Source organism: Thermobia domestica, chromosome 17 (genome assembly GCF_964235325.1).
Source record: "Thermobia domestica chromosome 17, izTheDome1.hap1.1, whole genome shotgun sequence".
NCBI classification, from domain to species: domain Eukaryota; kingdom Metazoa; phylum Arthropoda; class Insecta; order Zygentoma; family Lepismatidae; genus Thermobia; species Thermobia domestica.
The window spans coordinates 172,380,939-172,525,117 of NC_137470.1; the positions used below are offsets into that span (position 1 = coordinate 172,380,939).

At 34.8% G+C, this 144,179-nt stretch overlaps 1 protein-coding gene across 1 annotated transcript; it reads left to right on the forward strand.

The window, feature by feature from the left end:
- The first annotated feature begins 14,093 nt into the window (after nucleotides 1–14,093).
- On the forward strand, nucleotides 14,094–78,090 carry LOC145674236 (uncharacterized). Its single transcript, XM_081744074.1, has 18 exons — nucleotides 14,094–14,097; nucleotides 16,997–17,091; nucleotides 18,394–18,694; nucleotides 25,800–25,891; nucleotides 29,907–30,228; nucleotides 34,448–34,740; nucleotides 43,802–44,090; nucleotides 47,819–47,913; nucleotides 49,511–49,817; nucleotides 51,206–51,300; nucleotides 52,902–53,208; nucleotides 54,598–54,692; nucleotides 56,295–56,601; nucleotides 60,492–60,586; nucleotides 62,512–62,818; nucleotides 71,741–71,832; nucleotides 73,843–74,126; nucleotides 77,509–78,090. The coding sequence occupies exons 1-17, from the start codon at nucleotides 14,094–14,096 to the stop codon at nucleotides 74,086–74,088; spliced, it is 3,342 nt and encodes a 1,113-aa protein (XP_081600200.1). The 3' UTR covers nucleotides 74,089–74,126; nucleotides 77,509–78,090.
- The last annotated feature ends 66,089 nt before the right edge of the window (nucleotides 78,091–144,179 follow it).

The following is a 144,179-nucleotide window of genomic DNA, read 5'->3' on the forward strand; positions in this document are numbered from 1 at the left end:
GTGTGTGTGTGTGTGATACTTCGTTTCTCACTAATCTAATGGCCGAATCTGAACAAAATTTCGTGGGAAAATAGCCCATTTATAAGGAAAAAATGCTATATTTGCTGGCCGACCTCGGCCAGAGACAGTCTCCGCTTGGGAACAGATGAAGAGTTCGGAAATATTGGAAACCAAGAGCTTTCAGCCACTTTCATCGACTGTCTTTCGCTGGTTGTATATACTTTCCTGAAGCTGTATAAAGCTTACTTCCCTCAGCTTGTAGCGATAAAATTCCAATTTTTTAGCTGATGTGAGTCCTATCAAGAGCTACCATTGTTAACATGTTGCACCTACAAATGATTTGCGAGTCATCAAACTTGGCAGCACATAAACAAATATTTCTTTAACAATGAAATGAAATGTTTCAATTTAACGTCCCATTATTATGTTCTTAAGGCTAAGGAAGACGATAATTGAAGCAAGTGAATGATAATGGAATAATTGGTGGAATGAGAATATGGGAGACAATGGGAAATACTCCGAGAAAACCCACAGACCTGATGTTGTCTACCACAAACTTAGTTGGCCGGGGATCCAATCAGGAGCCTTATGCACTCGATGTAAGCTATCTACCACTGAGCCACCGTTCGCGGCGCAAACATTTCTTTAATTTGAAGTAGGATAAATGTTCATATATGGTTAGAAAACTGTTTCTAAATATCAACTCAAAGTATATTTCAATTTCATATTTGAGTATGCATTTCTGAATAGGGACGAAAAAAGGTCGCAAACAACAGAGGATTTTTTTTTGTTTTTCATCAACGCTTCTTGGTTTCGTTGACGCCATGTGACGTCATCATTGCTGTGGAAGAAGGAAAAGAGAGTCGTGTCAGCCATTTTGGTCAGAAGCCTTCTTCGTTGATGACAACAACACATAGCAACTAGTTGCACACAACATCCGGTATTTTTTTTTCTGATTCGAATTATTTTTACGTAATGCTGCTTCTTACAAGGAACCATTCCGTTTTGATGAATTGAATTGCTGAAAATGATTGGATTCAGCACTGGATTCAGCACCAAAAGAAACAGAGAAAAAGAGGGTGCTTATTTCCAGACCGTATACAGGGTGGGAGATAAATAAGGGTAAAGTGCGAAGATAGAAAATATCTAGAAGTGCCATGTTAATTTTGAGACGAGTAGACGTATTGAGGTCGGTTAGCCCCAATATGCTACAATCATGTCAAATTTAATCATTGTAACCCTATAGGAAGCGCTCAATAATTTTGGGGTGTAAAAGGTGTCCCATATAAATAAAACAGGAAAGATTTTTCAGATCCTTATTTGGAAATTTGGAAATTTTTATTTTTACTGATTTACTTATCTAATGCTAGCGAAAACGTTCAAGCATACCGAAAGTGAAGTTTTTATTCTATTTCGAAGTACCTAAAACATGAGATAATAAACCCAAGAAGAGGCCCATTTAAATAACTGGAGAAATTCTTCATCCCCCTTTTAAACCACATAAAAATTAAAAATATCCACTTTCGGCAATTTTCCAATCGGTTAGTCCCGGAAAGCTATAATCATGCCAATTTTGAACTTTCCATGTCAATCGGAAGTACTCCTTTAATTTATGTCAGTTCATGTAGTTTTAGTTATAGTTAAGATTAAGATAGTGTGGTCATGTCGAAATGCTGTGATTTTGCTGACTTACGGGGTTTTCTTTGATATTATAAACACTTCATTTGAATGTAAGTGCTCCTTCTCAGAAATGATTAGGAACTTTTCAGGCACCTTATGTATAAAATAGTAGAAGTGAATTAGTATTGGGATTTAGATTTCTGGGCTTTCTGCATTTAAGACCATTTAGCCCGTCACCTTTTTAAGGGATTACATTCCTTGGCGATCGCACTATCCGCGGAAAGGGAAGGAAGGAAGTGGCCTGGAATTTATAAGTTAGGTACCAAATTTCACATAAGTAAATCCCCACGCTAAGCGGGTTTGCATATCCAGGCTCCTAACTATGAAAATATTTACGATCACTCTAACCCCAATCATTTCACAGATTCAACCTGTTGTATATAAGTTATTAGGACGTACAATTGAATGTAATTTATACGAAAAACCCTTTTATGCATTGCAAGACCTGTAACGTCCAAATATTCACCACAAACTTATAGTTGTATCGACATAAACAAACAAACAAACAAAAAAAAAGTGTGGAGCAGGAAACCACTTTACACAAAAGTCAAAAGAGGTCATTGAAGACATACGAACTGGTCGAGCGGTTTGTGTCACTAGTCTATCAATCAGAAGTTTCTGTGTTCAAACCCTGTAGAAAATATTCGTTTTTTTTTCTGAAACGTGTGTTCCTATTTTCATCAGAGGACTGAGAACATTTCTTTGAATAAATCTTTGGAAACTACTTTTCTCTCAAATTCGATTAGAAGCGAACATTATATGAATTGCTAATCTAAAATCCACAGCTGAGAACAAAATATTAAGTATGCTCAATATGTCATTATTATCATTTGATTTGTAATTAAAAACTAATTATAAGCATTGACGATTTCAGAAGATTCTCCCCGGTAATGGTCAAGATATGAATGAGAAAAAACTGATAAAACATTATTAGTCTACTTTGAGTATGATCGAAAATAACTTATGGCCACGAAGGGGAAATTTATGTCGACAGGGTCTCAAATTCTCCGACGGGTCATGACCTGAAATTATCATTGTTTGAAAGGTTTCCTTAACAAATAGGATATTATATTTATTTCTCGTTCTACGTTTTGAAATGGAAAAATCATAATTTTAAATAGAATTATAATACGATAAGCATAAAGATTTATACAACTAATGAAGTAAATATTCTTGTGTAAGCTATCGATTTCTATTCAGATTAAAACTCGAATACTCGTTTGCATCACACTTTAAAGTAATTCCTCTCTATATATATATTTCCTACTGGAAAGCATGTTTAACTCCAATTACTTAATCAATATTTTTAATAATATATTTTTATTGTAATACTCTTACTATTCAATGTTGTATGCACTTAATTTCTCAAAGCAAAACCTCACAAATGTATAATTGACTAGTAAATATTATCAAATAAATTATCATTTAGTTTACGTAAACATTGCATCGCCTGATTTGAAACTTCGTATTTTAAATAATAATAATAATAATAATAATAATAATAATAATAATAATAATAATAATAATAATAATAATAATAATAATAATAATAGTAGTAGTAGTAGTAGTAGTAGTAATAAAATCATAGCCATATCTTTATCAGAATTTCAGGCTTAGTCAATAAATGAATTCAACATAGTCTCTATTCCAAGCTCTATTTAATCGAATCAGATAGAAATACGAAGAGGAACTTCGAGAACAGGCAAAAGAAAAATGTTACTTTGGTGGGTTTGGAAGTAACTTTTAAGAGTTTTTTTTTTACAAATTACAGACAAATGCCTTGGACACTTTTTTCTTTTCTTTAAGTTAACTGATTCACCGAACGTATCTGACATATGAGTAACTTGTCTCTATTTTCTACTCGGTTATACACGTTTTACACTCTTTTCCATTAACCTTGAACGACAAGAACACGAACACAAAAACATCCACATAGGTATGACAGTTAAAATTCCTAACTTCCCCCACGGGGAATCGAACCCGGGACCACATACACCTGAGGCGCACGTGCTAGCCACTAGACCAGCGGGAAGAGCAAATGAAATGTATTTTGTAGTGTCTGAAGTTTATAGCTATTTCACCCTGTTGTAGTATGTCTATTGATTTTTTAATGTTTACCGTATTCGTTACTTTGAGGAATGATATATATTATTGATATAGGCTTTATTACATATTCGGCCATAAATATTATATAAATTATCAGAATTATTCATGATCTTCCATGGAAATTCACTGGTGCATGCACAGTAGACAGACAGTGTAATTGGAAGATGAGTTCAACAGAGGTTATATATTCCGCCGATTATATTTTATTTAATAACTATTTAGAAGAGATAACGAAAACGAGTCTACATAATGAAGATGGAATTTCCGTGGAAGATAGAATGGTGAGGTGTATACGGTTTCTGGTTGATATGGTTGTTGTTGCAGAATCTAAAAAGAAAATTAATAAGGTGTAGAAAACTTGAGAAAGGCTTGTGAAGAATATGGGCTGAAAATAAATGTTAGAAAGACAAAATCCATGGTGATTGAAACGAAGCGATCGGTGTGAAATATAGAAGTAGGAGCGGGAAAAAACAACAAGTGATTAGTTTTCGATATCTGAGTACTATTACTAGTGATGATATGACATGCGAACGTGAAATAAAAGCAAGGATAGAAATGGCGAAAAGAGCCTTTAGGATGGAGGAAATAGTATTTTGAGGGGACCACGAATAGAGTTGTAAAGAAAAAGACTCATAAAATGCTTCGTTTACTGTATTTTACTGTATTTATAGGACATAAACATGGACGAAACTGTAGAAACTGTTAAGAAGGAACTGTATCATGACGGATGTGCTAGAGGATATGGTGGCAGGGAAGAGAGGGAGAGGACGAATTAGACTATATAAAAACAGAATTAGGCTATTGACGATATCAAAACAGAAAAATCGTATGTGAAGATGGAGAGGTTAACTGAAGATCGTGGAGCATGGCAGCTTCTCAGCTGCGGTAAGTGACCCGCTGGTAATGGCGGAATACTTCTGATATAATGATACTGATTATGCACAGTAGGAACAGAAATATCCACTTTACTGTCATTGCTAATACGAATCACAATGCAAATTTCTACAGGTTGTCAAAATACCTCGCTCTAAAAGCTGTAGAAAACTATCTGTTACTATGCGAGGGAAAATCATAGGTCGAGCAACAATTAGACAAATTGCCATTCAGATAGCTAGGGGTATGAGCTGTGACGAGAAAACAGTGAAGAAATTGATTTAGCGGTATGAAGAAGGTAGTGAATATTTCACATCTTGGCCAAGAAGTAGGAGACCAATAATAATAATAATAATAATAATAATAATAATAATAATAATAATAATAATAATAATAATAATAATAATAATAATAATAATAATAATAATAATCCCAGGAATTTATATTTATTTCCAGCAAGACTTTTGCATACCCTCCTAGCGCAATATGATGTTTTTGTAAAACGGCAATTATAAAATTGTCAAGCTGAATTTGAAAGTCATAATAAGTAGTGCTTTATTTATTTATTGCACAATTCTTTTATGCCAGTAGCTTTCGCCACCTTACTCGCTCTTCATGCTTACTCAGGAGGAAGCTGCGGGTCCCTAGGTTGGGAACTACTGCTTTCCACCAAGGAATTCAGACATCTTGTTAGAAATTTGTGTTCTGACCAACATCAGAAAGTTGTGTTCTTCTGTTTCTACTGCGCATGCACCAGTGAATTTCCATGGAAGATCATGAATAATTCTGATAATTTATATAATATTTATGGCCGAATATGTAATAAAACCTATATCAATAATATATATCATTCCTCAAAGTAACGAATACGGTAAACATTAAAAAATCAATAGACATACTACAACAGGGTGAAATAGCTATAAACTTCAGACACTACAAAATATATTTCATTTGCTCTTCCCGCTGGTCTAGTGGCTAGCACGTGCGCCTCAGGTGTATGTGGTCCCGGGTTCGATTCCCCGTGGGGGAAGTTAGGAATTTTAACTGTCATACCTATGTGGATGTTTTTGTGTTCGTGTTCTTGTCGTTCAAGGTTAATGGAAAAGAGTGTAAAACGTGTATAACCGAGTAGAAAATAGAGACAAGTTACTCATATGTCAGATACGTTCGGTGAATCAGTTAACTTAAAGAAAAGAAAAAAGTGTCCAAGGCATTTGTCTGTAATTTGTAAAAAAAAAACTCTTAAAAGTTACTTCCAAACCCACCAAAGTAACATTTTTCTTTTGCCTGTTCTCGAAGTTCCTCTTCGTATTTCTATCTGATTCGATTAAATAGAGCTTGGAATAGAGACTATGTTGAATTCATTTATTGACTAAGCCTGAAATTCTGATAAAGATATGGCTATGATTTTATTACTACTACTACTACTACTACTACTACTATTATTATTATTATTATTATTATTATTATTATTATTATTATTATTATTATTATTATTATTTAAAATACGAAGTTTCAAATCAGGCGATGCAATGTTTACGTAAACTAAATGATAATTTATTTGATAATATTTACTAGTCAATTATACATTTGTGAGGTTTTGCTTTGAGAAATTAAGTGCATACAACATTGAATAGTAAGAGTATTACAATAAAAATATATTATTAAAAATATTGATTAAGTAATTGGAGTTAAACATGCTTTCCAGTAGGAAATATATATAGAGAGAGGAATTACTTTAAAGTGTGATGCAAACGAGTATTCGAGTTTTAATCCGAATAGAAATCGATAGCTTACACAAGAATATTTACTTCATTAGTTGTATAAATCTTTATGCTTATCGTATTATAATTCTATTTAAAATTATGATTTTTCCATTTCAAAACGTAGAAGGAGAAATAAATGTAATATCCTATTTGTTAAGGATACCTTTCAAACAGTTAAGATTTTAGGGCATGACCTGTCGGAGAATTTGAGACCCTGTCGACATAAATTTCCCCTTCGTGGCCATAAGTTATCTTCGATCATGCTCAAATGGACTAATAACGTTTTATCAGTTTTTTCTCATTCATATATTGACCATTACCGGGGGAGAATCTTCTGAAATTGTCAATGCTTATAATTAGTTTTTCACTACAAATCAAAGGATAATAATGACATATTGAACATACTTAATATTTTGTTCTCAGCTGTGGATTTTAGATTTTCAATTCATATAATGTTCGCTTCTAATCGAATTTGAGAGAAAAGTAGTTTCCAAAGATTTATTCAAAGAAATGTTCTCAGTCCTCTGATGGAAATAGGAACACACGTTTCAGAAAAAAAAACGAATATTTTCTACAGGGTTTGAACACAGAAACTTCTGATTGATAGACTAGTGACACAAACCGCTCGACCAGTTCGTATGTCTTCAATGACCTCTTTTGACTTTTGTGTAAAGTGGTTTCCTGCTCCACACTTTTTTGTTTGTTTGTTTGTTTATGTCGATACAACTATAAGTTTGTGGTGAATATTTGGACGTTACAGGTCTTGCAATGCATAAAAGGGTTTTTCGTATAAATTACATTCAATTGTACGTCCTAATAACTTATATACAACAGGTTGAATCTGTGAAATGATTGGGGTTGGAGTGATCGTAAATATTTTCATAGTTAGGAGCCTGGATATGCAAACCCGCTTAGCGTGGGGATTTACTTATGTGAAATTTGGTACCATCCAGGCATTTGGCTGGTGTGGGTATGGGAAACCCATGAAAATACACACTCAGGATGAAAAAGCTGTTACACTTTTCCGACCGAGTGCCCCACTGGGAAACGAAAGCAGGACCGCTCGCACCAAAGACGATAGCCTAGGAACTACGTGAATTATTATTATTATCTAAATCATGCTACTATGGGTAGAAACGTGAAATTCGGACTGAATGTTCTATTTTGTTCCAAAAGCAACTGATAAGAAACAAATTTTGAAAATACATATCCAACTGGAGTTCAAATTTGTGTTTCACCATCACGGAAAGGCGGCTGAAAATTTCGAAATGAATTTTTGAAGATTGCTAGCACTGACTTAGAGCCAGTTTTTTGTTATGTTACCCTCAATAAATGCATATCGTTAGGGGAAACGGTTTAAAATGTATGCAAAAATTTTCAGGAGACGGTGCTGATGAGAAATGAATGAAATAGTGGAATGAAGAAAGTGGGAGGAAACGGGAGATCCCCGAGAAAATCCACGAGTATGGTGTTTGTCCACCACAAAGTCCACACGGCGAGAGCTATGATCGAACCAGGGACACCAAGCACCGGATGTGAACGCTCTATCACTGAGCCACTGCACCCCCTCTACAGGGAAATGAAGAAACGGCCATGTTATTTAAATGGACGCTTAATTAAGATACAAAATCTTATCTTTGAGGTGGTTGAAATAGAAAAAAATTGAAATTCGGTAGAATTGTGAGTTTAAGTAAAAGGCTGTAAGCTGAACAAACGTGGGGGTTTGGGGACAAAGCCTCCAGCTGGCCAAATTTAGGAAATATTAACAGCAAATAGATAAAATTCATTCTTGATGCAAAAGGCAGGGGTCTCGGGGTTTGACAGAGCCCCACCTAGCCAAAAACTACTTATTTATATAAAATTGATGTTGACGTTGTCTCATAATGACTACATAGCTTGACTTCGGTTCACGTGATCCCGGGTGAACCATGGGGTTTAAACTAAATCAAACGGAAAAAGATAATAACTACTGCAAAGGGATTGAGCTGTTTGAAATGATAGTTGTCACTCGCCTTGAGCTGTGATGTCCCTTCCATTAAAAATGCCTATCCTAAGGAGGGAGGGTTAAAAAATGTAAGCCAAAAATAAAGTATCTCACATTACTTCCAAGTTAAGCAAACGATATTCGGTACGTAAAATAGGTAGTCGAGAATTTCATTTCTAAAGGGCAGGGGGCAATTTCTATAGTCCCGTATTCAACACGTATTTTAATTTCCCACTTTATATGGTATTCATAAAATAAAGGAGATGATGAAACAATTGAACTATTTAAATTTAATTTTTAAAGGTAGCACTTGGATCAATCTGACAGTTTGTTATTACCCTGTTATTGAAATACGGGGCAGGGTGCCTCAGTGGTACAGTGCTTACCTCTGGTTCGTAGAGTCCCTGGTTTAATCCCTGCCTAAGTAAGTTAGTGAAGGACAACATTGTGTCCGTGGGTTTTCTCCTGGTACTCCTTTTCTTTCCACATTACCATCCCACCAATTCTTCCATAATCACTCGTCGCCCTTAGCCTAAAGGGCGTAAACGTGCGACGTTAAACTGAATTATTTAATTATATTTTCATTTTCATGATTGAAATAAGTGTTTTAAAATAAAAATGAAATGAAATCTCTGAGTTTTACGTCCCACGCTTATGCCGGCTAGGCTAAAGGACACAGTAGTGATGAGAAATGAATGAAATGGTGGAATGAAGAAAGTAGGAGGAAACGGAAGAACCCCGAGAAAACCCACGTACACTATATTTCTCGGTCACTAGGTTCACTTGGCGCAAGCTGGAATCGAACCAGGGATCCCATGCACCAGAGTGTAACGCTCTACCACTGAGCCACCGCAGCCCCCGAAAGAAAATCATTTAAGAGCGAGGATGGCTTATAATTTTCGCAAAGAATAACGGTTGAACCGTTTGAAATGAATTTTCCAATAGAGTTAGTAGTTGGGTCGAGCTGGGTTTTATAGTTTCATTTCGATTTAAATGCACATCCTAAGAAAGGAGAGGATCTAATACCTTTTAAACATTTTCCATGTATCTCCTTTCCATGCGAATAACGGTCATTTCAACTAGAGATAAATAAAGCCCGCCAAAATTTCCCGCCTACGGATACACGTTTTACCAGGCTTTAGAACATGCTTCAAACCGTGACATCTATGACATCTAACGACATCTATGATGTTTGCAACTCCGCCATAAAATTACTCATCGTTGGACTCTGACCTCCTGGGTGCGGCAGCACTGTGTCTCAACTCGAAAAGTGGACATTTTTCCTCCTCAGCGCCTCTACTGGTGACTCGACAACATCGCAATCCAAGCTAAGAAGCAGGATCACTTCACCAGCGTTGCCAGCAGTAGGAACATATTCCCAAACTCAGAAACATTGAGACGTTTGCTAAACATAGAGACAGATTGCGTAAAATGATAAGAAACGTAGGATTTTTTAAAAAGAAAAACTTAATACATAATCTTTATTTTAGTAAACGAAAATAAAGCGCGATTAAGCGTCATATTGTTAATTAATTTGTCAATAACACCATGCTTCTCACCATCCGGACAATTTGAGTACAGCAAAATATAAAATAAAAATATGTGTGTTTAAAAAGTACACGTAAAGAAATTCCATAATAAATTTTATTTCGTATGGTCCTACGGACAATATAACGATTAATTCTTATCTTGAGCACGATTTTTGTGTTTTGTTATCCTGGCAACGCTGATCAAGAGTGAAAACGGCCAATTCTGAGCGCGGGAACACAAGGTGGAGTGCTCGTCGCTACGTAGTGTCAGTTACGAAGTAGGTGCGTGAAGAAGAAGGTGTTGGAGCTAGTAATTGGTAAAGTGAGAGGTAATATTTCGTGAAATTATTTTAGTATTTGCTTAATATTGCATGTTGTTTTAGAACGTAACGTAAGTAGCATGACCTGGAAGATAGAAATGTACAAAACTGTGTCTTTTAACGTAGGGCTATTATTTCAGAGCATTTCGGGAGCAGCCATTATAAGAACAAAACAGAATCGGATATGTGCGAAGTGCATTCGTTTCCCTGCTTATTAAATATATTTTTCGAGTAGTTATTATTATGTATACGTTGCCATTCCAAGTTAAAGGTTGATATGAAATTTCGAGTCATCTTGTTATGAAGTTATTTAGTCCGGAGCTGTCAGTTGTTAATATCAGGAAGTGTCTCTCCTCTCTGGTACAGTAAGTAGCGCGCGCGTCTTTAATGCAGGATATGTTACGTTTCATATTTCTTCTATGCTAAAAATTGACGCTAAAGTTCAATAAGCAACAATAATAATATCAGTGGATACTGTTTTTTAACCGAATTTAAAAAAAACTGGAGAGCGCTCTCAATTTAACGCGTTTATGCATACGATATAGGCATGGTCGCGCGTAACGTTGGCAAAAGTGCACCAATTTTTATAATCCTTTTTATTTGTTTGTTTGTTTGTTTAAAAGGGTAGTAATATCTTCAGAAATCTACTTTTATTATTATTTTTATTATTTTTCTGTTGGTTTGGTTTATTAGTTATCTCATTCGTATACCTAAAGGTTACGAATGTCAATTATCGCTTGTTATCAATTGAGGCATGATGGGAAATTGGTGGTCCGCCATGCTATTTTCTAGAATGCTTCACTTGATCCTAGCGCCTGGTAAGTTGTAGTTCCACTTTCTTTCTATAGCCAAAGAATATTACTTTTCTGTCGTTAGTAGTTGTGTATGAATAATTATAATTATTAAACATATTGTTAAAGTTAAGGAGATTTTATTAGAACATTTAGCTTAGCATTAGTTACTCATATATGCATATATTTCCCACTTTAATTGTTTTTGCGCATTGGCATTTGGTTTTGGTTCATGCAGCCATTTTAGTTTATTCACAACTACTAAAATATGGGTTCAATTTGATGTCACCTATTGCCTAAGCGTTCATGTGCCATATTAATACTCACAACGAAAGAACTTCTGAAATACTCTAATATATATTTGACTAAAAGGAAAACAGATAAATTTCGTTACTGTAACTAATTACTATCCACCAATCTAAGTATGAGTTTGTTCTTTTAAAAAATGCCTTGTTAATCAAATTTTAAATCTGGCATCTTTAGACTTCCGCATTTTGAAAACTAGCTTCCCCTGTGCAAAAGGGATAAAAATAATATATTTCTTTCAATTAAAAGTTAATGACTAACACCATATTTATTTCACTACTTTGGATACCTCGTGGGTCTATGGAAGCGTTTAATTCATTCAAGTGTGTGACCCTTTATTTTTACGAGTATTTAAGTCATATATAAGTTAGTTAAGTTTAATCCATTATGCTTGTGGTAGGTTATGAGGCTGGTGAGAATAACGTGGTTATAGAGTATACTTTTCCGATAGCACCGTTTTCATTTTTTTTTATCAACGTGAAAAACATTTTGGAATCTGTGTCAAGCCAAGCAAATTAATAGCTGATATTGTCATTAATTTCTTTGCCTTGAAACAAATTCAAAAATATTTTACACCCTGGTGCGTTTACTTGATTATAGTAATAGAATATGTTCTTTCAAGCGATTTTATTATTGTTTGATGTTTGTCGGTTAATATAACTTTTTCGTATAATGTATCTAGTGAGTGAGAACTACCTTCACGCTACAAATTATAAAATATGTTATAATTTAAAACAGGCATGTGCAAATAGCTGTCTCAGGACCACATGCAGCCCTTGAGTTATTTTCTCTGCGGCCCTCGCTTCACTCTGAGAAAATTACACATAATTTATTATACTTATTTACAAAATTATAAAGATCTCTTTTGTGCTCAGCTACATTCGTGAGAGCCTGACAAGTAAACCTTACGTTTGGGTGAATCGAGTTGCTGGCTGAGACACATATAAGAAAGTAGTACTAAATGTGGTCAGTATTTCAGTGAAGTTGTAGGTGCGAAGCTCCAGGGGTTTAGGAGATACAGCTACCAGAACATCACATGGAAGTACAGAATAGTCTTCATACAGTTGGAGGTAAAAGCTCTGTAAGACCTCTTGTAACGACAAAAGGTGAATAACAAATATATGGGTACATATTAGGACTAAGGGGAAGTCATATAGTAACGGTATACCTGACAGCGGCCATCTTGAAATCCGCCATTTTGAATTAAGGTTAAGTTTTTTAAAATAGGAATAGGGTCATGTGATACATGATTTAGGGCGCAAATTTAATCAGAAGAACAATGATGACGTTGATTTTGATTTACGCGCAATTGGTAAAATGTTACAGGGAAATTAAATATTGTTGCAGCATATGTATTAGTCCTTTATCCCACTTTGTGAATTTTGTGTTAATGATAATAATTAAATAAAAAGCAGGTGGATAAATATTAGGTCTATGGTAAGAGTTGCCTTAATGGCGGCCATGTTCAAATCCACCATTTTGAATCAGACAAAAATTTTAAACAAAACGCATAACAGTGACACCTTATTAATAGCAAATTTTACCATAAATCCAACGGTATAACCATTTTTGCTTTATCATTAACCAGCACAAAATTAAATGGGAATAGAGTAAGGCAATAGATGACTTCGGGCTAGAAGTTAATCAGAAATACAATGGTGGCGTTACAATGTTAGTTGTTTGATGCTGTACTTGCACGCCATTTCGTTGCTTTTCTTGTATCCTGTTAAAGGACTAATACATATGCTGCAACAATATTTAATTTCCCTGTAACATTTTACCAATTGCGCGTAAATCAAAATTAACGTCATCATTGTTCTTCTGATTATTAAATATATCTATAATCTCATATTAAATATATCTATAATATATCTATAATCTCATATTTTAAATACTTAGAATAGGAATACAAACTTGAAATTCGGTATGCTTGTACGTTTTTGTGAGTGTTACTTAAGGAAGTTATCAAAAATAGAAATTTCCAACTTTACAGTGGTTTCATAGGAAACTGAAAAATCTTGCCCTGTTATTTAAATGGGACATCTTCTACACCCCAAAATGTTTAGGCGCTTAAAGCAGAAACAGAAGTATGAAATTTGACATGACTGTAGCGTTTCAGTACTAAGAAACAGGACAATTGCCAAAAGTGAATATTTTTGGTTTTTAAGGGGTCTAAAGGGGGGGTGAAGAAATTCTTATGCTATTTAAATGAGCATTTTTCTTCGGATACAAAATCCTTAGATAGTTGAAATAGGAAAATAAACTTGAAATTCTACAGAATTGTAGGTTTAAGAGGTACGAGACTGTAGGCCGAGCAAATGCGGGGTCTGGGGGGCGGAGCACCAAGCTAGCCAAAGACTAGTTTATTTATAAATTTATAACAATAAGAAAATAGAAATTCATATAAAATGAAGACGTATTTATTTGATCAAATAGAATGCGTGTTGAAGCCTTTTTTTATTTTTTAGGACGTCTGGTTTCACTGTACTATCTGTCAAAGAGCTTTTCGTTTTCCGGCGTCAGAAGATCAACAAGGTAGCACTACTGCCCTTGTAACAGAGAGATCCTCCAGACGCAGTGACTTAGAAGACGAAACGTTTGTCCTTGAACTACATTTTGCGGAAATTGATGGTGGTATTCAGTGGGTAGCAGGAGCCATTGACGTTCAGATTAACTCCCAAAGAGACGCTGAGGTCCGAGTAGAAGTTAGAGGCAACGAGTCCACGGTAAACTTAACTATGGGTAAGTTATCCATTTAAAGAGAACCAATGACACTTCCGTTTAGCTTGAATGCCATAGGTTTGACTTACGTCATTAATTTTCATCTAACCACGAATTTAAGTTGTACACGCAAATATTAGAGAATTCATGATAATATTTATTTATTAGCATTCAATATATTACTAAATTATTCTAGTGTACTTTCATTTAATGGTTAATTGCAACATAATATCCTTCCTTAAATATAAGAAGTAGAGTATTTGGGTTTGAACGGGTGATTACCTACAAAAAGGAAAGCGTGTGTAATGTTAGCACCCCGGAAGCAAACAGTGGTGTCCATTTTTCTGCAAGTTCTTTTAAACGTCGGCAAAAGCACCTGCTATACGGACAGGGCGTCTGTATATTCCGGGCCATTTTTGTGAAAACGGTTGGCTGGATGGAAACATCGATGCACACGTATCTCATTATTTTTCGGGGCACACACGTTGAATGAAAACGTATTGCCCCAGGGTTCCCAAGAGGGTCCCAGACAGGGTCCACCTCACAATTTTTCAATGGTAAAGGGGGTTCAACTAGTATATCGTTTGAAATTTATTGTGAAAAGAAACAATCTGCAACAAGTCCTTAGTCTGTATGTGCAACATAAGGTCTGACTCTTTCATGACAACTGTGTTGTCATATGGACTGTTACCATTTTGTACAAGGTAAGTGTAAAGACTCGAGACTTGCTTCATCTTGTTTCTTTTCGCAATACCTTTCCAACGATATAGTACCTGAACCCCTTAAAATTTGACGATTTTATTTGGACAATGTCTGGGACCCTTCGGGGAACCCTGGGACACAACCTTTACATTCAAAATGTGATCTCCTAAAAATAATGAATGGGCTATATGTTCGCCGATGTTTCCATTCACATAACGTTTCTCTCTCAAAATTGGTCCGGATTCAAACTTTATAGACTCCCTGTAGTTACGGCATGTGCTTTACTTTGCCCTACTCTTGCGAACCTTTGCATCATCTTGTATTAAAACAGGCATCGCTGTTTCCTTCCGTGTGCAAACATTACACATGCTTTCCTTTTAGTGCATATTCGCCCGTTCGAGCCCAAGTACCTTCTTTGTAAGTAATATTAGAGATTAAGAACCGCTCTTTAAAGTTAGGGCCTTACTTCTACTCGAATGCTAAAGAAACAAATCAGGACTTATCTAAGATAAGCCACGCTCGCGGATCACCTAGGCATGAAGGAGTCACCTAATGCACATGTGTTTTATAACACATACATTGTAACTGATAACAAGTAATATTTGTAGTCAGGAAAGTGAAAATAATTACATAAAATTATACAATATGATGAGTAAACCATACAAAGTTCTAACACATTCTACTATGTGTGTAAAATATATCTTTGTGCATACAATTATATGACTTAGGGTCTGTCAGAAGTTCGAATAAAATTGTATAATAATTCTGATTTCTCTCATGTATTATAAACAATAAAAATGTTTACGGACGCAATAGTTCTAAATGTCCTGTCATATTTTTTCAGGATAGGCAATAATAGATTATAACATTGTTACCGAGGGTATGAATGCGGTATAGTAATTCTTGATATATTATAGTTTTAAAAAATCCTGTCAGAATTTTACCAGAACAAGAACATGTTGTATTATTTTTACTATGATATAGTAATAAACGTACCGATAGGCAAAAGTATATTACATACACAAGAACAAGAATGTACTATGCAACCAGCAAATCTCAACCTTCATTTGGGTTGCATACCTCCGACTTTATGCTGTAGTAATTCTTAACAGATTGAAAAGTTTACCAGCACAGGAACATGTTACAGTATAAATGTACCGATAGGCAAACTTATGTACAGATACATAGACAAGTATGTAATATGCAACCCGCATATCTCAACTTTGATTTGGGTTGCATACCTATTAATTTTAGGTATTTTGATAAGATCATCAGAAGTGAGTATTGGGTTGTTCAGGGCACAAGAGGAGCAAGTTCATTGTTTGTAATTTTTGACATATTTCGTATCTAAGGTCTGTACAGTAAGCTTGTTTCAGTTCTTTAAACATTCTTGCCCAGATATTGTAAATAGCTCTTATTACATAAGAAACAATGTTCACTTTTCGAAATATTTAAAACAGAACATGTAAATTTTACTCTCTTTATTTATTTATTTATTTATTTATTTATTTATTTATCAACACAACAGGTAGATACCCAATTAGAATGAATAATAGTACAATATATTATTACAACAGTTTACAGGACATCGTGCATATGTCAATTTTATCGTGTTTGTAACATAATTTGTTGCAGACAGAACATATTCTTCGGATTGGTGACTTCAGCATTATGTTGGTCCTTGACTTTTTGCAATAGAAGAGACCTGTATTATTAGTTCTACTTTTAACGGAAGAATCATGGAGGCATAATATTGATATAAAGTTTGAGCAATTTGAGCAATTCATTTTGAACTTTTTTTTTTTTTTTTGAGAAATACCAGTTCGGCAATATTTCGCCTTTGTTCTAATGAGTAAATATTAAAATTGTCTATCAGTGTACTATGACTTTCAAGTGAGGGATAAATTCCAGTTACTTTGTATATCGAATATCTAAGAAATTTTGCTTGAACTCTTTCAATTTGTTGGCGATAATTTTATTGCGAGAGGTTCCAAATCACAACAGCATATTCCAACTTGGAGCGTATATATGAATAATATATTTTCAAGAGTGTTGTGATATTAATGAAGTTCTTACCACTTCTGATTATGAATTCTAATAATTTAAAAGTATAACGAGTACTATTTTTGATCTATATCAACCAAATGTTGATCATTCATTGTCTTGAATGGAGTTGAGTTGATTTCAATGTCCACGTTAAATACGTTTCTTTTCGTAGAAGGAAGTGACAAAGGAGATATACCGAAAAAAGAAGAAGAGAAAAAGTCACCTGAACAGGACAAGAATGAAGCTGGTTTATCCCGTGAAGTAAACGTAAGTTTTACGTATATACTTGTGTAGATTTAAATGATTTTTCTGGTCTTGTTGAAAAGAAGTACAGGGCTAGCATAAATGATTCATTCATTTTGAAAGGCTATATTTTCGAAATTATGACATGTACACATCTGAAAGATATATAAAAAGAATCACAAACTCACCAAGTTTGTACACACTCTATAAATGTTCAATATGAGCCCTCTTTGGTGACACGACACATGTTCAGACGATACTCGAGCTCATTCCATACATTTTTTAGCATAGTCCTGTCAATTGTCTGCACTGCAGTACTGATGCGTTCTTTGAGTTCGACCACGGATTGCGGTAGTGGGGGTACGCAAACGAGGTCCTTAACATACTCCACGGAAAGAAGTCTCAGGGCTTTAAATCAGGAGATCTGGGAGGCCAGGTGCTTTTCCCTTTACACACGCAACCAGTGTCCTTGAATTGCCGATACCACTGAAATGCTTTGCTTACATGGCGGTTCTTTTCCATATTCTCTTCTGAAAGTGCGTTGCACTGCTATAACAGACGAACATTTGGTATATTCAAGCACACAAAAACTTTTTTCTTGCTTTACCTCAGGTTTTGATAAGTACTAACCTCGTACTGTCACACTTCCACACTGAATCGGAGAGATAATGAACTCGTGCTGCCACGCAGTACAAACTTGGTGGATTTTATGGTTCTTTTCACATAACTTACATGTGTGTACATGTAATACTTTTGAAAATATAGTCTTTTCAAAACGAATGAATTATTTATGCTAACTGGTGATTCCAATTTTCTTTTTGTGAGTATGGAATTCCTTATTACGCTTCATGATTACTTCATTTCTATCAAAGAGATTCGGTAATGGGAAATATTGCACTGAATTCTAATTTCCATTTATATACATTGTGACATTATTGAAAAAACGTGTTCACTAGCTTTTGTGAGATTTTCTCGTTTCTCTTCAGTTACGATTTCATTAATGATTTAATAATATTTTCTTGCATTTGGCATAACATTTAGCCTAGAAAAGGCAAACGTACAATGGTAAAGATTTCATATGCATGAATATAAGATATATTTTTGTGTGTGTTGAAGTTCGATGTAGAAAATTATATCTTTAATCTATTTCTACTAGATACACTGATCGGAAAGGGAAAAAAAGGAAAAAATAATGTATTGGAAATTCCTAATTGCTAATATTCTTGTAGTGTTTTAATTGTTATTCTAACGTGTATAACATTGTTTTTTTAAGCAGATGTAAAAAAAAAAAAACATGTGTGTTGCAGTCAAAGTTTAATTTTTCAGCGTCCTGGTGGACTGAACACTCGTCGGAGGAGAGTTCGTTTGCAGTCAGTTTCCAGAGGAAGGCAAAGGAGCACTTCAGGCATTCCAGAAAAGAAATCCTCCGCAAGAGGTAACCTGAAGAAGGACGAATCGAAACCTCAACAACGCTACAGCAACAATGAAGATAACAATGAAGGCGTCCCAGGACCCTCTGGTAATCGTGGTGCTTTCCAAGGGAACGGTAATGTCCGGGAGAACCTCGGAAGGGATACAAGCGCTTCTAGAGTAAACAATCAGGGATTACAAACCAACGAAGCTTCCGGTAAGTTATACAAATATGCTGAAAATAAAATACAGTTTGTTATTATTTGGTAAATGACGTAGGTCTAGCATATTCCGTTCGTTTCTGCTGTCGAAGGTCATCTAAATGGGGATGGTCATCTAATGCAAAATGTTTGGAACTAAAGTAAGTCAGAATTGATATTAACAAGCTTCGAAGAAGTACGTAAATGAAAATAATACGGATTATGAAAAGAATCGAACCTGCGCTCTCTACATAGCGAAAAATTTACATATAAGCATGAATCTTTTTGTTATTCCTTACAACACCTGTACATGTCTCTGTACAGACATAAGTAAAGGACGTATTGATAACAATCGGCAAGGCGTATCATAAAGGGGAGATTTTTTCCATTGTTTTTTCACTGTCTCGCACCGTTTGCAAGATTTGAGCCTACTTCCGGTTGGAGGTCCTAATTCATGTATGATCAGTATTTCTTTCTTCTTGCATGCAGTATGTAATAAGCAAATACAGTACATTGCCTACACAATTAATTATATTGTCACTGATATATGGTGTTCCTTGGGCAAACCACTACAGACAATAAAGATTCATTTTAGGATGGAGAAATGGTTATCTTTCGTTTTTCATTACAATTTTGGATGAAACAAACGCCCGAGAGATATACAACCCCAGCATACAACTATGATGTGTTGGAATGTATAACTAATAGCATGCAATGTTTGTTTTTTTAATCAACATTTCAGTGTACCCCTAAAAAATGTAATAAAGTAATAACTGCTACGTTTTTTTTTAATTATACAATTAGAACTGGACAATGTACACAAAATTTGGAATCGACCAGTGAAAACGACATGTTTCTAGCACCTGTGGTTTTCGAGATCTTATTGTCGAAACTGTTGGAGACAAACATAAATCTAGCAATTTAATATATAGGTCGTAGAACATCATTATATTTTGTTTTATGTATTAAGTAAATGAATGCAGCAATATTTACTCTCGATCTCGAGCAGCGAAAGGAGACAAATCTGATCTTGCAAAAAAAAAAAAAAAAAAAAATAGGATTCAAGATTTCAACGGATGTAGATATTCATGGCTCATAGATGACTAAAAACTGATTTTTTCGTCCGTTTTTCTTGATATAGACTCACTAGAGGCCATATAGGTCAACGTGTCGATACCAAATTTTAAACTTAAAGATTTTGTGTGAATCCTTCAGTTCGTTTTATTCTTCCTACATCTAAAATGAGGGTAGTTTACTGAAAAGCGAAAATCAAAAAAACATTTCGATTTTGTCAAAATCGGCTCTAACGATTTTGTTTATATTTCATTCCGGTAAATCAATATTTTATTCACAATCCCACATAGTGGTATGAGCCACTTATCTGGGAAAAGTCGAAAAGTGCAAAAATGAAATGAATTCTTTCAGTTTAACGTCCCACGCTTACGCCCTTTAAGCTAAAGAAGACGATGATTAAAGCAAGTGAATGATGATGGAAGAATTGATGGAATCAGAAAGTGGAAGGAAACGGGGGTATTCCGAGAAAATCCACAAACACGATATTATCCACCACAAACTTACTTCGAGGAGGATCAAACCAGGGACCAGACACACCAAAGGTAAGCCTAAGCGCTCTACCACTGAACCACCGTGCCCACTCATAATGTCGAGAAATTGTAGTTTACTCTTGAGGTGAGTTTTTTAAAATACTTTCCGACTATTTTCTCAGAAAGGAGTCAGGTGATTTTGTTGATACTTAACAAATAAATATATCATTTATAACCCGACAGCATGGCAAAACTCATTTGTAGACTGAATATAAAATCCGTGCTAAGTGCCAAAAATGGATAAGTTCGGTTTAATGTAAAAAAGTGGCCTATGAGCCTATCACTGCTTACTGTAAAACAGGCTATCTAGTATTCACTGTCCAAGTAGTTTAAATAATACCCAGAGGAATGCGCGTGGGAATACTATGTTCTATCAGTTGTGAAGTAACATCTCGGCTGTTTACTCAATATTTTCGTTTTGCCACTTAGCACAGATTTTATATTCAGTCTACCTTTTGTCTCAAAAGATTTACATCTACTTTCTTTCTTGAGATTTTTTTGGGATATAGTATACAACAGGTCCTCATCATTTCCCGAGGACTCACGAAGTTCAGTCTTTTACGGATTATTCATTGAGGACCTAGGAACTTGAAAATGGGGTAACAAAGCGACTTTCATTTACTTATCGACTGAAACTTGTACATGACATACCACCATTTCTGTACGTGATGCAAAACTTTGAACTATCCTCGAGTACGGTGCACTTTATGTACGCCTCTGTAGTACCCTTGTACTTTATATTTCACTATGTGTGTGTGGGGGGGGGGGGGGGGACTTGAACGCATATTGCATGTCTTGTGCTCGTGGATAGTTCTTACTATTGCATTACGTACAAACGTGATGGTATTTCATGTAGAAGTTGTAATAGCACACATAAGAAACGCAGATCACGGTGTACTCATACTGCATATTCCAGTGTGAGTACAACATGATCTGGGTTTCTTATGTGTTCTATTACCACTTGTACATGACATACCACCATTTCTGTATGTGGTGCAAGAGTAAGAACTATCCTCGAGTACGGAACACGATGAGGAGCTGTTGTATACTATTACCTTTTTTTGGACTATTTCCTAAGAAAAAAAGATGATTTTATTCGTATTCCAAAAATAAACATTTCATTAATAAATTGGCACTATGAGATAACTTAATTAAGTTGAGAAATCTTTAAGGGCAGTTTATTCATATAGTGATTTTTTCGGATGATTTTCTTCAAAACTACTCAAGCGATTTTGTTCATCGTAAATAAATAGCTTATTAAAACCCTAGCAATATGGTATAACTAATTTGGCTTGAAAAGATCTGCGAGGAGTACTTCTTTCTTGGGGGTAAGTTATTTTGGGACAATTTTCTCAAAAGTGATTAAGGCGATTTTGTTTCTATTTCATAAATAATTTTCCATTTTCTTAGTATGATGTAATTCATTTGGCCTGAAAAGATCTACGGTCAGATTTTTCTGGGAAGGGGATATTTCTGGTTAATATTTCATCGGTAAATATTTTGTTATTATCTCGCAATTGTGTGGTGTTCATGATGCACTTTCATACAACCGTGTTTAACCACGGACTGCCTCTTGACTGTAAGGGTAACCCACTCTGTTTCTAAAAGTGTACTGACTTTTAGAAATTAAACATGTGATGTTAGTTCATCCCATTGTTGTGCTTTTGAGGTGAGTTTCCAAGTAGACGTTAAAACTGACATTTCAACAACATCAACATAATAATTGTACTTTTAATATATTTTAAGAGTATTTTATTTATTTATTTGTGAATATAAATAAATGCCACAACAGACATAGCTCAAATACAGTGTTAGTGTCTTACAAAATAAATTTGCAATAGTTTTCTTAAACATATGGTAGTTCATATTACACATTTTAATTTATTTATGTTAGACACATATTTTGTTACAGGAAGAGCATATTCTCCATATTAATGACCAATAATGCATTGGTCCTTGCTTCTTTACAATAGAACAAGCCATAGTTGTAAACACAAGTTTTAAGTGTCAGGACACGAAAATTTACTATCGATATCAGATCCATACAGTTAAGCTCGTTTTGTATTATTTTATGGAGAAAATCAGGCCTATCATATTTAGTCTTTGTTCAAGTGTGGGGATACAGAATTTTTTCTATTAGTGTAAGATAGTTTCCATGAGATGGTTAGGTTTTAGTTATCTAGTAATGCTAATCTATATATATAAAAGAGAACGTACAAATCCTTTGTTAGCTCATCACGCTAATACGGCTGAACCAATTTCTTTCATTTTTGGGGGGTTATTAAGATTTGGACCCTAGATGGTTTTTATCATATCACTTTAATTTTCAATTACCAGTGTCTTGAGATAATTGACCATTCAAGTGTCCATAACGTAGAAATCCTTTGTTAGCTCATCATAGGTAAATCTAACCGTATTTATATGCAACCCACATGACCGTGTCACTCGGCGGGTTAACATAAATGACAGGCGATATAATGTTAACATTTACTGCAATCTTCTATGGTTTTTATCATATCACTTGAAAGCGAAAAAGTAAAAATTATCTAAGTAACAAAGTTTATTGCGTTCCGGGGTGACCCCAGCGAAGCGGGGTGAACGCTGCTAGTTATTTTATAAATTTAGATTGAGATTTTCCAGTTGGTGTCGATATTGCTGTTGCGATCAGTTCCAGATTACCTCCGCATATTCCAGTTTTGATAGGACATAGGAATAATACATTTTTTGTTAGTGTGGTAATATTGTTAGACCCCTTTCCAGTTCTAATTATGACCCCTAACACCTTTAGAGATTCATTAACTATGTTCACGACATTGTTATTAAATGTCAGTTTCGTATCAAATGTGACTCCAAGATTTTTACTGACTTTTTTCTATTTAATAAAATCGGATTCATTGAATAATTAAACTCTATTGGTTTCTTAGTTTCTAGTAAATTATATAATGTTACATTTATTTATGCTTACTCTAAGTTTACTAAGAGAACAACATTTAGTTTTTAATTTCTATGTCAGATTGTAAATTGAGAGAATCACGGATGGTCTTTATCCTAGCGTATATTTTGAGGTTATCATCATAGAGCAATTTGTCACTTAATGATATATGATCAAGAAGTTCATTAATGAATTAAGGGAGCAATAAGAAGCCTAGGTTGGAACCCTCTAAAATACTACAGTATACAATATATTCAGTTGATTTATACTCTGTGTAGATAACATTTTGTTTACGATTGCTTAAATATGATGAGAAGAACTTAATCAAGGGAGAAGAGAAATTATAGTTACGTGTGTAGTACAAATTTCAGTAATTTAAAATATACATCGATTTCGATCGGAGAACATGTTCGCAATACTTTACAGAATATCTAGAAATAATCAATCATCTAGAATATCTAGAATGAATCAACGAATGTATTTAAATCAGTTACAAAGAAGTATCTATTAGACAGTTGTTTTTAATCAGTGGTTGAATATCTGTCTGCTAAATGCAGCTTGTAGATTGTATAGTGTAATTTTGTCTCACATAGCATGACTCATATTTTGTGTCGTTTTTTTTTTTTTTTTTTTTTTTTTTAGTGTCTATAGTGTCTATGTATGTATGTATTTCTTTGTATCTTACTTACTGACGTGTCCGATTCATACGCTCGTCTTCCTTCGAGCATCATGTTTGATTTATGGATGAAAATGCAATGAAATGAAATCATTGTTTCATATGTATTGTTAAATGAAATGATTGGTATGTTTAGAGGACAGTTGAGGATGGTATTTTCAAAATTAAACATTTCTACAATTTTACAGTACAAGGGATTACGAAGTGTGATCAAAAAATACGGTGACTAATGTTATTGGAAACAAAGTAATGAGCTTACATGGAATTTGATTTAATCTACATCAAAGTACTGTCTTCGGCTTGCAATGCAGTTATCCCAACGTTCTTGGCTTCTTGTGGAAGGGCATCCAGCTACTCTGTCCTTGCCCTCTCAATGTTAGGAATGGGCTCACAACGTTTTCCTTTAAGCACAGTTTTAATTTTTGAGAAGAGCCAGAAGTCGCATGGTGCTATATCTGGAGAGCACATAGAATGTGAACAGACAGGAAAATTCTTTTCGGCCAAAAACTCGTGGATCAAAAGCAAGGTGTGGCACGGCGCATTGTCGTGATGAAAAGGGAAACTACTTGTCCATTTACTCGGCGGTTGAAATTATTTTTACGGACCCCTACAAGATGTGCAGCTCTTTGGAAAGCTCTCAAATAGTCATTCGCCTGTTTGAACAAATCATTTGTGTCACTTTTTTTCACGTTTTTATCTGTTTTTGACGTCGAAGGACGTCTCGATCGTTGCTCGTATTCAACCAACTCCTTGCCACTTTTGAATCGCTCATAACTCTTGTAAACAGTCTTCAATCAGCCCTGGCAGAACACAGTACATCGGAAGGACATAGAATTTTATTTTCAGACACTAACATTATTGTAAAGAGTCCAAACCACTGAGATAGGATAATTAAAGAATCTCTTGCCATACTACAAGAACCCAACAATATCAACAGGGATACAGGATTTCAATTCAGCAAGATATGGACACCAGTCATAAAGAACGCATATATAAATGCGACCAATCAGCGTCAAGCTATAGACCATCCAATCAGAGACACGAATTCTTATCGCCGCCCACTTTCCTCTCCTATATATAGTACACACGAACTGGTCTCAGTATAATCGCGCTGAAGACGAGAACGATGTCAGTTCTTGAAACGTCGAATCTATTGTCGGGTTTCACCTGGCAGATATCTCGAGAACATCTCTATAATTTAAGTACAGTTTTCACTAAATTAAAAGAAATGTAATTATCTGTACGTTTCAGTCATAGCACCATTGTACGTTCCAGCTATACCACCGATATTCCTGAGCTCCTCCGTGGCTAAGCGGTTAGCGTACGCGCCTTTGGCGTGGGAGACCCGGGTTCGATTCCCGGCAGGAGCTCATGTGGTTCGAATTCCACGTTAATCAGTAGGTTCACGTCTCATATAGCCTCGCTGCTGAAAGGGACGCTAAACTAAATATCAACTCAACCACCGATATTCCCAAAATATAATTTAACAAATGGAAAAAAACTTTGTCGTTGACTGTACATATAGAGTAAATTCAGGGACATTTTAGGTGCACGGTTGCTCCGTAATAGAGAGCTTACCTCTGGTCCGCGAGGTCCCTGGTTCGATTCCCGTCTAAGTAAGTTTGTGGTGGACAACATCGTGTCCGTGGGTTTTCTCGGGGTACTCCCGTTTTCTCCTACTTTATCATTTCACCAATTCTTCCATCAACATACACTTCTCTTAATCATGGTTTTCCTTAGCCTTAAGGGCACAATCGTGGGACATTAAACTGAAATAATTCATTTTCTGTTTTTGTGGACACTTAATTTCTAGTTCTAAATGTTGATATAACTGTTTTAGATAATAATGATTTATTCTATTCAACATAAATCAATTTCAATTTTCTTGTTACTTGAATTTACTTCCATAGGTGCTGGCGACAAAGACAATTCAACCGAAGATAGCACGTCATCTAGCGAGGATGATAATGACGTTCTGATTCCAACAGGTTTTATAATAGTCGTAAGTTTTACTTTTATTCCTGTTTTAAAATGCTGCTCTGATACACTAAAAAGAAAAAAAAGCTAATATTAATTATTAATTTTATAACTTGACTAGCAGATGTTCTTCGCATGGGGAGAATACGTTTCATTTTCGACATAAAGGGGTAAATTTGGATTTAAACGGCATCGGAAATGTTACTGTTCATCACAGAGACTCCGAAAACTTTAGAATCGACACTAATATCGGTCATTTTCAGCCATTTTTAAGTATCTCTTCCTCCTCCTCCCTTAAGTTGCACCGTCAAAGTGAAATTATAAAAGCTATTCCAGGGCGGAACCTCATCTATGAGGCAATGGACTTCATACAATCCTTATGGAAATTGGATTTCGGTGGAATTGCTTGAAACCGTGATATGTTGTTGATATTCTGTTCCTGAGTAAAAAGCCTTAATCGGCACAACCACCAATCACCGACCGTTTGATCACTACAGGACCACCCACTTTTGTCCATTAAGACTTTTTCTCAAGATCACAACATCTACTACATATCATGGTTTCAGTCATTTTCTCCGAAATCCAGAATACCATTATCTTCGGATGTGTGTTTTTTTTAAGTGGTCCTGTAGTGCCCAAACGATCAATGATTGCTGGTTGTGCGCATTAAGAATTTTTCTCAGGATCACAAGATCTACGGTTTCTGTCATTTTCACCGAAATCACGAATATCGTCATCTGCGTCTGTTTTCAATTAAGTGGCCAAACAGTCAGTGATTAATGGTTGTGCTCATTGAGACTTTTTCTCAGAATCACAATATATACAACATATCACAGTTTAAAGCAATTCTACGGAAATTCAGTTTCTATAACGATTGTGCAGGGTCCTTTGATCGAGATCGGTCGGCTGGCTCAAGGGGTATGAAGTGACAAACATAATCTCTTTCCTTTTGATGGATATTGATTTATAACTAGAAGTCATGGAAAATCGATGTTAGTGTGTTCACATGTGATGCGTAGAGTTTTAATTTCTACTTTCAGATATTGTGGTTTTGTTGAACTAGAACGTATGTGAGTTTTCTTAAAATATTGATAATTTATTTTACTCATTGTCTCCCTTATATTTGTTCCATATTGATTTTTTCCCTTTCTCATAACCTTTAGTCTTCAAAACACTAAAGTAAGATGTTGAAGATTGCATTTGTTCATAAATAAAACTGCAAGTGAATACCAGAAGGCCAGTTTCGTTTGTTTTGAAGCTCGATGTCGAACATAATATATGGGTAATTCAATATATAAGTTTCCCAATGCTGTAAAATATTTATTTAAAAAAAAAAGATTTGTAAACTATTGTAAACTATTCATTTGTAAACTATACATAGATGTGTAGGTAGGTCCTTCTTCACCTTTCCATATAATCTCCATTGAGATTCAGACATTTGTCTCATCATAGCACCAACGTACCCAAACCCATTGCAAAAAAATCAGATCTCTAGCTATTTAGTGCTCTCCTCACATTTCACTTCACTTCACTTCACTTCACTTCACTTTACTTCACTTCATCTATTTCGAAACGTTCACATTTGATTGCACACTTTAACACCAGAAAAAAGATGGAAGTAATGTGGTGCTAAATTGAGACTATATGGAGAATGTGGCAGCCGTTCTCACCCTAATTCTTCAATTTTGTGTCTTGTTTGCGTTCTGAGTGAGGGTGGGCGTTATCGTGAAGAAGAAGAAGAAGAAGAGAGTAGGTCGCTTATGTCGAATTGCGTTTCCATGAAGAAGAATTCAGGCTCGACATAAGTGACCTGGTTTCCTGTCAACTGGTGATGAAAACGTGAAGCGAAATGGGATGAGAGTGCTAAATAGCCAGAGCCCAGATCTGTTGCAAAGGGTTTGGAGAAGTTGGTGGAACTGTGAGACAAATGCCTGAATTTCAATGGAGATAATGTGGAAATTTTTGGAAGAACCTACCTCCACATACAACACACACATACCTGTATATGTTTATAGTACCTACACACCAACAGTTGTTTGGCTTATTTCCAAATTTCTTGTGCTTGTGAGGACTAAATAGTTTTCAGTCATTTGAAAATAGTTTATTATTTGACCCCACTATGTCGCACATACGCTGCCCTATTGGAGCTAACGTGATATGACTTATTGCCTAAAAATATCTGTTAATTTTAATTTTAATTTTTGTCAAACGAAAACATTCTTCAAGTACATTAGATATCAGTTGATGGTTCACATCGACCTGAATAAAGCAACATATTTGAGGGTAAATTCTCACGTGTGGATTTCAAGAAAATTGAAAGAAACGATTTTTTCTGCCGCAAAAAAAGTACCGACAGAGACCCAGACGTATTTGACATATATCCTCCACGCCATCTGTCATATTCCATATATTCATTATATGCACAGTAATTACCCACTAACATGGGTCTCTTCTGTCTCCATCAGTTCCTAAATAGCCCCAGGAACAGAAAATAACCACATCTGTTCACTAACATAACCTCGTGTTCTGGCGTTCAGTACAATTCATCCTAATTTCATTATCATTTCAAATAATTATTTCCATGAGTTCTATTATTCCTGTTGTTATGCTTTTGCTATGAATTGTTATTCCATTTTAATATTTTTCATATTGGTTGTTATATTCACGCCCTCAGCCTTTATGCACTACAATAATTTTGTTGTTTTCTTGTTTCATATTACTAATCACCTCCATGAACATCTTATTTTTCTGTTGTTATTAATTTGTTATTTATGTATGTCATCAGTTCAAGTCGATTTCTAATGTATACATGTTAATGTCCTTAAAATAATGAATAACGAAATATCCCTTAGACCAACCAAAATTGTTTAAGCCTCCACAATACAGGACGCAACCCTTTAGACGGGTAAGCCGTAGAAAAAGTTAAAAAAATACATAATGGAACAATTCCCATTTTGCTAGCATAAATTTTTACTTGTTTATATACTCTATATATGTAAATATTGTACATTGTTAACTAGCGGACAGAATTAATAGTTATTTATCTCTCCCTAAGAGTAACAAACATACTCTTTACGTACATATTACTTGTAATATTTCCAAGACGCTGTACTTTGTTGTGAGGAGTGAATTACCTATGTGCAGGATGGTGCAAGTCGACTGACACATTTCAAACTTGAATATTTCGCAGGCGTTATAAACTTATATTGGTCGGTGGGGTGAGGACCGAAAGAGGAAAACACAACACTGGAATGAAATGAAATGAAATTTTGAGTTTTACGTCCCACGGTTATGCCGGTTAGGCTAAAGGAGACGGTGATAATGAGTAATGAATGAAATGGTGGAATGAAGAAAGTGGGAGGAAACGGGAGAACCCCGAGAAAACCCACGCACACGGTGTTTGTCCACCACAAAGTTCACTTGGCGGGAGCAGGGTTTGAACCCGAGACCCCTAGCACCAGAGGTGAACGCTCTACCACTGAGCCACCGCGGCCCCCGAAAACACAACACGTTATATGATCAGTTGCAATGGAGCATTGGAGCACAGAACATCATATTACCTCAGTTCGAAATTCGTAGATCGTAGACGAAACTTTAACCTTGGTTTCTTCAAGTTCTCAAAAGTGCGCACTGTTCTTGGAGCTCCATGCTTCATGTCCAACGCACTACCAGCCTCTTCAAATTTCTTCACCCAAGCCAGTACTGTATTCTGAGACGGAACCTTGCAATGTCGACCCACGTTAAAGTTTCGTCTAAAAAAAATAAAAATAAAAAAAGAACTTTGCACTTCTGGCACAAATTTAGTTTCGTAATAGCTCCCACCTAAGTGATGTTCTGTGCTCCAATGTTCCATTACGACTGCTCAAATAACATGGTGTTCTTTCCTCTTTCGGTTCCCACCCCGCCAACCCATGTAAGTTATTACGTTTGCGCAATATTCAAGTTTGAAATGTACCAGTCGTCTCAACACCCCGCTGTATTATTATTTTAAGTGCAGCTTTTTTTTTAAAGGTGATTAATATCAATGTTAAATTTTTTAGGGACGTCCTGTTCCTAACATCGATCAGAGAGAAGGTCACGGGCAGCCAGGTTTCACAGGGAAACCAGAAGGAGAACCTTTAGCAAGCGCTGGCTTGAGGGATGATGGATCTACACCTCAGCCACATAACAACACCAATGAGAATGTCAACAGAAGAGCTGATGTTGTACGCCGTCCCCAAAAGTACTTTCTTTTTCGAGATGACTCTCGACTGGATATTCCACCTGAGCAACGAAGACACTTTATTCTTCTAGAAAACTCTCGAATGGATAGAGACGTCCAGAGAACAAACGATAACGCGTCTACGTCCACCGAAGGTTCCAGTAAGTTACGCATAAATGCTTAAGATTTACAATTTATTATTATTATTATTATTATTGTTATTATTATTATTATTATTATTATTATTATTATTATTATTATTATTATTATTATTATTATTATTATTATTATTATTATTATTATTATTATTATTAAATATCATTGGTTTGCCGTTCAATTTGCCACATTGAACCAAGAATTTATATCGCACACGCTGTTATAAAATATAAAAGGTATCAATAACAATACGATTTATTTATTTTCCATTCAATATATTACAAGATTATTCTTATTTGCTAGTGATTGTTTGGTTACTTGTAGTTTCAGACCTCCTTTCAGTACAGAGTCAGTTTGAGACGTTCCCCTCCTTAAGAGCATGACATACTAAAAGTAATACAAAACTTACCATTTTTCTTTTGCTTGTTTATTCGTAAGTGAAAGAAGATAATGAAATGTAACTCATCACAGACATAAATGTTATTCTGCAACATAAAATATAAACCTGAAGAATTTTCAGTGTTGTCATGCATAGAAATTACAGTGTTGCCAGAATAGTCATTCCACCAAAATCTAAGTTAAGGGACCAACTAGAGGAACGAACTCAACTTCATTTGATTACGTATCATGTTGTTTTGGTATCCTGTGAACTATTTTTTTAAAATAATAGTTGCATTTAGTTTGTAATAAACAAAATATTTTTAACGTACAGTTATTAAAATTAAACCAGTTGAGAATACACCAAGAGTATTGCCAGAACGAACTTAAAAAGAATGGAGAGATGGAGCGGGAAGGATATCTGTGATTATCCCTACATGTAAAAGTAAACATATTTTATCCGCATCTTCTCTTTCTCGCAAAAAATCGCAAAATATCATCTCTCTATGACTTACGGTTCCCGAGATTTGGCTCCTTAAATCTCCCGAAACTTGAACTTTCTTTCAAATATCACGGAAACGGTAAGTCATAGAGAGATTATATTGGTGTTAATCAATACCTCAGAGTAAGGTATACATTTTCGTACCGATATTAATTGGCGGCCACTGGCCAACTGTCCCATTGGCCAAATCAGTGACCAGTTGGACAGTAGCCACCGGTTACTATTTGGTACCAGAATATTTACTATCCTTTTAGATATTAACACAAATATGATCTCTTTATGATTTACGGTTCCCGACATATGGTTCCATAAATCTCTGAAAGTCGGACATTTTCTGGCCATTATCTCGTGAACGGTAAGAGAGACGCGAAAAATTTCATAACTTTCTCTGATAAATTTTGTTGCTCTATCGAATGCAGGGTTCAACATTGAAATAATCGCAAATAGCAGATGGACACACAGACAGACACACAGACATAGAGGGCCATATGCAGATTTCTTTAGAAGTATGATTAGCATCATACTAAATGCATGACTACTGCAGGAAAGATATGTTAATCAAACTCTTTAGTATGGCGCTAATCACGCGTCAGAACGACTCTACATAAGTTCCAGAGAATTAAGTAACGAACTTTTTAAGTTCGTTGAAAACAATGTTATTTAAAAAGGAGTTCACAGGATACCAGAGCAACATTATACGCAACAAAATGCTTTTGAGTTTGTTCTTCTAGTCGCTGCCTTCACTTAGATTTCGGGGGAATTGTTATTCTGGCAACCCTATAATTTCTATGGATGGCAATACTGAAAATTTTTCAGGTTCATATTTTCTGTTGTAGAATAACATTATCTATGATTGTGGTAAGTTGCATTTCATTATCTCCTCTCACTTATGAAAAACACACAAAAGAAAATGGCAAATTTTGTATTATTTTTTAGTATGTCAGGCCTTTAAAGTGACAACAATACAAATACTAGGATTTGTATCTGAGGCAAGCATTGAAATGAACCAGACACCAAGCACACAAAACCATTTGCGTCTCCTACTCAGTCTTCACATTCATACGTTATAACATATAACAATAGGTAACTGTGGATGAGGCACGTTGGCTTAGTGGTAGAGTGATCAAATTTGCTGTTTCTTATCCCTTGGCCAAGTAAGTTTGTGGTGGGCAACTCTGCGACTGTATATATCCTGTTTCCTCTCTGATTTTTTTCCAGAAATTACTAAATGTTCACTTTTCATCAATCAACCATCCTCCTTAATCTAAGGGGTGTAATCGTGGGGCGTTGAGCTAAAAAATTACATTTCCTACTCATTTTTATTGCTTGTGGAGGTGTTGGTAGAACATAGAAAGAGCAAATTACAGTCCAGAATCGTTTTCTCCCACTACCAGATTTTATTGCAAATTCTACTATAATACAAAAGAAACAAATTCTCTAACGTTTAGGTAAAAGTAGGTGTCCCTTCGACCTGACGGTGTCTTGAAGGATTCCTCACTAAACGAGCTACATGAGGAGTGATAGAACACTCAACGATCGATTGCAAATAGAAAGGGATTAGAGTCCGACAAAACTCAACTGCAAGCTAGGCCGGTGTTATGATAAGAAATCTCTCAATGATGCGCTGCAAGCGGAGAGAAAAGTAAGGTTCCCGCAAGGCTCCATTGCAAGCCAGGAGGAAGGACAGTCAAGAGTTCCACTGTAAGCAAGATTTTTTGAGTTTATCCGAGGTACTTCCAAGGCTCCACTGCAAACCAAGGAAGGGGATTGGACCATTCGAAACTGAAGGCTGTTTGAGCTCATTCGTGGCTGAGCGGTTAGCGTACGCGCCTTTGGCGTGGGAGACTCGGATTCGATTCCCGGCGGGAGCTCATGTGGTTCGAAATCCACGTTAATCAGTAGGTCCACGTCTCACATAGCCTCGCTGCTGAACGGGACGTTAAACTCAGAGTCAACTCAACTGATGGCTGTCTCTAAAATCATCTCGGTTATATAGATGCTCAAGGTGAGAGAGTGGCGCTGCTGTTCCTCTATCGTTACATGTCCAGTGGTGCCGCTGCCCTCTCCGTCGCCTGCAGTTGTAGTACTCCGTAGTAAGACACACATAGTTGGTGTTCGTAAATAGAAACACATGTCGGGTTTTTGTAAACACATCCATACGGGATATTACAATGTGTATTATCGCTCTATCAATCTTTATCACTATATGGGCAGAAGAACTGAAATAATTATATAAAATTCCGTAATATATACAATTCAAAATATTAATGGATATAAGTACATGTAAAGTGAATTTGTGAGTATTTACTTCCAGTTCTAAACAATTAATGCAACTATTTTATATAACAATGATTTATTTTATTCAAATAAATTGAATGTACATGGGTCGTTCAATATATAAGTTTCATAAAGCTGTAAAATATTTAATTTTTAAGATACGTTTCCAAACTATGCATACATGTGAAGGTGGGTCATTCCTTACCTCTTCACATAATCCCCGTTGCGATACAGGAATTTGTCTCACCGTTGCACCAATATGTCCAAAACCTTTGCAAAAAATCGGGAGTCTGGCTATTTAGCCCTGTCCTCACATTACGCTTTGATTCTTCGTCTGTTTATAAACGTTCACCTTGCAATGCAGACATTAACACAGGAAAAATGTTGAAGTACCTAGGCGCTAAATTGAGATGTATAATGAGAGGGGCAGCAGTCCTCACCCTCATTCTTCAATTTTGTGTCTTGTTTGCCTTCTGGGTAGGAGTGGGTGTTATCGTCAAAATGAAGAGACCGAGTTGCTTATCTCGGATTGCGTTTCTCTGAAGAAGAGCTCAAGTTCGACATGAGCGACTTAGTCCCTCCTCCTGTCAACTTGTGTTATTCTTCATGGGCATAACGATCGCCCCCACTCAGCACGCAACAAGACAAAAAAATGAAAAAAAGTAGTGTAGGAACTCTCTATGTAGCCTCGATTTAGCGCCGAGTTATTTAAATATTTTTTTTTTCGTGTTAAAGTCTGCATTGTAAGGTGAACGATTCGAAACAGACGAATTAGTGAAACGGAATGTGAGCAAAGTGCTAAATAGCCAGAGGATTTTCTTTCTTTCTTTTTTCTGTTTCTTTCTTTTTTCTTTTTTTCTTTTTTTTTGTAAAAGGTTTTTACAAGTTGGCGCGATGGGTATTCCTCAATCTCAATGGGTATTATGTGGAGAGGTGAGGAAGGAACCAGCTACATATATATGTATAGATTACAATTGTATCTTAAAGTATTTTCTTTTACAGCTTAGGGAAACATATATTGATCGACCCACGTATTTTAATTTTCTTGTCATATTTTTCTTCCCTAGGTAACGACAACAAGGACAATTCAAACGAAAGAAAAGAAGATAACGCGTTACCTAAAGAGTGTGATAATGAGGCTGCTACGTTACCTATGGAGTGTGATAATGAGGCTGCTACGTTACCTATGGAGTCTGATAATGAGGCTGCTACGTTACCTATGGAGTCTGATAATGAAGCCGCTATGTTACCTATAGGGTCTGATAATGAAGATGCTACGTTACCTAAAGAGTCTGGTAATGAAAATGCTACGTTACCTAAAGAGTCTGATAATGAAGATGCTTCATCCCTTGCAGTAAACGTGAGTTTTATTTTTTTTTTTCATAGTTTCAAAGCGCTGTTCTGATGCACTAAAAAGGAATTGGAAATTTTATTGTTAATTTTAGAGCTTGGTGTTAGTTGTCATTTCAGTCCAGAAATAATGCGAAATCGGTGATAGAGTTGGAATTTTCACTTTCGGATACGGTAGTTTGTTGAAGTTTCGTGTCGAGTTTTCTTGATTCATTTTTTGTTCTCTTTACTTATTATTCCATTAACTAGCTGAACCTGCGCTCTCTACCCAGCGCATCATTCTCATATGAGCATGAATCTCGTCATTCCTCACAGCATCTGTACATGTCCCTTTTCAGACACACGTGCAAGAAGTCTTGATAAAATTCGTCAAGGGGTATCATAAATGGGAGATTTTTTGATTATTTTTTCAATATCTCGCACCATTTGCAAGATTTGAGCCTACTTCCCGTTGAAAGTCCTAATTCATGTAAGATCAGTGTTTCCTCTCTTCTTGCATGTAGTATGTAATAAACAAATACATTACACACACAATTAATTATAGTGATATATATAGTGTTCATTGGGCAAAACGTTCCAAACAATAAAGATTCATCTTAGATTTGAGAAATGGTTGTCCTTCGTTTTTTTATTATCATTTGCCCATAAAACAAACTCCGGAGATTTATATATACTAATCCCGTATACTAATATATGATATTCTAACGCAAAATTCGTAGGATTTGATGCTTTACTTTTTCATACATTCTACACTTCCAGTGTACCCCTAAAAGTGACATAAAGAACTAACTACCATGTTTTCTTTGATATTCAATTATAACTGTGCAATCTACACAAAATGTGCAATCGATCAGTGAAAACGGCAAACTTCTAGAGCCTATGGTTCGCTGGAACTCACTGCCGTAAGGATTGGCCACTAGCATATAAACTTTTCTACAGCACAAACATATAAATCTAGCATTTTAATATATGGATTCTTCGGTATTATTTTCCCTCCTTTATCATAACTTCAATCGTCATGATACTAAACGTATCGGGTTAAATACATCATTTGGATAATAAATCCAAACGCAAGTCGATAATACAATAAGAAATTTGTTTGTCTCGAAGCTCTATGTCGAATACAATAACTTTATTATATTAAGTGTTGTTGATCTGAAGAAAGATAAATATAGTTACATATGTTGGTTATGTGTCTCTTTCCGCCTCAGAATTCTATATCCGTTTGTTTATGTTACTTTCTACGCTAAGTATTTCTTTTTTAAAACCCGAGTATTGGCGTATTTCAACAAGGACCCTTATCAAGCTAAGAAAAAAATATTAGATTTGTGGAAAGCAAAATTTGTACAAAGAGAAAAAGACTGTGTAGCGTACGTAAAAACGTAGGCAGCATGTGCATTTCCTGTAGTTTTTGGACTTAAGAGCCTGCCTTACTAAAAATAATACAAAATTTACCATTTTTCTTTTGTTTGTTTATTCATTTGTGAAAAGAGGTAATTAAATGCAACTTACCACAATCATAGAAATGTTATTCTACAACAGAAAATATGAACCTGAAGAATTTTCAGTGTTGCCATCCATAGAAATCGCAGTGTTGCCAAAAAGACAATTCCCCAAAAATCTATGTTAAGGTAGCTACTAGAGGAACGAACTCAACAGCATTTGATGAAGTATCATGTTGTTTTGGCATGCTGTGAACTACTTTTTAAATAACATTATTATTTAATTTTAATAACTGTATGTTAAAAGTATTTTGTTATTACAAACAAAATACAACTATTATTTAAATAGTAGTTCACAGGAAACCAAAGCAACACGATACGTAATCAAATGCAGTTGAGTTCGTTTCTCTAGTCGCTATCTTAACTTAGACTTCAGGGAAATTGTTGTTTTGGCCCCCACCTTCCTAAACTGAGCTTTCAATGCATAATGGTGTATTGGACTTTGCGGTACATACACAGTGGTACATATTGTTCTTATTTTTATGTCATCATCATCATAAACATATGAAAATGAATGCCTACATGCATACAACAGTTTATACACATCGGACGTTACGAGCAAAGGGGATCCGGACTCTACGGTCAATCCCCTCCGTAGCTCACTTTCTTCCATTTCTACTTTATGTTGACTTCTACAGGCTGCTTACAGTTTGTGATTGATTACTTGACCATGTATTATTACTGTACCATTCCCCTAATATCGTGCTTCTTCGTTTTCCTTAATTATATGACAATTTTTACTTGCGCTTATCAGCCCCCTCTTCTGTCGTTATATGCTACGCATCTACCCTCATTTGTCAGAGTATTGTTGAATGTAATGTCACATTGAAGTATATGTATAACTGCGCTTCTATGCATATTTTCATTGAACTCGAGCCATATTTCTTCTCATTATTCTCAACGTGTTTTGTTGGCAGTGCCTCTCCCATTCTAATAAGTACGGAATGGTTGCGTTCGAGGGTTTTTTCCGCCTATGGATTTTCGTGTTCACTAACACAAATCGATTGACCATAGTCTCATTCCACATTTCGTGTGACACCAGAAAAAGTTTCCTCGTCACATATGAGAAAAATGCCTGTTCAAATCAAAATAAGTAATTTTTACTCATATTTGAGACAAAATGTCTAATTATTTTCAAACGTGTTTCCATTTCTGAGCACAAGGCAAATTTTTCAGGTTCCCATTTATGAGATTTTCTCATTTCTTAAAAAGGAGAATGAAATAGTACGTGATTTGTAATATAATAGGTGATTAAAAAGTAACAGTAAAATCTTACCGAAATAATATTGCTGTGTTTTACTAGGGTGTAACATTGTTAGGGCTTAATTACTATTCAGGAAACGAAATAAAGTATTTCAGTTGTAGCAGAGTGCGAATGAGTACGCAGTATGGTGAGGTGGTGAATGAGTAACCATCCATACCATTATGAGATTCGAGGAAGTCAGTGTGTGAAAATAAACATGTAGACTTGATCAGACAAGATTCATGGAAGTTATCAGTATGTTGTATTAAGATTAATATTGTAATGTAAGTTCGTATAGTTTAATGGTGGAACACTATTGTAGTATTTGAACCGAGTTTACAGTAAGGGAACAGGTAAAGAATAGATGGGTCAATTACTGTAAACACCCTTTTTGCTATGTAGCAATAGATAGAATGGGGAGCAATGTTAATGTTTTACAACCTTTCCCATTCGTTATAAGGTAGAAAAACCTTATGTACGGAAACAAAATATGTCATTGGTGTAGTTAGAAATAGCGTTGAAAAAGTGTGATTTATTACTATGGAATTGTAATGCAGAGGTACTTTGTACTGATCACCTAGCATAGATTGGCACCTCCTTTTTTTCCTCACAAGTAATCTTTTTAATGACGTACGTTAGCAGGTTATTTGTGGCATGTAGTCACTGTGCCAATATATTTCCTGCAGATTCATTATACGAATCAATACAGAAATTCATGGCATATATACTTCTTTCTGAATTCACTTTCTGTACCTTCATTAATCATTTTTGTGGCGTGCACTTGCATTCCCAGGAGCAGATTCACTTTAAGAGGTCTTGTTCAAAAACACCAATCAACCTTTGCTAGATAGCCGCTATAAAGCACGAATGCTACCTAACCGAGTCAAAACATGAGTGCAGCAAGAAGGCCTGCGCATGGATACGTCAGTAGGATGCAGGCTTGTTAGCAATGCTGGATATACGCGCAAAGGAGGATTATGGAAAACTACTGTTTTTACGATGCAAAAATATATTTTTGTTAAAGTCATTTGCTTGTTACACTTAGGTGTGCACATACATTCCCCGGGACAGATTCACTTTAAGATATCTTGTGCAAACACAACAACCAACGTGTGCTAGGTGGGCAGCATAAAGCACGAATCCCATCTAACCTAGTCAAGGCATGAGCGCAGAATGGCGCCGCGTGACGGTGCGTCCGTAGGGCAGGTGCGTCAACGATGGTGGGTATACTCGTGAACAATAATTATGGAAAACCACTGCTTTCACGATGCAAAGATATCTTTTCGTTAAAATCATTTGCTCGTTACATTTCGTCGCACGTCATATTGTCCTTTATTAATCTATCACTATCTACCTTATGGGCGAATACGTGCATACCATGTACGACCTTCATTAATATATTTTCACGCAAATACGCATCTCACAGGTAAGAACACACCATATTTTGATTACTTACACACTACTCTATTAAAATATTGTTACAAATTTCTTCTGTAAATTTTACAAGTATGTTTATTCTTATAATCAATCTGCACCGAATATTTTTCGCAGGGGGAGGGAAGACTTTCACCCATATACGCATCCAGTCGTCACACACGTACACTATATATATATAATTTTTAAAGTTATCACTGCCAGGGATGAAAATTTTCTTCTCCATGGGCGAAATTTTTTTTCTTTGGGGTGAAATCCCTGGCATCCTCCGTTAATTCGCACACTGCATATAGTAGGTACTCATTTGTTTTTAATTTAACGTAGGGGCCGCGGTAGCAAGGTGGTAGAGAGTTCACGTCTGGTGCGTGATGCTCTTGGTTCGATCCCAGCTCGCGGCTTTATGGTGGATAATCACAGTGTGTGTGAGTTTTCCCAGGATTCTTCCGTTTCTTTCTACTTTCTTCATTCCACTATCCCAATTACTCTTACCATCATCGTCTCCTTTAGCCTACCCGGCACAACTGTGGGACGTAAAATCCAAAGATTTCATTTTTTTTCTTTAATTTAACGCCCTAAGGTTGTGTTCCAACTCTATGGAAGACAGTGATAGAGATGGATAATAATGGTGTAGTGAAAAAGTGGACGTTCGTTTCTTGGCAGTTTTTACAGCATTCACCTGCTTTTTTGTTGTTGTTGTTGTAAAACAAACGCTTTGCTATTAAGGAACTTAGTTTTCTTAATGAAGGTTCAAATGTGTTATATTTTAAATAATACAACTGTAGATGTTTATTTAATAAAGCATTTGCACCCTCAGAAATGAAACATAATTTCTCGGATTTGAGTCATTATTTTTCAAAAGGATTTGAGAAAGTCGAAATCTCACTTTTAAGAACGTATTGCTCGGTGCAAAGATAAGAAACGGATGCTCTCATATACGAGGATTTTTTTCTCGAATTTAAGAAACAATTTTTAACAGTGTATATCTGAAAACGTATGTTTTATAATACTTTCCGGATAAGTGTTATATCCATGCGCACTTTCGGTATGAAACAAAGAACTCTGTATCGGCGGTAAAGATCTCACAAAGAGATGGATGTATATAACATATAATTAGCTGATACATGCGACACTTCCGTATACGTGTGTAATATACGGAAGACTGTTAGATGTCAGACATTCTGTAACGGCATGGTGTAACACCTAAGCAGAAAAAGTATGTAGATTATGGATAAGTATGATTCGTGCAGATTTAGAGAGTAAACATATGGATTCCGTATATTTGTACAATATACTGCATACCGGATAACGAATTTTTCCCAGTATATAAAAATTCATAATTAGCATATTTGTTTTTGTATTTTTGTTATTTGTCCAGTTTATATCTATTGTGCATACCACAACAATATATTCCTGTACTGCTCCCTTGAAATGTTATTGAGCGCGGAGAAAAACTATAATTAAATAATATTATGTTTGCTTGATTTTCATTTTAAACCTACTCCAGCAAAAGAAGGAGGTTTACAGTTCAATCCGTTTAATTCATATGCTGCAGATATATTCACACATATCATTGACATACTTTCACATATTTTAATGACTTTTTCTATTATGATTTAAACCCAATTTTGATTATTTAAATTTCCAAGAAGATGTTCCAACTTACAGTCTTCTCTGAATATGAACAAAGACTTGTCTGTACACTACTGCTAGTTGCCTTGCGTTGGAGGCATTATTTTGCGGAGTAGAAATACAGTAGAGCGTCGATTATCCGAAGTAATTGGGGGACATGGGTGTTCGGAAAACTGGTTTGTTCGGATAATCGAACTGTACATGTTTATTTGCCAAAAAGAAGTACTGTACAGTAAATTTATTCATATAAAGAAGTGTGCTGATTGTTGAAACACAGCGACTGGCGGCTTGGCCGGTCAGCAGCGCCTTATGAAGGCCCCATTAGAAGCAATGTTCCGCCAGCGGTGGCTCAGTGCGGCGACTACTGTGGGAAACTTGGTTTGGAAGTGAGGGGGATGATGGACGGTAGGGTGGGAGAGTAACAGGTGCGAGCGAGTACACAGTTCGGTTAAGCGGTCGTTCGGTTGACCGACGTTCGGATAATCGACGCCCTACTGTAGTAATAAACCAAATACTTTAATTTAAGAAGAAAGAGAAATTTCAAAGTCCTAGCTTTGTGCAGACAATATGACATTTTCCTTAAATTGAAAAGAAAATAATAAAAGGTATCTTTAAAATATCACCGGATTTGAAGCTACTATAAATCGAATTTATTTATTTATTTTTGAAAGAAAAAAACAAAATCCACCATTCTCTTCAGGAGGTGTTGAAGTTTAACCTGAAATACAATATCGGGCATATTAGCCCCCTACTAGCACTACACTCGATGGTTCAGTCCGTAAAATTAACCATCAACTTCGTCGAGGAAACGTCGAATTTCTCGTTTAATTTCCAACAGATTACAGGGTTTGTTCTGGTAAACTCGTGACTTAGCGTACCTCCATAGGAAGAAGTCAGATCACAAGATCGAGGTGGGTAGGTTTGGTCTCCTCGTAACGAGATTAATCTGTTCGGGAACTGTTCACGCAGCAGAGCGATTCTGCCTCCTGAAGTATGGTAAGTTGCGCCGTCTTGTTGAAACCATAAATTGTCGATGTTCATTTGATCCAAACGGGGCCAGAGGGAAGCAGTGACAATAAGGAACTTCATTCACCGTTACAGCCCCTCCTTGTTCATCTTCAACAAAGAAAGGACCGATTAAGCCCCCGCTCCAAATCATAAACTCGCTGGGGATGCATGTCTTTCATTAATTACTCTTGGGTTCTCTGGTCCCCACATTTGACAATTATGCTTGTTCACAAAGTCGTTTAAATCTGAGTTTCATCTGACAAGGTACATTCGAGAAGTGTCCGTTCGGGATTTGTGTAAAATTGATTTAAATGCAAAGTTGTCCGCGGCCCAATGTGCATTGTCCTAATTTTAGCGACCCATACGGAAAATTTGCATATTTATGGCCTTCATATATCCGGAACTCAATCATACACTACTATAACGCTCGGTCACAAAATTGCTTTTAGTTTCTTTAGATGTAACTAAACATAAGTGTGGGCATATGTAAAACAAATTGGATCAAGTACTACTTCTCTGTGACGTGTTACCCACATTGGCCGCCATCTTACATCCACCATACTGGATTCAACTTTCGGTTTTTCAAATAGAAATAGGTGCAAGTGACACGTCAAATTCATGTACAATTTTCTCGGCAATTCACAGGTGTAGTTAATTTTATCGTAGCTTGTACCGTTTGGAAGGAATTGCATGTTAAATCCCTCCAGGCTCTTCGCGAATAGACATTACAGAGTAATATCAGTTATGCTTACGTTTCTGATGTTGACAACTCAAAACAGTTCCTGACTGCAAAAGTACTGTATGTATAAACAAATTCTTTACAACACTGGTGTCATAATCTTATTACATTTCTGTGAGTGATTGTTATTACTTCCATGTTATACTATAACAAGGAAGTATTGTATAAGGGTCAAAATGCCTCTTATAAATCTAGAAACGACCAAATTTGGGTGAAGACCTACTATTTCTGTATTTGCGTTTGCGTGTCTGTATGTATCTACATTCAGAGAATATTTCGTCAACGATAAATCACGTAAAAGATTACAAATACACACGTGGCCCTGCACAACTTTCTATTTGGTTGAATATTCGCAAAGTGCCTCTCATTTAACATGCAATACCTTGCAAACCGTACGCCAAGATGGCGGTCGGTGTGGGTAACAAGTCTCAGAGAAGCAGTACTTGATCCAATGTGTTTTGTATATACCCACATTTGTGTTCAGATAGTTCTAAAGAAACTAAAAGCAATTTTGTGACCGAGCGTTATAGTAGGTATGATTGAATTCCAGATATATATATGAAAGCCCATAAATATGCAAATTACCCTTATTGTCTGCTAAAATTAGCGCAATACACATTGGCATTTAAATCAATTTTACAGGAATCCCTAGGGTTACACTTCGCGAATGTATCTTGTGAGAAAATGATGCACTTTTTGAAACCATGGCTCTCTCGTTCGTTTTCCAGGATCAATTGCACAAATTGCCGTAGTTTTCCATGATCAGCTGGTTTAAATTCCTGTGTTGGCTGGACTCTGTATGGGTGTAAGTGCAAATCTTTTGTTAAGAATCTGTGCATTGTTGCTGGACACACTTGCATTTGTTGAACACGTCGGCGACATGATTTTCCCGGAATCACAGCAACAGAATCACGCACAACATTTGCTTTACTCCCACTTCCATGGAGTCCAGAACTTTCTATGTCTATTGCTGAACCGGTTTGTTCGTATTTCTTGATCAACCTACTAACAGTGGATCAATTTTGTACATTTTTGTCTCCAAGAATCGTACGGAGTTTCCGCGAAACTTTCACCATTCTTGTAGTGAGTTCTAACAATCAACACTCGGTGTTTTGTACTGTATCGTTCCATGACGATACTCCACAAACTCTGACCTGGAAAACAAAACAAAGTATCAAAACATAACATCGATGATCACTGATAACAATATATGTAAAAATAATGTTGCCAACAAAAATATATAAATATAACGGGCTTTTCAAATCCGGCGTTCTTTTTGAGACACCCTTTATTGTCCATAGAAGATACTTTACTTTTTTTATATATTGATTCTTTTCATAATATTGACCCAATATAGCTAGCTTGCATTACATTGAACAAACCATTTCAAATACTTTTTTGTTTATCAAAAAGTAATATTCCCAGGAGACTGTAATTTGTTTTGAAAAGTGTATGAGTATTATTCTTTGGGATGATTTTGAAATGCATTTATTAAAGTCAAGACCTATTGTTTTAGTATCCTGATCATCCGGGCGCCATTTGGGGAAAAGCCCGTGAACAGTCAACTTCCACAGGGAAACGAAGGAGCATTTTTGGATTTCCAGAAGAGGAACCCCCCGCAAAACGTAACTTCAGTGGTAGTGGACCAATTCAAGTTCCTGAACAAACTTACAGAAACACTGAGAATTGCCGTGAATGGGTTCGAGAATGCCCTAGTTTTCATGGTGGCTTTCCAGGGAATCTTGATGTCCCCATAGCCTTGAGAAGAATCAACAATGACGGATTCAGGGCTAACCAATTTTTCGGTAAGATAAGAATCACAGGTTGTTATTATTTTCGCTAAATACCTTGTGATAGTTATGTCATATTTCATTTCCTCCATTCATCTAACCGTTTAAATCTTATACACAGCCATAAATTAAGATGTTATCAATTAACCTATTATTTATTTACTGTTCGTTTAATGTACACTCATGTCCAAAATTATTGTTGCATGTCTATAAATACGTTGTTGTAGGAATATAATTTGATAACGAATTCGCCCGATATTTCTTATAATGTTAGTATGTGTGTAATCGGCAAAGACATGTTAGTATGTGACAATTTTCATGTCAAAAGAGCAGCAAATAAGAACAATAAAACGAAAAAAAAACTTTCCGGTCCATTTTATTTTACTCATTCTAATTTTCGTATTTATAATTCTTTTCTTATGAAATTTACCAGAAATATACATTTCCCGATTATACACATAGCATCAGTATTAAAAGTACCCTGCAAAATCATTATCAAATTATATTCTTACAAGAAGACAGTTATAGATATGCGACAATCATTTTGAACATGAGTGTACCTAAAAGGTTGTTCTGCTCTAACTTTGGTTATTTACTTGCAGCTTCAATTCCTCTTTTAAGCCAAGAGTCAAGTTGAGGTAAAACTTCTCTTTAAAACACCATCCTACTAATACTAAGATTTGCATTAGAGACTAACATATTCGAAACGAATCCAACTCCACATCAAACACACAAAATCCTTCACTTCATCCACTCGTCCACAAAGTAGAACTCATGTACCATTCGTTATCGCATATATTAGTAGGTAACTGCGTATGAGGCACGGTTGCAAACTGGTAGAGAACTTACATCTGCTAGTTGGAGTCGTTAGCTCGATCCTGTCAAGTAAGTCAGTGTTGGCGAACATTGTGTCTGTGGTTTATGTCTGCGTGTTCCTGTTTCCTCCCGTATTCTCTTTCTAAAACTCCTTCCATCATCAGTAACTTGACTTAATTATCTGTCCTCTTTAGCCTAGGGGACATGATGGTTGGACGTTAAACTTAAAGGGCGGTATTCAGAGAGAATTCGTTAATCGAGCGTTAGTCACAGACTAGTTAGTAGCATACTAAATCTTCACTAAGGAAGGTGCATTTTTTGGTATTCAGAGACTACTTTGAGTACAACTAAAAAGATGATTTGGGTATGGTTAACTTATATATCGCCAATGCATCGGGTGAAAAAAATAAATGTGTACGGAAAAGTAGATCAGCGCATGCGTAGTATGTAAATTGAAGACACATGAAATACGAAATACGAAGTGTTGTGTCGCACGCTAAACCGTGGGTAAAAGATTAGCCTTTGCTCTAGATTAATTAGTCACATGTGATTAACTTCGTCAAATACTACGTCCTAATCAGAGACTCAGAATACCATTTTGATGACCATCCATTAGCCAACCCTGTAATATGGTGTTAATCAGACGTCAAAACGACTCTGCATAAGGCCAAAAGACATTTTTAATTAATTATCTGTCTCCTTTATGTTAGAGATTATCAGTGTGAGACGTAAAACTTGAAAATTCCATTACTCTCTCATGTAACTAAGAGTAGTGTATACATAATATATCTATATTAATTTTTATCTCAATACAAGCAGAAGAACTGAAATAATTATATAAAAATCTGTAATATAAAGTTCAAAATATTATAGAAATTTTAGGTCTGATTGAGCTGGTAGAGGAGGTATAAATTTTGTACCTTCTAGGATTGTATTCAGCAGGCTCAAATATTTCAGAATTATAATAAATGTATACAGTAGGTCAATGGAAATATCAATACACTATGGAAAAAAATAATTAACATATGGTTGATTAGTTGGATTAAAGTTTTTTTTTTCCTTTCAGCAACGAAGGTATATAAGATTTCAATGTACAGTTTTACGTGAAATCCAAACAATATGAGCTCCCTCTGGGAATGGAACTTAGTCCCCTATGCAAAGGGCACTACGCTAACCATATAGCCATGAAGAAACTGTGTCATGTGTGGTTCCTGAAGTTAAACATAGTAAAATTAACGTTATAGAAACGATGCCATACAATATACGGAAATAAAGTTAGAATAAACATTAATTTCTTAAATTCCACTATTTTAATTGCTCTAATATCAATTAGCTGCAGAAAAATTGTTCATAAGCGTAGCTTGTAATAAGAAAACTGTTTGTTGTTGTATTAATATTGAAACTGAAAACATTAATAATTATATTTATAATATAAATTTATGAAGTTTTTATGACCGTAGTTTAAAATATTAGTCTGTTTTTGTCGAAGAATGTGTTTAGAACTCATTTTAGAACATCTACTTATAAGCAATGATTTAAATGTGAGATGTTACATGACATCATAGATTTAAATGTAGAAACTGTTAACTAAAGCAGTTGTTAGCGAATTTTACCATTTGACTCGATCGGCATTTGTTTATCGTTCTGTTTGTCTATCTGTCTCTTCCAAGCGATTTTAATTAAGCTCGTTAAGTAGTGTGTTCCAACCTTTTCACATAACTCTATATTCTTTTTCTTCTTCTTCACCTCAACCATGGGTTGGTGGGCAACACGGAAATTTTGAAACCTCTCTCTCCCTTGGGAGAGCTGTTTTATATTTTGATACGGCCTCTTCTTCGTAACTGCATTTATATAGTCTATCCTTGGTCTTCCTCTTCCAGGTTTTTCTTCTGTCTTTCCTCTATCAGCACGGTGATCTAATTAGAGTGCTGAATAAGATGGCCAACCATAATGTTTCTTCTTTTTCCTATTATTTTCAGGGTCTGTCGTCCTTCGTTAGCTTCCTTTAGTACGTCTTCATTCCTTTCCCTTTCGGTCCGTGATATTCCCAGCATTCTGCACAAACACCACATTTCAAATGCTTCTAGCTCGGATATTTCAGCTTTTCTCAATGTCCACGTCTCTGATCCTTAAAACGCCACGCTAGGTACCAGGGTCTTAATAAATCCAACGTCTTTATGAACGTCCAATAACACATTTCTTGATGTTAGTAGTCTCTCGTTCCTATTGAATGCTTGTTTAGCTTTCGCCATTCTAGAACTTACGTCTTTTTCACTTCTTTCGTCCGAGAAATTGTAATTGAAATAAAAGAACAAGGTGTCAAATGGTGGTAAAACTAAATTTATTTTGGAAGTTTCAACATATACATAGAAAACAATTTTGAAGGATAATCTACGTAAAAAGTATTAGCTTTTGATAAGTTCATTCGATTTCGAGAAAACCACCCTGTACAATTTTTAATGTAATTCAATGATCCCTAAAATTTCAGTTTGAAATCTGACGATTAAGAAAGTGTTAATCTATTTCCTTTCCCAATTTAAGAAAGTGTTCCACCATTTTTTTAAATGTTTGGTTCGATGCAGTGAGCCATTTTTCTTACAGGTTTCCGAATCGCTTTTTCTGAAAAGACCAGAGATCCTTGAACGGCAAAAAATATGTATATACGCTTTCCGCCTTCCACATCTCGATTTTTAATAAAAATGGTCCACTATAAGTTTGTTAAAAATATTCTATTTTGGTAGTAATATAAACATTTTCTTTGATGTTCTCGCAGTCCTTGTTAAAGAGTATAGCTTCATGTAGAGTGAATTTATGGGTAACTACATCTAGTTCTAAAAAAATGCAACTATTTTATAAAACAATGATTTATTGTCTTCAAAGAAATTCAGTCTAGAATTTCAATATTTGTTTCAAATTTGTTTTAGTAGGAGCTGGCAACAGTGGCAATACAAACGAAAGAAAAGAAGATAACGCATTACCTAAAGAGAATAAGAACGAACATGCTCCAGCCCTTGCAGTAAACGTGAGTTTTATTTTTTCTTCTTATACTTTTAAAACGCTGTTCTCGTACACTAAAAAGGAATTGAACACTTTATTATTAACTTTAGAACTTGGTTTTAGATGTTATTTTAGTCCAGAAATAATGTGAAATCGGTGACAGGATAGAGTTGGAATTTTCGCTTTCGGATACGTAGCTTTGTTGAACTAGCTTGTCTATAAATTTTCTGAGTACGTTCTTTGTTTTCTTTATTATTTTTGTATAAGAATTCGTAATTGGTATATTTATTGTCTTTGTGTAACTACTGTGTTATTGTTATTCGTGATACTTTCAAGCATTATGCCTATCACAATAATATATTCATATTGTTGGATATAAAAAAAATACCCTTAAAATACTAGGTAACGGCAGAAAATGCTACTAACGTGATACACTATACAATGAGTGAGGTAATTACAAATGTACTATCGTTTGCTGGGTGTTATGAAATTTTGGCCAATGATTAATGTATTATTCTACTGTAGTTTGACTTTATTATATATTTTGCAAAATGTTTCCCTACAAAGTAATCGAATAATCTATATTAATGTTGTTGTTGTGTGCTATGTATAAGTACTTTCAATAGTGAACGTAATAAAGAAGTACACTCTTGTCCAAAATGATTGTCGCATATCTTATCTGTCTTCTTGTAAGAATATAATTTGATATTGATTCTGCAGGATACTTTTAATACTGATACTATGTGTATAATCGGGAAATGTATATTTGTGGTAAATATGATAGGAAAAAATATAAATACGAAAATTAGAATGAGTAAAATAAAATGTTGCTAAATGGACAAAAAAGGTTTAATTTCGTTTTATAGCTCTTATTTACTGCTCTTTTGACACGAAGTTTGTCGCATACATGTCGTTGCCGATTATACACATACCAACATTATAAGAAATATCGGGCGAATTCGTTATCAAATTATATTCCTAAAAGAACATTTATAGACATGCGACAATAATTTTGGACATAAGTGTACATGTGAAATACATCTTTCTATTTGATGTTTATATTAGCCTAAAATGCAGATGTTGCTGTCTGAATATATGATGTCACGTCATATATACATGACTACATCTGCAATGCTGCCTTTGTGTTCAAACATTTCTTCTACACAGATACACTTACTTTAACAATTCTTTTTTTCTATCATGATTTAAACCCAATTTTGGTTATTTAATTTTAAAAGTAGAATTTCGAACTTACAATCTTTCCTAAATATGAATGGAAAATCATCCACTCATTATTTCTAATTTCTTTGGAATAAATTGCTTATTTTACTGAGTGGAAACAGTAGTGTCATTATAATAATATAGAAAGGAATTGGACATCTACTAGCCTAGTTTTTGTCTAAAAGGTATGTTTTTTTTAATAAAATGAAAACACCTATTTGCTATGAAAGCATCACTTTTAGTCAACAGACCGAGTTTTTGTAATATTGAAAAAAAAACATGTTTGTTTTTCATGAAGTTATATTCTCGAAGGCTGTACTTTGTTGTGAAAAGTGTATTACTATTATCCTTATGGATGCTTTCTGAAATATAATTATTTAAGTCGAGGTTTAATTTTTCAGGATCCTTATAATCCGGGCTACGCTTGGAGAAGAGCCCCTGAACAGCCAATTCCCACAGGTGAACGTAGGAGCATTTTTGGCATTCCAGAAGGGGAAGTCCCTGTGAGGCAAAGATTCATGGGTATTAGACCACCTCAACCACCTCAACAACATTACAGAGGCAATGAGAATTACCATGAATGGGTTCGAAAACGCTCCAATGTTCATGGCGGCTTTCCAGGGGATCTTGATGTCCCCATCAACTTGAGAGAGGATATAAGCATCCGTAGAATCAACAATGACGGATTCATGACCAACCAATATTCCGGTAAGATAAGAATTGCAGGTTGTTATTTTCCGCTAAATGCTTTGTCATAGTTATGCCATGGTCGTTTCTTCCAATCATCTAATCATTTATATCTTATACATAGTCATAAATTAAGAAATTATCAATTAAATTATTATTTATTTCCTGTTCATTTAATATACCTAAAACCTTGTTCTACTGTAATTTTGGTTTGTTACTTACAGTTTCAATTCACCCTTTAGCATCCAGGGAATTTGAGAGAAATCTGATCTTGACAGTACCATCCTTACTAATCCTAAAATTTCCATCTTAGGCAAGCATACACGAGAAGAACCGAACTCCACATCAAATACACAAAATCATTTACATCATCTACTCATCTATAAAATAGCCCTCTTGCGTCAAGCATTTTAGATTATATCACCAAGTACCTGCATATGATGCTCGGTAGCAAAGTGTTAGAGTACTCACGTATATTTTTTGAGACTTTACAATTATCGTGCTACTTTGATTTAAAATCATTTAACAACTGGATAGAGAAATTTTGTTCCTTTCCCCGTGTGAAAGATATGATATTCGATTAGTTACGTAATAATTATTTCACTTTCACAAAATATGGTGTGTATTCTTGTTGAGACTCTCACACAATCCTCTATGCTTGAAGTTGAACTCGGCCTAAATCAACATATCTTTTACCCTTCCTGTAACAAACACACACACACTATGATTTAAAACGGTATGCTGGACAATAGTTTTCATAAAAATAAAAAAGAAACATCTATTTGGGTGAAATGTGGTTATATATTCTTCTAAGAAATCCCTATCGTGTGTATTGATAGAGTTGAAATGATCAAAATGAGGGAGTGCATCTTCCCTTGATTATAAATGAATATTTTCGTCATAATTTAGTAAAGTACTGCTGTGTTTTTCTAACAAATATGTTCTGTTTGAGAAACTCTAATGGATCGGTTTTAAAATTAGCAAGAGGGAACAGGAGGGTTCCTCGCTTCAACAACGCGCAGCACCACTAGTTAATGTCTTCCCTTGTGTTTGAATGAGTTGTACTTTCCCTAGCCTAAATGGTAAGCCAGGCCTAACCTCTAACCTCTCCTTCATTAGTAACTATAAGCATTATTAGGAATGAATGAAACTTATCTAATGTATTGTGTGCTAGATGATTTTAGTTTTTCCATCGTCTATTCAAGAATAATTAATATGTGTAAATATTTATCACGAACTGCGTTTAATTGTTTATTATTAATCCATGTTAATGCATAGAGAGAGTGAACATATGGGCACGTGTATTTAGTTTTAAAAATTAATTCAACTATTTTATATAACAATTATTTATTGTCTTGAAAGAAATTCAGTCTAAAATTTCAATATTTGTGTCACATTTATTTTCGTAGGAGCTGGCAACAGTGGCAATACAAACGAAAGAAAAGAAGATAACGCATTACCTAAAGAGAATAAGAACGAACATGCTCCAGCCCTTGCAGTAAACGTGAGTTTTATTTTTTTTTCTTATACTTTTAAAACGCTGTTCTCGTACACTAAAAAGGAATTGAACACTTTATTATTAACTTTAGAACTTGGTTTTAGATGTTATTTTAGTCCAGAAATAATGTGAAATCGGTGACAGGATAGAGTTGGAATTTTCGCTTTCGGATACGTAGCTTTGTTGAACTAGCTTGTCTATAAATTTTCTGAGTACGTTCTTTGTTTTCTTTATTATTTTTGTATAAGAATTCGTAATTGGTATATTTATTGTCTTTGTGTAACTACTGTGTTATTGTTATTCGTGATACTTTCAAGCATTATGCCTATCACAATAATATATTCATATTGTTGGATATAAAAAAAATACCCTTAAAATACTAGGTAACGGCAGAAAATGCTACTAACGTGATACACTATACAATGAGTGAGGTAATTACAAATGTACTATCGTTTGCTGGGTGTTATGAAATTTTGGCCAATGATTAATGTATTATTCTACTGTAGTTTGACTTTATTATATATTTTGCAAAATGTTTCCCTACAAAGTAATCGAATAATCTATATTAATGTTGTTGTTGTGTGCTATGTATAAGTACTTTTAATAGTGAACGTAATAAAGAAGTACACTCTTGTAAAAATGATTGTCGCATATCTATAACTGTCTTCTTGTAAGAATATAATTTGATATTGATTCTGCAGGATACTTTTAATACTGATACTATGTGTATAATCGAGAAATGTATATTTGTGGTAAATATGATAGGAAAAAAATATAAATACGAAAATTAGAATGAGTAAAATAAAATGTTGCTAAATGGACAAAAAAGGTTTAATTTCGTTTTATAGCTCTTATTTACTGCTCTTTTGACATGAAATTTGTCACATACATGTCGTTGCCGATTGTACACATACCAACATTGTAAGAAATATCGGGCGAATTCGTTATCAAATTATACTCTTACAACAACATATTTATAGATATGCGACAATAATTTTTGGACATGAGTGTACATGTGAAATACATCTTTCTATTTGATGTTTATATTAGCCTAAAATGCAGATGTTGCTGACTGAATATATGATGTCACGTCATATATACATGACTACACCTGCAATGCTGCCTTTGTGTCCAAACATTTCTTCTACGCAGATACACTTATTTTAACAATTCTTTTTTTCTATCATGATTTAAACCCAATTTTGGTTATTTAGTTTTAAAAGTAGAATTTCGAACTTACAATCTTTCCTAAATATGAATGGAAAATCATCCACTCATTATTTCTAATTTCTTTGGAATAAATTGCTTATTTTACTGAGTGGAAACAGTAGTGTCATTATAATAATATAGAAAGGAATTGGACATCTACTAGTCTAGTTTTTGTCTAAAAGGTATGCTTTTTTTAACAAAATGAAAACACCTATTTGCTATGAAACATCACTTTTAGTCAACAGACCAAGTGTTTGTAATATTGAAAAAAAAAACATGTTTGTTTTTCATGAAGTTATATTCTCGAAGGCTGTACTTTGTTGTGAAAAGTGTATTACTATTATCCTTATGGATGCTTTCTGAAATATAATTATTTAAGTCGAGGTTTAATTTTTCAGTATCCTTATAATCCGGGCTACGCTTGGAGAAGAGCCCCTGAACAGCCAATTCCCACAGGTGAACGTAGGAGCATTTTTGGCTTTCCAGAAGGGGAAGTCCCTGTGAGGCAAAGATTCATGGGTGTTATACCTCCTCAACCACCTCAACAACATTACAGAGGCAATGAGAATTACCATGAATGGGTTCGAAAACGCTCCAATGTTCATGGCGGCTTTCCAGGGGATCTTGATGTTCCCATCAACTTGAGAGAGGATATAAGCGTCCGTAGAATCAACAATGACGGATTCATGACCAACCAATATTCCGGTAAGATAAGAATTGCAGGTTGTTATTTTCCGCTAAATGCTTTGTCATAGTTATGCCATGGTCGTTTCTTCCAATCATCTAATCATTTATATCTTATACATAGTCATAAATTAAGATATTATCAATTAAATTATTATTTATTTCCTGTTCATTTAATATACCTAAAACCTTGTTCTACTATAATTTTGGTTTGTTACTTGCAGTTTCAATTCACCCTTTAGCATCCAGGGAATTTGAGAGAAATCTGATCTTGACAGTACCATCCTTACTAATCCTAAAATTTCCATCTTAGGCAAGCATACACGAGAAGAACCGAACTCCACATCAAATACACAAAATCATTTACATCATCTACTCATCTATAAAATAGCCCTCTTGCGTCAAGCATTTTAGATTATATCACCAAGTACCTGCATATGATGCTCGGTAGCAAAGTGTTAGAGTACTCACGTATATTTTTTGAGACTTTACAATTATCGTGCTACTTTGATTTAAAATCATTTAACAACTGGATAGAGAAATTTTGTTCCTTTCCCCGTGTGAAAGATATGATATTCGATTAGTTACGTAATAATTATTTCACTTTCACAAAATATGGTGTGTATTCTTGTTGAGACTCTCACACAATCCTCTATGCTTGAAGTTGAACTCGGTCTAAATCAATATATCTTTTACTCTTCCTGTAACAAACACACACACACTATGATTTAAAACGGTATGCTGCACAATCGTTTTCATAAAAATAAAAAAGAAGCATCTATTTGGGTGAAATATGGTTATATATTCTTCTAAGAAATCCTTATCGTGTGTATTGATAGAGTTGAAATGATCAATAATGAGAGAGTGCATCTTCCCTTGATTATAAATGAATATTTTCGTCATAATTTAGTAAAGTACTGCTGTGTTTTTCTAACAAATATGTTCTGTTTGAGAAACTCTAATGGATCGGTTTTAAAATTAGCAAGAGGGAACAGGAGGTTCCCTCACTTCAACAACGCGCAGCACTAATAGTTAATATGTTGCCTTGTGTTTGAATGAGTTGTACTTTCCCTAGCCTAAGTGGTAAGCCAGGCCTAACCTCTAACCTCTCCTTCATTAGTAACTATAAGCATTATTAGGAATGAATGAAACTTATCTAATGTATTGTGTGCTAGATGATTTTAGTTTTTCCATCGTCTATTCAAGAATAATTAATATGTGTAAATATTTATCACGAACTGCGTTTAATTGTTTATTATTAATCCATGTTAATGCATAAAGAGAGTGAACATAAGGGCACCTGTATTTAGTTTTAAAAATTAATTCACCTATTTTATATAACAATTATTTATTGTCTTGAAAGAAATTCAGTCTAAAATTTCAATATTTGTGTCACATTTATTTTCGTAGGAGCTGGCAACAGTGGCAATACAAACGAAAGAAAAGAAGATAACGCATTACCTAAAGAGAATAAGAACGAACATGCTCCAGCCCTTGCAGTAAACGTGAGTTTTATTTTTTCTTCTTATACTTTTAAAACGCTGTTCTCGTACACTAAAAAGGAATTGAACACTTTATTATTAACTTTAGAACTTGGTTTTAGATGTTATTTTAGTCCAGAAATAATGTGAAATCGGTGACAGGATAGAGTTGGAATTTTCGCTTTCGGATACGTAGCTTTGTTGAACTAGCTTGTCTATAAATTTTCTGAGTACGTTCTTTGTTTTCTTTATTATTTTTGTATAAGAATTCGTAATTGGTATATTTATTGTTTTTGTGTAACTACTGTGTTATTGTTATTCGTGATACTTTCCAGCATTATGCCTATCACAATAATATATTCATATTGTTGGATATAAAAAAAAGTTAACCTTAAAATATTAGGTAATGGCAGAAAATGCTACTAACGTGATACACTATACAATGAGTGAGGTAATTACAAATGTACTATCGTTTGCTGGGTGTTATGAAATTTTGGCCAATGATTAATGTATTATTCTACTGTAGTTTGACTTTATTATATATTTTGCAAAATGTTTCCCTACAAAGTAATCGAATAATCTATATTAATGTTGTTGTTGTGTGCTATGTATAAGTACTTTCAATAGTGAACGTAATAAAGACGTACACTCTTGTCCAAAATGATTGTCGCATATCTTATCTGTCTTCTTGTAAGAATATAATTTGATATTGATTCTGCAGGATACTTTTAATACTGATACTATGTGAATAATCGGGAAATGTATATTTGTGGTAAATATGATAGGAAAAAAATATAAATACGAAAATTAGAATGAGTAAAATAAAATGTTGCTAAATGGACAAAAAAAGGTTTAATTTCGTTTTATAGCTCTTATTTACTGCTCTTTTGACATGAAATTTGTCACATACATGTCGTTGCCGATTGTACACATACCAACATTATAAGAAATATCGGGCGAATTCGTTATCAAATTATATTCTTACAACAACATATTTATAGATGTGCGACAATAATTTTTGGACATGAGTGTACATGTGAAATACATCTTTCTTTTTGATGTTTATATTAGCCTAAAATGCAGATGTTGCTGACTGAATATATGATGTCACGTCATATATACATGACTACACCTGCAATGCTGCCTTTGTGTTCAAACATTTCTTCTACGCAGATACACTTACTTTAACAATTCTTTTTTTCAATCATGATTTAAACCCAATTTTGGTTATTTAATTTTAAAAATAGAATTTCGAACTTACAATCTTTCCTAAATATGAATGGAAAATCATCCACTCACTATTTCTAATTTCTTTGGAATAAATTGCTTATTTTACTGAGTGGAAACAGTAGTGTCATTATAATAATATAGAAAGGAATTGGACATCTACTAGCCTAGATTTTGTCTAAAAGGTATGCTTTTTTTTAATAAAATGAAAACACCTATTTGCTATGAAAGCATCACTTTTAGTCAACAGACCAAGTTTTTGTAATATTGAAAAAAAAAGTTTGTTTTTCATGAAGTTATATTCTCGAAAGCTGTACTTTGTTGTGAAAAGTGTATTACTATTATCCTTATGGATGCTTTCTGAAATATAATTATTTAAGTCGAGGTTTAATTTTTCAGTATCCTTATAATCCGGGCTACGCTTGGAGAAGAGCCCCTGAACAGCCAATTCCCACAAGTGAACGTAGGAGCATTTTTGGCATTCCAGAAGGGGAAGTCCCTGTGAGGCAAAGATTCATGGGTGTTAGACCACCTCAACCACCTCAACAACATTACAGAGGCAATGGGAATTACCATGAATCGGTTCGAGGACGCTCCAATGTTCATGGCGGCTTTCCAGGGGATCTTGATGTCCCCATCAACTTGAGAAAGGATATAAGCATCCGTAGAATCAACAATGACGGATTCATGACCAACCAATATTCCGGTAAGATAAGAATTGCAGGTTGTTATTTTCTACTAAATGCTTTGTCACAGTTATGCTATGGTCGTTTCTTCCAATCATCTAATCATTTATATCTTATGCATAGTCATAAATTAAGAAATTATCAATTAAATTATTATTTATTTCCTGTTCGTTTAATATACTTAAAACGTTGTTTTACTGTAATTTTGGTTAGTTACTTGCAGTTTCAATTCACCAAGGGAATTTGAGATAAACCTTATCTTTACAGTACCATGTATCGTTCCCATCCACCGTCAAAGTCAGGAAAACTGCCAAGTGTCCAACACACATGGATTAGCAAAAGGTCGCAAGATATGTTGATCAATTAGCAACACCCCCAACCAACTACAGAGGGATCTACACAAGCTGATGTCTCTCTTGGTATCCAAAGCAGGAGTAGGCAATAATAGATAATTCAGCATTCAGCAACAAATCAGAATAATACCACAGATATCAATGTAACTTAAATCTATAAATAACAACAGACACAATTCAACTTAACAAATATTTATTAACAATTTATTTACAGGGTGATATCTGATCGTTCAGATATCCAAAAACAACAATAAATTTATCGTCGAAATACTATGTCGTAGATTCTAACTTTCAGCTCCAAATTAATTGCGTTCAATATTAGAGTAAGTCGATAATAAGTCAATTAGTCAATTCTCAAAAGTTATAAATAATATTCAAATCGTAAGGTATTTATTATATTCAATATTCTATTAAGGAGAGAGGTTAAGATTCATAATGCCTCAATATTATCAATATCATGCTATTCATAACGTACCTCGAAATAGTCTAAACTCTGGGGGGAATGAATAAGCAATTTCAATAATTATACTTCTAATATATAATTAAAGTTTCAGCAAGGGTGTCATTAGCAAAAACTCAACGTCGAACATGATAACGTCGTATCTCACCCCGTAATCTTTCCAATTTAACCTCAATCTAATCAATGAATTAATCCAAATCTAATTATACTATAAAAGCAATATTTCAAGAAACGAATTATATTTAATCAATAACAATACTCTCACAAATATGAAAATAATGATATCGGCTCGCAGCCAAAAAATGTTAAATGCTGAATTAACAATATCTTGGTAACTATAAACGTATGGGTGACGAATCGAACTATAACGACCAATAATGGATGCGAATTGACAACCAACCAACATAAAACACACACAACAGACAAGCCAAAGAAATAATAAATAGTTCAACACTCACCTCACACTTCCTTTGGGTTTATAATTACCTCCTTATACATTGGACCTGGGACTGCATGTCGTCTTGCAAGTGTAAGGGAGGAATCGAGAATAATTTGGTCGTTGCTGTATAATCTGGACAGGAAATATTAAGTTTTGACTATCCTTAGTCGATTTGATTGAAAGTACAGCTTTCAGTCAGCTTACAAGTTGCTGCACTTTGCAACACTCCCTTGTAAGAAATTACAATTGAGTGGCAAATGTTTAATATTCTAAAGAATACTTTAATTGGGCCCAATGAGGATATTTCCAATATAAATACTCCTCTTTCTGATCAATTCACTAAGTTTCTGCCTCGAGACTTTCCACATTCGCATTCCACCGTTTGCAAAAACGTCAAATTCATGAAAAAGGTGAAAGTACTTTCTCGAGATGGTGGGAATATACCTTATTAATACAAACTGAAGGTTAAATTGCAATGCGCACTTACGTCTCCCACATCCCCATTTCACCATTCAAAAATGAATCCACTGCATCTCACTGAAAAATAGCATTAAGTGAGCTGCATTCAACAAATAACTCTTCGGAATGCTTAAGCAGACAAAAGTGGTATCTTTCTGCCAATTCATGTGCAAGTTACCCACCTTCTCATTTCACTAAAATTAGAGAACTGAAAAATAACATTCAGCGAGGGATTTCCTCGAACAAGGTAACTCGGCGGTTTGACCAGACTTAGTTAAATATATATATATTTGTATTCGTCCGGAACACGGCAGAAAGGCGAGGAACAAAAAATAATGAAATTAACTGAAAGAGCGGAAAAGAAAGAAACTCCACTCGAATGGAAAACACAATTGGGCACAAGCAGCACTGAAACTAAATTCACAAAGTAACCCTCTTCTTTTACTTCTTTCGCTGCACTTCTTTTTATGAAAATTTCGTAAAACCAAATCACAGCAACAACTCACTATTCTCATTCCTGTTACTTTACACACAACGATGAAATCCAACAAGAACTTTAGTTAGAATCAAATGATGAATCAAGTGTCGTATTAACAGTAGTCCGCTTCTACCATATCGAACGCTAACAGAATAGACGTTCTCCTTCCCTCGATCAATCAAACCCAAGACACCTTCATGCCTCATACACCAAAACCAAGACATGTGCACGTCTCCGACACTACATAGTTAGTTCGTCGTCACTACGGACGGACGAACCCACCATAGTTCCTGGCGCCACAATCGCGTCACGAGATACACACGTAACGACCACGGCCTTGAGGCAGTATGATAAAATACCTCCCCTCTCTCTCCTTAACTACAACTCAAGCTGATAAACAGCTCGCAATTTACAAACTCTTTCATCCTTTCTCCTCTCTTACTTTTTTTTTAAAGAATCAAAACGAAAATATACATAAATTTTTACATTCTCTTTCATGAGGATAGCAAGATTGACATTGACAAGATGTTTTTTAATCCTTTTTCTTCTTATTTTGTCCTCCCTCCATAGCTCATCGTAACGAGATCGTTACAACCATCTCTACTAATTCTAAAATTTCCATCTTAAGCAAGCTTATTCGAAAAGAACCGAACTCCACACCAAATACACAAAATCATTCACCCTATCCACTCATCTACAAAATGGTCACCTTGCGACAAACATTTTAGATCATATCACCAGGTAACTGCATATGAGGCTCGGTGGCGAAAAGTTAGAGTACTCACGTATATTTTTTGAGGCTTTACAATTATCTGTGCTACATTGATTTAAAATCATTTAACAAATGGATAGAGAAATTTTCTTCCTTTCCCCGTGTGAAAGATATGATAGTCGATTACTTACGTAATAATTATTTCACTTTCACAAAATATGATGTGTATTCTTGTTGAGACTCTCACACAATCCTCTATGCTTGAAGTTGAACTCGGCCTAAATCAACACATCTTTTACCCTTCCTGTAACAAACACACACACACTATGATTTAAAACGGTATGCTGCACAATAGTTTTCATAAAAATAAAAAAGAAGCATCTATTTGGGTGAAATATGGTTATATATTCTTCTAAGAAATCCCTATCATGTGTATTGATATAGTTCAAATGATCAATAATGAGGGAGTGAATCTTCCCTTGATTATAAATGAATATTTTCGGCATAATTTAGTAAAGTACTGCTTTGGTTTTCTAACAAATATGTTTTGTTTGAGAAACTCTAATGGATCGGTTTTAAAATTAGCAAGAGGGAACAGGAGGTTCCCTCACTTCAACAACGCGCAGCACTAATAGTTAATATGTTGCCTTGTGTTTGAATGGGTTGTACTTTCCCTAGCCTAAGTGATAAGCCAGGCCTAACCTCTAACCTCTCCTCCATTAGTAACTATAAGCATTATTAGGAATGAATGAAACTTATCTAATGTAATGGGTGCTAGGTGAAATTAGTTTTCCCATCGTCTGTTGAAAAATAATTAATATGTGTAAATATTTAGCACGAACCGCGTTTAATTGTTTATCATTCATCCATGTTAATACATAGAGAGTGTGAACATATGGGCACCTGTATTTAGTTTTAAAACTTAATGCCACTATTTTACATAAAAGTAATTTATTTTCTTCAAACAAATTCAGTCTATTTCAATATTTCTGTCACTTTGTCCTTGTAGGAGCTGGCAACAGTGGTAATTCAAATGAAAGAATGGGAGGTAACACATTACCCAAAGAGTCTGGTAATGAAGCTGCTCCGGGGCTTGCAGTGAACGTGAGTTTTATTTTTTCTCTTATAGTTTCGATACGCTGATCTGATACACTATAAAGACGAATTGGAAATTTTATGATTAAATTTAGAGCTTAGTTTTATTAGTTATTTCATTCTAGACATGATGGAAAATTAATGATAGATAAGATTGGAATTTCCTCTTATGGTTACGTAGCTTTGTTGAACTAGCTTATCTATGAGGCTTCTTGAAACATGCTTTGTTTTCTTTAGTTGTTATTTTGTATAAGAATTCGCAATTAATGTATTTCTTGACTTTATGTAACTATTATGTTGTTATTCCTGAAACTTCCAAGTATTATGCCTATCACAATAATATGTCCCTATTCTTGGATATACAAGACATTATTCTTAAAATATAGTAGGTAATCGAGGAAAATTCTACTAATGTAATACACTAGGAAATGAATCAGGTAATTACAAATGTATTATCGTTTGCTGGATGTTTGAAATGAGGGTCAATGATTGAGGTACTATGATATTGCAGTTTGTCTTTATGATATATGTTGAGGACTGTTTCTGTACAAAAATAATTGATATTGATACTTGTGTGGTGTACTGTGTATAAATACATTTAATGGTGAATATAATAAAGGAATATAAGTGAAATACATGTTTCTATTGGGTGTATATATTATCCTATAAATTTAGATATTGCTGACTGAATATCGGATATCAACTCATATAGAGGGTGTTCATTTATTATGTAGCAAAAATCCACTGGTGAAATCCTCACACTTAAACAATAAAAAAAGCCTATATGAACATAAGGCGAAGAACGCGTTGTTTCAAAGTTACGAGATGCCGAAATCGAGAAAATTGTAACGTTGAGGCTGCCGAGCTCGAAAACTATGGGAGATATCAACAGCGGTTAAAGAAATATTAGAGGAACTAGTGCGCTTTCTATATAAATAACCATGTTTCAGAGTTGGGTTTACCGGCGCATATGATTTTAGAGAGAGGGGATGAAGAGCTGAATCTACACCTCAGCTTCCTCTATAAAATCTGTTGCGCCGATACGTCCTAACTCTGAAACTTGGTTATTTAGATAAACAGCGTACTATTTCCTCTAATATTTCTTTAACCACTGTTGATATCCCTCACAGTTTTCGAGCTCGGCAGCCTCAAAGTTACAATTTTCTCGATTTCGGCATCTCGTAACTTTGAAACAAATCATTTTTCTCCTCATGTTCATATGGATTTTTTTTTATTGTTCAAGTGTGAGGATTTCACCAGTGGATTTTGGCTACATAACAAATGAACACCCTGTATAGGTGACTGTAGGTATGATGCTTCCTTGAAGTGTTATTGAATGCGCAGAAAAATCATAATAAAAATATTTTGTCTGCTTAGTTAAATGTTTAACCGACCTAGGAAAAAGAAGGCGTTTCTCTGTTCAACCCGTTTATCTCGGGGTTGTAGGTATGTTCACACATTTCTTCGACATATATAATACCACCCGTTTCAATTAATCTTTTTTTAAATCATGTTTTAAGCCGAATTTTGATTATTTAAATTTCCAAGTAGAAGTTCTAACCTACAGTCTTTCCTGATAATGATCAGAAAATCATCTACCAAATATTGCTAATTGCTTTGTGTTAAAGGTGTAACTTTATAGATTAGAAATAGAGGTAAGCCATTACATTAACCTACAAAGGAAAGAGGATATCCATTAGCCTAGTTCTTCTTTTAAAATTGAAAACAACTGTTGGCCATGCAAGCTACTTCTCTTTCTACATTGGTTCTATCTGTTACTTTTAGTCAATAGAGAAAGTTAGTGTAATATTGAAAAAAAATCAAATAACTTTTATTTCCTAGCAGGCTGTACTTTGTTGTGAAAAGTGCATTAGTATTATTCTTATGGTTGTTCTCTGAAATATAATTATTTAAATCGAGGCTTAATTTTTCAGGATCCTTATAATCCGGGCTACGCTTGGAAGAGAGCCCCTGAGCTGCCAATTCCAACCGGTGAGCGTAGGAGCATTTTTGGCTTTCCACAAGAGGAAGCCCTTGCAAGACGAATCTTCATGGGTGTTAGACCCGTTCAACCACCTCAACAACATTACAGAGGCAATGAGAATTACCGTGAACGGCTTCGAGGACGCTCTAATGCTCATGGTGGCTATCCAGGAGATCTTGATGTCCCCATAATGTTGAACAGGGAAGTAGGCATCCATAGAATCAACAATAACGAATCCATGGCCAATCAACTGTTGGGTAAGAAAAGAGTTGGTTATTTTTAGTCAAATGCCTTGTCAGGGTTCTGCCGTATATCGCTTTTTCCTATTCATCTAACAATTTACATATTTTATGCGATCATAAGTTAAGAAGTCATCAGTTAAGTTATGATTATTTTTATTGTTCTGTCATTTCATGTCAACTCACCTAGAGCAATCTGCTTAAATGTGTCAGATTCTCTTCAAAATTTTTTCATGCACAAATACCAATAAAATTATGCTAAGTTATTCTTTTTCCGATTTTTTGAATGAGAAATGGGCCGGGTAGAAATTTTTGAAAAATGTTAATTTTCAATTTCAAGTTATTGGGCACATCCAGGTGTCAAATGAAAGCTTTATATTCTCTCTTTCAGTAGATTCTAAGAAACCTTGCAAAAGGTTAGACTGTCAAATATTAATAGTCACACAATGCAAATTTTAGAGTTTTATTACAAATTGTGCAATTGCTCAAAAGTTACAACTATGAAACTTTTGAAACATTTGTTGTGCATTCATCTGAACACGTACATGGTATGGTTAATAAATAAAAAGAGTTTTTTGTATTATTATTATTATTATTATTATTATTATTATTAATAGTAGTATTAGTATTAGTATTTTTTTAATACAGTTTTAGGTTTTGTCACAAATTGTATTATTGCTCAAAAGTTACAACTATGAAACTTTTGAAACTTTTTTTTGTAGAATCGTCTTAGCACATACATGATATGGTAAAAAAATAGTAGGGGTGTTTTTGGTATTTTTGTAATTATTATTTTTGTACGTCAGAGTGAAATTCATGAATCGCTCCTGGTCTTCGATATTCTATTTGCCAGAAAATGAAGTCTTCTGTTGGGAACTTTTTTCAAAATATCATCTGGGAAGGTCCTCTTCCATCTCTTATAAGCCAATCAGCCCGAACTTACGCAATTGAAAGCAACATAACAAATACTTCATATTATCAGTGAAAACAATGAGCTGTGAAATATAGGACACAACATTTTGTTTGTAAATCTGTGTAATTGTGAGAAGTATTGAAGGTATGAATGTTTATTGTTTTTATTTATGTACGTTAGTCTATTATTTCTTATTTTTGTTAATAGATTTTGTAATAACCACTCAACCCCTTACATTGCTAGATTTTCCAAAAAAAAATTACAAAAATACATCCTTTTTTATTATTTAACCATATCGAGTAAAAGCAAACTAATCCTATAAAAAGTTACAAAAGTTTGATCGTTCTAAGCAATGGTACAACAGAGGAAAATGGATGGCATATTTAAAGTGCAAAAAAAAAAATAATAATAATAATATTATGATAATTCCGAAACTACACATTACACCAGTTCTATTTTTAAGCATACTTAATATTTACCAAGATGATTATTTCAAAATTTTTGAAAATGTGACTATTGTCACTTGAGAGTAGGGATAGCAAAAATTATTTGGATTCTGAAAAAATTATTTTCCGGAATCGGAAATTTCACTTTCCGGATTTCGGAAAGAATCCAGAATTCAGAAATATCCAGAATTCAGACAAAATTTCGGATTTTTTCCGACATTGAATTTTTTTTTCGAATTAAGGATTTTGCCAAATTCCGGATTTTTTCTGAAATTTGAATTTTTCCGAATTCCTAAATTTTTCCGATTTTACTTTCCGGAAACCGCAAAGTAAAAATTCTGGAATTGGCCATCCCTACTTCAAAGGAGAGGCATAATCTGTTAACAACCCTAAAATTGTATATTTCTGTGGATTTAAAATACAAATAATAGTAATAATAATAATAGTTATAAAATATCAAAAGTACCGATATTATTTTTTAACCATATCATGTATGTGCTAAAATGATTCTATAAAAAGAAGCTTCAAAAGTTTCATATTTGTAAGTTATGAGCAATAGCCCAATTTGTAACAAAACCTGAAACTGTATATTTCCGTACACGGAAATAATAATAATAATAATAATAATAATAATAATAATAATAATAATAATAATAATAATAATAATAATAATAATAATAATAATAATAATAATAATAATAACAATAATAATAACAAAAATACAAAAAAAAAACTTTTTTAAGCACACCATGTACATGTTAAGATGAATGCACAAAAATGTTTCTTAAGTTTCATAGTTGTAACTCACAAGCAATGGTACCATTTGTAAAAAAAAAAAAAAAAAAAAAAATGCTTTGAATGCCTATTAATGTTTGACAATGTACCCTTTTGCAAGGTTTCTTAGGATCTACTGAAAGAGGAAGAATTAAGCTTTTATTTCACACCTGGATGAGCCCAGTAACTTGAAAAATGTGGAAGTTATGGCAATTTTAGTTTCATGATGCTAAGTGCAGGAAAGTGAAATTGGCGCCAAATTAACATTTTTCAAAATTTACTCGCTGGTTCATTTTTCATCCAAAAAAAAATCGGAAAAAATTAATTTAGCATAATTTCATTCGTATTTATGTATGACAAATATTGAGGAGAATCTGAGACATTGAAGCACGGTCGTTTTAAAATTAAGTGATTTGACATGGAATGAACCTGTTTGTTCAATACACCCAAAAAGGTTGTTGTACTCTAATTTTGGTTAGTTATTTTATGTTTCCATTCCCGTTTTTAGCATCGAAGCAATTTGCGACAAACATCCTCCTTAAAGTTCCATCCCTACAAATTCTACACTCTTAGCAGAGGGGACTTGCAAACCGCTTGCTGTAAGCTTGAGTTGCAAGTCGGCCAAGCTTGTATTCTGCTTGATTGGAAAACGTGCAAGCATACAGCAAGCTGGATTAAAGTAACGAAGTTACATGGAGGCAACGTTGCATTCAGTGTTCCATTAAGCTTGACGTAAGTGTTTTGCAAGTCAAATCAAGTCAATAGCCAATAAATGGCCAGTTATGCTATGACGCAGTGCGAGGGGTCATTCCAACAGGCTTTTAATATCCATTGTCTTTCAATAAACCTCCCTCTCCTTTTACGGGAGAGAGCATCAGTGTGGAATGTTAAACTAAAAGAAATCCATCTCATTCTCATGTAACTAAGGAAATGTATAAATATTATAACTCTACTAATCTTTATTTCTACGAGGGTGGTCTCTAAATTCTTAGACGACAGAGGAGAACCACACGAGATGGCAATCCATCCTTTAGCCAAATCTGTTCACTGGTAATCACACATTCCCACATGAAATAATAGACTCTTGTGCTCCATAATGGTGGAGTTATGAGCGTGTGAAACCGTATGGAGTACAATCGAAGCGCGCGACAAGTGCGAACTTCATGATGTGCATTGCTGGCTCCAATATAGTATTATGGTACGGTCGTACCCCGTGTTGTATCACAGAGGCCGGGGTGACATGAAGGCTGAACATATACGAAAATGTTAACATGTACAGAGATGGTAATATTTCGGATTTTCATTATTAGACTCAAATCTGTTCACTGGAAATCACACAATCTTATATCAAAAGATAAACTCTTGTGCTCAATAATTTTGGAGTTGCGAGCATGAAACCGTATGGAGTACAATCGAAGCGCGCTCCAAGTGTGAACCACATTATGTACACTGACGACTCTAGTGGGGTACCACGATACTGTCGTATCCCCTGTTGTATCACGGACATCGGGGCGTAGTAAAGACTGAACAAGCTAAAATGTCAATGTGTACAGGGTTGGTAATATTTTGCATTGTATTCATAGATTGAAGTAGTACTACAGTCATAAGCCTCCTTTGTAAACTTAACTATTAACTTTTGTATCTTTTAACGTACATAAACATGCCAGTAAGAGTAGAAGAATATTAAATAAACCTTACGACACCAGTCCCTCAAAAGAAAGGTAGATTAGAGTGTAAAATGGATAGCCATATTTTGAAAGTGAAGACATAAATAAATTATTTAGGTGCGATATTTCACCATAAGTTTAACTATCGTCTTTTAGAAGATATATTGAAAAATACTCTGCATTTGATAACTCGTATTCTATACTATGCTATATTATAACAAATTCGAAAGAAGTTTACAATATTGAGACATTTATTTTCGTTAGAGCTGCCTTTCTAGTAGCTCTGTATACACAAACTATAGTTAAAAAAACACTGATATTAATCACATTTTGTACTTGAACTGATAAAAAAAATAATATAAGAACACAAATACTACATCTACACTGATCAACCAAAACATTATGACCATCTACTTCTTTCTAAACAAAGTCGTTGGGCTGACTCAAGGAGAACGGAACACAGCAGAGCCGCTCGCTAGACAATGGCAGGGATATTATTCGACCAGTGTGTGTGATGTTTGTGCGTAGAATGAGGGAGACTGAGGATGTTTCAGAGTTCGATAGGTGCAGATTGTGATGATCAGACAGCTGGGAGTTAGCATCTCGAAAACACGACATGTTGCGTGTTCGCATCCTGCTGTGGTTAATGTCTTCTAAAGGTGGGAAAAGAACTGTGAAATAAGCACCAAACCGCAGGACTTGGGGTGACCACAAGATTTAGGACGTCGTAGAGTGTCCAGGTGGTACAACAGGATAAGGCAGAAACAGTGGCACAATTAACATCCGGACTTTAACACAGATTAACAGTTGACAAGAGTAAGTGTGTCTGAGCACACAGTTCACCGTACACTGCCAGGTATTGACATCCACAGCCGACGTCCCACACGTATACAAATGTTAATCTCACAGCATCATCCGTAACGATTAGAATGAACGTGTACCCGTTGTCCCTTGATCACAGACCAACGACACAACGTTGCATGGTCCGATGAACCACGATACTGCGTTCATTACACCGATGGCCGGATCAGAATAAGCCCCTTTCCAGGGATACAGTTGCTCGAAACATGTACATACGGGAAAGAAAGTATTTGACAGTTGATAAATTTTCTTTTGCCAATAATTTGGGAATAAATTAATTAATTTGGATCTTTTTGTTGCAATCCTTAGAATAGTTATAATTTGATAACTTGCCGAAATCGGTACTCGAATAGGTTAATTTATTGTTGAGTTATTAGGATAAGAAATTGTGTCAACTGAAGAATACCTTCTTTCATGACTCTACATTAGGATGACTATAGGTCGATGATGTCTCATTTGGATAACCTTCATATGGTCATCCATTAACCCTTTTGTGAGTGTGGAGGGCATAATGACGTCTCCTATGTATGGGCAGGTCATTACTGATCCCCTTGACGCATTCATGTCGGCAATATTTGTAAGTAGGAATAGAATCTTTCTGCAGGACAACGCTCTTTGTCACAAGGCCAACATTGTACGGCAGTGGTTTAAGAAGCATAGTGGATAATTTCAAGCACTTCAATGGCTCCAAACTTACACTATCTTAACCCAATTGAATACATTTTGGATGTCGTTGAACGTCAGATTCGATCTCATTGACCTCTCCGTGAAATTTACATGAATTGTGTAATTTGTGTGTGCAGATGTGCAGCGTCATGCCGAATAGCATTGCTGTTATTCTGCGAGCCAAAAGTGGACATATTAGGTAGATTGTCATGATTTTCTGGTTGGTTTGTATAAATTCCTGTAAGAAAGGAGAATAATACAGGGGTGAACCCATGAGGGTTCACGGGATCCAGATCCCTTAAAGCTCCCAAACTCAACATACAATTGTACAATTTTTCCATAAAACTATACTTGTTTAACAGGGAAATGATTGATGTAGCATGAAAAATGTGATCTTAAATTCATCCGTAGTTTTTCTTATAAAAATAACTTAGTTTTACCATCTTTTTTCTGCAAATACTTGTGGAAGTATTGTATAATTACTTATCTTTTTTTCGGGTGCAGAATAATATTGGTTCAATACTACTATACCACCTCCGAAAGCTTGTACGTTCGCCAACAAAAATTTCTGGGTGTGCGCCTGGTATAACACATTATAGATAGGTTTGCCTTTGCACTTGCTTTGCTTTTCCAGTAAACGGTACAGCGTGGAACTGTGTAACTGATTTTCATTCTGTATAAATATAAGAGGTGCTGATTTGCATATCGCACGCCTTGTTCATGGATCCTAAAACCACCGGTGTCGATGTAATTCAATTTCTCCAGATGAAAGGCCATAATATAGCCTCAAGTGATTGTCGAACGTAGGGTTGCCAACTGGCCATTTTTTCACCGACCTGGCCGGAAATATTGTTATTTTGATTAAAGCCAGTGACCGGTACAAACTTCTTACCAGTTCCATTATGAGCGTTATTTTTTTTCAAATTTGTATCTAGTTCAAAACAATTCCATTTATTTCGAAATATAGATTTAAAAAGCAACTTTCATTCTGTAAATCCAAAATTGTCATACTTCATCATCTATCAATGATTAATATATTTTGTTCATCTGTTTATATAATTTTATAGAGATGACAGGGACTGTATCAGGGAAAATTTAAAATTTACTTGTAAGGAATTTAATATATTTATTGAGAGTGAAAAAGGACTTCTTAAAGCAATTCCCTGTAGTTGAAGTATGAGTTTAAAGAATAAATTTCATTTTCCAAATCCATAAGTGTCACGTAAAGATTAATATACTTTTGTTCATCCTGTTTCGATAATTTTAAAAGAAGCGGTAGTTACTGATAAACACAATAAAATGATCAATGCCGATTTCAGTTTTTTAATTTATAGCATAATATATCTATTAAGCTTATCAGTGAATGTACAAAGGATATGCAGAATACAGACGGTAATGCACTTTTGTTCACGATAGGACATTTCCTTCCCATGGATGGGTATGAACACAGGTTCTTCACACTTAGATCTATATCATAGAGAATTTTGAGGGGGTGACTTTTTTGAGTTAGCAACCCTAGTCGAACGATTATGGATTATGATAGGAGGCTTAGAAGTGGTTGTGTATGCACAAGAGTCACAAAATGTTTAAAAAAAGATTTACCGACATACGAAGGCAATAGGGGTCAGGAATGGAAATCGGTAATAAGAGACAACTTTGATGAACATGCAAATCACGTGGTTTGCGATAGAATGTGGTTTCTCAACTGTCAGATCTTGGAATTTCACTGAACTTAGCAACGGTCTGGAGAAACCAAATTACATCACGTACTCCTCATTTAGCTTATGACGTAGCTCGTACTGCCATTTGGCTGTTTGTGCAATTTTGTAAGGTGAAAATGTTGGACCCATGGTTGTTACATCTAACACCGGTTGCCAAAGAATCGCCGTCTGAAATGTGGGATCTAACGGATCAAAAATAGCACGTTTAATGTCTTATTTCTATGTTTGAAAGAGCTTAGTGCGAAATCGTTGTGTACAGATGTATGTAGTAAACACACAAACTTTGTTTCAAATCAGACAATTTCTTGAGGTGCCACTGGGTCAATATTCAGCACTCATGTAAAAATAAGACATTTTACGCTTTTCAACGGTATTTCTTCTTTAATGTCTTTAAACAATGAGCTATGATAATGAGCAATACACTAAATTTTTCGTATTCGTGTTTTCATATTAACTAAAAACATTTTCAAGATTATTACTGTCCTAACCCTTGAGTCTTGTCAAAAGTGATTTCCCAAAGCAACAATCGGAGCCTCGGTGGCTCAGTGGTAGAGCGTTCATCTATGACGCATGGGATCCACGGTTCGATCCCAGCTCGCGACAAGTGAACTTTATGGTGGATGAGCACCATGTTCGTGGGTTTTCTTGGGGTTCTGTTTCCTTTCACTTTCTTCACTCCACCATTTCCTTCATTTCTCATCATCGCCGTCTCCTTTAGTCTACCCGGCATAATCGTGGGATGTAACACTGAAAGATTTTACTTCATTCTATTTCAAAGCAAAAATTCTTTCAAACAGAAGTTTGCTTTAAAAGTAGTTAAACATAAAATTCGTTCAGTACAAATAAGTATGTGTTACGATAATCGTAAGATTCAGGAGAAATGAAACACAATTTCACAACTGCAAATTCTTCTATTCTTGCAGCACTTTTAGTACAATATTTCATGTTTTCAACATTTGGGGACACATTATGTGTACTTGTTGCTTGTTCTGCATCTCGCCTATATTCCTGTTGCTCATATTGACGCAACGTAACAATTCTGCACCCTTTCCCAGTCATTAGTCAAACAGCTTACTTGCATGTAAACATGCACAACTAGAAACAATGTAAGCAGAAGATTCCTTACTCATTGTACGATAATGCTTATAAACTTTCATTTTTGTTTTTTTGAGTTAGTGAGTTTACTTCAGAATGGCCACTTCTCCTGAAGAAGGAAGTTCAAAGACTGCAGCGTTCGCAATTTTTGTAGCAAAAATACGCGAATTTCTCAACTTTACCGTTATATTAAACCACGAAACGTTCCTTTCAGTTCTCTGGTTTGATTCCAGTTTCCTCCAAACGGGCTATGTGGTGGGCAAACGCCGTGTGCTTGCGTTTTCTCGGAGTTGTCCAGTTTCCTTCGGCTTTCTTCATTCCATCATGTTCATTCATTCTCATCATCACCCTTTTATATACCATTTGATTAATATTTCTTCTGGTGCTTGAGTTCACTCTGCAGTTATGCCTTACCTAGCGTACGAAGTAAGGTCACTTATCCAGTACAGAAACACTTGCTTGAGTAATAAAATTTGTTGATATTTACTATTTCAAAATTAGTGGCAAAACTTATAGTATTAAAAAATTAATTTCTTCATTATTTCACCATAAGCATGACTATGAAATTTATGACATTTGTTGGATGATAATTAAATCAAGTTTCTTTCAAATATTGTTATGCTATGTTAACATGAGTTGCCATAAATTGTCTCCCATGCTTGTTAATGAGTGTAGATACATGTTGAGTAAGTTACCTATATCCCAAATTTTCACGTAACTATTTTCTATAACGATTATTTATTGTCTTCAAAGAAATTTACTCAATTTCTATTTCCTTCTTACATTTTTCTCCGTAGGAGCCGGCAGCAGGAACAATTCACAGCAAGAAAACATTTACATGAGGCCTTTGGGGTATGGTAATGAAGGTGCTCCGTCCATTGCAGCAAACGTAAGTTCCATTTATACTGTTATAACTAACTAAACTAACTAACCAACTCTATGGTCTATGGAACCCGAAGGTTCAATGCCGCGTTCACAAAAGCTCTCCACTGACTTCTATCCTTAGCCAATTGGATCCAGTTTCTACTTCGTATTCCTATCTATGCGAGATCCATCTAAATATTGACTTCCAATCAACGTCTCGGTCTTCCTAATGGTCGTTTTCCGATTGGTCTTCCACTTAAGACTTTGAAAGTGTTCCTACTTCTTTCATCCTGGCTGCATGACCTCCCCACCTGAACCTCCTAGACTTGATGACCCTAACAATATTTGGGAAATCGTATAAATTATGTACTTCCCCGTTATGAAGTTTCCGCCATTCCCCATTCCCGTTCCTCTTAGGCCCGAATATTCATCACAGGATCTTGTTCTCAAATACTTTCAGTTTAGGTTCTTCCCTCAGAGTAAGCGACCATGTTTCGTAACCATACAGAACAACAGGCATGATTATCGTTTTATATATTTTAAGCTTCAAATTCCTCGACAGAATTCGCGAAAGCAAGAGATTTTGAACTGAATAATAACACTAATTCCCTGCTTTTAGTCGACATTTAATCTCTTCCTGAATATGGTTTTCGTTTCGTAATATTGATCCTAGATATTTGCAAGTATCTAACTTTTATACTGTTATCTTTTTTAAATACTGCTCTTATGCATTTTTGCATAAATACTGCTCTTATGCAAAAAAAAAAAAAAAACAACTTAGTATTTGTGACCAAACGGAGAAAATTTTGATGCAACGGCTTTCATAATAACTCTTTTAGAAGTTAACTTGTTATTAATATCGGTGGCGGGGCGTTCACACATCCCAGAAGTGAATACTCCATGACTTATAGTTAAAATTTTTCACTTCCAGATCGTGTGACTATTCTGGACTAACACATCTGTATGTTCTGTTGATGTATTTTTTTTATTTCGTTCAAAGTCATTTAATTAATTTCTCAATATTAATTTACCACTTGTGATAAACTGTAATCTACAAGACTGAACTAAACTGATGCTTTCCTGGTGTCGTGATGCATATAGTTGTTCTCGAAGAACCAGCCAGGTGAATTCCATATCGTCCAACGTTTTCGAGAACTGATAACATTGTTCTCGTCTTTAGAATCATCGCCATTGATCAATCAAACTCCCTCCCCTTTCTGCCAGCACCTATATAATAAAGGCATCCGAATTTGGTCTCCCATACTTTATCCTTAAGACAAGAACAATGTTATCAGGTCTCGAAACGTTGGACGACGTGGAATTCACCTGGCTGATTGCCCAAGAACAAATATAATCAGAACTAAATATGTTAAAAAATTATTTTGTTTTATATATAACTAAGTATGTTTATACTAGAGGAGGAATTTCATTTATCTCGAGGTTATATGTTGAACATAATATACAGGTATTTATTCTATCAACATCGCTAGAGACGAAGAGTAACGTTGTCACAAGCAGCTTGTGTCCCGTAAAATTCTTCTGTAATTGCTTTCCGTAGATCGGCCAAACTGCGTATGTGATGTTCATACACTTTTTTCTTTTAAAATACCACATAAGAAAAAGTCAAAAGGATTCAAATTGGGAGATCGAGCTGGCCACTCCACAGACCCACGTCAACCGATCCAGTGGTTCGGGAAAGTTTCGTTCAGCCACTCTCGGACTGGTACAAACTAACGATTCTAAGTTCAGTGACCGTTATCCTGACTCTCAAGCTACACAGTGTTGCCATATCGAAACTTTATTTGTCCAGAATTACAAATACTACAGTCAGTCAAACATCATACATATAATTATGGGCTGCCCTGTATGATAATGTGATTCGACGATAATAATAGAATGAAGTGTGTGGAAGTAAACGGCAGAAGCTCAAGATAACTCATGTATAATGATGTAGCTTATAGTAAATAATATATTAGTATTACTTTTTGGAGCAGCTTTCTGAAACATGTGTTGAAGTCAAAATTTAATTTTTCAGTATCCTTCTTATCTGGGAAACCACTGGAACAGAATCCGTATGCAGTCAGATTTCAGAGGCACCGTTGGTTCTGTAGAAGGAGAGCCCTCCACAAGAGGTCACGTGGGTAATGGCAGACCTAGAACTCATATAATTCACCATGTTAACTGTTCATGCTTTCAAGGGGCCACTGGTGCTCGTGGTGAACTCCGTCGGGACGTTGCTGGTCGCGAGGGCTCCAAAGGAGAGGATAAAGACATCCGTTGAATATATGATATCTAATCTACAACGAAGAAAACTTGTCGGTAAGTATCATTGTTACAGTGTACTTCACATTAAATGGCATTTTGTCTGTATTTTGAAAGTAGTTGTTATTAAAGAGTCATTCTATGTGTGGTCAAGTCACAAGAAAACGATTGAACCTCTCGAAATGAATTTTTGGGTATTGCTACCTACCGTTTCTCTTGAGTACTGGCTTTCGGAGTATTCCCTAAAGAAACAGTTGATATCAATTCAGGTCAGAGCTCATGTCCTGTCCAAGCGCAAATTGACGGCAGTAAAATAAAACAAGTGATTTGACATGAGTAGCTTCACTGATTTGGAGACTTGTGTTTAGTTATACTTACTTTTGCATACGCATATATATAAATATATATATATACGTGACTGGCAAGCCGACTATTCGTAAGGATTCGTACACACATAAATAAAGAAGATAATATTCCCTTAGACGAACTCTTATTTATTGAATAGACACATACGTGTGTACGGAGTAAAGTGAAGAATATTAATAACACACACAAAAAAAAAATCACTTCACATAGCACGAATGTTCAAACAAAAGAAATTACACACACAACTGAATGAATGAAATCGAGGAAGATAAAACACTTAATATCGCAATTTTGTTAGTTGTACGTCCAATTTTGTTAGTTAAATTGAACACATGAGCGGAATGGTAAGCTATCTGAGTCGACACAGTCATTAATTAAAAGGAACTTTTTTTCACTCAACGTTTCCCTCCATCTGTCCTCTAAAGCAATTGATGCTTCCATGTTAGGAAGTGCTGGACTCTCTTTGCTTTGTTGATGCTAGAGTGCAAATCTAACCAAATCAAATGGTGGCAAAACAGCAGCCACCTCTTCATTTATCCCCTCCTTTGCAATAACTTCTCAGAAAAAAATTCAAAAAATGTATAAAAAGGTGATGAATACCTAAGGTGATTTCACGATTAAATATTCAGAAATATCATAGGAAAATCAAAATAATGTTCTCAGTACTGTACTATTCTCGCGTTATCCAGGGGGAGTAAATATATGCCAAATGATAACGCTTGAGATGGGGGTTGATACTAAATACACCAGGATCCCTAAAAGACCTGGAACAATAATAAAAATATCGTTAAGTTCACTGGAATTCACTCATTCCTGATATCTGTTCACTATCCTCTTATACATATTATTCTATTAGACTGACACATTTGTGAAAATAACGGCTAAATTTGTGTCTTGAAATAATGTTGGAAATTATTAAGAAACTACTACGCGGACACATTTTATAAAGACGTACACATGATGGGGGTTGTCTCAAAATTCCTAAGACAGACGTATCATTTACGACATGTGGAATTGTTAGGTTCAACTCTGTTGTAATCCATTCATTACGAATCTACCTGAATGGAGTGCAACAAACTTGAAGACTGTACAGGCATAAACCTCCCATGAAAAATTATCCTCAAAACTGTTCATTGTAACATAAGTTTTGCAGTAAAACGAATACAAATGAGTCGTACACTATGATGAAGTACCTATAATGTGCTATATGAGTGTAAGGTCGAAAATCTAGAATTTACTTTCTTTCAAATGCGATTAAACTATTGTATAGCGATCCATATTTTATACGGTCTTTTCTCGTGGCTAATTTCTCTCATTTTGTGACCACTAAGTAGAAAACTACATCATAATAAAGTTCTTTTTTTAAAATACAGTATATGACTATACCAACAAAAAATATAAATTATATTTGAAATTGAAACTAAATTTGCATGTACTTTATTAGTGGAAAGGCATTTAAAAAGTAATAAGTAATGAAATTTATAAAACAGCTCCAATTAAATAATATAGAATAAATAATTCAATTTGCATAGTTTTTGGCAACTAGTAAGGAGAACTGAATGTGAGGCCTGTAAAGGTCTCCTTATTTGAAATAAACAACTTACGTTTCAATATGTTAAATCGGTTGACCAATTACAATCAGAATTAATTGGCATATAGTTTCGGCCAATCAGAAGCATGTATTTGTTGTTGTCTAGAACTACTTCGGTGAGCAAACTGAATGTCAACGAATTCTTGCTTCTAATAGTCCATATATTCCTCCACATTTTAAGTTAGAACTGTTCTACAAATTAAGTAGAATTCTCTAATGACTTTCCACTAAGACATGCATCGCATATATACTCTGAATTTGAAACAAAATTTACTATCTTTGGTTATGGGTTATTTATAGCTCATTATAGGCACCGTATCATAGTTTACGGCTCCTTAGAATTATTTTTACTTGAAAACTAAAGTGACAACGAACAGTTTAACAAGTGTTTTTCTACGTAAATTAAAACATTATATATATTACGCTGGGTCGAGACAGACGCATTTCTTCAAGTTCGATATTTTAATACTCCCTGAAAAACAACCTTCCACCCAAAAAAATCGTCCTTATTACAAAAAGAAAAGAAATACATTCAACTTGCAGTATGTATCTCAGAATTAATCGAATGGAATCGAATCAAACCTAACAGTACTACATGGCAAAAAATAGGGAGTCTAACTAAAAACAACAACAACAACAATAATAATAATAATAATAATAATAATAATAATAATAATAATAATAATAATAATAATAATAATAATAATAATAATACTTTTGGACACAACTATCAATAGCTGCACTTAAACAGGGATTTTCCCCATGGCAACAAATTACGCTCAAACGTACAATAAGAAGGAGCCGTCAGCGATAAACAGAAAAATAAAATGGCAAGTGAAAAAATACCAAATGGAAAACTAGACTTGAAAATAGACTTTGACTATTAAACTTAACATTGAAAGAGATTTTGACTATTAGAATAAACACAGAACATAGATCGTTAACGCTGAAATAGACTCGGAAGAAAGTAGGACATCCATCACGTAGTCATGTCAATCATACTCAATAATTTGGAGTGGGATACGACTGTCTCGGTGCAGGACGTTTCGATGTATGTTAAAGGTTAACAGGTTGAAAATGTTTACTTTTACTGATTTACTTAGGTGATGCTAGCAAAAACGTACAAGCTCATGGAATTCCAAATTTTTATTCCAATTCCAAATACCTAAAACATGAGATTATATGTCCCCCCCCAAAAAAAGACATTTAAATAAATGTCGAAATTATTCATTCCCCTTTTTGACCACCTAAAAATAAAAAATATTTACTTTTGGCAATTTTCTTGTCTGTTAGTCCCGTAAAGCTACAATCATGCCCAATTTCAGCTTTCCACGTCAACCGGAAGTACCTGTTTAATTTATGTCAGTTCATGTAGTTTTATGTATAGTTAGAACAACTTTCACGACTTTCAATCTATGTACAGTTTCCCTTCTTGTTGAATAGGTGTCATTTTTAATATATATACTTCTTTTAATTTTACAGATTGTCAATTATCACAACTTTGGATCTGTGTGCAGTGTTCCTTCTTGTATTGAATTGTGAGAAGATTGTTTATTTGGAAGCTACGTGCAACTAATTAGTAATATACTGTAGTGACTTTTAGTGCTATAGTTAAATTCTTCTCAGAAAAAAAACTATACTCTAGAGACCTTTCGACAAGTTATATCTTCGTGCAGCATTGAAGATATGCTAGCTTATTACTACTATTGTTATTATAGTTTCATTGATGTTGAAAACCTGCTGGTTAACATTTACTTAGGGTGAAATTTTCAAAAATGTTATAAATTTTTATTCCACTAAAAATTTTATTATACAAATTGATATTTTAGGAATTGTTCGAATTTTATTGTCTGTATTATTATTATTACTAACACTGTACAATACTTTTTCGCATCTTCCAAATGAAAGTAATGGATTTAGACCATGTATAATTCCTTTCGTTTTTGATTACTAACTGGCACAAACAAGTGCACTTTGTTTCTGCAATTTGATTGGCTATTATCTGCATATTTGTAATGTGCACTTGTGTGCACAGAAAATAGTTCATACTTATTTTTAAAATTTTTACAGTTTTTATGTACAAAGTAAAGGACCTCGCACTTTTCTTATGGAAAGTGGCTTTCGGCTAATGTTGTTGAAACTTCGCTGGTTGATAGTTCTTAACATGTGGATCAAAAGTCTCAATGGGCACAAAGACCGAAATCCACTCCTTCCCCCAAAAACCGCCTCCAAGTAGCTGGGGGGGGGGTTGAACTGATTTCAGCATGTAAAACAATTTGTTGTTTTAATCAACTCAACAAGGACCCCAAACAACCACATGTTAGACTATCAAACTACCCCTCTTGACACCGCCCTTTGCCCCCCACATATCCCCCCCGCGAATTACCTTACGGATGTTCCATATTACTGTAGTTTATAGTTGCGCATATGTGTTGAAATACCTACAGTTTTGGTCTCACTGACGACATAATGGGTTTCACGTATCGCTGATTACGAATCTGGGGTGAGAGTTCTAGAATTCAAGATGGAGGATCAATATGGCGGATCAAAAACACGAAACTCCTGAATGTAGCCACAAATAGCTGTTTACTAGAGTATTTTGGGTCTTTGGTTACGAATCTGAGGTCAAAATACTTGAATTCAAGATTGCAGATCCAATATGGTGGATAAAAACGTCGAAGCCACAAATCGTAGTAGACTAGAGTGTTTTTAGATCGCTGTTTAAGTACGCAACATTCCTTGATACTTCAGCTACCATGTAGAATTATTCTGCACCCTTGCCCTTTACCAAAACCCACCACAGATATCTTAATGCTGAACGGTGTTAAAATAATTTATCAATTATCTGCTCATTATTTTCATCATTTCGGTTTGCAGCATCTAATGTGGTACTTAGCAATGAGTCATCGGGATATCTAATATTCTGTAAATGTCGTGCATGGCCTAAATACCACAAGACACTTGCAACGTGCGCACAAGTACCTAATGTACGAGCACCGCTTTGACATGTACAGTAGTAACCTTGAATAACATTTTGATCATAATCCTGGTCATCTTCATCATTGGCTACATATGCTACATATGCTATTCCGCAATGCAACTAAGCATCAAGTTTTCATAGCACATGTAGCCAATGATAAAAATGACCAGGATTATGATCAAAATGTTATTCAAGGTTACTACTGTACATTAGGTACATTAGGTACTTGTGCTCACGTTGCAAGTGTCTTGTGGTATTTAGGCCATGCACGACATTTACAGAATATTAGATATCCCGATGACTCATTGCTAAGTACCACATTAGATGCTGCAAACCGAAATGATGAAAATAATGAACAGATAATTGATTAATTATTTTAACACCGTTCAGCATTAAGATATCTGTGGTGGGTTTTGGTAAAGGGCAAGGGTGCAGAATAATTCTACATGGTAGCTGAAGTATCAAGGAATGTTGCGTACTTAAACAGCGATCTAAAAACACTCTAGTCTACTACGATTTGTGGCTTCGACGTTTTTATCCACCATATGTGATCTGCAATCTTGAATTCAAGTATTTTGACCTCAGATTCGTAACCAAAGACCCAAAATACCCTAGTAAACAGCTATTTGTGGCTACATTCAGGAGTTTCGTGTTTTTGATCCGCCATATTGATCCTCCATCTTGAATTCTAGAACTCTCACCCCAGATTCGTAATCAGCGATACGTGAATCCCATTATATCGTCAGTGAGACCAAAACTGTAGGTATTTCAACACATACGGGCAACTATAAACTACAGTAATATGGAACATCCGTAAGGTAATTTGCGGGGGGAGGGATATGTGGGGGGCAAAGGGCGATGTCAAGTGGGGTAGTTTGATAGTCTAACATGTGGTTGTTTGGGGTCCTTGTTGAGTTGATTAAAACAACAAGTTGTTTTACATGCTGAAATCAGTTCAACCCCCCCAGCTACATGGAGGTTTTTTTTTGGGAGGAAGGAGTGGATTTCGGTCTTTGTGCCCATTGAGACTTTTGATCCACATGTTAAGAACTATCAACCAGCGAAGTTTCAACAACATTAGCCGAAAGCCACTTTCCATAAGAAAAGTGCGAGGTCCTTTCTCGTAAGAACAATAAAATAAAGAGTACACTGTAAGTTGAAACAATTTTAAATAAAATTAATTTCAATTAAATCATGTCATTTTGCCTGCGTCTTGGTCTATTCCTTAGTGACGAAGTTCAACCAACATGCTTGGTATGTTAAAAAGCACACACCTTAATTGGTCAATACTGTGGGAGTAGTAAACTGTATATAGGCGATCAGAATCTCATACATATGGACGTAAATAACATGTAGCTGACGTATGTAATATAAGGAAGACTGTTAGATGTCAGACATCCTGCATCGGCATGATGTAACAACTAAGCGGGGAAAAGGGCAATACTGTGTAGCATATGGATAACGTACGCTTCGTACAGATTTTCGTAATAAACTTATGAAATTCGTTTATTTGTGCAATAATGCTCTCTCTGGATAACGATTTTTTCTCAGTGTATGGAAAGATGAAAAGAGATATTTTTTTCCAATATAAGTGGTACTAATCTAAAATTGTAGATGTTTCAAATGGGACCAGCTGTTTGGAGTCTTCACTGGCAGGACAACCTATGTTAAATGAAAACATAACGTTTCGAGTTCAATAAGCTATTTCTACGGAAAAAACAGGTACAGAAAAATGACATGGGGTTCCTTGCACATCGTTATGTGAGGGAATCTACAAAATCTCGGATCCGTTTTTCAACAATGCTGAGCTCCTTTGTGGCTCAGCGGTTAGAGTACGTGTCTTTGGCTTGGGACACCCGGGTTTGTTTACCCGCAGGAGCGGTTCGGATCCCACGTTAAGCTGTAAGTCTACCTCTTCTATAGCCTCGCTGCTGAAAAGGGAAGCTATATACAAATTAAATCAAATCAGAATTCCAAAATGTTCTATTGTTGGTAACGGTAAAGACCTGTTGAACTAACAACGTTGCTTTTCATTTGTCATAGAACGCCTTGCTGGTGTAGAACAAGAACATCTGATGCGACTGGAAAATTTCCATTTTAGATTGAAAAGAACCTACTTCCAACAATATTCCTTTTTTTAAATATCTGTCATGTGTTTGCTTATAAGTGACTTGGCCTTTATCCCGAACTTTTGATACATCCTGTATATTTCTGCTGCTGGAAAATACGTCAATTGCTTTAATGTCGTAAATAAGTAATTTAATATATTGTAAAGTCAAGTATTTGAAAATATTATGTCAAATATTCTTAAATATCGTAATTAGTAGACTCCATAGTATTTTAAAAATAACAGTCATAACTGTTGTTCAGATATACATGAAATTAAATTAAATTTTATGTCAACATAAAATGCAATTAACCCTTTTGTATTACCGTGAAAAATGAAGTGACATAATCTAAAATTCCGCTGATATACTAGCAGTTAGATCATTTCATTTGATGCCCCCCCCCCAAAATTTTACATGCCAGAGACGCCAATGTGTATTACCATGAAAAATATAGCGTGGGATATTCCGTGGTGTCCTTTTGAGACCCTAGTAAAAATAAGTAATTATTGGTGTTCTGAACAGAAGTTTTGTACAGGTTGATTTCAAAACAATACTTTATTGCATTGTACTCTAACTCAGACTGTCACATATTACATCACTGACATAATCGTCACTGTTGCCAACAACCTCTGAAGAAAATTGGCTAGATGGCCTTCAGAAATAAGTTTTTTAACGCAAAAAAAAATGAACTACTAACCTATAGTCCACATTGCAGATTTTAAACCCCTTTTTTGTGTGTAGGATCATAAGTGAGTTTTAGTAACATTTAAAATGTTGAACATGTTACTTACATGAAAATGTCACATACATGACTTTAAATTACCATAAAATCGATCAACAACTTATTTGATATGTGAAAGTCAACAGTTATATTATCAGCTTAATTGAAATAAGTCATCATCAATGACGTCGCAGCTAGCCGAGGCGCTGAAACTGGATGCACCATCGTTGGATTGTGGATTGGTTGTGTTTGTGTAGACTGCCATTCTCCCAATTTTCAGTAGATTATTTTTCGTCATATCATAGTCTTTATAAACACTTCTTATTTCTCCGTACACCTACATGAATCATCATGATTGCATTGAGAGTTTTCATGCTAATTAGATATCCCATTTGTTTCCTTTAATAAACGAAAAACAATCTTCGTGGCTTCAAGAACCAAAGTTTACCAAATTTGTATTAGAAAATTTTCATTTTGCAATGAGATGCAAAAATTAAAATAATTTTTAAAAAGTAGCAAATGGAGTTGTTACGGAAACAACATTAAAATTCTTTGAGTGGATATCTATTGTTAAGTAGTTGTAAATCTGTGGATGGGAAGAAAGAGAGAAAAAAATGAAAAACGAGTGTTTGTTGTCTAATAAAACACATTATGTCTAGAGAAATCAATTAATAGGATAATATATAATGACAAATTGGCTAGTTTTTAATACTTACACTTTATTTTGAAAGAAAAGCTATTTTCAGAATTAATTTAACGGCTAATAGAAAAAGCCAAAAATGGTAAAAGGGTTTCATAAAATAAGCTATATTTAAGGTTGTAAGCATTTTGTAGATTTGTATGGCTAAAATTCTCTCCAAATAGGCTAGATTTAGCCAAAAATGGCTAAATTGGCATCACTGAATCGTCATTCAAAAGAGAAAAGAAATACCACCAGATAACAGGCGCAATTACAACTCAGAATAATCAAGTTATCTCCTTGGGGTTGTTGCTGAAAGTAACGGGCTTTAGCCCTTTGAAACTAACCACCTTGTTACTTAGGCTAGAAGCTGTTGAAAAATATAAGCAGGTTTCAAGATATCTGTTGCTTCAAGCTGTAACCTGAGGAAGAAAGAGACAAAGTGTGAAACAATATAGTGTAATGGAAGAAAATGTATTTTCTTAATACACACTCAACTTATTTTATTGTGTTAATAATGAAGTAATTTTCGGGAACAATATATTAGTAATTTCTGCTAGCTATTAACCATTACGTAAACTACAAATTTTGCACGTTTAGTAAGAACAAACAAACAAAGAACGTAAAATGTGATTACATACATAAGTATTATCTTGGAAATAGTAAATTGAAATTCAGAAAATTACTCTCTTGCGAATGTGAGACGAAAGTTAAGGTCCTTTTATACTCGCGGGTGAGGGAGCGCTTTCCAGCAGCCACAATTTCTAAATACATTGAGTTAAATTAGTTATTTTATCCGTGACGGAGCGGATCTTCAATTGTCGTGGTCTGAAAATTCAACCGCTGATAGTTACAATCTACATGCACGTACACGTGCAACCGTGCGAGCGGTTTCTAAATTTCGTTGTATCATATTGGATCTTTTATCTACAGCGCTTCGGTCAATTGACTACTCACAGTGTTGCCAACTCCTATGGTTTACACCCCTGTGTTTAGTTGTTTGTCGTTATCTGAAGTGAACGAATCGAAACTAAGTGATTTCATTACAGAACTTTATGAAACTCCACTGCATAGGCAGCTGACACTTTTTTTTTGACGTACTGCCTCCCCAAAATTGCCAGTATCGTCTGCAGACACAAAAAAAAGTGAGAGAGGCTCTAGTGGAATCGTGTCAGTCGAGTAACCGCTACTGCAACCGCGAGGATATCTATAAACCGTATTTTTACAGTATTTCACATGATGCATATGCAATGCTTTATTATATTTTCTTCACACTAGTCAAGCAATATGTTTCGTCGAGATATTTCTTTTAAAAAACGTCAGAGGCCTTAATTATAATATGCTTACAATTAACTATAAGTTCCTTACACGTGATTCACAACTAATTCCGTGGTGTTGTTGTCTTTTAACAAGTAGTCTATAAAACGTCTTAATCTTCTGTAATACGTCCTTCTGTGTTAATTGTCTTTCACGAAGCAATATGACAGTGTTAACTATGTCGAATTATGTACAATTTGAAACACAAAGTCTTTTTTATATATATTCAAATTGAGGAATAATTGGTAACTCACTACTAAATAAAACAAAATTAATTCAATAATTGATAGAAATTGGGTTGATATTACGCTGTTACGAAAATTAGCATATATACTAAAAAAAGTGTTTCTAAGATGCAACCTGAAACCAAATTCTAAACTCCTCATCAATATCGAAAATTTAGTTAGAGAAAACATATAATACTTTGTTTAACAATACTAAACTCGGAGTTTACGAGGTCACTTGAGAATTCAGATGTACTTACATTGGTACGGAAACCAAAATTTAAGAACTGGAATAAAGTCACGCAGTAGATGTCAGCAGAAAAATTCAACGGCTTAAGGATATTAATCATTGAACATTACAAATCAATAATGCAATAGAAACTTTAAAAATACAGAAACAAATTATCACATTTTGCGCTAGAAAGTAAATTTCTTCTTAAATAGGTAAGTGAACACTTTATATATTGGATTAAAAGATTCAATATATTTCAGTAAAAAAAAAATCTTATAGGCCTTATATTTGGAGAACTACATAGGGGCCTATGGTGTAACCAAACCCAAAATATCACTTAACTCAGTATGATGTGCTCATTTCGTAACCTATACGAAAACTCAATTTAAGGTCCGCTGAAAAATGTTGTGCGCTGATCCAAAAATGCATCAAAAGATCCAATATATCTTAATCAAAAATTTTGTTATATGCCTCATATCTGGAGAATTAACATATTGTAGCCAAACCCAAAGTATAACTTAAGTGAGTACGATGAGGTTATTTCGTAAAATATACGAAAACTCAATTTAGGGTCCGTTCAAAAATTTTGTGGCCCCTGATTCGAAAAATTTATTATTGCCCAAGATCACAATCTTTTGATGCATATATATTTTTTAAGATCATTCCTAAAATTCTTGTTTATGTGTATTTTATTTTATCCCAAAAGCATAAACTTACTATTCCAAGTGTTTGGATCTAGTCCACTAATCATTATTTTCTGAACTTGTAAGTAACAAATAATACATATAAAAACAGTTAATAAAATATGTAATCAATTTATAGGGTGTAATTTTGACAATGAACTTCGCAATCACGATAATGTTTGTAACAATTACACACACTCACTCATATATATGACAATGTGTTTCCTTTCGACGTTTCTCCCATTGTGTGCTTGTTTCAATGGAGGCACAACCAATCCCTGTTTCCAGGTCAGATTTTGCAGATGACCCCCGTTGGAGATATTCACGATACGCCACTGGTGTCGCTACTGTCTTTATTGACGTCTACACATTCGATTTGGTAGTTCAATTGTTTGTTTGACGGATCTATGTGCATTATTAGCTGAGATAAAGGCCTGCTACTGTTAGTCAGATACAAGTCTGCAACAACGCCTCTAGCGCCTAAATGGGAAAGGATATGACAAAGTTTGTCCTCTAAAAGTTGCATGACATTTAGTGTCCTTACGGACGATTCCAACAGCTATACCGCTTTCCATTTCAAATTTTGAAGTTGCCCCCGTTGGAGGTATTCACGAGACGCCACTGGTCTCGCTGCTATTTTTATTGCATTCTACACATACGATTTGGTAATGCAATTTTTTGTTTGAAGGCTCTAGGTGCAGTGTTAGCTGCGATATAGGCCTGGTATGTTCTTATTGAATCACCCGGTATATATATATATATATATATATATATATATATATATATATATGATCAAGGAGGAAGCTAAACTGTAATTTATGTTAAACTGATAACATAGACTATAATATTACACATTATTTAAATTACTAAACTACTATTTATTACTTCACAATATATATAGTGCTAATATACAGTGTTTTTTTTCTTTTCTGAACACAAATTGAAACAAACTGAACAGAAGAACAGCACACTAAATAAACTCACTTGCGTATTGTTTACGGACAAATAATGCAGTTTATCCTCGTTAATCCGAATATTTGTTTGCTCGAGCTGTTCGGATTATCAAAGCGTTAGGGACTACTAAAGAATGCTAAAAAATTGACCGAAACAGGCTTAAAATTCTTACATGAATTTACTGACAGTTTGTACGTACCTAAAATAAATTTTAAAAAATTACACAATAAAGATCTACTACAAAATGAAACTTTGTATGTTACTGTTCTTTAAATAGTACAGTAGAGTAAGTAATTTTGTGTAAAAAAAATGCCACTTGAAAAAGTCTTTCATCGATGGACACGAAACTGCGTCATCACGAAGTTGACGAAGAGTTAGGATCTGGTGCACTGGAATAACGTTTTCATCTGTACACGTCAAACTTGTGTTGAAATCTTGCATCTCCTCTGCATGTTTGACATTTCGAGTTGGTTCTTTTTCTACATTGTTTCCTTCATTACCGTTCTCTGCTTGTTCTCGTACACGTTGGATAATTTCAACATCAGATAAGCAGATAAGTGTTCATTGCCTCTTATTCATTTAGCTACTCAGTTACATCTCCTTCTGTGATAACGTTATCTGTCTGCCTATGAACGACCTGGAGAATATGAACAATGTCAATCACAAAGAAAGCACCTGATGAATTTTCGTTTGCCGGTCTTTGGGGAAGAGGCCAAAGTTTAGTCCAAAAGCTTACAATGTTTCCTTGAGAAGTCTCATCCCATGCTTTCAATAGATTTATAACTGTATCTTTAATAAAGTATTTTATGACAGTTTATAAAGATTGACCTGAAGACACCACTCTGTAAAGCAAACTTCTTTTCTACCTTACTTTGATCCCGGCAATTACCTGCTAGTCCATTGGCTGACGATGTGCTGTTATATTTGGGGGTAAGCATATTGCGTAAATTTTCTTCTCATCACTTACTCCTGCTGCCGGATGACCAGAGCAATTAACCAAGATTAAAATTTAAATCCGAAATAAAATGGTGCTGCGAACTGTTGAAATGTATGTACAAAGCTCAAGCTTCTGAAGTAGGTATTATCAGGTCACAGTGTACTTTCAAGTGATGAAGTATTGACTGTACCCTATCGTCAAGTCTTCTATACGTTACTTTTCTTTCTTCTGAGTAATGCTCTGCGGTTTCTTCTTCTGAAAACATGAAAATTAAATATATATAATCTTCCTTCAGTCGATATAGTACTGTAAGTTGAATATTTCTGAGGAACAGTAGATGGAACATTGAATATTCTATTCCTGAAGCTGATGAAGTTATTACACTGTTAAAAATGCTTTCTTAAATCTGATAAACCGTTTCTTATCTGTGCATCGAGAATATATTTTCTTAGAAACAAGAGTTTGAAACTCTCATTAATGAGAAATAAAGAAAAGTAGATGAGGTTGTATTAAAAGCATTAAAAGTTCAGCAGTAGAAAAATTGGGACACGCGGAAATACGTAGGAACAAACCATGGTACGACCAAGAATGCATTAAACTAGTAGAGAAGAGAAAACAGGCAAAATTACGGTGGCTACAAAATCCGAATGAAATAACTACACAAAATTTCGCAGATATCAGGCGGGAAACTTCCAAAACTTTTAGAACAAAGAAACGGGATTTTTTGAAAGCTAAAATTAAGGAACTTGAAGATAATAGTAAAAATAAAAATATTCGGGACATGTATAAGGGGATCAGCGAATTTAAGAAAGGCTATCAACCTCGTGCTTATATATTAAAGGAATCTGACGGAACAGTTCTCACTGATACGGATAGCCTCTTAAATAGATGGAAAGATTTCTTTGACGATTTGCTGAACACGCAGCCAAAAACTAATGTGCGTGGAGAAAAGGAGATACACACCGCAGAACCGTATATTCCAGAACCCAATCGAATAGAAGTGGAAGCCGCTATAAAGAAATTAAAGAAACACAAATCTCCGGGTGTAGATGAAATTCCGGCTGAGTTAATTTTAGCTGGAGGCGAAAAATTGTGGAACAAGATACACAAACTCATTCTCCTTATCTGGAACAAGGAAGAATTGCCACAAGAGTGGAAAGAGTCAATCATTGTTCCAATTCACAAGAAAGGCGACAAAACTGACTGTAATAATTATCGAGGCATTTCTCTTCTGTCAACATCCTATAAAATCCTTTCAAATATTCTGTTAGCAAGATTGACCCCATACGCAGATGAAATTATTGGAGATTATCAGTGCGGATTTAGACGAAATCGATCAACTATCGACCAAATATTTACCATTCGCCAAATACTCGAAAAGAAGTGGGAATACAATACCCCGGTACATCAACTATTTATTGATTTTAGAAAGGCTTACGACTCGGTTAGGAGAGAAACATTATACAACGTTCTTACAGAGCTTGGAATACCGAGAAAGCTAATTAGATTAATTAAGATATGTTTAAGTGAAACCCAAAGTAAAGTCCGGGTAGGAAAATTTTTGTCCACGAGCTTCCACGTCGAAAATGGCCTGAAACAATGAGATGCGTTGTCGCCATTATTATTTAACTTTGTGCTGGAATACGCCATAAGGAAAATCAAAGATAGCAACCAGGGCCTAGAGTTGAACGGCATTCACCAGGTTATGGCATATGCTGATGATGTAAATTTAATAGGGGATGATAGGAGAACAGTAGAAATAAATGCAGAGATATTATTAAACGCTTGCAGGGACATGGGTTTAGAAGTAAATGCAGAGAAAACTAAATACATGGAAGTGCGTCGGGACCGTAATACGGCAAATTGTGGAGGCGTTAAAATATTAAATAATACTTTTGATAAAGTGGATACTTTCAAATATTTAGGATCAATATTAACAGACGAAAATTATATTCACGAAGAAATTAAATGTCGACTAAAAGCAGGGAATTCGTGTTACTATTCGGTTCAAAATCTCTTGTCGTCGCGAATTCTGTCGAGGAATTTGAAGCTTAAAATATATAAAACGATAATCATGCCTGTTGTTCTGTATGGTTGCGAAACATGGTCGCTTACTCTGAGGGAAGAACATAGACTGAAAGTATTTGAGAACAGGATCCTGAGAAGAATATTCGGACCCAAGAGGAACGAGAATGGGGAATGGCGGAAGCTTCATAACGAGGAACTACATAGTTTATACGGTTTACCCAACATTGTTAGGGTCGTCAAGTCTAGGAGGCTTAGGTGGGCAGGTCATGTAGCTAGAATGGAAGAAAGTAGAAACGCTGTCAAAGTCTTGACTGGTAGACCCATAGGAAAACGACCATTAGGAAGACCTAGGCGCAGATGGGAGGATAATATTAAGATGGATCTCGCAGAGATAGGAATACAAAGTAGAAACTGGATCCAATTAGCTAAGGATAGAAGTCAGTGGAGAGCTTTTGTGAACGCGGCACTGAACCTCCGGGTTCCATAGGCCATAGAGTTAGTTAGTTAGTTAGTTAGATGAGGTTGTATAAAGAAAAACGATAAAATATATTGTTACTTTCCTTATGAATGAGAATTGCCAAATCTGATTTCTAAGAAAATATTGTCTCGGTGCATAGATAAGAAATATATCATATTTAAGAAATTATTTTTTTACAGTGTAATAACCAAAAAGAAGATAATTTTGGAGACAAGTTAATTTTCTACTGATATCAAGGCAATTAAGCACAATAGCAGAAATATAGCTTATCACTTACTAGAATTTAAGAAGTTACGAAATGAACTTAAAAAAGAAATTAGAACAGAATATAGTAACTTTGTTGCGAATACAGAAAACACGTTACAAACTGATCCTTCCCAGCTCTGGACTTTTGTTAAAACTAAGACCCAACACCTTAATTGTAACACGCTGACATACAATAGCCAAGAATTAGTTAGTAATGACGAGATTGCAAATTCATTTGCTACATATTTTCAGTCAGTCTATAATAACGAAGATATCATGGATAGCAGTAGTAATAGTAACAGCTCATATGAGACACTGGACAAATTAAGGATTCTAAAAATTGAGATGACTGAAATTAAAAAAGCAATAAGAGAACTGAAGGGGAAAGGAACGATAGGACCTGACGGTATTCCAGATTATATAGTAAAGGGATGTGAAGAACACTTTCTACTTCCACTCTATATTTTATTCAACCTAATTATTTCTACTTGTAAATTCCCCAGTAAATGGAAAATAACAAAAGTCTGTCCCATTCCTAAGTCTAATAATGGTAAAGATATTCAAAATTATAGGCCTGTATCAATATTGAGTACTTTTGCTAAAGTGTTTGAATCTATTCTTTATAAACGGATTGAAAATCATATAAAACTATCAATTTCAGAATGCCAGCATGGCTTCGTCCAGGGTAGATCGACAGTCACAAATCTCAGTATTCTTAACAATTTTGTAGCAAGAACCCTAGATCAGGGTGGTCAAGTAGATATTATCTACACCGATTTTGCGAAAGCATTTGATAGAGTAAATCACAAGGTACTAATAGAGAAACTTCGTCAATTTAACTTTTCCGCAGAGTTAATTGGGCTCTTCGAGTCGTATTTGAGAGACCGAAGGCAGTTCGTTGTATATAAGGGATACAAGTCAACCGAATACTTGCAACTATCTGGTGTTCCACAAGGATCAAATTTGGGTCCACTACTATTTGTAATATTTATAAATGATCTTCCTAGATGTATAACGTATTCCCACAAACTGTTGTATGCCGATGATCTCAAACTTTTTAGATGTATAAATTCCATAAATGACTGTAATCAACTTCAACAAGACATAAATTCAGTGGTGCAATGGTGTCAAAGTAATTTATTGAATGTAAATATTAGTAAATGTAAAATCATGAGTATTACAAAACGTAAAAAACCAGTGCAATTTAAATATTCAATTAATGAGACTCAACTACCCGTTGTAAGTACTGTCAATGATTTAGGAGTAATGTATGATACGAAATTTACATTTGAACCGCATATTGATAACATAATAAATGAAGCGAACAGAAATCTTGGGTTTATTCTAAGAATTAGTAGGGAGTTTCGTAAACCTGCCACACTTCATAAATTATATCAAACTTACGTTCGATCCAAACTCGAATACGCGACGCTTGTATGGAACCCAGATACAAAAATTAACTCACTAAAAATAGAAAAAATCCAGTCCAAATTTCTTAGATATCTTGTATATAAGGAAACAAACATTTTCCCAAGAACTGAAAACACTAATTCATTGAATAGGAATTTTGAAACTCTAACCCTCAAACAAAGAAGAACGTTATCTGACATGATATTTTTGTACAAGGTACTTAATAATAAGCTAGACTGCAACGAATTGCTTTCGAGCTTTCAAATAAACGTTCCAGGTAGAAAAACACGTCCAGAAAACTATAACTTATTTTATTGTGCAAAAGCAAGGACTAATATCCTAAATAAGTCGCCAACATGGAGGATTAGTGCAACCTACAACAGACTCTTAAAAATGACAAATAATATAGATATTTACGCTGATTGCCTCACAAGGTTTAAAAGGGAAATTGTAAATATATTATTTCATGAAAGATGAACACTGTAATTGGGTATAATACCTGTTGTGTTCTGTTTCAATAAATAAATAAATAAATAAATAAATAAATAAATAAATAATATAGTTTCTTTTGACTCAAAGAACTAATGCTAATGCTACTAGTAGTCCTCACTTGTATAAATATCTAATTGTATTTTCTTGTACTGATTTGAGAACACTGAATCGAATGGAAACATTTCTAAATGTTTCTGCCCATAGAGACACGAGAAAAATAACCCCGAGCTTATTCTCTTTAAAGCAGTACTTATGGGAATAGTAAAAATGCCCACGCTTGAATATATTTTCTATACTAATTTGAGGATTCTGAATCCAATGGAATTATCTTTAAACATATATGTGCATGTCATCAGGAGAAAAATGACCTTAAAGTTGATTTTGTTATCTCAAATGGTTTTCTATAATAAAACCAGGGAAATACACACCCGAGTTGTGATTCATATCCCATTTAGGTTCCGTCTCACATATTAAAGAAGACATATTTTATTTGTTAATATTAGATAACTTGAACTGGGATAACAATTGGAGCTGCTGTTGTTCCTCTTCTTATTTTAAGATTAAAATTAATTAAAAAAAACTCATATAAACGAATTTTATAGCAATTTTAATGCACAGGTACTTTTGTTTTAAATACAGTTAAATACTGTTGTTGTAAATACCCTTAGTTACGAATAAAATCCTATGGCTCAGCTTTTTTGAAGATTTTCGGGTTCAAAATGAAGGAATGAGGATTCTTTTAAAATTTCTTTCTTCGTATTAAAATGGTCGTTGCCTATTGTTGTTATCGCATCTCGGGAAAATGGTTTGGCAGTTTAAAATGAGGATTAGAACAAATTACATACTTTAACCTCAATTTTTATGATTCAAGAGGCGGATCTTGAAGATAAAAACTAGGGGGCAACCAGAACACAGATTATGGTACGTATATCACAAAGAACTTGACAACTTTGAAAACTCATATTGATTAATTCATTTATCGTACAGACTTGGTATTGATGTGATTTAGTAGCAAAATCCATCAAATTTTGACTCACGCACTACACTAGTTCAGAAACAAACCACCGCAAGCGCTAGCGGCATTTGATGAAAGATGGCTGCCTTTACTGGTCCCAAGCGTGCTAGCTGTGCTTTTCGGTTTGAAGAATCCAAGTCTGTGGCAACTATGCAACTAAATGTTCGTACTAAATATGGTAAAAATCCTCCCATTAGGCCTACTATTTATTAGTGGCATAAGTGTTTTGTTGAAACTGGATGTTCGGTAGGACGAAACAAATCTTTAGATCGTCCCCGTACGTCTGAACAGGTTGTAGAGCAAGTGAGACAAAGCTTTGTGAACAGTCACCAGACTTGTCCACGTGTGACTTTTACTTATGGGGACTGTTAAAGGGAAGAGTATACGAAACAAATCCACACACAATTGAAGAACTCAAGATCAGGATCCAGGATGTCAGCAATAGCATTACAACACAAGAACTGACAACGGTATATATGAATCTCCTCAATCGTGCTCACATGTGTGTTGAAGTGGGCGGATGACACTTTCAGCACCTGCTGTGAAGGCTGCTGTGAAGGTGAGTAGTCATATTCAGTACATTACATTTCATTTATGTGTTGTAGTTAATCATATTCAATACATTACATTTCATTTTATGTGTTCACTTTACGGGCCGGTTTTACGTGCCGCACCCTGTATAATTGTGAACAATTTTCCCTACGGCTTGCGTAGTATTTGCATTAAACCCTATTGTTTCCGTCGTTTCTTGATATTTCTTTAAAAATAACGAGAATGAAGTCTTTCAGTTTAACGTCCCACGTCTATATCCTTTAAGCTAAGGGAAACGGATGATTAAGACAAACGAATGATGATGGAATGATTAGTGGAATGAAAATGTGGGGGAAACGGGAATTTCCCAAGAAAACTCGTGGAGATGTTGTCCACGAACTTAATTGGCCAGGGATTGAATCAGGGACCCCACACCTAGAGGTAAGCACTGTACCACTAACTAGGGAAGTACATGAAGTGGTACGCGGGGATCTCCATGTGTTATATACCGTGGAAAGGACACACCGAGCACACTTCACATGTGAAATATCGCGCTTGAATGGGGCCTGTAGGGGACGTGGCTATCATTTAAAGATCAGAACAAGGCTCGCTCTGAAACACACACACAAAAAAAGTGGATAAAATAAGGATCTATGACGTAATTGTTTTGAGACGTGGTATATATATATCATAGGTTTGAAAGGTATCTTAATACAAATCTGACATCAAATGTTTACAAATCAAAATGGCGGATCCAACATGGTGGACACAAATTACAAAGAAACATGCTATGACAAACACCGTGTGCGTGGGTTTTCTCGGGGTTCTCCCGTTTCCTCCCACTTTCTTCATTCCACCATTTCATTCATTACTCATTATCACCGTCTCCTTTAGCCTAACCGGCATAACCGTGGGACGTAAAACTCAAAATTTCATTTTCATTTCATTTCAAACATGCTATGAATCAGGTATATGGATATATTCGGCGTCGCTGTGTACGAATCGGATGCTAAAAGTGTAAAATTAAATATGGCGGACAAAACGTAAAACACTGCTGGAACTGAAAGCAGGTAGATAGAGGTTTTCGTGGTTGCGGTATACGAATTCAGTGTTAAAAGTGCAAAATGCGATATGGCGCATCTATTATGGTGGACAAAAGGTGCAAAAGTACAGAATGGATGTATGAGTACCTAGACGAGCCTTTGCTCCGTCTCGATCTCCTTTCGATTTGGAAAAGCACACAAGATGGAAATTACTCTCGGTATCAGTACCATCCCTACAACGGAGAATGGGCATTTATCATACATATTGCTCACAAGTGTACACGATATAATGTGAAACCAGAAAGACAGTTATGGAAGCATAACGATATCTTAAACGCTTATTTTACACTGTTATTTTTCGAATCTTCAGATGGTATATGAAAATAATTACAACATACCCTACAGAGGCCATTCAAGCGAGATATTACAGATATGAAGAGTAGTCGATGCAGCTTTTCAACGATATATAACACATGCCGATCCCTGCTTATCTCTCCGGCGGCGGAAGAGGGAGTATGTAGTAAAATAATTATTGCCTATGATTGCAATCTGTTCACATCATAAGACTTTCATGTGCACTACAAAACCTGCCCTGCATTCTGTGCCTCAATATTGGCATGATTGAATAGCAAAACACGTTCCCTGTTTATTGTAAAACATCATCTACTTTCCCCCTTATGCACTATAGGTACTTTTGTACTATATGTGTAAGAATAACATATGCCCTTTCTGTACATATCTTTTTTGCATTTTTCGTCCTCCATATTCGATCCGTCATATTGCATTTTGTACGTTTAACATTGATTTCGTATTCAGCGACCACGAAAACCTCTATCTACCTGCTTTTAGTTCCATAGCAGTATTTTACATTTTTCCGCCATCTTGGATCCGACATTTTGAATTTTACACTTTTAGCATTTAATTCATACACAGCGACGTCGAATATCTCCATATACCTGATTTCAGGTTCATAGCATGTTTTTTTGTAATTCGTGTTCGGCATGTTGGATCCGCCATTTTGATCTGTAAACATTTGGTGTCAGATTCGTATTCAGATATCTTTCAAACCTATATATACCACGCATCAAAACAATTATGTTATACCTTCTTATTTTATCCACGTTTTCTGGTGTTTCGGAGCAAGCCTTGTTCTGATCTTTAAATGGCTGCCACGCCCCCTACAGGCCCCATTCAAGCGAGATATTTCACATGTGAAGTATACTCGGTGTGACCTTTCCAACGATATATAACACATGCAGATCTCCGCGTACCACTTCATGTACTTTCCTAGAAAGTCATTGCCTCTACCATGATTGTTTTTAAAAATGAATCACAAATGAGATTTCTGAAAAAAAAATCACAATAACAAATCAAGTGGGGTTTGAACTTACTCGTTAATCCACATAAAAGCTTCTAATAGCTATTTAGAACATAAATACAATATTTGATCATGATAAAACTTCGCATACTAGTAGATCTATACGAGTTTCAGTATTGTAGTGTGCATACGTTGTGTTCCCGATTTACAGGCCACCAAAGTTGAGTTTATGTTAAACACATGACGAATTTTTCTCAGTAAGGAAACTTACTAGTGTCTAAACCTGTTTAGTACTAACAGACTGCCATGTTTAACCTATTTCTCTATTTTATTTTTACAGATGGACAGCATCGACACCTCGGGAATTCCAGATAATGCTTTTTTCCTCATCAACCTGGACTATTACTATTCTTATTCTTCTTCTTAGCAGTTAATCTTCGTTACTGAGTTAACACATAAAGGCCAATGGGGATTTAAATATAAAAACTGCTCTGGATATTATGTGTATTAAAATGTACCCTCATGTCTAAAATTATTGTCACATGTCCATAAATACGTTGTAGGAATATGATTTGATAACGAATTCACCCGGTATTTCTAACAATGTTAATATGTGTATAATCGGCAAAACATGTATGTGGCAAATTTGATGTCAAAATCAGTAAATAAGAACAATAAAACGAAAATAAAACTTTCTTGTCCATTAACAACATTTTGTTTTACTCATTCTAATTTTCGTATTTATAATTAACTAAATAACTAAATAACAAGCAGTTTTCCTTGTTTTTTTTTTCTTTTACTAAAATTTTATGTCAACCCAGTAATGAACTTTTTTAAAGTAGCTAAGATGTTATGTGTTTGAAAATGTACTGTTTAATTCCGTTACTAACGTAAGAATAAACTCTTATTACAAAACTTGCTCGTAGTGAATCAGCATTTGATTTACAATGTTTTTCTAGAAGCATTTTCTTCCAGTAGTTAATAAAAATTATCCGTATTTGTGTCCTTCAATGCTATGATGGTGTGCTCTCAATTAATGATATTTATTCGTATTTGATGTAAGAAATTTGATTTACAATTCCAACTCATGGACTAGGTAGATATCCCCTAAGGGGGAGATTTTGTTATGTAAAAATAATTAAAAATCGTCGAATTAGTGTCAAACCCATAGTTTTAGGGGACAATGAAATTAATAGTGATGTTCCCAATACCGTTTAAGTCCAAGCAAATCCACATTTGCAGACGAGAGGAGAGGGAAGATGAAAAATAAAATGTAAAAATGAGTGAGATTTGTGTCGATTACATAAACATCTGACCCGTTTGAAATGATGGAAGATAGTAACCACTTCAACCTGGATTTTGTAACCATATCAATTCGATTGAAAGTGTATTATGTTGGGGATAGGGTGTTTCAATATTTATGTCAATATTGTATCTTCTGAATGTTTTTCATTGCGCTTTCATTGAAATAAATATTCTAAGGGGAAAGTGATCCAAATATTTATCATAAACCTACTTTTTCTGTGCGAAGAAGGGGCATTTTAGCTTGTATTTGTATAAATATACTCGTATATCGGGGACAAACAAATTTGGTTTCAAAGGGTACCTGAAAATAAAATATTAAGAGACATGATTTGTGCTGAAGTACTCTTAGATGTCAAGTGGATCCTTTTTGAGAGTTAGATAACACTCAACCGCGCAACAGCTACAAGTCATTATATACAATACGGATAATCAGTTCTAGGTGAGTAAGGTGCATGGCAAACATTACTTACATGGGTAATACATGCGAGGTGAATAAGTTCTATTTGATTTAGGATTTAGGAATTAGATTTTGTGGAATTTTGACATCTATGGCCACTTTAATTTTCACGTATGAATGATGACGTCCCTCGGCGAGCACACTGTCCGGCGAAAGGGAATGAAGAAAGTGTTGGGGAAGGAAGGAAGGGTCCTGGGATTTATGTTAGGTCACATCCGGCATTTGCCTGTTATGAATGAGAAAAACCCACAGAAAATTCACTCAGAATGGCTGCTCTAAGAAAGCTTTTACTCTTTTTCTGATCGAGTGTCCCCACCGCGAATCGAACTCGGGGCCACTCACACCAAAGACAAGAACGTTAACGAACGTTATATTCGAGAAGTCTAAGTTAAGTAAAACATTGTAAGCCAAGAAGAAGATGGGAAGATGGTACGAAACATAATCAATCATCATAATCAAACACGGTAGAATCTAAATGACATGTTTTGTTTCAACTGCAGTGCCACTTCTGGTTCCTCAAGCAGTACTTTTAGTCATCCCTAATCTCAGTGTATGATCTGCATATTTTCTTTGTTTTCTGTTAGTTGACTTTTAATGTAGATTATTTACAAACTACGACTAGGAATGATGATTTCAAGTGAGTATATTAATACTAACGAAATCATTGGTCTGGTGGCAGAAGAACATCAGAAAAGTAACGGGCATTATTTTGTTCCCCACAGGCGAAAGTTATTTGTGGCTACGGCTGCAACCACGAGGAGCAAACTAAAATTCCATTGTACAATATCTATTTCCTCTCATTCAAAACCTTAGACTTCTTACACTTGCCTACCGGGATAATAATAGGAATCAGAAATACTTAAAGCTGAGTCAGAAATACATAAAAATCATCGGCTTGACATGTTTAATTCATGTACAAGTGCTTGACATAAGTGTGCAAGGTATTCCTCACACATCGTCTGGGGCATTGCAGACACAGATAATGCAACGTTGCAATGAAGATAGACAAAATACACTACGAAGTTGTTGTTAACCATGAATGACAACAAAATGGCGGTCAAAGTAAAGTGCACCTATCATGGAGACAGTGTGGGAATTAAAGGATATTTTACAAGGGGTACATCCGAGAAAATTAACATGGGTAAATTCAAAACTTACGGAAAACATACAGTTCTACAGAGGGGAATTTGCCTGTCATCTCCCCTGATTTTTGTGTATTTCTCATAACCCTTCCTACTTTATATCATTATTCCGGTAGGAAGATTTGAATTTCCATTCTCCCACTTTCGAAGCTGTCTAACTCCGCCCCAATCAACTTCCGGACTATATGCCATACAAACTTTTTCTTTTGATTGGTTTGCTGCCAGGAATCTGTGCTTTAATTTTTCGCCATTACCTTTGGGACACCCTGTATACCTTTCAAATGCTAATTTAGTTTTACAAACTGTTGTACCACAATAAATCTATTATTGTCCGAAATTTTAAGGTTAGCAACCAATTGTCAGTTATAATGAGAGAATTATGTGAATCAGCATTTTCCAAAAGGAAGTGATAAATATTGTGTATAAAGTGATATATATACAAAATATGATTAATATTCTACTATTCTTACGTGTTGAGTGAACAAACAACTTGAAATAAATCGTATGTGAACACTCATGGAAATTTATACATTATAAATTATTGATTTAAACTTCGTTTCACCGCTGTGTTGACACAACGGACACTCAGAGTTGCCACGAGAAGGAACGAATACTAACTTGTGTAAAGGAGCGAATTGTTTTCTTCATCGCAGCACGGCTGTGTTCGGTTGAAGCAATTTAGGTGCGTCAGTGGGTTTTCTTGGCATACTCCTGCTTCCTCGCACTTTCTCATTTCACAAACTGTTCCATTAACATTTACTTGCCTTAATCATCGTTCCTCTTAGCCTAAATGGCATAATCGTGTCACGTTACACTGAAATATTTCATTTCATTTAGTTTCTAGTCTTTAGGTCATAACTAATACGTTAAATGGGCCGCAATAGCTCAGTGGTAGAGCGTTCACCTCTGGTGCATCATGGGGTCCTTGGTTCAATCGCAGCTCGTGCCAAGTGAAATTTGTGGTGGACAAACACAGTATGTGATGGTTTTCTTGGGGTTCTCCCGTTTTCTCGCACTTTCTTCATTCCACCATTTTCTTTATTTCTCATCATCACCGTCTCCTTTAGCCTAGCCGGCATAATCGTGGGACGTAAAACTGAAAGCTTTCTTAATCTACGTACCTTGATTGAGGTAAAACCCTTTACTCCTTCTCTTCGACTACTAAACGACCAATTATTATTTTCTTTTCAATTCAATTTCTGTATTTTGTGCTCGTAGACTCTGGTGCTTCTGCCAAGCAGTGAGTGTACACTACAAGTTCGGTACATTAAACTAAATTTGCTGTTTTCGATGTCACGAAAGTTATGACCGAACAGACGACTTATAATTAAATGAAGTAAAATCTTTGAGTTTTACGTCCCACAATTTTGCTGGCTAGGTTAAAATAGGGCTTCAAGACATCCCGGTTTTCAATGAAAGAATTAACTGTCCCAAAAAAAGCTTTTGGGATGCCTGTTTGTCTCGGTTTCGTTCTTCAGATTGAAAAAAAAAAATCAACGTGCAAGAACTAGTATGTCACATTTGAAAACGAAGGTTTTCGGAAGATTTGTGTAGCCAATTAATTTTACTAAACAACCAACAAGGAGTTTGAAAATTACATCTATTTCTTTATCCTATGGGTTGTTTAGTTCCCAAAAGGGAAAAAAGTTGTTTTTAAAAATATTCAAGAGGGAGCATATGTTATGGCAATAATTTCTTGAATATCACTTTTGAACAGAAAAGTATATCTTTTGCCTGGTGACGGGTTTTAACTACTATAGTTATTTTATACTTCAATCACCAGGCAGCGAAGAACTGCTTCATTGCTGGAACTTTAATGAACAATGGAGATACTGCAACTGCTCACAGTCGCTACGTATTAACCTCAGTTAAACTGTTCATTTCGTCCTGTCTGTCGTCTTCTGAGGCACAATTTTACAGCAGTGACGACGCCAACTTTAATTTCTTAGGAGAATAAAGGAGGTTCAGCTATTTTTACGTATCAAAAATGATAGTGTTATGATGTTCGACTTGCTTACAGCACAACATGCATTACATCGTTCTTTCCATGTTATAAACTAGTTTCAAATAAAATTTGCAACTAACAAATAAGGTAACATCTGTATATGAAATATTCAATTCCAGGTAGGAGAATATTGACATTTGAACCAATTACAGTGACTCAAAATCAACCTTAAATAGTATGTCTGCATTTTATGTAGTTTCGGTTCCGAGAAAGACACAAGTCGTATCTAACCAATCTAATTGAAGATATCTTAGTGAACCTAGATTTAACTGATTACACCACCACCTATTAGGGTTCGAAAAAATATTTCAAATAAAATGTACATATTTTCCGCTAAAACCCCATTCTGCAATTACGGCCCTGTTACGGATTTCTTGAATCATCCTGTATGACCTGCTATTGGTGTCCCAGCTTTTTGTTTACAAAATCTGGCAACCCTAGCCTAAAGAAGACGGTGACGATGAGAAATGAATGAAGTGGTGGTATGAAGAATGTGGAAGGAATCGAGAGAACACCCAGAAAACTCACGCACACGGTGTTTGTCCACCACAAAGCTCACTTCGTGCCAGCTGGGATCGAACCAAGATCCTACGAACCAGAGGTGAGTGAACGCTCTAGCACTGAGCCACCACAGCCCAACGACTTATAATTGAGTGACGTATAGTCATGATATTAGTTTCAGGAAATCTTCAGGATATCATATATCAGGATGAAAACATTAATGGTCTCAAAGCACAAGTTCAAAAAAACACACCAACCCCTTTTTGTTCATTGTTATACATATTTTGTACATATGTATATTATTATTATTATTATTTTTATTATTATTATTATTATTATTATTATTATTATTATTATTATTATTATTATTATTATTATTATTATTATTATTATTATTACTTATAATATACAAGGTCAGTGGTAGCCCATGCGGATAAACCAGTATACGCCACTTTCTGTACCTGTCACCGGCTTGAGTCATGATGGAAAATTGAAACCACAAGATCATATTAAAAAGACAGAGCATGGTGTAGTATGCAGGGTGTTTTGATTTTAATTCCCAACTTTCAACCCTGACTAGATTCACATTTGATTCTCTTCTTGGGATAACGAACTTTATTGAAAAAGGAAGATCGGCTGTTTCACTACGTAATACATCAAGATGGCAACCAACAGATGCTTTAATGTTTTTCTTCCTTGAACTCACCAACTACCGCAAGTACCAGGCTAAAGTAACGGGATGTATCATATGGTAGCTTGTGAATATGGCAGCAACTAACTGTAAACAGGATGGCTCTGAATGAAGTCACAGTATTGAATGACATCATACATACTTCCGTTACATATTGCCTTTGACTGACTTGGCGTAATGCGCTCTTGCAAGGTTGCCAAATTGTCAGTACGATCAAAGGAAATCTAAGTCAAAATGAACTTAATTACGTTCTTATCGTTGAAAATTAAGTAAATGGAATTTTTATTTAGTGTCTCATATTAATTATATATAGTTCGAGGCAAATTATAATAATTAAAAAGTGTAAATCAACTCTGATGATATGACTTTTAATAAAATTAACCATGTTTTCTGATTAATTGTACCCGATGGGTGTCTTCCTTCACGTAAATGAAATACAAAGCCACCAACGTGAGCAAAATGTTCAAATGGAAGTTGGTACATGATACCAGTGGCGGCGGTTGGACTTTAAAAGTGGGGGGGAAGACATGACCTGAATACTTGTATATCAGTGTTAATTTTCTTGTTGTTTCTAACACTTTGTTTGACGAAAGATTGTATAATTAATAAGGTACTATCTTTTTCAGTTAAAATATCGTATATCGTATTTGAATAAATTGACAAGAGCAACATAAGTAGGAACTAGCCCTTTGTACTCTGAAACAACGAAAGTGTAGGAACAGATTTGATTCCTTGCTCATGAACATCTTAAAATTCTGTCTGGAAAATTGTGTGGTCAGATTATTTAATAATGAATTTGCAACACAAATAAATAGAAAGGGTAATATTAATCATAGTAATGGATAATGAGGCTTGATTTGTAGAAGTTACATTGAAACTGGGAATTAATGAACAACTTATATTTTTAATTCCACAGATGCCATTAAATACATGTTATTACTCTTAGAAAATGAAAGATAGTAAACACTACAAGCATATGCTAGGACAATTAAAGAAATACGCAACTGCAATAGTAATTGCTTGGAATTACAATTAAAATACAATTCCTGTAGCTTTCTTAGTTCCACGGAAAGACAAATCACAAATACGTATTCACGCAACGGCAAATATTATAAGGCGCCATTTTTTATATGAAGCAGTAATACATACAAAAACTTTACTTTTCCAAATGAAACTATATACATTAGGAGTCACTTTTAAAAAGTGATGGGGGCGCAACTGTCCCTCTTGCCCTCCCTCATCGCCAGCCCTTCATAAGACAAGCACATAACTGGTCATGCATGGTCTGCTCAACCGACTTCTTGAATAGATTGATTGACTGAGATTGTCGTATGTTGGGTGGAAGATCATTCCATGCACGGACAGTGGATGCAAAGAATGATTTCTAGTAATATTTAGAGGAGTGTAGGAGAAGTGAAAAGAGTTTATTTACACCTGATCTTGTATCGTAATCGTGATGAGCATTTAATGGTTGCAATCGTTGAAATAAGTAAGATGTTGTTAAAAGCGCAAAATCTTAGAGAAGTGTGAGTCGATGCAGATAACGTCTATCGAAAAGTTTCATTAGTCCCAGCTGTTTGATCGTTTAAGATTATAAGCAAACCGTATACAGGCGTTTTGGATACGTTATAAACAGTTCTTCATTTAAGTCTGATAGAGCTACATCATAATATTCGAAGTGAGGAAATATTAGAGATTTTGTGTCAATGGTTAGAATTTTCTTTAGTCTGGTGAGTGAATGAAAAGACCAGAACGCTTTCTTACGCACAACGTTGAACGGGGTTTCCACTCAAAATATGGATCAATTGTTATCCCGAGATTTGTGATGGTTTCAGAAAATGTAATAATTATTCCATGTATCTGTACTGCAGACATATTCGAACGGCGAATATTGATTGAAACATCTGGTTAAAATGATTCCTTCTTTAATGGAGAAATTCCCTCTACAGAAATTCCTTCTTTAGTGCAGAAATTCCCCTCTTACATCTTAGGCAAGATGGGAGTAGGCAAGATGGGAACTCCCATCTTGCCTAAAATGGCGGGCATTCTTATCTTGGAGATATCAGCGGCTGATAAATCGTTAGGCGAGATGGGATGGAATCTATGAAACGAGGAACAAGTTAAATTACAAAGCATGTCTGCAAATGACACATACATGGAGATACATATTTAATAATGATTTTACTTCCTGATATTAAGCTTTACAATTGAATCTTTGAGTTCGAAAACCGGTCATGTCCATCGAAGCTAATTTAAGAGGAGTGGCAAACAAAACTAAATTAGTCAATACGCATCTGATATATAGGGCTGTTTTCAATTTCGGATCGTAGAACTGACAGTTTTCCACTTTCCGAAAAATGAAAATAACCCTATATGTCAGATACATATTAATTAATATAATTTTGTTTGTCACTCCTCTCAAATTAGCTTCGGTGGAGATGAACGGTTTTCGAACTCAACGATTCAATTATATTTGCTTAATGGAATTATTATTTTTTTTAAAACTTTCTTTCCTCGTCTAAGGTAAATTATATGAAACTTATTAAGTCGAAAACAAAATTAATTACATTCATAAAATGAAATGAAATCAAATCAAATCTTTCATTTTAAAGTCTTTAGACAAAGGGAGACTATGATTACGGCAAGTGAATGATGCTGTAAGAATTGGTAGGAGGAAATGGGAATACTCGGAGAAAACCCACGGACACGATGATCTCCATCATAAAACTCCTTGATCGGGGATTGAACAAGGGACCACATGCACCAGAGGTAAGCGCTCTACCACTGAGCCGCCGTGCCCCCTAAATTATTTTGAAAATGAGTTAACACCTCTCTCACAGCCTGCTTTTTATTATTTCTATTACTATTATCTTATACGAATACGTTTTTATATTCATTAATATTGTACACTCATTATAAACGATATTAAATGCACAAACATAATTATCATTCTTCTAAAAAAAAAAAGTATTTATCCTTTTAAAATAATGTACACTCATGTCCAAAATTATTGTCGCATGTCTATAAATATATTGTTATATGAATATAATTTGATAACGAATTCGCCTGATATTTCTTATAATGTTAGTATGTGTATAATCGGCAAATACATCTATGTGGCAAATTTCATGTCAAAGGAGCAGTAAATAAGAACAATAAAACGAAAATAAAACTTTCTTCTCGATTTAGCAACATTTTGTTCTACTCATTCTAAATTTCGTATTTATAATTCTTTTCCTATGAAATTTACCACAAATATACATTTCCTGATTATACACATAGTATCAGTATTAAAAGTACCCTACAAAATCATTATTAAATTATATTCTTACAAGAAGATAGTTATAGATATGCGACAATCATTCTGAACATGAGTGTACATGTTTACAGCTTTCCTTATTCCGAAAGGTCAATCTGAACGGTAGGTAGTTTCTATTACATATAATTGATTTTCCTTAAGGTCAATTCAAGGTAATGTCGTTTCCATTAGTTATGCGATTTCTACCTTGTCACTTAGAGGTATGGTGCTTTTAGAAATAAGTACCTTATATGTGACTCTCTCTTTGTTAATTGTTTCGAGTTTACTCGTAGACTTTCTAAATATTGGGTGCCATATTTTAATTCTGTACCCTTTCTCATCAACTTTATTCCGTCTTTAAAACATGTTACAGTCGCAAATAAGTTCAGCCGTTGTTCTTGTTTGAACTATACTTCAAAACACATGTTTCGCTTTACGTGTTTGTATAGAAAATAATATGTCGACAAAAAAAAAAAAAAAAAAGACCAAATCAATTCTTTTTTAGGCTATAATGATACTACTCTCCTTCCTATTATGTTTCGTATAATACATGTTCGATCCTTTCTTTAATATTGTTCCTCTACACACAAATATGTTCCTTTTCTCGTGTTCAGATTCCAAATGCAAGATGCTGGTGTCCTTCCGGCTAGTCTCGAGGCGAGCGCACACCTTTGGTGATAGGTGTCTTAGGTTTCATTCTCCGTGGGAGAGCCTTCAATTTTGAAAGCATTGGAGTGGTTTATATTCCACTTTCATCTTTAGTTCTGAGTCACATATACACTACAAAAGATAAATCAATGTTTAAAATTGATATGGACATATTTCCGAAACAAATTGTTTTCATTGTTTAATACAGTATGTCCAAGAATGTTCTAAAGTGTTCTATCTGTAAACAAAACTATCTAGAATGCTTCCTAACAGTGGTTAATAGAAACTGGCCTAAGGGTGTTCAAAATGTACCTGAACTTCTGCCTCCTAACAGTAGTTAACCTGAACTGCGCTAAGGGTGTTCAAAATGTACCTGAACAGCTATCTCCTAACAGTGGTCAAAGGAACTGTCGAAAGAGTATTCAAAATGTACCTGAACTTCTGTCTCCTAAGAGTGGTTAATATGAACTGTACTAAGGGTGTTCAAAATATATCTGAACTTCTATCTCCTAACAGTGGTTAATATGAACTGTTCTAAGGCTGTTCAAAATGTACCTGAATTTCTGTCTCCTAACATAGGTTAATATGAACTGTCCTAAGGATGTTCAAAATGTACCTAAACTTCTGCCTCCTAACAGTGGTTAATACGAACTGTAGTAAGGGTGTTCAAAATGTACCTAGACTTCTGTCTCCTAACAGTGGTTAATAGGAACTGTTCTAAGAGTGTAAACTGTACTTGAAATTCCGATATATCCTATGAGTGTACACAGCAAAAAATACAAAGAAAACTAATTTAAGACACAATAGCACAATCTACACATTACCGGCACTCTTTGAACACCTCCAAATGACACCCCTTTTAGATACTGTGCTGTCCAAGTACGTCCCAGATGTATGTACAAAACGTATAAAATATATGTCATCACTTTGTTTTCGAGCTGTTTGCCGAGAAGTGCTTTAGATGTCATACTAGATACTGCCTTCGAAGAATGAACGCTTTTGAAATTGCAAAGTAAACTTTATAAACACACTCTTGATATATTTTTTCTATAGCATATGTTCTTCTTCTTGTGTTTAAGTGCTGTTTTATTTTTTACAGTGTACCAACAGAGAAACGACTTTTACGTAGTGCTAGAACACTTTGCCCATTACAATTTACACATTTATTCTTATGCAGATCTGAAGTTCAGACACATTTTGAACACGCTTACAGAAGTAGCTATGAACCACTATTGGGAAGAATTTCATACAGATTTTGTTCACTGATGGAACACTTCAGGACATGATTACAAATTGTTTCTAAAATAATATCCAAACTCCGCTTTATTTCTTCCTGTGCAATATTGGTGTTGAAAAAGGATGAAAAAGGATAGTGGTGGAATCAGCTAAAAGTGATGCAGAACCGTTCCTCACATTTTTACCATTCTTACGTCAGTTTTTTTTTTTTAGAGACATTTAATAAAGCTTTGTTAAATTTTGTATCATCTGCCTCCCAAACATGCATTATCTCGAAAATGTATCCTGACAGCAACACATAGATAGCTTTTCACCGAACACTGTTAGAAAAGATTTTGTAATCATTATTGAGTTACATTGTTACGGATACATTCTGAACATTGGTGATACGCACAATGATTAATTTTTGCCATATGAAATTGTGTGTGTTTATTTGTGCTTTTGATATAGGCGAATGGTGTATCAAACGTGTGTGTCTCTTCAATCGAATACCACCGTACATGACATAAATTATCTTGTGCTATCATCACCCCAGTCGCTTCTGTACATATACTCATTGGACACATCAGACCTTTAGAAAAAATTACCATTAAGATGTTTTAGAAGTCATACACTTTCGCAGGAGTACGGTGGCTCAATGATAGAGTATTTGCCTCTGGTAAGTGAGGTCCCTGGTTCGATCTCTTGCAAAGTAAGTTTGTGGTGGACAACAACGTGTGCGTGGGTTTTCTCGACATATTCCCTCACATTGTTATCACACCAAATCTTCCATCATCACTCACTTGCATTAATGTCTCCCTTAGCTTAACGAGCACAATCGTGGGATGTAAAACTGAAGGAGTGCAAAAATATATACTTTTGAACATGTTAAACAAAGGTCAAAAGTATTTACAAAGAGATATCTAAAGCATATTCAAACATTTATTTTTAGAAGTGACACCAACAAGATGCTTGTATTCCGTCTACCTGCTACTCTCTGTTTCACTGGAATTCATCAGTTCAATTGGAGTTTGTAACATACCATCCTTCTGAGCTCTGAGAAGACGAAGTATGGATGTTTACAAGAAGGGAAAATTTGTACATAAATAATTAATATTTTTCTTTATATTAATATTGTTAATATTTTTTAGTATTTAAAACGATTAGTTCAATGTTGTAAAAAGTTTTTTTTAAAAAAAAAAGAGGAAAAAAAAGTAGTTAAAAGTTTGAAAGGAATATGTAAGGAGGAATTAACTTGAAATGAGTATGCTATAACAACTAGAGAGAGAAAAAAAAGAGTTTTGCGCGTGTTGGTTTGGTGAGCGTGGCTTGTTTTGCCAATTTTACCTGGCTCGGTGACTCAAGGTACGGTTATCTAGTTCCTTGTGCATTGTAACGTTCCTTTTTACTTAGCTTTGCCTAATTTTTACTTAGTTTTCCTTTATAAAATGTTTGAATACTTACTTGCACCCGCGCTTACGATCTTTTGTAACGCAGGTATAACACAATCCCTCCTTCTAAGAAACCCTAAAAGTGTATGAAAGAAGTGAGTTTCCTTTCACAGCTTAAAACTACGGTAGACTTCAAGTACATTCAGGGGAGCCGCGGTGGTTCAGTGGTAGAGCGCTCACCTTTGGTGCTTGGAGTCGCGGGTTCGATCCCAGCCCCCTCCAAGTGAACTTTGTGGTGGACAAACACCGTGTGCGTGGGTTTTCTCGGGGTTCTCCCGTTTTCTCTCACTTTCTTCATTCCACCATTTCATACATTACTCATCATCACCGTCTCCTTTAACCTAACCGTCATAATCGTGGGACGTAAAACTCAAAGATTTCATTTCATTTTCAAGTACAACTATAACTATTGGTTGCAATAGAGGAATAAGATCAAAGATAGGACAAGTGAGTTTCATTTCATATTGTGAAAATACGGTAGACTTCCATACTATGGGAATTCAATACTCAAACTTCAAGTAGTACATCTATAACAACTGGTTGCAATACATTAATAACATCGGAGATAAAAGCTATTCCTCGGACGCTGAATTTATATAAAAAAGCCGTAACTCGTTGTGCCTTATTGTTTTGGTTTTATGGTGATAAAGGTTGAAACATAAGATCGCTAATTTCAAACACTTCCGGTTTGAATACGTGGTTAAGAGAGGAGATAGGAGCTGCTGTCGGGAAGCAGAATAAATTGCAAGGAACTCCATCTCGATTCTCTTACCGTATTTGCTCTGTGAAAATCAGTATTGAAACAGAAAGTAGTATTAAATTGCAACCACTTCCGATTTTGGGTTGTGTTTCGAGTTGTGACGATTTGCTCTTCTGACACCCTGAATAGACTACAAAAATACAGCTTGCTATATATTACCATTTTCCCATGGTGATACGTGTTGAAACCGGAAATGATCGATTTGAACTTCTTCTGATTTCAATAGAATGTTTATGGAGAAGGAAGAACCTCTTCTTCAGAAGCTGAATCAAGTGCAGGAAGCCAATTCACCGTATCTCTTACCGTTTTGGGTTTATGGAAATTACTATTGAAACTGGAAGTAGTAGTAAATTTCAACCACTTCCGGTTTTGGAAGAGACTTGTAGATTATGACGATAGTCCCTCTTGAGACACTGAATCGATTGCATAAAACAGATTGCTGCTATCTGCTGTCACTTTTGTTCTATGGTGACAAACGTTGTAACTTGAAAATCTAACTCGAACCACGTCTCGTTTAAACAGAAAGTTAACGTAAGTGAAGGAACATATTCTTTGGACGCTGAATCGATTGCAATAAACCGCTTCTAGATAGACTATATCTTAATGTTTCTGTTCTGTTACCTGTCGACAGATGGATGGACGGATCTTCAAACCTGTTCCATAAGACCCAACATTTATGCATAACTCAGTTTGGAAATATAAAATTAAAGATAAATAAAAAATCGTCCCCTTACTTTTCCTCAATAAATATTTGGTGTTAAACTGTTTAACAGTTTAAAGCTATGTAATATCTTAGCACAGAGGAGGATTAATTTATACGTATTTCATTATAGTAGTTCTAAGGTTAAAATAATTAAAAAAAAAAAAACAAGATCCTTCCCATTTCAATAGTAAATGAAAGATTAAATGGGGCTTCCAACTCCACGAAGTCTACCCTTCTATGTGCCCTACTTACACTATACCAACTTGTGTGACAACGTTCTTTGAAGTTTCAACTTGATTTTTTGGGAGGGTTGTCCAAACACTTTAGAATAAACAAAGTTAAGTGAGCCCTATTCTTTATACTGATTTCTCCTATTGTATTTGGATACCCCTACGGAAAAATCGTGCTTGGTCTTTTTCGATTTAAATCATTCTTAAGTTTACTAATGTGTTTCTAAATATGGGAGGGGGCGCGGTGGCTCAGTGGTAGAGTGCTTTCCTCTGGTATATTGGGATCTTGTTCGATCCCAGCTCGCACCATGTGAATTTTGCGGTCGACTAACACTGTTTGATTGGGTTTCCTCGGGGTTCTACCGTTCCCTTATGCTTTCTTCATTCCACCATTTCACTCACTTCTCATCATCACCATCTCCTTTAGCCTAGCGGGCATAATTTTTCGGCATTTCATTTTATTTTCTAAATACGGGAATTAGAATCACGCGTTAGTCAGATCTTAATGGAACGCTGAAAAAGACTTTGCTTAAGGATCAGTGCGTTTTATGTGGGACTAGAAAATGCCTCCACCCATTATCGCTTGCAATAGTTTGCATTGTTCCTTCTATATCATTCATATAAAATTCTTCCGAGACCGAAGTCCCGCTAGAAACTGGAATACCCTCTATGGTCATGTTAATAAACCAACGCACACAGTTTCCTTATATTCTACGTTAAACACCTAAAACCGCTGAAGCACGTTTCCAATTATTTTAATTCAACAATTTAAAGAACGAAATTTAAGTTATGCAGCCTTAAAGGATTTCGAGATATGGAGATTTTGACAGAATAATAGAAATTTCATTCTTTTTTACCCCACTTCTTTTTTCCCTTCTAGGTCAAGTACCACAAAACGCTTGAAGACTATTTTCCTTTGTCTTAAATGAAAATTCTAAATACCAAAATGCCATGTCTCTAACCTTAAAAGATTCCGAGATATGAACATGTTATAGTAATTGACATACCTATAATCTCCCTTCAAGTTGGTTTTCCAAATATCATAACCTAGTGGTACCTTTCGCCAGAAATTCTACGCAGTCCTCATTTCAAGTTTCTGCAGTTTGGCCCGGTCATTGATCAGTAAGTCATGACTTATTTTTTTTTTAAAGAGAGATTAGTCTTCGGCTAGGCAGAGACGACGTGGGTCAAGGAAAACTTGACTCATGATCCACTGACCCACTACCCATTGTGATCCACAAATTACTGTGAGGCATTATGAGACTCTGTGACCCACTCCGTCCCACACTGAAAAAAAAATATGTAGTTTAAATTGCCAAATATCAATGTAAAATCATTTACCCTTCCTTTTGTAAGTTGATATAAAGTTCCTTTAAGTAAATTACAAAATTTGATGTTTTGCTTTTAGAAATTTACAGCAAATTTATAAGCAAATATGACATTTTTTGATAAAAATGTAATTTTACAACATTTCATATTAGTAATTTTACTTTGTAGGTGTAAATTGATTTACATAGAGGCTTGGCAAGCAGATTGTCACTGATTTTTGTAACTTTACCTCTGATTTTTTTTAAGAGAGCATCATCCACAAAAACCCAATGTCATCAACTCTAACCCATGTTTCACGCCCTAATCTCCATTAAGTAGAGAGTTTACATATACACTATGTGATCAAAAGTATCCGGACAGACCCAACAGCATAAGTATTTCATATTAGGTGAATTGTGCTGCCACCTATCTTTCAACACGATCGAGCACCTGTTCATACTGCACTTCCTGTGGCGAAGTGGTTACACGACCATAACATCCCTGCAATGGACTGGCCTGCACAGAGTCCTGACTTGTATTCCTATAGAACACCTTTGCGATGTATTGGAATGCCGACTTCGTGCCAGGCCTCACCGACCTACTTTGATACCTCCCCTCAGTTCAGCACTCCGTGAAGAATGGGCTGCCATTCCTCAGGAAACCTTCCAGCACCTGATTGAAAGTGTGCCTGCGAGAGTGGAAGCCGTCATCAAAGCTAAAAGTGGGACAACACCATATTGAATTCCAGCAGTACCGATGGAGGGCGCCACGAACTTTTAAGTCATTTGCAGCCAGGTGTCCGGATACTTTTGATCACATAGTGTATAATGTGACAAGACGCGGAAATGATCACAAATCGGAGTTTGAATTTCTACTGTCAATTGCTCAAACACTGCTCTGCTACAATATCGGTGGATCTGGTCTTTACGATAAAAAATGGTAAAGTGATTGTTATGGGCCACATTACGATGAATTTCAATTCAATTCTCTTATATAATAATTTCCTTGTTGAATTACAAATACGTACTTTTCACTGGAAAATAGGATGAAATTTGGGAGTCTCAAATCAAGGTATAGTAGACCAACATGAAGGGGAAAAAAGTATAAAATTCGACTGTGTCTCGAAATCCAAGCCTATTGTTATTACAATTACAAATATCAATATCCAAAAGTGTCAGAAGTGCTTTCTTCCCTTAGATATACTCATCTTAAATAAGTAAATAGAAAGAAATGAAAAAGGTAGAAAAATGGAGCCATTGAAAGTAAAAGACATATTCACCAATGTTCGGAAGATGCTGTCTACAATGCACTGAGCAGAGTGGGTCAGAGCGGGTCATGATGAATCGGTGAGTCGTAGTGGGTCAAGTTCTGTTGAACCACGACCCATTTGACCTACTCCAATTCTGACTCCAGAATCTCTTCGGCCTATAGACTCGAACTTCTCATATCTTTAATGTTAAGGGATTTCTTCCCTTCTAACGAAAAGTCCAGAGAATGCTGAAACACATCCTTAATTAGAATGTTTCTACTTCTAAGGAATTTCGAGATATGGCCATTCTATTTTAACGATTGCAATCCTTCCTCTTTTTTTTGTCATTTATTTCCATTCTAGGCGTATATAAAAACACTGAAACACATTCTTGGTTATTTTAAATGAAAAAAAATAAATACTAACTTTTATGATTCTAACCTTAACTAAATTTGAGATATGACTATCTAGTTATAACAACTGTAACCTCACCCTTTTCTTCCCTCCTTTTTCCCTTTTGTTTTAGGACAAATATTAGTAAACGGTGAAGCACGTCTTTAATTATATCAAATAAGAAGTCCAAATACCGAATTTCATGTCTCTAAAAATAAATGATTCCAAGATACGGAACTCTTATTATAATAGTTGTAATTTCCGCACCTTTTTTTCCCTCTAGGTTAAACATTTTTAAAGAACGCTAAAACAGGCATATAATTATTTTAAGTAGGATGTTTATATACCAATTGTCATGTCTTTAACCTTTACAGATTCCAAGATATGGTCATTCTAACATAATAATTGCTACCAGGGCCGTGCTTTGGGAAGACGAGCGGGGCGACGGCCCCGGACGCCGAAGTAAGAAGGGCGAAAAATTAGGGAGAAAAAAGGAAAAGATAGGAAAAATTGCTTGGAATGTATGTATGGGGCCGCCGTCGTATACTCTCGCCCCGGGCGCTGATTTTCCACGGCACGGCCCTGATTGCAACCCCTCTTTTCCTTCCCCGTCAAATTTCGAAAAATTCTTCGTTATTGGGCTTTTTTGTAACAAATCCTATACCGGTACCCTGTTAAAAATCTCAAGTTTCTAGCTTAAGAGGTTTGGCTTCGGCGTCGATCAACCAATTAGTCAGTAAGGATTTCTTTTCTTTTATACATAGCTATTGAGCAAAACTACTAACTTAAAAAGTGGTAGGTAGATGTCGCTATTAAATAAATTTGTAATGTTAATAAATATGGAATTAGCGCTTGAAGTTTGGGTTGCATTGTTATTGAAAAATTTCAGATTTTATATGATACAAAATGTATATAGCTCAACACTTTCCAGGGTTTTTAATATTTAAGAACTTGCCTTATCGTAGGTAAGAATCTACTGCCCTATCTCAAAATCTCTTCACATATATTCTGTTTCGAAGGCTATCTGGTACCTCCGTGATCCATGTTCAGAACCTGATTTCTTTTTGGAAGGAGCAAGGTAAAATATGCCTATGCTCTTCAGAAATTACGTAATTATAAAATGTAACTAGCTTTCTTAACTCCCGAAATAAGCATACAGGAGATCAGTTTCTCTCCAGGTGCAATATTATGAAAAATTGTGCGAGCGTACGGTACTCAATTTTCCGATAATTACAGGCCTGATCTAATACAAATTTTGTGGGTTAATAGCACATGGTCTAGGAAGTAAGAAACTCTATTTTTGGTGGCCAGGCTCTTCTCGCCTTGTGTGTGTCAATTTTATGTGTATGATGAGAAATAAATGAAATGGTCGAATGAAGAAAGTGGGAGGAAATGGGATAACACCTTACTCACAGGTTGTTTGTCCATCACAAACAACCAGTAACTATTATCCCAATCTAACCGACTTTTGTGGGTAAACAACTCATCAAAATAAAATATTGTTATACCTGATGGTTGGGCTCTTCCAGGGACAAGCTTGGATAGGATCGGCTAGAGTTGTATGTGGTGCTTTATTTCTTGTTAACTACTGGCTGGATGTGAATGAAATTTGATGAGCAAGTAACCTTTCATGATCCTTATATTTGGCGGCCAGCCTCGCCGAGAAACTGGCTGGCCTGCTTTCAACAGCGATTTGTTTCACATCTTTGCATGAAGTAAGCTTCCAAATCTTCCGAATCTGTATATTTTGTATGGAGGGATAACAGGATTTATGATATTGTTGTTTTTAATTATTGTCATAGCATGTTAATAACTTTCCTAACTTCAGACTCTTGTTGCGTCCTATCCACCCTTTTCTCCGTATATAGCCCCAACAGAAGTTCTCCTTTCTCCCAAACTTAGAACCACTTTGAAAGAATGACGTTTTCAGACCGTATTGGAGATTCACTTTGAGCGGGACAGTGCCTAAAATGTTGTACAATGAGCAATAAAGATATTATATCAAAAGTTCGGTTTCTCTTTTTAACATACCACGTATGTGTGCCACCAAATTTTATGAAAAGATCTATGTACGCTTACAGCTTACGGCTTATGTTTATAAGTCAGGATACAAGAATCTAGTTAGCTAAGTAGTCATCAATGAGTAGGAATCCTAGATTTTCAGACCAGAACACCGGGACATTCTATGAAAACTTACAGTATAATCATAGATGTGCTCTTGATTTTGCTCAAATATCAGAATCCAAATCCTGTCCTAACTATAAACAAAACTATATGAACTGACTCACTGACATAAAGTAACGGGTACTTCCGTTTGACATGGAAAGTTGAAATTTTGCATGATTGTAGCTTTTCGGAACTAACCCACAAAAAACTTGACAAAAGTGAATATTTTATATATATATATATATATATATATTTAGGGGTTCTAAAGAGGGATGAAGAAATTCTCCATGTTATTTAAATGGACCTTTCTTGGACTTATAATCTCATTTTTTAGATACCTTGAATGGGAATAAAAACTTGACATTCTGTATGTTTATGTTTTTCTTAGCGCTACCTAAGAAAATAACTAAAAATGAAAATTTCCAACTTTAGAGTGAACTGAAAATCTTTAACATGTTATTTATATGGAACATTTTATACACCCCAAAATGTTTAGACAATTCTATCAGGATTGGAATGATGAAATTTTGCATGATTGTAGCCTTCCAGGACTAATCCACTTGATAATTACCAAAAGTGAATATTTTTAGTTTTTAAGGGGTCTAAAGGTAAATGAAAATATCCCAAAGTTATTTAAATGTGTGTTTTCTTAGAATACTAAAGCTTATCTTTTAAAAAGTTGAAATGCGAAAAGTAACTTGAAATTCGGTTGAATTGTAGGTCTAAGAAATGCAAAGCGATAGATCGATTAACCAAGGGGTCAGGGGGTTAAGCTCCGAGGTGGGTCTAATTCGGAAATGTTAAGAGAAAATGCACGAAATTTATTCTTGATTCAGAGCCAGATACAAAAGAGATGCGAGCCCGTAGGCCGAGCAAACGCGGCGGTCTGCAGGCGGACCCCCAGCTAGCCAAAAGTAGTCTTATATATAAAAATGAATATTTCTGTTTTGAGATTTTCCAGTCAACGATACAAATTTACACCGTTCACCTTATATACTTCAAACCCATCTTATCAGAGATCATGATTAGGAAGATACCACCTGCTATATAGAATTTCTCGCTTTGCAACATAAGTCAGGAAGAGGCCAATTAAAAGGAGAAGAGGTGGTTTAAAATCTATGTAAATACTTTATTTCCTACATATGACTTACACTCTGATTTTAAAATACTCTCGGGCTAAGACACCCCTAGGAGGAGGAATGGAGGTGACCCTAAACTTAGTCAGAAACTACCAGTATTAGTGTCAAATCCCTAGTTTGCGGAGTCACTGAGATGAATAGTATAACTGTGGATGATGTCTAAATTAACATTCGGTTCCTTTCACATGGAGTGGGGGATGAAAAAGCATGAATAATAGAATGTCCAATATGACAGAAATTCGTGCCGATCCACAGTTTTGTGGGTCGCTAAGCTAATTGGTGGCGCTTCCAATGGCATTTAAGCCAAGTTTAGTCAAGGACGTGCATGTGAACTGACGCCGGAATTGACAGACAACGGCAAAAACGTTGTGCGTCGTTCTTTATTTTACTAGATTCTTTAGTTTTGACAGGGGCAACGTCGAAGGCGTTGTTCATCGTTATTTTTAAACTCAGATTTTTATTTTCAAATGTTCTGCATAAACATTATTCCTACCTCGCGAAGCCGGGTACTTTGGGTAGTTTTACATTTAAAATATTTGTTTACTTGTTTGTTTATACAATATATAAATCAATACACTTGGCTTGGCAAACTTACAAGTAACCGTATGGAAGAGATTATAACTTCAAAGAAACCATAAGCTAATTAGAGTTTTTTCATTAAAATACTAAGAAAGAAGATTGGAATTCAAGGGGAAAGAGGTGGTTTAAAATTTATCCTCCTCCCCAAAGGAAAAAGGTCTGGGAATGAAGTGGCATGTAAACATAATTGAAACGTCGAATCTTAGTGTCGTATCCACAGTATTTCGACCCTGAGATGAGCAGTAATACTCACAATGCCGAGTAAGGTCAATTTCATCCCTCATCGACGTGCAAGAATAGGGGTGAGAGTGGGTGAAAAATAAAATACCAAAATTACCGATATTAGTGTTGAAGCCATATTTATCGATAAATTGCTAAACTGATTAGTAGTAACCCTAATGGAACTTAAGTTCAAGTTTAGCCTACAACGCGCATGACAAGTGCACTCTCAAATTGACTGGGGCAACGCCCAAGGCGTTGTTTGTCATTTGCTTTAATCATTTCTTTATTTTCAAATGTGCAAAATGTTATAATTCCTGTATGGAGGGTTGCGGTGACTCAGTGGTAGAGCGTTCACTTCTAGAGCGTGGTGTCATTGGTTCGATACCCTCTCTCCCCAAGGGAATTTTGTGACCGACAAATACCGTGTGTGTGTGTGTGTTTTCTCGGGGTTTTCCCTTTCCCCCACTTTATTTCTTCCACAATTTCAATAATTCTCATCATCACCGTTTCCTTAGTCTACACGGCATAACCCTGTGACATAAAACTGAAAGATTTCATTTCATTTTCATTTATTTCCCTGTGAAGCCATGCATTTCTGCTAGTTAATGAAATAATAGGTCAGCACTCACAGAAAGAGATTGACAGAGAGTAAGTAGATCATAATATTTGAGCACCGATGGCGGGAAGTTATACGTGTCACCGAGCGGGATATCGTGATTTACAATATATTTTGTAATCTGAAAACTACGAAGCTAGGAGAATAGTTTTTAAACGGGGTCATTTGTTCGGAAACGGTTTGGTAAATGGAAAACTCCGTGAACACGTATCCCATAATTTTCAAGGGCACTCTTTTTGGGATAAAGAAGTTTGCCCCAACGTCCCCCGCAGGGTCCCAGACGAGTTCCAACTCAAAAGTTTCAAATGGCCAGAGGGCTAACTAGCACATCGTTTGAAAACTGTTGTAAAATGAAAGAAAATGGAGCAAGTGTCGACTCTCTACTACAATGTAGTTATAACATATCAAATACAAACACAATTGTCTCGCTCGGATCTCAGTGGAGGCCACTTCGTGACCCTCCCTCGTAAGAAACTCAGGCGCTCGTGGTAACTCACTCGGGTGAATGACAACAACTCTCCACCCTCCCCTAAATCAGATTTCAAAGTGCTTTCAGCTAAGAATGAGTGAAAACGGAGATGTTCAATTGTTGAGCATGGCTTTCTTGGACTTACAACTCTTCACACAAAAAAAGCTTCTTCAGTTTTGTCAGTAATTTAAAAAAAATCTATAAATGAAGACCCTGAGGGAAAATAATGATAAGCCTCAAAATCGAGAAAAATGAGTGAAACAGCCTATGCTGCTTCACGCTAGTGGATCTGATATCCGTTTAAGAATTACCGAGTTTAGTCAACAGATGACAGAAATATAGTCAACTCAAAATATCATATACCACATGCACTGATTGGTAAATTATGAACCAACAATTCAAGCATGGCGGAATGCCAAGAAAGACGCAAGACAGCAGCTAAGATGAGTGCATATTTTGAAGAGATACGAGGGTCACTATTTATATTTTGAGCCTAACAATGAATAAAACAACAATTTGTCATTGAAAATTGATTTATTGTTTTTCGAAATATTCTCCTTTACGATCGTATTCGTTCGAACCATTTGTCAATGCATTTATTGAGACACGTTTTGAGACACCTACATAATATGTTTTTTGAACGCATTAACAACAACTTCCGCCGACGAAAATCGTTGTCCACGCAATTTATTTTTGACATTCTGGAACAAGTCATGACTGTACCGCGGATAGCCCATCAATTCAATTTTTTGAGTGTTCAAATAGTCGGTTGTTAGACGAGATGTGTGAGAGCTCGCATTGTCTTGATGAAGAATGATCCGACGGCGCTTGTTTGTTTTCCGTATTTGACCGAAGACCTCCGGCAAACAAATTGTTGTATACTATTCAGAGTTGACCATTCTACGTTCCTTTAAAGGCACAATTGCTACATGGCCAGTTTTCCAGAAAAACTGATGACTATTTGTTTCGATGTGCTTCGAGCGAGAACAACTTTTGTTGGATTTGGTACATCTAGAAACACCCATTCAGTCGACTGCTGTTCATATGCATATATCCATGATTCGTCACCTGTTACAATCTTATATACGTCCTTTGAAGCACCGTCATTGTATTTATTGAGCACTTATGTGCACCATTCGAACCGAGCTTCTTTTTGAATTTTTGTTAAATTATGTGGAATACAATGAGAACAAGCCTTTCTCACAGCTAAATGATCACGCAATATTTTGTATACACTTGTGGAACTAACGCCTAGGGTTTCCTAAATCTCACGGTATGTCACATGACGATCTTGCAATATTAGGTTGTGTACAGCATAAATGTTTTCTTGAATAACAAATGATTTTGGACGACCTTCGCGAATTTCGTCAGTGAGCGAATGGTGGCCAGGAGTAAAATCGTTATACCAGCGCTTCACAGTGGCAAAGGATGGAGCTTCATTGCCAAATGTGGAAGTAAGTTGATCGGGGCACTTTTGTCTTGATAATCCACTTCGAAAATCGCTATAAATCATCGCACGAAAATTTTCAAGAGTTAATCCCATTTTTCTGTTGTCACGCAATATTCAAGTTAACAAAAACAACACAAATAAAGCTATTGACAAAACATTTGAAGTGCGTTATGGTCAACATTGTCAAGCGTTTCTATGCAAACAGAAAAGTAGTGCCTAACTACAATCAGTGTTACCAAGGCTCAAAATATAAATAGTGGCTCTCGTATCAAGTGATAGTAACGATGCTTTTAGCAGTGACGATAGCATAAAGGGCCCCGATTTTGTTGTTAAATCTGCCTCTGGTTCAAGTGATGAAGAGGTATATTTAACTGTTGTGTCAGAAACATTGTGGAACTATGCGAGTCATAATTGTTATAGTCAAATTACTATTTTCTTTACTGCTTGGTGCAAATTAAGGTTTGTGGTTTTCTGAACATGGGCAAAGAATTATTTACGACTAAAAATAAGAAGTGAAACACAGTGGCACTTGAAAAAAAAATAGCAGTCTTGTTATTCAACATTTGTACGTTATCACATTCTTCCAGCGTGGAATTCACACAGTAATGCTTGGGTTAGCAATGTAGTTTTTCAAAACACTAATGTAAACATTTTTCCTACGGAAGAGAATTCAAAGTATTACAGTCTCTAAATAATAATTTTTATTTACTTGCAGCCGAGTGTTAAGCAAAATCAAGGTCGAAGTGAAGTACTTTCAAGATTTTACGGTGCCAAAATTTTGTAGACATTGCTTTCAGCTTTACACATGAAAATTTACATGTACTAATATAATAATTTGTTATAATACATAAGTAAAATGGTGGATATTAAGAATAGATTAGAATATGCTCTGTTACAAGACAATGTTTTTCATAGCAAATATATGCTGTATTTAATCTTTGTTAATATTTTATTCTATGCACAACTTACTTGTTTACACAGTAAGCTCGTATTGCAGAGAGTGGTAATCGTTTTGTTTTGTTTCTATGAATATTTTTTTTTCAGAAAAAATATTGACGACATAAGCATTTAATATACGTTCATTGCTAACTAACGTATCATTGTTAACTAACTTACTATTGTTCAGTATGTCTTAACTAGTTTTTATTTCCATTTATCATAGTTGCAGTAGAAAAAATAATGTAACATAGCCTGTCTTTTGAATGTATCTTATCTTGAAATATTGCTAACAATCCCAATAAACCACATGTTGCATGTATAACAGTTATTTAAGTATAGCAAGGTTATAGTGATGATAACAAGAATAATTCTAATTGAAACACCTAAAGAATAGCCCAAAATTGCAATATGTCTTCAATATGTCTTCTGAAAATTGTTGTTATTATGTTATGGAGTTCTAATTTCATTACCGTAAAAAGTGATAACCCACAACTTTATGTTATAGTTATTTTTTATTAATAGCCAAACGTAGATTTATTTGCTCTAAAATACTTATTCTATTTTACGAAAAGCCAGTCAAAACACGACAGTCTATGAGCGTTAATGTATGTTTCTCTTACAGGTTTTCTTAATAGTGTCACTAAGTACCCAAACATTCAAAGCCTTGTACCTCAAAATCATGTCAGTGTGGGATATCATTATCTTCTTCTGAGGTCTTTAAATGTTATTAATGGTCTAAAATAATTTGTTTTTAAACATTTAAACTTGCATTCAATAAAGAAAACAAACAAATGTAAGTTGTTAGTATTTTGTAACCTTGAACTGTGATCTACCTTTTTTTTTTTTTTTTTTTTTTGTAAATTTTGTTTCAAATTTACTTTAACTTTCAAGGCAACGCGCGACAGGAACATCTTGATGGATTTAAATATTTAAACATTATTTTATGTGATTCTAATACATAAGAATTTGATCTATTTAAAGAAGAGGCTAATTTAAAATTTCAAAATTTTTTGGAAATGTGTTTAATGGCAAATTTCGGCAAACTTTAGAGCGTATACGCGACCGAAAGATATAAACTGATATTTTTTTTCTTTCTAATCTTTCCAATTCGAAGCTTTTCATTGGTATTAGGACTTGAAAAAAATTGGACGTTTTTCGGCCCAGTCCAATATCAGTGCATAGGGTGAAGAGAAAAAACATGGCCTCAAATTTCGAATATTTCAAGTAGGGTAATGTGGGGCAATGGGCGATACTTAATGATTTAGGATAATACTGTAAAAAAATCCATATTGCGCTGGAACATTACATATCTTTGGCAACATAATAAAACCATTAACTCATGAAAATTTTAGTACATGTTTTTAAATGATAGAATAATAAATGGAGGTCTACAATTGGCGCTTGTTGTCTCTCACCGTGCACAAAGAGCAGCCGCTATGGTCATTTCTAATTGTTTCTTTTTCATGTTCTCACTTGAAACCGAAGGGATCTCATGTGGTTCAGATCCCATGTCAAACTGTAGGTTCACGTTTCATATAGCATTTCTGCTGAAAGAGACGCTAAGCATAAAATCAACTCAAAACTGACCACACAATATCAACACAAAAGAGAAATATCAGAGTCGAATCCTCATGTTACCGAAACCCATGACGAGAATATTTGGCTTGACCGTGTAGGAAATTTAAAGGTGTAGAACCTCGACCCCTCTCCCTGTTGCAGTTAGTGACTGCGGAACACCTACCTATTAGAATATAAATACTAACAATTTCAAAAATTGTCGTTCTTCTTTGCCCCAAGACCAACACAAATTTTCTTTCCCTTGTTACAGGCAACAGTGTGGTCAGCCTATCAATAGGTTGCTACTGAATAATAAAACAAAGTCTTATATATACGATCATATTACATAATATGCTACGACACACCATTCCACCAAATTTTGAAATTTTAAGAGCATAATAATTACGTATTTTGAGTGAAACTTCAAGATGTTTTCTGTCGTTTTTACAAGAGTATGTCAGGTCCAGTGAAGAACGTCTGCTGCGCACAAAGCAAGGCTAACTGCATCACATGATCCAATCCGTGTTGCACTGCTTCTACTACTGGTTTCACATATAAATAATCAATGACGTTTTGGCTCTCTTTACCTCTTGGTGCTCGTTACCCCACGTCAGTATATTGCTTATTGCAATAGTAAAAGTGCCCACCTTTGTACACATTTCTAATTATACATTTAATACTAATTTGAGGACACTGAATTCAATAAAAACATACGCGTCCATGGATATCCTAGAAAAGTGATCTTAACCCTTTAACGCACCATTATTTCCGATCAAACTGCTTTTTAAAAATGGTTTCTGTGTAGGGAACAATATATTAAAAAAAAAACAATTAATGCAAATAATATGTAGTGTATGGAATATTTTATGGTGTTTGCATATAGGGTCTATGCAAAGTTGCGCGTTGACATCTGCAAAGTCCACTAAAACCAGATAGAACCAATAAAACGCGACGAATGTCAGCGTACTTGCACTTTTGTACTCATTGTACTTCTGTCTAACATAGAAAAAATCAACAGTTCAAAACGTGGCTACCTAAAAGACCAAAGAAAGCTCAAAGGTGACAAGATGACAACTCCGCGTACAGCAAGTAATACAAAAGAGACAAATGCTGACTCACTATGACATCTAGCGCAAAATTCAGAACTTCATTAGTAAAAGGGCATCTTAGCTGATAAGCAAAGCTGCTTTTCTATGTCTGAACTAGAAACTACATGGTGTAATACAATTTCAAAGTAAACTTTGCATATATGCGAATCTGTGCGTTAAATAATTAAAATTCAGATTTAAGTAGCTCTTTGTGTTACGCCTTAGACGAAAATGATCGAAAACACTTCCACTGAATTCAGGATCCTCAGTTTAGTCTGAAAGCGCAATTAGAAATGTATGAAAGGGTGGCCAGTTTTCAAATGCCCCAAACGGTACGTCAAGGAACTAACTTTGAGATCATTTTGCTCGGAACGCCATGGACGGATAAGTTTGCAAATGAATTAGTTTTGTTCAGCACACTGAAATTAATATAAAAAGAACACGTAGAAATTTATCCAAACTTGGGCACTTTTACTAGTACCATTATAGTTTTTTTTTTTTTTTTTTTTTTTGTAAATCAGTTCGTACAGTACGCTTATTTTAGTATTTCATATGCTCCGAAGATGGCAGCACAACTCTTTAGGTTTTCAAAAGCAAGCTCACAGCACGAAACTACCTGATTGAAGCAATGTATTCCATTACCACAATTACCGTCTAATCAAAACCAAAAGTGATCCCTTTGTACTTCTGTATTTACTATGTTCATAGAGGAGTCGTTAGGTATAACGAACACTCATATATAACAGAAAAATTAATATAAATATTAACAAAATGTGGGTAGTTGTTAACGTTAGGACAGGACCAAGGATTCGTAGTTATACTTGTTTATATTTTTGGAGGGGGTACAAGTCTTGTACTCCAAGAGTATAATATCCATGAATTTCACCAATTTATTGAGATCCCTATCGTACTATCTATCAGTGCATCGTTTGCGCTTCTTCACTCACGATATTCTTCGGGTTTAGGACATAATTCCCAATTTTCAAAACGGTCACGTTGCCTACAAGAAAACATTCAGAACACTCAAAAACAGAAACAAGATGCCACAAGCAGAAATTTGCATGTAGGTAAACTTTTCCGAATGTGTGTCACGCCACTCTGTGAGCACAGCTACATACCACGAAGCGGGATCATATGGATTTATATAATGCTCACACGTTCCTTATGAACTAACTTTTACCAGCTAGCACTAGGGCTTAAATTGTCAAGCTTGCATTGAGAAAATTTAGATAATTTTGAAGATGGAAATGTCACGCAAATAGTGCATATGCTTATTAATATAAAAAATAAATATAATTAAAAACTTATTTTTTTAAGTAACAAACAAAGTAAAACAAATTATACTAACAAGTGAAAATAATTACGTATTGAAGGAGTTTACTTTTAAAAAAATGTTATTTATGCATGACTGAAAAAAAAATCGCATGGGAAGAGCTTGATAAATTCTTGAAATCTGGCTGTAATATTGTAATACAATGTTCCTTTTATTGTTGGTTTACTAATACAATAATATAACTTTATGTAGTATGTTATAGTATAACGTAAGCACATTCTACTACAGACCTGCACAGGCCGGGCTTGGACGGACCGACCCTGTTATTTCTTTGAGCCGGGCTGGGCTTGGGCGGGCCGACACTGATTTCTCTTCAGGTCGGGCCAGGCTATGGCCGATTAATTGCAATTCTTTAATAATTATTGACTTTCGTTAAACGATAATTAGAATAAAGGCAAACGTTGAAGAAGTGTGCCCCTGCAAAATGTTACAAAATGAAATTTTTAAAATTTATGGGTCCCGTGATGGGCTTGGGCATAGAATTTTAAAAAATCTTATCGGGCCGGGCACGGTTCGAAAATTTCCAAAACTTTTCGGGCTCGGGCTCGGGCTGGGCCAGGCCTCAGTACATTCAGGCTGGATTGGGCTCGGACCGAAATATTCGGCCCGTGCAGGTCTCTACAATATATACTATATTAGATTTTTATTTGCATATAATTCATAATATACGAAATATTACATTTTAGTTTATTGTTATATAACACAATACAGGGACGTACCCACGGAGAGTTCACCAGATCCAGGCTCCCCAAGAGTTTTTGAGTCATTTCTCCACTAAACTATACTTGGTTAGTAAATAAATAATTAGTGTAGCATTTAGATTTTATCTTACATTTCATTTGTACTATTTCTCTTCTTATAATAAACAATCTAATTCTGTCATTTCTTCTGAAAATATAAGTGGAAGTACATTACAATTATTTATAGTCTTTTTGGGTGTAGAATAATCCCTATTCAATATTACATAGACGTAGTAATAATTTCTTGAAAATAGAAATATATTTAATTTTTAATAAGATTTGCTTTAATTTGATTGTTAGTTTTCAAGCAAAGCATTTTTTTTAATTATTTAAAAAAATGGTTATGATAAAAGCTAAGTCAATGGGTTACATTTTTATCATATCTTTCAACCTTCAATAAGAGCGAAAAGTGTTCCCTGTGCTCATCTAAGCGAGAAATAACGTTAGAAGCAGTCAGATAAGAAATTTTTTAGGTGTCCGCTCAGCCGTTTACCCAGCACCTCTCGTTATCTTTCAATCAGCTTTTTCTTCCAAGGTCACTACAAATATTCTCCAAAGAAGTGATTCTTTGTCATGTATAAACAAGAACGAGAAATCAATAACTAGTTCACTTTCAAAATATTGATTCAATTTCACAGATAACGACGTATATTAAGACACAATTATATATGTATATATAAATTTTCAGATCTCCGAAATTGAATAAATAGATACAGTGAAAACTGTCTTTACCGGAATCGAACGGGACTCGCAAAAATTTTCGTTCAAGATAGCTTTCTGCTTAATGAAGGCAGACCTATGCTAAGTGAAAGTAATGAAAATAAAACTAGGAAAATCATATAATAAATGTAGTACGTACATTGATATAAAATGCTGTACGTACCTTATTCAATTACAGTATTTGTTTCTACTACGAATTAATACACGCAAAACTTACAATGAACAGATAAAACTAATATTCACACGCGAACTGTATTTGTTTTTTTTTTATATATATAGATAAGGAGGGTTTTCTGCACACATTGTTGCCTGGCTGTTCGATTTTCCACGAACACTTGAGCCAGAGAAAAGAAAAACACTTGAACGTCAGTGTCATTTGGTCGTACGGCAAATCATTCTAGTTCTTTTAAACTTTTGATAGCATTTTGTCAAGTATTTAATCTACACTCTTTTTCCAACTCAGTTTCATATTTCGCTTCTTCTCCGTCTTCTCTTATTATTTCCGAATTTACATGTAATTCTCAATAAGGCATCTATATACTTTGCGTCTGTTTCAACTTGCACACCACTGTCTGTTTGGTAACTGAACACCTAAACATAATGTCTAAAAGTTTAATAAACACTACGTATCTGAACTTGAAACTTTACGTTAAGGGTCTTCACTACAGCGAAATTAAATTACCGCTAATTTTAGAGTTTTTCTGTAATATCTTCAAAACAAATAAAAATATTCGAAAAGCGGAAACGTAGTGAACTAGACAATACGATTTTGCATGCGACACTATTATAACAACTCACCTATCTGCTTTCGATCTGCAACTGTAGATAGATTTAGCATTTTTTTTTTTTTTTTTGCGGGTTCTGTAAATAGCAGCATACCAAAAGCAGATAGGTGAATTGTGGTAAAGGTATCACATGCAAAATCGTATTGTTTAGTCCACTACGTTTCTGGTTTTTGAATATTTTTTATTTGTTTTTAAGATATTACAGAAAAACTCTAAAATTAGCGGTAGTTTAATTTCGCTGTAGTGAAGACACTTAAAAGACTTAGTCTGACTCCGTTGTCCGCGTAACACAGTTTCCGTTTAATACAGAGAATTTAACACGTGTTGTACCTCTAAAATCTTGGGACCTTGAAATATTTCCGCTTTGAAAAGTTTCCGCTTAATAAGGGGTCCGTTGAAGGCAGTTTCTAATGTATTTAAAACAAAAGTACCTGTGCATTAAAATTGCTATGAAATTCGTTTATATGAGTTTTTTTTATTAATTTTAATCTTAAAATAAGAAGAGGAACAACAACAGCTCCAACTGTTATCCCAGTTCAAGTTATCTAATATTAACAAATAAAATATGTCTTCTTTAATATGTGAGACGGAACCTAAATGGGATATGAATCACTACTCGGGTTTGTATTTCCCTGGTTTTATTATAGAAAACCATTTGAAATAACAAAATCAACTATAAGGTCATTTTTCTCCTGTTGACATGCACATATATGTTTAAAGATAATTTTATTGGATTCAGAATCCTCAAATTAGTATAGAAAATATATTCAAGCGTGGGCATTTTTACTATTCCCATAAGTAGTGCTTTAAGGAGCATAAGCTCGAGGTTATTTTTCTAGTTTCCCTATGGGCAGATATATTTATAAATATTTCCATTCGATTCAGTGTTCTTAAATCAGTACAAGAAAATACACTTAGATATTTATTCAAGTGAGGACTACTAGTAGCATTAGCATTAGTTCTTTGAGTCAAAAGAAACTATATTATATAGCATTGATATCAGTAGAAAATGAACTTGTCTCCAAAATTATCTTCTTTTTGGTTATTACACTGTAAAAAATAATTTCTTAAATATGATATAATGTTTCTTATCTATGCACCGAGACAATATTTTCTTAGAAATCAGATTTGGCAATTCTCATTCATAAGGAAAATAACAATATATTTTATCGTTTCTCTTTATACAACCTTATCTACTTTTCTTTATTTCTCATTAATGGAAGTTTCAAACTCTTGTTTCTAAGAAAAGATATTCTCGGTGCACAGATAAGAAACAATTTCTCAGATTTAAGAAAGTATTTTTAACAGTGTAATAACTTCATCAGCTTTAAGAATAGAATATTCAGTCTTCCATCTACTATTCCTAAGAAGTATTCAACTTACAGTACTATATCGACTGAAGGAAGGTTATATATTTAATTTTCATGTTTTCAGAAGAAGGAAACGCAGAGCATTACTCAGAAGAAAAGAAAAGTAACGTATAGAAGACTTGACGATAGGGTACAGTCAATACTTCATCATTTGAAAGTACACTGGAACCTGATAATATCTACTTTAGAAACTTGAGCTTTGTACATACATTTCAGCAGTTCATTGCACCGTTTTATTTCGGATTTAAATTTTAATCTTGGTTAATTGCTCTGGTCATTCGGCAGCAGAAGAAGTCGTAAGTGATGACAAGAAAATTTACGCAATGTGCTTACCCCCAAATGTAACAGCACTTGGTCAGCCAATGGACCAGCATGTGATCGTCGGGATCAAGGTAAGGTACAAAAGAAGTTTGCTTTACAGAGTGGTGTCTTCAGGTCAATCTTTAGAAATTGTGATAAAACACTTGATTAAAGATACAGTTATAAATCTATTGAAAGCACGGGATGAGACTTCTCAAGGAAACATTGTAAGCTTTTGGACTAAACTTTGGCCTCTTCCCCAAAGACCGGCAAACGAAAATTCATCAGGTGCTTTCTTTGTGATTGACAATGTTCATATTCTCCAGGTCGTTCATAGGCAGACAGATAACCTTATCACAGAAGATGTAACTGAGTAGCTAAATGAATAAGAGGCAATGAACACTTATCTGATGTTGAAATTATCCAACGTGTACGAGAAGCAGAGAACGGTGATAAGGAAAAAAATGTAGAGAAAGAACCAACTTGAAGTGTGAAACATGTAGAGGCGATGCAACATTTCAACACAAGTTTGACGTGTACAGATGAAAACGTTATTCCAGTGCACCAGATCCTAAGTCTTGGTCAACTTCATGATGACGCAGTTTCGTAAGTCTATCGATGAAAGACTTTCTCAAGTGGCATTTTTTTTTTACACAAAATTACTTACTCTACTGTACTATTTAAAGAACAGTAATATACAAAGTTTCATTTTGTAGTAGATCTTTATTGTGTAATTTTTTAAAAATTATTTTACGTACGTACAAACTGTCAGTAAATTTATGTACGAATTTTAAGCTTGTTCCGGTCATTTTTTGAGCATTCTTTAGTAGTACAACTTCAGCAAATAATGATTAGTGAGCTAGATCCAAACACTTGGAATGGTAGGTTTATGCTTTAGGATAAAATAAAATACACATAAACAAGAATTTTAGGAATGATCTAAAAAAATATTTGCATCAAAAGATTGCAATCTGGGGCAATAATAATTATTATTTTTTTTTTTTGCATGAGGGGCCACAACATTTTTGAACGGACCCTAAATTGAAGTTTCGTATATTTTACGAAATAAGCTAATAATACCCAGTTAAGTAATAATTTGGGTTTAGCTACACTATATTAATTCTCCAGATATGAGGCGTACAGCAAAATTTTTGATTGGAATATATTGGATCTTTTGATCCATTTTTAGATCAGCGGACCTTAAATTGAGTTTTCGTATATTTTACGAAACAAGCACATCATACTGAGTTAAGTGATAGTTTGGGCTTGGCTACAATATATGTAGTTCTCCAGATATAAGGCATACAAAAAATGATTGAAATATATTGGATCTTTTGATGCATTTTTGGACCAGGGGCTACAAAACGTTTCAACGGCTCCTAAATCGAGTTTTTGTATTTTTTACCTAATGAGCACATCATACTGAGCTAAGTGATATTTTGGGTTTGGCTACACTATAGGCCCCTATATAGGTCTCCAAATATAAGGCCTACAAGATTTTTTTTTTATTGAAATATATTGAATCTTTTAATCCAACTTAAAAAATGTTCACTTACCTATTTAAGAAGAAATTTACTTTCTAGCACAAAATGTTATAATTTGTTTCTGTATTTTTAAGTTTGTATTCCATTATTGATTTGGAATGTTTAATGATTGATATCCTTAAAAGTTGAATTTTTCTGCTGGCATCTACTGCGTGGCTTTATTCCAGTTCTTAAATTTTGGTTTCTGTGCCAATGTAAGTACACCTGAATTCTCAAGTGACCTCGTAAACTCCGAGTTTAGTAGTGTTAAACAAAGCATTATGCGTTTTCTCTAACTAAATTTTCGATATTAATGAGGAGTTTAGAATTTGGTTTCAGGTTGCATCTTAGAAACACTTTTGTTTTTAGTATATATGCTAATTTCTTTAACAACCTAATATCAATCCAATTTCTATCAATCATTGAATTAGTTTTGTTTTATTTAGTAGTGAGTTACCAATTATTGCTAAATTTGAATATAAATAAAAGACTTTGTTTCAAATTGTATACAATTCCACATAATTAACACTGTCATATTGTTTCCTGAAAAACAATCAACAGAGAAGGACGTATTACAGAAGTTTAACACATTTTTATGGACTACTTGTTAAAAGACAACAACATCACGGAATTAGTTGTGAATCACGTATAAGGAACTTATACTTAATTGTAATCATATTATAATTAAGACTTCAGACGTTTTTTTAAAAGAAATATCTCGACGAAGCATATTGCTTGACTAGTGTGAAGAAAATATAATAATCATGTGAAATACTGTAAAAATACCGTTTATAGATATCCTCGCGGATGCGGTAGCGGTTACTCGACTGACACGATTCCACTAGAGCCTCTCTCACTTCTTTTTGTGTCTGCAGACGCTACTGGCAATTTTGGGGAGGTAGTACGTCAACAAGAAAGTTCCAGCTGCCTATGCAGTGGAGTTTCGTAAAGTTCTTCAATGAAATCACTTATGTTCCGATACGCTCACTTCAGATAACAGCAAACAGCTAAACACAAGGGATGTAAACCGTAGGAGTTGGCAACACTGCGAGTAGTCAATTGACCGAAGCGCTGTAGATAAAAGTTCCAATATGATACAACGTAATTTAGAAACCGTTCGCACGGTTGCAGGTGTACGTGCATGTAGATTGTAACTTCCAGCGGTTGAATTTTCAGAGCACGACAATTGAAGATCCGCTCCGTCACGGATAAAATAACTCATTTAACTCAATGTGTTTAGAAATTGTGGCTGCTGGAAAGCGCTACCTCACCCGCGAGTATAAAAGGACCCTAACTTTCGTCTCACATTCGCAAGACAGTAATTTTCTGAATATCGATTTACTATTTTATATATATATATATATATATATATATATATATATATATATATATATATATAATAAAATAAATGTAGTTTTCGAAATTATTCTGCTGAATCTACGAATTTGTAATTGCTTAAATTACAAACAAGCAAGCTAAGAATTTATTACTTAGAGGTAGGGAATTAATTTAAATACCAAACAACGTACTTATTTCATCTAGTCACTGGGAATTACATGATTTTATAGTGGAATTATTAATCTGCTGAAATAATTAAACTACAATTGTTTTGCAAAAAATGTTGATATTTATTAAAGAATTATAAAGAATCCATGAATTAAATTACTGCATATCACAATAACACAGTTTGTTGTTATTTAATTCTTGTGTACCTGTGACGATGTGCAGACTCTTTTTAATTATTTAGCTCGTTTTATTCCACCATAATGTAGAGATCTGCTCACGCTAATTCTGTAGCGGATGTCACAAAGAAATATACTTAAATTACACCATTATTTTCATGGGAAAAGGTGGTTTTAATCTAGGGGAATGACAACATTATTTATAAAAAGTAAGTTTATTAAATAACTAAAATGGTAATATATAACAACATTTGATTTAGTGATTCAACAAAAGTAATGGAATATCTGATAGTTCATTTGATAGATTGATACCTTAACTTATATATATATATATATATTGATTGACAGGCTAGAGATTGAAATATTTAAGTTAGAAGAAACGGAAGATGAAATACAAGTATATGACAACAGTTCTTAATCTTGAAAGTTTTATGGTAGGTACACAATTCATTTTGAAGTACCGCATGACATCTCTAAACTTGAATTTTATGATGCAACAAGGGATTATACATACCTTATGGTAGTATTCTTGTAACTCTTAGAAACTTTGACGATGATTCTGTCTGGTCACAACCGACGTCTCGAACCTCAGCACCTTTGCACCGGAACTTGTGAACTTCTCAACTTCTCAATCAACCGTTTGAGACCTTGAGGTTCTTTTATATTATTCTCGAGGGTCACACCCAAGCCTTACATCCGTCAGTACATCCGTTTTATCATCTCCACAAATATGGAAACTTATTGCTCTTTTGCATTCTGATTGGCTCTTAGAGACTGCCGCACCCAAAATACGTGGCGTGACACACATGTACATACGTGTACTGTCACAGCCGGAAGAATTCAATAGCGTGATCTCTAGACTTATCTATAGATTCATATCTATATAACCAATTTCAACATATTAATGCGGTGTCACGTTGCCAAAATCATGATTATGTATCCTGTAGGATGACTTATGAGTAATCTTCGACAAGTAAACTTCCTACAAAATTGCGCAGCAAAAGCAACATTAGTCACTTTCAGAAAGTTTTACGTATTTCCTGTTTCTGTTGCTAGCCTGTAGCAAGTCAAGAGAGAAAAATGTCTTTTAAAATGGATATGAATCAAAATTATCTTTTTCAATTCCTTCAATAAAGAGCAATGTAACCATATTTTTGGATTCAGCGTCACATTCTCACTGCTTCATAATTTTCGACCTCGAAAATCATCAAGAAGCGAGGTTAAAGCTGGAACATGGGTAATTTACTTTCCGAGTGCCCCTCGTAAAAAAAAATTATATTGAAAAAAAAAGTTTTCGCAAAGTGAAGAAAGCATAGTTTATGTATACTTATGAGTCTGTTGTCAGCATAGTCGCATTTCATCTTTTCTTAACAATAATACAGAGAACGTTTATAACAAAATGGTGTCTCTGTTCCTTCACGTAACTCAGCTAAATGGAGATACAGGTGATTATGAATGAGTAACTTCTACTAACAAGAATATTTTAGTTTGACACATCATATAACTAATGTACTATAACAAAGTTAAAGATGAACAACATTTCAATGTGCTAAAATTTGCAAGAAGTCACTTGAATGATATATTACACTAAAGTTGAAAAGTCAATGACATATTGAACATGCTACATTAAGAGAAAAAGTCAATTTTCTCAATTATCATAAATGCTACAATTGCAAGAATGCAACAGAACAACAACCTACATAATGTTCATTAACAACTAACAGTTCTCAGTTCTAAAGATTCATTATTAAAAAAAATCTTGTATAAAAACCTTAACGACAAACATCGACATTTTATTGGAATTGTAATATATGCAAAAAGGACAGAGAATAAAGTAATGACAGAGAGTGAATTAGACTACTGGACAATAACAGAGAACCGTTCGGTTTATCATGCTAACGGTGATTTTGTAATGTTCAGCACACTATCTTAGATTCAATTCAGTTTCTTTAGTACAGTAGATTCACTAATGGCAAATTCTGAACTTTAATGAAAGTAAGTATTAATATACGGTTACGTACGTTAAATACTACAATCTAGTGAGATGTGTACCATCTCATATTCAACGAAATAGGGTCCCATTAGAAATTTAACGCTACACAAGTAAGAAGTAGTATTGTTATAATTAGTAACAATGTAATATACTCAGGAGCAAAATAGTTTCCATTATTTCATTACATTACACACATATTTTAATTTCAATATTGTGCTTATGAAGTGATTGAATGAAATAAGAGAACATAAACCATTGATGAAGAGATTGGCACCTAAGATGAATGGAAAAGAAGATATGCCAATACATAAATTGTGGAAATTACATAGCAAGACAGCCTTGTTTCGTTGTTTACAAAGATAAATGAATGATTACAATTTAGTCACCCCAAGTAATTAGTAATGAGTAATTAGTAACGTCAACTAGTAATGGGGTTTAAATAGAGATCTCTACAGTTACATAGCTCGTAGAGATTTGGTTACATAAGGTTTCGAGATATCAACAAGGGTTGAATTACAATGTTTGACTACCATTCATTTGTTAATTTATAATAATGAATTTCCAATATTTAAGTTCATGTAGATTCAAGGGGTAACTACCGTCAAACTGTTGATATTATGATCTTAAATTTTAATTTATCTCTTTACTATAGGTTATATTATTTTAAGCGTGACAAAACAAACAAATAATAGTTCAATATTGAATTTACTCGTAGCCGTTGCCTTGAGTCTACATGTCATGAATTTAAAATTTATTGGAACCCTGTTTCGTTTTAAGTAATCCTCCAAAATATTGAATAATCCTCTCTTTAACTTCTCCTCTTTTGTGCGTTTTAAAAGTTTACAGGTTTATTCAAAAGGAGCGAGGAGGGAAAAGGATCCTTTGTTGTTTATTATTCGGGAACTTCGGAGAATCGAACCAGTACTTAGTTAGATTTGGGACCTTCACACCTAGTGGTTTTTTTACTTCCGCCTGGTCATGGGCGAGTTTTTAGGTATACCGAATTGAGCCAATTAAAGAAGTTTAATCATTCACATACCATTAATTTCTTGCCGGCATTAAGGTTTATTGCCATAGGCGGTTATTTGCAACCTTAGATTTAGGAGGAGCAGGGGCAACAGTCGTTTTTGTAACCTTTCGATTTAGGAGCAATCGTCTCCCCTTTCTCCTATTATTTACTTTAAGTAGCCAATGGAGCGAGGAGAGAGGATTTTAGTTTGTCGATCTGTGACGAGGGGGAATCGAACCTCAGAGTACTTGTATTCAGGAACTAAATCGTATCCCTAATATAATTTGGAATCAACATGGAATCAATCTGGAATCAACGTTTCTAGGGGGCTATTTCACTAACATTACGACAATTGAACAGATACATAGAATTAAAAAAAATACAATTTCATGCATAGACGAGTTACATCAGAGGAAATATTAGATAACAAGTATTATGAGCTACGCCGTGGATAACCACAATGCTTGATAGGGGTTTCCTGCTTACGCATTAAAATGCTATTACAGGAACTTGTGTGAATGCAACGAAGAAAGTTGCAGCAATATTTCCATCTGTAAGTATGAGTTTTAAACCAAGATAGGGTATTACATAATTCTACAATTATATTCTTCAAGCTGTTTATGTGCGATATCGATATACTAGTGAAAAAAATGTGGGGATGGAATGTTTTAATTCTTACTAATGTTAGCAAGCGAACCCATAACGCCTAATATGGGTTGAAAATATGTTTTCTGTTATTCGATTGGTGGCTGAAATTTATTAGTGGAAATCCGTTCGGGCGTTGTCCGGAAACGATTCGTATCGAAGTATACTATTGTTCTTCAATATTCAGTCCCAGGAATTCATCTGGTGTACAGTGTACAGGGTATTTAGTGCAATTTAGTGCAGTTATTTAGTAAAGTGAACGATTAAGTGTAAAAAAAATGTTGTAGAATTAGTATAAAAACGAAAGTATTAAAGTGAGAACAAGAAAAGGAAAGTTTCGTTAACCAGGTAAGTAAATAGGCATTTTCGAATGTCTCTTCCTTTCGAATGTCTTTCGAATGTAGGTCTATATGAAGTCCTACCAAACATCATATAGACTACCACTAATAATACATTAGTGATACTGCAGGTGCTCCAGGAATACTATTTTCGAAGGGTGAACTATCCTTGTAAAGATCACAGTCATTCACTTGTTCGTCCAATAGCTGTTCCAAATGTCTGAAGAATTAATCAATTTTAGAAGTATCCCCTTCCAGTGCTGGCCGTTAATTTTGAACGAGGTGCCTCTCGAGCCGTTGTCAAGAGTTACTCATGAAAAGACAATTTAAAATATGTTAATTCATAATCTTATTAGCTCTAAATAATAACTAAATAAACTCTAATTAACAAATCCAAATCATTAATACATAACAATAATATTAATCACCATTAACGAATTTTAATACATTAATACTTAATGATAACTTCTGTAACAGCACAACACAATTAATAGAATGGATATATAGTATAGGTGTTATTTTATATTCTTATTCACCCCTTGTTTTTTTTTTTATGAGTATGAAAACGTTGGTAGTATAATCTAAAGTGCATGCGTAACCGCATAATAATGCATTTGTCTGTTCATTCATATGTGTGTCCTTGTTCTGCTGATAGCGAGTCGTTGGAATTTTGTGATGATAAAAAGTCTTCCGGGCTTCCAACTTTACGTAATGATAGGATTAAGTAATAGTGAAGTTGAAGAGTATAAAATGTTTGCATGCAAATGTTTGCATAGACTTTCTCTCTCTCTCTTTTTTTTTTAAATATATTTCTCTTAACAATAGTAAATAGATAAAAGGAATCCACACAATTGATATTAGGCAAACCCCTGTTTATATGATTAATTATTTATGGTGTTATTTTTCTATTTACCTAATCAAGAGTCTACCTATGTCTTTTAATAATAGAATTCGTATTAAGAGATAATAAGGGTCTGTCGTCGGCTAGAAATGAGAATACATTTTAAATAACTTGATTGTACTTACAACTTGTGGCAAAACAAGCTTTTATCTGTATAGAAAGGAACTAGATTAGTACACAATTATTTTATTTTCTTTTGTTAAATACCATGTTGTGCCATATAAATTAGTGCGATAAAATTTATTAGATAATGAAATGAATTGAATTTCTTGAATTACGTCCCATGAATATGTCTGTTAGGCTAATGGAGACGGTGGCGATGAGTAATGAATGAAAATGATGAAATGAAGGACGTGGGAAGGAACGGGAAAATCTAGAGAAAACACACGGTGTTGTCCACCATAATTATTAGGATAAGAACACTAATGAGTAAGAACTTAGAATATAAGGTTAGAATGCACGTTGAAGAGGAAGAAGGCACTCATCGACATTCAATGACATTTAAGAGGACACACTCACTGGCCGCTCAAAATACTTCCGGAACAATTTAGGAAAATTTACGCCAATTATTCGGGGACGCCGGTAGCAGAAAGTTAAACTATACCATAGATGTTTGCATGATGTAACGCCCTGTCTGGTGTGTGGATGGACCCTTACAGTCTGCAATGGGGTTGATGGCACTATGTTGATTACTAATAACTTCCGTTAGGGGCAACCCTGACTCTAGCGTGATTTTAATTAAACTCCGTTAGGCAGGGGTGTCCCTGGGGGAATGTTGTTAATTCACCTCGCATGCTCTTAGGAAGTGGATGTAGAGAGGACTGAAGAATTTCACCAATTAACACCTACACATTGGAACAAGACTTGAATGCATGGAGTCTGGAGTATATGTAGAATTAGTAATTAGAGGGAATGTAGCAAGAGTAATGACATGTAATGCATGTAGTAGTGTAATATGTAGTACTGACATAACTTGCTTGATTTCCTTTTCACTTTTCTTATTATCACAATATAGTTTATCAGTTATATAACAGATGCAACGCAAAAGTTTTATGCATGTTTCATGTGCAAGGTTTTGTTGAGTGTCTTTTTTTTTAATTTTAGTTCCTTTTTTTTCATAATTAGTAGTGCACTCAAGGGAGTTATATCTATATGTGTGCTAACTGTATCAATATGTAATATACTATTGGGATATATAAGTAATATACTAATTAATAAGTTAGCCTATAAGTTACTGAACATAGTGCTCTTATATAAAATATGTGAACGAAGTCAACACTCTATATATATTACACATAAGGAATGATAATGACTCGATCTTTGCTTAAAATCATCATAATCTAATAGTATCTTGTGCAAAATATATATATATATATATATATATATATATATATATATATATATATATATATATATATCGACAATGTGCAAAATATATAATAATCTAACAATTTAACTAAATAGCTATTACATATACATATTCAAATAAATCTAGCAATTATATAACGTTACTTCTACACTTCTAATGATAAAACAACAGTAAATCAATATTAATCAATAATACAAAGATAATCAACATTAGCCTGAAACATAACTTGCGCAACACATTATGTACTAATAATATTATGTACTAATAATATCACCATAACTACATTATCATCTGTAATCAAAGCAATATAACATTCATAATAGTACATTAATAAGGAGTAGTAAGGCGCATAACTCAATAACGCATATTCAGGTAGTCAGCACAGGTAAGAGTCAAGCTGTCTAGGAGATGGAAATCACTCTTAGGACTGACGCTTCATCCAACCTAAAGCGGTCAGAGTAAGAGCACTCGTACGCAGAAGCCTTCTTGGGAGAGGCTACTGTGGAGCACATATTCCTTATTAGCTGGTGGAACAATAATATATTTAGCTAATTTAATGGTGACAATTAGATAACCATTTAAAGGTCATGATTAAAGACAAACGTCTAAACAGAGTTCGAAATGGAGCAGTGGGCGAACAAGGATCAGCCTCCATTTTGTAACACAATATCAAAGGCAATTCCGTGCTCACTCGAGAACGGAAGGCTTTCTAAATTCTTTAAATTTTCAGATTTGATTAAATAACTTTGGAATCCATTTAATGTTATTATTTTTCTTGCAGTATAATTTGCTATTTGGTGTAAGTAAGTTGGAAAGCAGTTCCTTTACTGCTGAAATAGAGATCCCATCAGAATAGGACCAATCCAAACCATGAGTATAAATGGTCTGAAAGTAAATACGTTTTCATAATATGCACCCTTGAGAAAATAAAAGGTATTTATAGTGACTACTGCCTTGTAATTAGCAATGATGAATGAACTATGGATATTAATGGATGTTAATTAATTATTAATCTTATTATTGTTTCCAGATTATAGAATGCTCATGACTATTCATTTGTTTTAATGTACGGTACAATTTAGTTACCCTTTTATTATTATTATTATTATTATTATTATTATTATTATTATTATTATTATTATTATTATTATTATTATTATTATTATTATTATTATTGCATGAAAACTTTCTGATTAAGGCTGTTACCATTCAACTTGACCTAATTCCAATAATAGAGCATTAATCGCAATTAGTGATAATGGTGATTTTATGTTTTAGAACCTTCTTCTTTTTAAAGTAACGCACTTCATTGCATACAAATTATAGATAAAGGTTGTTGTGCTGAGAGTGTGTGCTGATAACAGTTGAGTAAGGAAGTAGATAATTTACTTCCGGAAGACAGAAACTACTCAAGAAAACACTATTACATAATAGCAGATAATACTGTTATGAAGTAAGATCGTTGAAAAAGGAATAATGTTTGATTTAACAATATGAAGTATATAACAATATATTTTTTTGTTTGTTTTTAACAAGTATGAAATATATTACAAAACATATACTTGCTTAGAGAAAGAGACCTTTAAAAAAATACAGAACGTTGCTGGATCAGGCCGGAAATAAACCGGAAATAAAAAAATAAAGGGGAAGAAGGCGTCCTTGCTTCGTAACAGAGTACTATACCTACATTCATGCCAATCCAAAAAAATAATGAGGGAGGGGTATACAGGTATTTCGGGGCTACCTATAGTGCTCAAACAAACGGTGAATTGTGAATTGTCATCCATCTGCAGTATCTGTAATACAATGATGTATGTAACTATAATACCTTTTTATAGAATATACTATAATGTTGCATTGCATTAATACAAACAAAGCAAGACGTAATTACTTACGACCGATGACAATTTATAGAGGCATTATCTGTAAAAGGAAGCAAAACATGATTATACAAAATTAAAATTATTGTTGCTCGTGTTCTTTTCTTGTCTGTTTCTCTAAGCGGTTAGCATACGCGCCTTTGGTGTGGGAGACCCGGGTTCGATTCCCGGCGGGAGCTCATGTGGTTCGGATTCCACGTTAATCAGTAGGTCCACGTCTCATATAGCCTTGTTGCTGAAAGGGACGCTAAACTAAAATCCACTCCACTCTTGTCTGTTTCTGTTTTCAAATGACAATTTCATCGTTCTCACTGCTTTATTATCTAATGCTTTAGAGTAAAATATTACTAATAGAAATATGGAAACGTACACCTTTCTGCTATACGAGGACGAAACACACAGTGATCTTATGATATAAGGAAATATAAATTATTATATCAGTCCCTTTTATATATTTTTATTTCCTTATCTATCTCTTCTAACTACTAATTACCTGCGCAGAAATGTAAACAGTAAAAGGAAAGAAAATAAAATTGAAAGAAATACAATGAATAAGATAAAAAAAATACCAATGCTCGCTTATTTTTGAGTTTTATCTATAGGTCTTACATCTTGAGAGTTCTATCCTTATTGTTAATCTGTCTATCACGGCTGGCTTTTATTATTATAATGACCTCCTATACCACGGCCTCTATTATTATAGAATCATTGTCTTCCATGATTTATCAGTACACTCTGTCGATTGATTTTAATTTGGGTTGACTGTATTTCACATTATTGAGTTCCAAGGGAACACCAGAAAGAACACGTAAACCTGCTTGAACCTTAGCAATTCATACTATTAAGTAGTTTCTCAACTACATTTACACACGACCTGGCTCACGAGTAAAATATTTTCCAATACACGGGGTTCAAACCATTTGTAATATGTACTCATAATTAACTCTAGTTTGTTACATGCTCTTAGAACTGCATACTTAATTCGAAAACGTTCATTCCGTCTTGCCAATAAGGCAATGGTTTACTAAGCTCAGATGAGGTTGCGTGGGCAAAAGCCTATCTGGACCTACAAAGTACAAAGGCGTATCCTGTTTTTAATTATTATTCTCTCCTTGTATTAAAATATCCTTTTTTTAATTATATTCTCATCAATGCGATTTTCAATCCTTCTAACGGAAGTTTTACCTTTAGCAAATAAAAATAACTTTTGTTTTTCTAACCACTTCTCTTTTTTCTTTCTCTTGGTGTTTTTCTTTTTGTTTGTCTGTCTGTCTGTCTGGCCATCGGTCTGTCTGTCAACACCAGGAATATAATACCTACGCAAGGAATCAAGTTGGTTCCTTAGTTGTATATATATATATTCTTATTATTCTCTTTTCTCTCCTTTTTTTTCGCAGGGTTTCCGACCATGCATGGATTTAAAACCATTTTGTACTTCTCTAAACTACTCTTTTCTCTATTTATTCCTTCTATACATATAAATATTTGATTGGGTACCCATTTACTTACTTAATTATTTATTTAGGTATTAATATAACATTTCTTTCAGAAAGCCTGCATCAACATTGAATTTCACGTTAGAAGTTCCTACGCCTATCGCGATAACTTATTAAAATAACATTTTTAATTTGACTATGCAGTGTGGGATGATCTAACAAAATCGATCAGGTTTGGAACTAGAGAACTTAGATAATATAACTTCGTTCGTTCAACATTAACTTTCTTAATGATGCACGTTGCATACATTTAGGAAATAACCCCGGCTTAGTTACCAAATTTGTAATGAGGTCTAATCATTTTTTTTTTTACGTATGTGCTTTCCTACGCTTATCAATTTTGGCTTTTGTTTTTACTGCTGACTAGTTAAGGCCTTTGTGCTAATTTTCTTTATACGATCAAGATTCTTTTTCACGAGTTTTCCATACGGAGTTCGGCATGGAGTCTCGAGTTCGAGTCCTAATTCAGCCTTTCTACCAAACACCAATTCAAAAGGAGAACAAGGATGGTGTTTGTGTTTTATAGTATTATAAGAGTAACAAGCAGTTCTAACAAATAGAGACCAATCTTTCTGAGAAGTAGACACATATTTCTTCAAATACTTTACCAAAGCTTGATCATATTTCTCCATTCGTGAATTTATTCTATGATGGTAATTAATACTAAACCTTTGATGTATACCAAGTATAGTCATAATTTCGCTAGTTACTTGTGTGTGGAATTTAGAACCAAGGTCTGACAATATGTGGCGGGGTGGACCAAAATAACAAATAATATCCTCCAATAAAAACTTTGCAACATTCTTGGCTGTTATTGTTCTTAATGGTCGTGCCACTACATAGTTTGAAAACATATCTACAGCGGTGATGACATACTTATAACCATTAGAGGGGGGCAGTGGGCCAAATATTTCCAAATTTAAGGTATGGAAAGGAGCTATTGGTTTAATTGGTTCATGCAACCCTAATGGTGTAGTGGTTGAGTCTTTACGTTCTTGACATTCGCTACATGTCTTAATATACTGTTTGATATCGAATCCCATTCGAGGCCAATAAAATCGCTCATTGACACGAGAAAACACTTTGCTCTCTCCAAGATGTCCGCCTTCTAGACATGATGTATGAATAGCATATAGCACCTCAGGAACCAGGCTTCGAGGAACACATTGCTTTAAATCATTATTAGACTTACGATATAAGACCTCATCTACTAATACATACGGACGAGCCTCATTATTAGTAGGATCAGACTTTACTAATTCACGAATTCTACCAAAATATTCGTCTTCTTTCTGTGCCTTAATTACATCAGTCGCGTCAATCTTCATTGTATTTATACAAAGTCCTTCTTCGCGATTTGCATTCTCTTCCTCACTTAGGGTTTGCGTTGGATATCTGGACATGCAGTCCGAATGTCGATTAGAGGGGTTACCTCTTATCGCTTTAATCGAGAAGTTATAAGATGGCAACCTGATTAACCAAAGAAAATATTTTCCTTTTAGATTTTTCATGTTCCTTAAATAGCAAACACAACAACTATCAGTAAATGCAGTGAAGTGAGGCACTCTTATTAGATATTCATGGAAGTGTAACACGGCTTGTACCAAAGCCATGGTCTCTTTTTCTGGGATCGTTAAGGACTTAGCTTCATGGTCTGAGATTTTTCTGCTATAATAAGCAATCGGTTTCTTCTCTCCATTTTTGATTTGCATTAATACGGCGCCAATTCCGTATTCACAAGCATCTACATACAATTCGGTAGCATCTGCTTCAGGATCAAAGATGGCTAATACTGGGGCAGTAACGAGCTTCTCCTTTAAGATATTAAAGGCTTGACGTTCTTTATCTCCAAATTGAAAGATTACATCAGGCTTAGTCAAATCTATTAAGGGCTTCGCGATAACTGAAAAGTTTTTAATAAATCTTCGATTATAACTAGCCAATCCAACGAAACTGCGTACATCACGAACTGTTTTTGGTTCGGGAAAGTTAGTGATAGCCTCGACTCGTTTAGGATCTATCTTAACCCCTTCGACGAATCCTAAGATTGGTAGTTCAGCATACATAAAGTGAGATTTTGAGGGATTTAATTTTAGATTGGCTTCTCGCAAACGAGTGAATACTTTCCGAAGTCTATCTAACTTTTCGTCTATAGATTTTCCAAAAACAATCAAGTCATCCACGAAGCATGCCATAATATTGAATTTTAACCCTGCAAACACTTTGTCGATCATTCTTTGAAATGCTACGGAGGAAGTGGAGAGACCTTTTGGGACCACATTAAAATTAAACAAACCGGCACTACAAATGAATGCAGTTTTCAATTTATCCTCTTCCTTTAAGGGAATTTGTAGAAAACCAGATCTGAGGTCTATTGAACTTATAAATTGAATATCTGTGAATAAATCTATTAGGTCGTTGAGTGATGGAAGAGCGTAACTGTCAGGAGATATGACGGAGTTCAATTTTCTATAGTCCACTATGAGTTTCTTAGAATTATCTCTCTTCTTAACTAAAACAACTGGTGATGCGTATGAAGACCGACAACTAGAGATGATGTTTTGTTTAAGCAAATTATCAATCTCTTCTTTCATGGCTCTTTTTGTCTCTAATGTCTCTCTGTAGGGTGGTGAAGATACAGGAATGTTTGAAATTAATTCTATGCTATGCTCATATTCGTGTGTTGCAGTTATATCATTTATTGTCCACGCAATAATATCTTGAAATTCATTCAATAGATCTACTACCCTTTTTCGATCTTCAGACGAAAGGTCAGGGGAAATGTCAATTTCTTTGCCAACATCGTGTTGCAATTTAGATTTCGAATTTTCGACTTTCTCAGCGGAGAGTGGGCTGGCTTTAACCGTGTTCACTCTTATCTCTGGTGTAGGAACACATTTCTCCAAATGTCCTATGATTTGAGCATCTGGAATAGTCACGTCCCGCTTACTCAAGTTAAACACAGGCAGTTTAGCATACCCATTTTCTTCTACATACATTGTAGGTGGTATTAAACATGAGTAAGTTCGATGCAAAACATCATTCGGTTCAACATAATGATCTCCAGTTATAGGATAACATGGCTTAACTTG

What these genes read in the sequence shown, in the direction of transcription:
- LOC145674236 (XM_081744074.1), top strand. An exon ending in GTTTATCCCGTGAAGTAAAC is followed by an intron (nt 17,092 to 18,393) that starts GTAAGTTTTACG and finishes TTAATTTTTCAG; the next exon opens with CGTCCTGGTGGACTGAACAC. An exon ending in CTCCAGCCCTTGCAGTAAAC is followed by an intron (nt 47,914 to 49,510) that starts GTGAGTTTTATT and finishes TTAATTTTTCAG; the next exon opens with GATCCTTATAATCCGGGCTA.